Consider the following 121,896-nt stretch of genomic DNA (forward strand, 5'->3'; position numbering starts at 1 on the left):
CCTTATGTACAGACGTATTCCTGGGGATCGTGCTTAACAAAACTATTCCTCATTAAAGCTCAGGTGGCTGGTTCCACTACCCCAACTGTGTTCTGGGATGGTATGTTCCAAAGTTACAGAAGCTGTAAGAGGACATTGTTTCTAATCTGCTGCCTCTGAAATCCCATCCAGGGATCATTTCCTGATTTTTGTGTTGTTTCAGTCCAGTCCCTTGAAAGTTCCCACCTCCTGTGACTTTGTAAATGAAGTATATAAATGAGGTATTTTTCCCATATCTATTTCCTAGGTTATGCACATGAAAGAATTTACTTAATTCATGATTCTGCTTAAGAAAATTAATGTAGACATTTGCTCATTTAAATAATTAAAATAGGATTAAGTTATAAACTAAGTGTTTAAAAAGAAAAGAACACCTTTATTTATGGTGTTTGTTAATTTTAGACTTCAAGTTGATGAAAAATAAACAAAAATTGCTAACGCTTCATAAAATGCTTAGAACTTCTCAGTGAGTACTCATGCCAACCTTCAACACATCTGCTTCTTTAATGAGCAAAACCAGGCCACAACCTTAATTTTCAAGCCCTAAATTACATAGTACCCATACTAGATTTGCAAGTCAGGCTTTGCTTTGTAGATAAACAACAGATACAGCCGAGAGAGGCTAAGCCATCATGACTGCAAACGCCATTTCAACACAGATTCACCATTATGAACCATGCCAGTACAACATCAGAAGCCAGCGATTAAGGAGAGAGATGAGTAAAGCTAGGATTAGTGGATCAATTTTATTCCCAATTAAATATTATTGAAGCAATGGAAGTTTGTATCATGGATGAATAAGGCCCAGCATGCAGTTTAACTACATGTCATGAACAGATATGGCAGGAATGTTCTCCCAGTTGAACCAGTTTAGGTCCAGTGACTTCAGAGGCATACTCTTTATTTAAATCATTATGACCAATGCAACTGAATGTATGGTACAGTTCTAATTTGAAGGATAATGCAAACAAACCTCTGATTAGTGCAGTATATTGTGTTTCCTCCTTTCTTTCTCAAGACAAAACTATTTCATTTATACTCATCTCCACGAAATGTGGATATCAGCAAAGGATGAATCACAAAGATTTGGTGGTTCAGTTTGGATATACAGCCAGAAGTTAAGGGGTTTCCAGAGCTTACCTGATCTCATCCAAACTTCTCCAGTCTGCAGATTAGATGGCAGTCTCCTAAAGACAGTCCGTCTTGTGAGTTTGCAGTACTTCCTTGTTTCATTCAGGTCAGCTGAATTTTGGCATTTCCGATTTCAGTCCTGGCTGAAACAGAGAAGTGCCGAGGCACGAGAAATAACTTTGCAATAGCTTACAAAACATTTCTAATATATTGGATTTGCTCCCTGTTGGTTTGAATTTCACTTTAATTTTATTCTAGGTAGAATGATCTAGCTATTTCCACACAATCATTTCCCTAGTTTCTTTACTGATCAAACATAATTTCTCCAGTAGCATTTTCCAAAGAACAAAGCAATTTGAATGGAGTGCAAAAACTAGCTGGCACATAATTACACAGAAAGATTAATAGACTGTTGACAAATGTTTTCTGCTGCATTTTTTAACCTAGTTCTAAGTTGTATTGTACTTACCCTTAGACTAAGTGGCATAGCTAGACTTACTAAGACTGCTGTTACTGATTGAAGCACGTCTACTACAGTAAACAAGAGGCAGAATCTTTTTATACCTTACCTGGCAACATTCTCCTATATTAGGAAGTCCTGTAGTTGTGTGAATAAGGATTTTTGAAGCAATTGCTTCAGCCTTCCAAGTCAAGATTGGAGGATAACCTTTAACAGTGATATTGCCTAATGATTCTGACTTTTGATTTATTTCTGTTACACTTCTGATATTCCCTACAAAGGAATAAAGGGTCTTCATCCATAATTGAAATGGGTCAATCATTTGCATAAATGTATTGGGTAACCAACATTTATACCCTTCAGAACCAGCCTCTGGAAGAGTGAAGATAAATTGCAAATAACTGTTGAAGAAAACAACTCATGGTTGCCTGATTTACCCTTCCTTATTTCAGTTTGGTACTCCAATTTCCTGTATTTAGACAGAAAGACACACACACACGTCTTTGAACTTCTGTTCCCAAAATCCATCTTCTGCAGCCTGCACTAGAAATGCACTCACCTACACAGCTGTTAAGCAGTGATTTCTCCAAGTGTCCAAACAAAATCCAGATATAACACTTTCTGTTAAAGAAAGCCTCTGCAATATGGCAGTCTTATACTTACAAGATGCACAGACACAGTCATAAAATTCTTATGGAATTTAATACGGGGGGTACTGTCCAGCTATACAAGTGCCTGCAAATTTTGGTGGCTGTAAAGGTGTCTGATTGTTTTGGTTTTTTTGCCTTCTTCCCTCATACTTTTAAATGATCAACTCAATTTTTTTTAGGTATTGTAATGAAGAGCTATAGGAAGGAAGAGAGAGTTTGAGTAAGAAAAGAAAAAATACCTAAGATATAGATAGCATTTAATGCAGTCTCTATGATGCTACTGGAGTAAAGAACCCTTATCTGATCAGGGCATTTATGTGAGGTCTTTAAGCTTCCAAGGGATGAAATTAAAATGGATAGTAAAAAAGAGGAGATGTTCAGTAGTAAGTGGAATTATTTGTGCACTAAAGACAATGTTCAGATATCTGATCTGTACAAAATCATCCTCTAATTTTATGGTGACACATTTTTTTAAGCCCATGTCTGACTGATAATGGAATGTACAGGTCCTTCATTTTGTTGACTAAAGTGATATGGTTTCTCTTCAAAACAATTTTTGTAACTCCGAAATTCACTAGTGTTCTTTGCTTACATAGAAGAATATGCCTTGTTCTTCAAAGATACTACCTAACTCAGCAGTACCTCTTGTTCCAATAGTAACAAAGAAGGGACTAGATAGAAAAAAGCTTTTTGGATGATCAGTTTTGTAGAATGTAGTTGTGCGTAGCAAAAACTCCTCTTTAAGTCACTTGATGTCTAGGAAAATATTCTTTGCTTGCAAGCTGAACAAATTGAACTTCACATTTCAATAGTTCTGAATTTAACTTCCAATGGCTTTTGACAACTAACTATGATACTCGTAAATAAAATACAGCTGGCCCTACCAAGAAGCATTGTGGTTCCAAGTTATGCAGGTCGCCTTCATTAGTTTAATGCAAAAATCAGTTACCAAACTAAAAGAAGATGTTGTGTTGGAGAAATAATGCAGAGAGATTTCAACATCTTAAAGGAAAAAAAAAAAATGTTTATAAAAAAAAATACAACAACCACCACAAAACAAACAAACAAACAAACAAAGACACACAAAACTTTCCGGTATCTACAAAAGAGGGAAATAAGGAAACTTTTTGTAACTGATTTAATACTACAAAGAAAATCACAGTGCATAATGTGTCTTATGTTATTATATCAGGTGTTATCAAATACCGTGTTTTGATCAAAACACACCTTTTTGTATCCCCATTCAATCACAATTTTTTCAATATACGCTTTAGTGATTGAAATCTATTTTCCATAAATCTGTATTTTTTTTAGTGGGAGTAGGATCACTTTCATTTACCATTATATTACATATTAATGAATAGAATATTTAAGATAAATCCTGCTCTCAACTGTCATACAGAGTATGCGAATGACTTTGGAATTCATCAAAGGCAGTTATTGATCATAAGTATGAAACTTCACTATCAGGCCTTCACTTCTATGTGGGTCTCAGGTTTGCATATGTTATTCTGTGTTTTGACTATTGGTTTACAGAGTGTGTTGCAGGGAACATTGAGGAAAAGAAAAAAAAAAAACAAACAACAAACAACACACTCAACAAAACCAAAAACAACCACAAAAAACCCCACCTTCAAGATTAAAGCTTTTCTTATATTTCTTCTGTAACTTCAACTAAATAATTTAATTTTTATTTCCGCATACCAAAAGCAAAAAAACAGGTGATAAAAGACTCATTAGTTATTATAAAAATGGAGAGCATGTGCAAAAGGCCACACAAAAAAGCAAGTGGTAGAACTGACTGTGTAAGTTGGGAGATCTTACAAACTCTTCTCTGTTCTAACCACCTTTACACTTCTTCACTTCCGTGTCACCTGTGTCATCAGTACAATCTACAATGACTTTGTAGATGTTGAATACCCACTCTTTCTTAATTTTCTAATATTCCCTCAGGAATTGTTTTTTCATATATGTATAGCTTGCGTGTTTGAGGAATTGTTATTTATTTTTATATATTTTTAAATTTCTTTAAAGGATAGAAGCGTGAAACTATGCACATTGCCATAACTGAAAAAAAAAACAGCTAGATTTATTATTGTTCCTCTTATTTCCCCTCTTCGTTTTTTTCTTTCGTCATTTCATAAAAAATAGGGCTATAAGCTGTCAGAGGGTAGCAGACTATCTTTCGCTGTATTTTTAAGGTTTTCTCTCTGCTTAAATTCCATAGTTGTGTTATGCAAAAGATTAGATTTAATGTTAATAATGATGCCTCTGGTGCTATGAAGACTTTAAAGCAAATGATCAACACTTGTTCTATGAAAGTCAATAGCAACTTGTTAACAACTTCAGTGCATCCAGGATTTTATCATTTGAATGTCTCAATCAGTATAAATTCAATTTAAGTTCTTAATTGCTATGTCGCAGGATAGGATACAATTTTAATCTGCTGACTTTTCACTGATTGTTTTGTGGTTTTAGGTTACACTGTCAAATTAGAAGGCAGTGCATTGGTAAACATCCATTAATACTTCTTAAATATATAACTCGTTTTATTTTAAATACCTATTGATCATGTATAGCATAAATTCAGTGACTGCTCTACTTTGAGGCATTTTCTATAGAAGTGTTTTCTTTCCTGGCTTTTACTAGTTTAATATATTTTTACCTACTTATGATCTGAATTCGCATTGACATAGATACACTATTTCTTCTTCTGAATATAGATCAGGGTAAGAAGTTGTAAGTTTACTGTAATTATGTTCAATTTTTTTTTTCAAGTGCAGAAGTATTTTTGTTCACATTGAGCTACCATGTTTTAAAACTAAATATCTCTTATTTCTTGGTTTCAGTTTTTTAATATCTGAAAAAAATACTTTCTGTATTTGTGTTTATTCATGTGTCTCCTCTGTGCTTGTTCATCCTAACTTGTTTCCATAGGAAATTGGTTTTTTTCTGGAGATTTTACATTTGCAAATGTCTCTTCAGGTAATTTCAGGATGTGGTGGGTCCTTACAGTTCCAACAGCAAAGTTTCTATACTATTCTATAGTGTAAAATTAATTGTTTTGTTGTTAAAATACAATTTTCTTCTCTTCAGTATTTCCAGATTCTTACTAACCACTTTTAGTTTCTTTGACAGTTACAACGGATTTCACTGGAATAATGACATATTCTAAAGACCAAATTTATTGATTCAGAAATTTTCATAGAATACCAAGTTGAAAGGGACCACAAGGATCACCTGGTCCAACTTTTCTTGGCAAAAGCACAGTCTAGACAAAACAGCCCAGCACCCTGTACAGCTGAAACTTAAACACCTTCAATGTTGGGGAATCCACCACTTCCTGGGGAGATTGTTCCAATGGTTGGTTGTTCTCATCATGAAAACCTGCCCTCTTGTGTCCAGTCAGAATCTTCCCAGGAGTAACTTGTGCCCGTTGCCACTCATCTTTTCCATGTGACTCCTTTTAAAAAGGGAATCTCTATTTTCTTTGTAGCCACCCTTTAAAGACTGGTACATGGTGATGAGGTCTCCCCTAAGCTTTCTTTTCTCAAGGTTGAATATTCAGATGAACTATTACGATTATCTACTCTTACTTTGTTAACAATGCAGGATAGATAACTTCTCTGACTGACCAAGTTCTTGTTTGATCTAAGGTGTTTCTTTTGGGAAAGGATAGCTGGAAGATATCCAGGACAGAAGCAGGGCCATAGGAAATACATTAATGGCACAGCACTACAGCCTATAGAAATTGTTGTGAGAAATGATGTGATATAAGATGAAGGTAGGAGCTTGAGGTATTGAGCTAAGAGTATCTATCAATGTATAAATTCACAGAAAAACAAGCTTCCTTAATTGTGGTACTCACAGAACAATATGTTACTGTTTGATATCTTACTTTTTTCAGTATTCAGTTGAAGGCCTTGTAATAGTTTAAGACTGCTCTAGAAATGTTATTAACTTTTATCAATCAAACTTGTAATACCTTCTTTATTGCTATCATATGTTCTAGCACTATATGGAATCAAGCTTTTTCAGAAGGGCACAGTAAGCCCTGATCTAGATAGTCCTGAGCACTTCTAGCAAGAAAATGCTGTCTTGTGATACTAAGTCCTTGGTTTCTGGGACACTTCAGGTGCTCAGCACTCCCTAGGAAATGTGCAACATGTTCTTTCAAAACAGTGGAAGATGAATGATGAAAGCTCATGTAAGATGACAGTAGTAAGGCACAGGTCTGTGCCTTGTTCAAGGTCTGAAATGTGATTCTGTTTTTTTTTTTACTATTAATCTTATTTTAAAATCAAGACAAGATGATGAGACTTAGAAACTCATTCATTTACAGTTTTGTACTCACAAAAATATAGAAAGTCAGCTTGGGGAAAAACCCTACTAATCACTTAGTCTGGACTCTTTCAAGCTCTTCCCTGATTATCTTTACTTCTAAATTTAATCACAAAACTATATTTATTTATTATGTTTATTATATATTCAATCTAGTATTAGACATGCTGAAACATGGGCTCTGATACCCTGACAAGACTGTTGGAATATCACTACATTCTGGGGGAGCCTCTAACTCCTCACCCAAGCCAAATTAAGTGAAGTATATTAATTCAAACTCTAGAAGATTAAAGATGAGACTTTCCTAAACCTCCATATGGAAATCATGGACTTGTATAGAAAAATTAATATAAGATGTCAGAAAGCTTCATTTTTCTTGCATCTTATGGAATGTATGTAGGTGGTGGGACCTCTCCTCTCCTCTCCTCTCCTCTCCTCTCCTCTCCTCTCCTCTCCTCTCCTCTCCTCTCCTCTCCTCTCCTCTCCTCTCCTCTCCTCTCCTCTCCTCTCCTCTCCTCTCCTCTCCTCTCCTCTCCTCTCCTCTCCTCTCCTCTCCTCTCCTCTCCTCTCCTCTCCTCTCCTCTCCTCTCCTCTCCTCTCCTCTCCTCTCCTCTCCTCTCCTCTCTTCTCCTCCCCTCCCCTCCCCTCCCCTCCCCTCTCCTCTCCTCCCCTCTCCTCCCCTCTTTTTTCTTTTTCAGAAAAGGTCTGCAATCATTACAAGAAAAAAGTAACTGTCAGCAACTTTATAAAGATCAGCTAATTAATTGGTGCTAGTATTAAAAGCTGCTCTGAGTGAACTTCTTAGTATTGGATTGAAATTCTTTCACTTGTTCCCCTATTTTCTTGTATCAAGAAAGATTTATTTCAAAGGATAGCAAACTTCTCTGAAAAGCACTTCATGTTTACCATTATTTGTTCTTGTCAAGTAATTTTCAAGTTCTCCTGAGGCAAAACTTACCCAAGAAGTGGGACTCGAGATTCCATTGTGCCAATCATTATTACCACTTCGCAGCAGCAAAATGCCATCTTTTCATTCTTTTGTAGCACCAAGGAACTGGATTTCTGACAAGATGAATTCCCAAGACTAATATTGTGACTGACAAATTACATCAAGAACAGCAGCCTTAACTTTTTGATGTTTGGCAGGATGCTTTTGGATAGTTTATGTAAGGCAGTAACCATAAAAAAGGAGGATACCCACATTAAAAATAAACATGTGTCCTGTGGCAACACAGCTAACAAAAAAAGGCAATACTTTCATCTAAAGGGGTTCAGAAAAGAGTTCAGTTCCTTTTCTGCCTATCTTTTGCCAAATTTCAAGAAGGGCAGTTTACTTTGTAGAGTCTAATGACCTAATAAAGGAAATAATGCTTACAGCATTTTTCCCACTTTCTACTTAGGAGCAGTTTTAAAAGACACCTAAAACAAAGGAAATGGAAGCCTACAGGAATCAATCATGAAGGGCTCCCTACTGTGAGGGGTGAAATTTAGAGATTTTAAGTGACTGGAGGAACAGCAAAACCAGCAATGCAATATGTTGACAGGACTGGCTGTGTCTTCCGCCTAACAAAAAAAGAAAAAAACCAACCAAGAATAAGAATATATTATTATTGGCTGTGCCTTATTAAAACTAAATACAGCAACAGATGCTAACCACGGACTGAGATTCAACTTCCTATTGATCTGCAGGTCTCCTAAATTCCCTAGATAGCTTTAGGTCAGGTGACACTTGACGGTTTTGCTATGCAGGGATTTTTGAGTCTTTCTATCGGTTAAGATGAACTACAAATCTCAGTGTTCAGACTGCCACATTCTCAGTGTTTTCCCACAATAATGGCTCTGATTCTCCTGGATCTTCCAGAAACCTTGTCCCTCTTTAGGATACGCAGTAGCACTGTATGTTATAATGTCATCTCCTTGTACTTGTGAAATTAGAACAATATCATCATCCTCAGTCATGAACAGAAAAGCTGACAAATTACTTTTCCAAGTTTATGCAGCTATGGTGACAGTGTTAGAGGCCAGGCTCTTCTGGCTGCAGAATCTGTGTGTCTTTTTTCACACCACAGAATGGTCTTGCAGTTAATTTCATCTGTAGAGAGTTCATGTGTTCAAAATCTTCACCATTATTTAAAAACATATTTTACATTCTAGAATACCACTTCCGTCTGAGTGACTTACACTTCTTTAGCAATATTCTCTAGTTCTACCTCTACCATAGCGGGAGGAGTAGGAAAGGATGGCAATACTCCAAACTTTAGCTGAATGTATAATAGTGCATTACAAGACTTGTCATAAATTAGAGTATGCTTAGTCAGCCAACTGATGCTTCCTACTCTAGTGGCCTGGAAAATATGGTATAGTGCTGCAAAGTTGTCTTAATACTTCCTGTACCTTCGTGGAGTCCAGCAAATGGAGCACTCAAAGGATTTTTCTCTTTTAAAGTAGTCATACCATCCTTGGATGGTATGACTTGGATGAACGGAAGTGTTCATCTACATTGGTCTGAGTAAGAAATCAACAGCACTGCCTGTGGAGTGCTATGAATTTTATAACAAAGTGAAATTACAAATAAAAAACTGTAACAAGGCCATCCATTGTATACCAGTCCCTTTTAACTCAGGTTCACAAACAAATACGGTATTAGGTACAGGCACTATGGTTTTAGGGAGTTTTGGCTACCTTCTGTATACCGGAATTTCATCCTTGTATGAAAATCTATCTTGATCTATGCAAGATCATGATGTTATTTGCCTTACATGTCTTTAAAACTCGCAAACAGAGAAGTACAATACTAAAACATAAAAATCTCATAACTAGCCACAGGCTCAGAGGCAGGTGTACCAAAGAGCCCTGGAATCTTGGCTCTTCAACTGTAAAAAAAAATAGTCATCAGTGACAGCTACTTTTTATCAATATTACTTGAACCATTGTAACATCTTCAGGTTTCACTTAGAGGTCTGTGCTCCACTGTCTTCAGTATTAGACATACACAAAATGAAGACTGTCCTTGCCCAAAGTTTCTTCCTTTTTTTTCCATCTGATATTATTCATTTGAAGGGGATTCTTTTTCTTTCTCTCTTTATTGGTATTGAAAATAATACATATCAACACCTTTTATGGTGGCTGGGATTCTGTATTTAGATTCATATAAACAGATCCTTACTTCCATAAATTCAGTCAAGTTCTATATAGGAAAAAGAATCTAATTAAAAGTTCAAGGCTTATGTTAGCGTCACTGCCAACCTGTTTGTGGCACACAGCACTGTTGCTATATGCAGAGTGACACAGAAAACATTAGTCTAGTTGAGACAGAGATATCCTGAGCACTCTTTTTTCCACTCTAGTTTCAGCTTCTCTATTCTGACTGCTCATATCTATTGGTTTTTGGTTTGGGGTTTGTTTGTTTGTTTGTTTGTTTCATTGTGCTAACTCTTCTGTTAAAAAAGCCTGCCCAAGGCAGGATTCAGTCCAAGTCCTGCCTGTTAGAGCCAGGTAATTACTTCAAGAACTGAACACCAAACTCTTTTTTTTCCAGGTAACTGGTAGGTCAGTTTAATTGGTACTTGATGGCTTCTTTGTAGTTAAAAGCACTCTTGAAGGAAACTGGTATTTCAAATATGTCTGATTTCTGTAGTAGTCTACATCCTGGCCAGGTCATTCTTGGGAGGGGAGACTAGAAGAAGGTCTAGAAACTCCAGGGCACCTAAACAAGGGAAAAAAGAAGATCCGTAAGAAGTTCAATATTGTAATTCACTTAGAAGACTAACATCCAGAGATTTTTCCTGAGTCTGAGAATGTAATGAAATCAATTGTAGCTTTGGATAAGATGTGATACATTACTTCTCAACCCTCATTTTCCAATGGTGGGAGAAAGAAATGACAGCACTGACTGATCTCACAGGTGGGCATTCAAGATGAATAAATTGAATTTGAAAAGTGGTCAACATATTAGTAGCATGAGAATAAGCAAAAACCAGGCACAACGCATTATTCTAGTGGAGTAACTGTATGTGCATATACATCTAATATCTGTTACATAAAGTATCACAGTTCTTGACATCTCAGCTTTTTAACAATAAAGAACATTTAAAGAGATTTCAGGTACTGGAGTATGACTCATAACCCTTTTCTCCCCTTAAGATTCTTTGTGCTGTCTGAAAGATCCACAAAACAACAGGGGGGACAGACATTGTAGGAGAAAAAGCAAAAATGCTGTCAAAAGCCAATGTAAACAAATTTAAAACAGGGAAAAAATGTATGTGTTTTGCCATTCTCAATGACTCAGTGATGTGTTACGTTTCATATTGTCAAGCATATGTGTTTAAGGCAGAAATGTGATTACATTTCAGCTGATGCTCTTTCTTTGATTTCACAATATACTCAAATTCTGCACAGCCCTGTGTTATTCACTGAGATAAAAGATTATAACAAATGAATTGAATCTACATCATTCAATAAATTTACCGTTAAAGAGAGTCAGACCAACATGATCAAACTCCTCTCTGCTTTTCCAGTTAATCTCTTTGGCCCTGTTTTGTACACTTCATTTTTTTCTAACATGATTAAAGGCAGTGTAGTACAATACCAGTTTTACTGTACGTCTCTGAGTCACAAAGAATCCTGAGAGATGATGGTATCCAAATTTGTCAGTTTGGCGCACCTCCTTGCATCTGTCAGAAAGAGGAACATAGACTGGTTTAACACAAAAGGAAGTGAGCAGCAGGACCAAAAATTAAAAATGTGTATTAAGAATGTGCACAACTACATTCTCTGGGTCATCTGTTTCTCAGGAAATCACAGCTGTGTGAGTTTACAGTGAACTCTTTATAAGTTGGACATTCAGAGACTTGTGAAAAGCTGACTTAAATTTGACAAAGGGCATTTATAGCAAGATGAGGCCAGCTACTTTTACAGATTTTGATTTACTGAAAAAATGTGCTAATAGATGTTTCTCAGTATACAAACATCTAAATAACTAATACATGGTTAAGGCAGAAGCAATAATAGAGGAGTTCTTATTTAATTCAATAGTAAACAATTTTCTACCAGAGTAGTTTTTGTATTTCACCTCAGAGATGGCTGCATTGCAGTGACATATATAAATTTTGGTCATGAAGCATATTCCAAAAGAGGATATAACTATTACTACAACAAATAAAGTGTTTTTAAAGAAAATGTTCCAGAACAAATGCCATTTACAAAACTTGCTTTCAAAAATATTTCTTCAGAAAACAGAAAAAGAAAGAAGTAAACAGCAAATAGTCAATAGATTTCTTTTTCTTCAAGGGTAGAATGCTGTGCCCTAGAATGTTTCTTCCAAAAATGCTTTCCTGGTTTTTATAGAACTTTCTTTGATAACTGGAAAAGTGTGTGTGTCCCCAGTAAGCTCAAGTGCCATTATTTCATACTGATTAAACTAAGGATAAAAAATATATTTTCTGAGGCAAGATTTTTCCAGAAGGTTGCTTACAAGATAGTTTATTTCCTGATTTAATTTCTATAAATAAAGGCGCTTTCTCTAAGATTCTGTAAGGTTTAGGGAGGTTTTGTAATCAAGCCTGGTTACATAGCCCTAATCCTAAAATGAACATCCAAGCAAGGAGTGAAATTGAGTTAAAATTAAATAGGATGGCTTTTAACCTGGGCTTTATGATTCAGTGTTTTTCACCCAAGTAAATCACTGTAATTGAAAAGAGAACACTGTGTCCTTATATGATTGATATAAATTTGGGTCTGTAACATGGGATGTCCCTCATAATGAAGTATGAGGTTGGGTGTGTCAAATATGTATGTGTGTGGCTTCATTTGAAAGTAGCTCTGTGGGTGAACATTACAGGAAAAAGAATATGATGAAATTTCTTCTCATACCATAGCAGAGAGTGTCACAAACGAGTGACTCACTGCCTGAGCTATATTTTCAATTTGTGTTGTGTTTGGTCATCTTCCTCCTGTGTGGGAAGATGGCACGTCTGCTCTCGAAAGCCCCACTTTCTGCTGTAGCTGAAACATTCCTAGCTGCAAAGGTGAAGCAATTGTAAAACATATCTCTTCCCCTTGTCTTTCCACCAGACACATTTGGACCTATGTCAGAAAGACACAAAACTTACAGTGAAGTTTCATTCACTATGTGGTCTTTCACACAGTCTGTAACACTCATAGCAGGTGCTACCCTACAATACAATATACCGTGTTTCCTATGTGGCACTCAAGCATCCTAATGAGAACTGAAGACCTTCATCATCCAATCACATCTGTGACAGTCTGTAGCCCATCTTTTTTTCTTTTTTTAGGAAACAAAAAACAAAAAACAACAGCAACAAAAAAAAGATGGTCTATTTATGTAATTTCAAACAGAAGCATCCTTCATTTAATAAAAATAACTATATTCTCACATACCGAGAGGACAGCTGGTGCTATTTCTGAAAAACAGATTAATTTTTAGAGAAAGTAAAACTTTCAGGACCCTTCACAGTAAGTGGAAAGCATTAAAATTTCCATGATTCCACACTGGATTTTACAGACCATGTTCTCTCTAATATCTATTTTAAACAGGGTACAAAAGTCACTGAATTTCACCAGACCTTATGTAGCCACCCTCAGACCCTAACTAGAGATTCTCATTATATGCAAACTACACATGGATATTGTGCATCCACGAGCCTTTGTGTCTGATACTTGTACTTTATTATTTTAATAGTAGTTCCACCAGGTTTGTTTCAAGCAATTTATCAAGCCAGAAGCTGCAAAGGTCCTAAGGTCAAAATGGCACCATGGGTTCTCGTGTACTATTCACCACTCACAATATAGTATGCCAACACGTGCAGAACAAGCTCCTTTATGTAGATAGTACTTCCTGGAGATAAAATGTCATTTTTCCTCAAATAATAAAAGTTAGAAATAGGTGAATGCAGTACAACAGTGGAAACAAATCTGGAGGTGAAACAAATCTACATGTGAAATAGGAAAGAATACTTCCATTCGCATGACAGACTACTATCTGTTTGCTCTGAACTAGCTCTCTCCTTTTAGTCTTCCTTTCTTTCCTCTTCATGCTGTGATACTAGTTGGCTGAGTGTTTTACCCTGCTATATTCTGATGTTTATGCAAGTGGATTGAGTATTTGCTGTACTTCTTTGTGCACTAGAAGCTGAACTTAAACTCCCCTTTTCACAGTTGAAAAGATATACTGTGTGCATATATGGAGAAGGGGTAATTTAGGGGTTTCCTCACTATTTATACTGATTTTCTGTTCCTTTTTTTCAATTTTATGCATCCACTAATTGTTCTCACAATAGCATTTCTTCTATGTGAAAAAAAATACAGGAACACAAAGAGATATATTTCATATCTCCTTCAGCAACTCATCTTACAGCTATACATGTTTTACATCTTTTGTGTACTTAACTTCATTCCTTGTTCTCAGATCCTATCTTCCCTGATGATATTTGGCCAATCTCATATATATATTTGTTTCCACTGGACTTCTTTTTCACTAGTATCATAATACATGGTGGGAGTTTGTAATAGGATAATCTTTCTGGCTTATTTCATTACTTTCGTTTCCCTGATGATTATTTTAAGCGAGACACATTTCCTCCTCTCTGCTCACAGAAATCATTATTTCTTCATACCTAGATGCTGCTTGGTGTGCTCAATCACTTCCTCTCTGTGGTAAATATGTTGAACACAGATACAGTCACTTATATTTCTTAAATTCCATTAAACATGTATTTCTGACAAATGTTATGTGTTCACTCCAAGGCATGATGCAGTGTTAGTCATCTTTATGTATTCGTACTAAAAATAGTCAGCCCCACAGCCAGCTACCTCTGTTAGTGGAAGCCAGCTCTGTGACTGTGGAAGGGTGACTAACTCCTAGAGCAAATATTCTCCAGAATGCCTCCACTTAGTCAGCTCAGCTAGGACATTTCCTCCACTCTTCGGATGATTAATGTGCTAACCATTGTCTTAAACATTAGCTTTGCATTGACAATGGTAATGAGAAACATTTAATGTGAAACTTTGCTCCAAATTTAAAAGACGCTATTTAGCCAGTTAAAGGGGATATCTTTACTGTTGGTACTGCCTCATGTTCCGTTTTGGCTGAAGCACAGAGATCAAAGCATGCCCTAAGGCATGTTTTATCCCTGCTACAGCTTAAAGACTGTGCCTTGGCCAGTAACTAGCAGCAATTGATTTCTGAGTGTCCAAAGCCATGACTGGATCGCACCACCACTATAAAACTAATGGTGCTTTTTTTAACAGCCTTGAGCAATCAGTTGCTGATTATCACCACTTTGCATTTGTCCCATGGAAGACTGAAGAGATAATTTGAGCCTAAATACATTGACTAATAAAAATGTAAAACTGAGTAGGGAAATGGACAGCTTCGCTTCACAACTACTTCCAGGGAAAACCAGAGTAAAACAATATAACTAGAGAGGAAGTTTGCTAACTTGTAAAATAATCCAACTTGTAAAGCAGAGAGAGGTCTGTCAGATTTCACAGGCAGCACAGAAGTGGTCAAACTGATAGATGTCAGTATTTGTCAAGAGAAAATGGGAATCAGGAAGATTCTCCCAGGAAGAGGGCAGAGAAGACCACTGCTACAGACTTTTCTGTTCCGGACTAAACCAAACCTCCACAGTGCCAAGCAATTGTTACAGTAGCCACAACAAGTAAATTGTCATACCTATTATATCTATATGCATGTTTGTATACATATATATACACATGTGTGTGTAAAATATTTCAATATAAAGATATACATAATATGGATAAACCATATACATAAAAGAACACGACTATGGACAAAAACTCCACAAAATATCGGAGGTTCTTATAAACGTTGGTGAAAACATTTTTAATCCTCTAATTGAGCCGGTATGTGTGGTCTCCCGTTCTTATCCACTGCAAACTACATTCCAAGTACTAGTTCTGAGCTCAGTGATATAGGCCACTATTTAGTTGAAACATATTTTCAGAATCCAGGCTAACAGATGTCAAACGAAACTGACAGAAAGAAAGCCCCAGTTTTAAATTTCATCCAGAATTTGACTTACCTGAAGCACTAGCTGTGGGATTAGAGCCACCAATACATAAAAATAATAAGTTCAGAGGAAACAGATCAAAAGTTACCCTACATGCAGGAATGTTTTGATGAAGGGTGATTAAAAATATGTCAACATGAAAAGAGGACAGAAATTTCAATCCTTACATTTAGAGCTAAGTATCTGTATTTATTTCACATTACTAACTGAAATGAAGGCTTGTCCAATCCATAAATCTTGATCATTTTCCTCCTTGAATTTAAATAAATAGAGACGACAAGGAACTGTTGTTATTTGTTTCAGTGCTAGTGGTTCTACAGACAGTTATCTCCACAAGGACCTCAGAAATTAACAACTACTGCTTTTACTGCATCTTCAAAGTAATTATTTTTTATTGTTTCTAAATGTACTTTTTGTCAAGGACACACTACTCTTGCCTAGTTTCCTGACTGCAGTTGACATGGCAGAGATCTAGAACCATATTAGCATGGCAAACAAAAATAACATCAAGGAACCTGATATACAAAATACATTATTTGCTTTTACCTCATTGGCTGCTCAGAATGTCTTCATAAGTAATACTCTGGCTCCCATTCAACTCCCTTCTGTGGCCCTCATAATGATGTCAGAGACTGTGTTTCAATGTATATACAGAAAAAGACAGATACACACTTGAGCAAAGAAAAGATGGAGATCAGTATTTAGCTATCCAAACAGAAATAATTTCATTTCTAATCTGGCCTTGGAAAAGAGGGGCAAAAATATCCCTCATCTGGTGTGTACAACACAGTTTTAAGTAGTATACTCTGGAGGATCTACTTATTCAGGCAGCAGAAAGAGAGGCAAAACATGCAGCCAAGGATTTTGAATAAATTCTACAGCTGTGGGAAATGAGCTGCACAAATAAAAGGAGGAGGGACCAGCTAGTTTTGAGGGTAATAAGCATACAAAATCTAAAGGAACCAGAGCAAAACTGACTCTGATTTACACCCTAAATAACTTCATTGACTTAATAAAAGTTCCACAGGATACTGAATACATCATCTCAGAAAATGGTTAGTATATCACAGCTGTGAATAAGAAAAGGGAATTGTAGAGAAATTCCACTCATTTTGTCTTAAAATTTTTATATTATACTTTTTTTAGAAAACTTGGAAAGCAACGGTTGTGGAGTGGTAGCCAGTGCCAGCAGCATCGCAAGCAGGTGTTAGCAAGCTCCCCAGCTCCCCCAGCTCTAGTGCTCTGCCTTCTTTCACAATTCCTCCTCTGCTCTCCTTTGGGATCACTCATGAACAGCTCTGGGCTGTTAACTCTGTAATGAACTGGGTCATCCTTTTATTATGCATACAGGTATGGAGCGCTGACTTGAAATAGATCTCAAGATGATTTCCACTTTAGGCATGTTGACTTTCTTCTGTCTGAGCCTTTCTATATCTCCATGCCTTCCAGTCCTCCGTGTTTGTAAGGGGAAAAGCAAAATGGGCTGAGCCACACAAAAGTGATTCTCACCTGGAGACTGTTTCTGCTTCTTCCATTCTGTTTTATTCACCCTTCCTGTTGACTTTGCTGCTTTGTATCTCCCAAGCCCATTCTCTTATTGACAGAGAGAGGATTTTATTGTCCTCCATAAGTCTTTCCCCCCCACCATCTCCACATATGACTTGTAGATGTATATTGCTTCATACAGAATCTTGCCTCCTGTCTGTCACAAAAAGAATGCATTTTGCTCCTCAACCAAAAAGCAGAAAAGCAAATAGTTAATCCTGATTCACAGGGAAAGCATGTTTTACTTAAGATATTTTCATTATTTCATATGAGCTTCTACAATTTCTCCTAGCTTTAATGGAGACTGGAGGTGGAAATCTGACATGATCCCAAAGAAGAAGGCCTAGCATTCAGAAAGACCAAGAAATACATAGCCTTATTTTCAGGTGTTCTCTTACCTGATTGTTAAACCAAAAAGGTGGAATCTGTGCCAAACCCCTTCTTTCTTGTTCAAAGCATCTCTTGATGCAACTTCATCACAACCCTGAAGTTCTTAATTATACTGTATTTGGCTTTTGTATACAACTCAAGTCAGGTCCAGCTCTCCAAGATCGGTTAAAAACTAAAAATATTTCCAGATAGGATTGTATAGACATAAAGTTTGGCTCATTTTCAGACTGTGTCCTAAAGGTCAGGAAATGTTAAACAGTTTATTTTAAATCTTCAGTTTACCTCAGACCAGATACCCCTGGAAGTTCCTATTTTTAGAAAGATAAGGCTACTTCAGTTTTATGGTCTATGCCATTTCAACCGTCCAGGCAAATTTACAGAGGTATTTTACCAAAACTGAGAACATAAACCTTTAAAAGTGGAAAAAAAAAAAAAAAAAAAGTCATTAACAGGGATTTAATCACTGGGACAACAGATATGACAGAAATAGGAGCCGAAGCATATCCCAGTCTGCCTGGATACGTTAAGGCTACATTGTCATTCATATTCATATTCATATTCATATTAAGAATAGGCTATAAAATAATACGTTGAGTTGTAAAGCAGGTTTGGAGAGGAAATACAGTGGGAGACATTGTATTGTTGATGAAAGATAACAGGGAAATAAAAATATAGTAGGACAAGAAACTGAAGAGTCATACTATGACTTGTCCTACTGCTATTCAGTAGCAAAATATTTCTTGTACTCATTTTCTTGAATTTGGAAACACATTCAACATCTGCAAGGCAGACATGGGAAGTACATACCTAGGATGCCTGGTTAATGTTGGTAGGTTGGGTATTTTGGCCAAAATCCACTATTAATAAGTCTGAGAAAGGCTTAAAATCAGATTTTTCTTACTGATTCATGCTGCTGTTGTAATTACCATTTGCTGAATATGATGTTCATGAATATTGCCACTTGTAAAAATCTTTTCTATCAGGCTGGCTTTACAACACATGTAGTAAACAGTGGGGGCAGTAGGAGTGGTCTAGTGCATGGAGGGAGAGTTCACTCCTAACATCAAGCAGTACTGATAGTCTGTGTAGGATACTGACTCAGCTTCAAGTGCTGAATGTGCTGCAAAGAGAACCTAAGTCATGTAATAGTGCGTTGACTTTGCATGCAGTTTTTTTAGAGTGGGAATTAACTCCATATGTGATACTTCAGTCCCAGCCATTGATACTGGGAGTCCAATGTATTTGGCACTCAGTGGAAGGGTTAGCACAAAGAGCAAACTAAGATATAGGAAAGAATAAAGCAAGAAATGTCTTCTACTTATCACCCACATTTGTAGAAGATGAGATTCCAATAAAAGGCAGTGAAAACATGACCTAGAAGGAACTTTTTTCCTTACTTGAGCTATTGATTTTCTGCAATAAACTGCTAGACACAATATCAGTAACATTAGGATCCTAGAGAGTAGACAAAAGAAGCAGTTGTAAAATCAACTATTTAGGTGGGAACATCTTTCAAGAAGAACCAGCAATCCAAGACATTTGTCATAAAGGGTGGAAATCAACGTAAGGGAAGGAAAACAGTATTTTGTGAAGTATCCTTGCAAAGCATGTCATTGCAGTGACCTGATCTCATGAAATCAAGATTAAGTCCATGAGAATAATGAATATGCAGGACTTCTAGGTCCTTACTTAGAGGCTTGAATGCAGAAATACAGCTTTGACATTACCATGGTTTTTTACTATGATTCATTGAAAAATATTGTGGATATATTTGGAAAGCTGATGGATGGCTTCATGCCACTGGATTCTTCCACACGTCTTGGAACTTTATCATCTGTAACTACAGGTCTCTTTATACAGCATTCCATCGTGACTTCAGGAGAAGGCCAAGATACCAATTATATCTTCTCTTCCTTCCAGGGGCTTCTCTCCCTAAGCTGGATGTGGTCACTATTTTCATTGAAGTTGCCAGTTGCCTGGCAGGAAGGAAGGAGAAGCCTGTATCACATTATGAAAGGAAGTTAAAAGAGCTTCATTTTTTTAAAGAGAAAAAAATGCAGGGTTTCTTGTGTTATTGTTTCTTATGTTGCCATTTTAAATATTTTCTATAGAATTATTCTTAAAGTATATGCACATACATACACTGAGGAAGTTTACAGTCCACACATGAGACCTTGTTCATGGACCTCAGAAAAGGGGAAAATACTACTCTCACATCTGGCAGTCATTTGTTCATCACAGAATTGTGCATCTGAAAGTATTGCTTAATAGATATGCAGGGCCAAAATCATCCTGGGTGTAACAGTACTGACGTCAATTCCCTTACACCACGAAGGAATTTTTTGTTCAGAATGAAAACTGTTTTCACGAAAGACAGAGAAATGGTTTAGTATGGACATTTCTTCTCTTTATTTTCTTTAAATAGCTGGCAGCTGGTAGGCACTGGCATGCTGGCCAAGTGCAATAAATGAGATGGACCATGAAAAAGAACAACTACAAGGAAAAACGAAAAAGGTTGCTCAGATAGGAGTGGGGCTGTATTGTGTTTTCTTACTAGGAAGGAAAAGGAGAAAAGGGGGGATGGTGTAAAAAATGATACCATGTCATCATTTTTAGGAAGCAATTATAAAATCATGTTTTTCACCACGAACAGTAGCAGACTGTTGTAAATCACTGAAGCCACTTCCAGACTGATCTTTTTCATAGTGCGGTCATACAAATTAGTGCTAATACCTCAGATCTGGATAGTGGAGCAGAATGTACCCTAAGAAACTTTGCAGGTGATATACCAAGTGGTTCTGTTGCCATTAAGAGAGATCCCAACAGACTGATGGGAATCTTCTAAAGTTCAATAAAAGGAAGTGCAAACTTCTGAACCTTGGGAGAAATAACCCCATAACACCAGTACAACTGGGGGTAAATGGTCTGGAAAGCAGTTTAGCAGAAAAACACCTGGGCATACTGATGGACAAGAAGATGAAAACAAGCCAGCAATTTGTCCTTGCAGTAAAAAAGACCAACAGCATCCATCCTGGGCTATCAATACATTAGGAAGATCATTGACAAAAAGCTGAGGGAGGTGATCCCTTCCACCTCCTAAAGCATTGCTGAGGCCATATTTGCAGTGTTAGGTCCAATTCTGGGATCCCCAGTACAAGAGACATGGCCTTAGTGGAGCCAGTCCAGCAAAGGGCCATTATAACGATTAGGGTACTGGAGCATTTGCCCTACAAGGAGGGGCTGAGACAACTGGGATTTTTCAGCCTGGAGAAAAGAAGGCTCATGAGACATCTTATCAGTGTGTATAAGTACTTGGGGGTGAGCAGTAAAGAAGACAGAGCCAGTTTCTTCTCAGTGGTGCTCAATGAAAGGGCAATAGGTGATGGGGAGGAATTGAAATAAAAGAAATTACATTTACATATAAGGAAAAACTTTGTTACCATGGAGCAGGTTGCACAGAGAGGCCATGGAGTCTCCATCCTTGGAGGTACTCAAACTGTAATTGTTGCTGTAATTGAGCCTGCTTGAGCAGGGCATTGGACTGGATAATCTCCAGAGGTCTCTTCCCACCTTGACCATTCTGTAATTCTTCTAGAATTTGCTCAAGGGATCATCACAAGGTCATGTGGGTGTGGCCAACACATAAGATAGGATGAAGATATTATCTATTTTATATTGAAATGTGCGACAGCTGGATCTGGGCGGCTGCAGTATTAATCATTATTAATGCTGACTCTTTGCCAGATAACGTTGGTTAGCTAAAACTGTATTCTTGTCTTACCTACTGTAGTAGTTTTTGCCTTGAGAAGGTATGCATTGTAAGGGGGTCAAATGATACACTGAAGTTAAACAACCATGTTTTCTGATGCTGGCATGCTTCATATCTTCAAATAAGTATTACATCTTTCTGTGCCTTGGTTTACCCAAGATGTTCTATGAGGATAATTATTACTACCTGTACTTTACAAAACAGTTTAGGATGATTACTGCAGATTTGCCTGAAAATACAGAGCATTCTTTGTCTGGTGTGTGAAAAGGTTTATGAATATCTCAGAAGGCAGGGTTTTCTCATCTGTATATAATGTGGGGATGACATTTGACATTTTGAGATTTGACAGCTGACAATTGTATCACTTCATCATCCTCAGTCCTCACTGCTGAGGCCTTCTCTCTGCTTCTCAGTAGATGACTGAGGCTCTGTGTATCCCTAAAGTCAACTTCTGTGAGCATGCCCCATAGTCTTTGCTAAACAGTTAACTATTTTCATTAGGAACAGAGATAGATCTCCAAAGATCACAGGGTTCATGAGTAGCTGAAAGAGGCTCAAGGCATATGGATGAGCAAGAAAATGTTATGACATAAATCTGAAAAAAAAATGCAGAGGAGCAGCTGTCTAAATTGTATTTTGAGAGACTATTCTTGAAAGAAAGCTGACTAAACAATTCTGAGTTGTTCAGAGCTAAAGTTGCTACCAGTAAGTGGGAAGGCCAAAAAGGAGCAGGGATATGGAGAAAAAAAATAATTGGTATTGAGGATTTGAAATACTGTGTGTATTTCAAGGGATACTGTTTCAGAGTGTCTCTAGACTGGTCCCTTGAATTGAATACATACTACAAACTGGAAAACACTGGGTGTGCTCCTGAAATGCCTAGAATCTTCCCAAAATTAACATGCTTGGATCTCCTGGGAACATGGATCATTTCCTGCTAACTACCAGAGGTACCTACATGGCTTAAGCAGCAGACATGTACTCTTTTGAAAAGGGCAGGAGGAATTTGCAATGCTTACGCTCTTACATAGATTTTATATCTCCAGCTACACCACCTCCCTTGTTTTTGAGGTTGCTGGTCCTCACTGCTTCTCAGCAGAGAGGTTCCTTGGAGCACTCCCTAACTCACAGTATTAAAAACAGGCAGACTACTTTAGGTGACACTTGAAATTGCCTCCTGGTTTTGCCTGATGAGGATGAGGAAGCATCCCTGGGAACCATTCTACTTTTAGAGAAGCAAGAAGGGGAATTTCTTCCAGAGGCCATGACAAACTTGGGAAAAATAATATCTGGAAGCATTGACGGAGGGCTGTAAAACAAATATTTCTCTATTTTTTGTGATGTTGGATTCTGGTTTTGAAAGCCACAGTTTTTGCTGGTGACTCTTTCTGTCTTAAGAAAGTTATGTTGTACATCTTACTAAGAGCAACCATGTTGTTTATTAAAAAAAAGAAAAAAAAAAAAGCAGTAGAAACAAAGACATTTTATTGGCGTAGGCTCCACACACATAAAAAAATTATATAAACACTTATTAATCACACATCTCTTTTAGTCACATTTCAGGGCACCTTTGTGACTTCGGGGCAATAAATTGAATATTTGATAAAAACAGAACTTTATACTTAGCCCAAAACCAATCTAAATTGTTTCACAGTTCGCCTATGCTTTTTTGCAAATAGTGCCTATAATTTACTAACTGTATTGTCCTGTGCAGAGGAAACAGCATGATACTGCATTCTTCCCTGTCCTTCCGTGCCTCTGGGCACCAGACCCTGGAAAAGGAATTCCTGAATTTCCCCAAGCAGAGGCTGCAATTGCTGCTGGTTCTTACAGTAGCCACAAAACTGAGAGAAGGTTATGGCAGTCACAGCTTAACCCAAAATGCTAAAACAGGTCCTTGCATCTAAGAATATTACCAATTTATTTTTTTTTAAGCTGTATAGGTTTTTTAAAGACTTATTAATTTAAACATACTTGCTGAAAAACTTTGATTTATATTTTTTCTTAAATTTCTGACCCTTTACAGTGCTCTCTCTTTGATTCTCTTTAGTGGGAATAAGATCAGGATACAGAATCTGGATCAGTATACATATATGTAAACAATATATTAAGGATATATCCTTAATAAATGTGATATTGGAGTTGGCTGTGGATGAATATTTTTCTATTATACAATTAGTTTGCTTCAAGAGAAACGTAACTGATTTAAATTGAGCTACAGCAATGTAAATGTCACCAGGAAGTACAAGGAAAAATCTGCATGTGTGTGTGTGCATATGTACAGTTTTGAAGGAAAACTGAGATTATTATTTCTTTAACTGAGCAATTTCAGACTGCAAAAATCAACGTTTGCAACTTCAAACACAAAACAGAAAATAACATCCTCACTCCAGTCACAGTTAACCACATAGTGACTAAATATAGCATCAACTAGTCTTCAGGATGTGTCCACAATAACAGATTACTCAAAATGTTCTGCTCTTATTCCCTACCTAATATTATGCCTACAACAAAATTTGGAAGTTTAAAATAACTCTGTAATTGTTGTAAACAGGCAACTATCACTAAAATTGCAGAGTACTGTCTGCTGTTCCTAACCTACAGGCTGTATATAGAAAGCTAAATTAAACAATTCTGCCTACCACAGGTAGTCAAATACATACTAGATTCCAGGTGTTGGTGAAGCATAGGGAAATCACATTTTGAGTGGGATATAAACTGTAACCCAGATTTTCATGAAGATTTTTAGGTTATTTCTATTTCTGAACAATTAGTGTATTTTTCCTTACTAACTGTGTCAAGAATTTTCACAGATATTCTGAAATGTAGGAGTCATTAGATATAATGACACTATGTCTTCTTACCTTCTTACTTTGGAATTGGCATATTACTCAGTGTCCAAAAACCTTTGTGCTGCACTCAAGCCAAATTCCTCCTTGAATTGAAGACAAAAAGACACAGGTATTTTCTTTAAGTGTCTCTCTGGCTGCGTTTGGAGGGAAGAAGCACTTATTTCTAGGCATGGCTTCCAGCCCTCCCTCCCTGCCTGTAAGCCCACTGATGCCCTTCTGCTTACGTACAGCAGCTTTTGAGTGAGCACAGGAAGAGGCGAATCAAGGAAGCAGCTGTTCTCTGAATCACAATCCTCTCTGGGTTTCTGTATAAAAAACTAATAGGAAGATAACGGAGAGCAGAAGCATAATATTCCTTCAAGCTACCTCTGCAGCTGCTACCAAGAGGACTTATCAGCACGATGGTAAAGATCAATGCAAATGGACCCAAAGTATTGTCTTCACAGATTGAGGGTCTCTTTCACTTCAGTTTGCACAGTCTACAGGGCTGGATGGCTATAAATTCACCGTTGTCTGTAAGAACCATCTAGCTGCCTTAGTTTGGCTCCAGATGTTTCCCTTCTGTCCCTCCCTGAATAAAGACTTTCCAATATGGATTGATGGGAAATTTAACCTAGGAATAGGTGGAGCAAAAATTCATTCTTCATTTCTGCATTCAGTGATCAAAGGGAAAGTCTGGTTCGGTGGCAACTCATATTCATCTTAGATAGGAATAAATGGCCACACTTTAGATAACAAAAAACCAAAATCTTGATTCTAGCATTTCAAGATGAAGCATGCAACATATTGTTGGTAAGACCTTCATATTTACTGTTGTATTCTGTATTGCTCTGTCTAGCCATTGGTAGATATTACCAAAAAATATTAAGGCAGGCTTTTACATGGATGTCACATGTGCAGATAGCATCATGTTTGTGCTTTCTTGTAAAAAAAAAACAGAATTATTCAATGACGTGGTAAACGTCAGTGACTAAAACATAAGTCACAGAAATATTTTTTCTATGAAGGACATACAGGAGACATCAAGGAGTACACAAGTCTGGTTCCTGGAAATCCCTGAGGCATGTTACATACCCACTGGACTGCAGAATTTTCCCAACACTTCCTTAAGAGGCTCCATTTTTAATATTTTCAAAGTTTTTATTTAAGAATCACCTCTGTCTTAGCTGTTCAAATATAAATCCCTTCATCAGTCTACTGGCTTCCCTTTTTAAGTGAGCATGTAGAAGTCAAAATCTAACATCAACAGCTGTGAACAGTTTTCTGTCAAGACACATGAAAAACGTACAGCATTGACTAATTATTCTTTTGCAAATTTAGGAAAATCTGTCCTTTTTCATTTTAGAAGAGACCAACTTGCTTCGTATTCTTCTGGAGGCAGATTACCTGCTTCTTCATTACTTCAGGTGATTATTCTATAAATGGGGCTGTAAGATAGACTGAATTTCAGGATCAACTTCCTTTTATCTTTCATCTCACAGATGAACTAGACCATTTCTATACCAGATACTCTCAAGATATTTGTAAAATAGTCAAAAATCTGAGCCACGTGTTCTGAAATGCTTAAAAACAGGACTGAAAGTGTAATCTACAAAAATGGCTCAAGTTTTCTGGCCTGAGATCTGACCTTCTGTCCAGGTTTTACTTGGAATTTTATCAGCAACTAGAGGTAGCTAGCAAGAGCTGAAATAGCAAAATGAATATAAGCATTCCAATATTATGAGAGTTATAAATGACTGTACTTTTACATCTTCCTCCAGTAAATTGTACCAAAAATTGACAAGTACATTCATTCACAACTGATCAATTGCCATGCAAATTCCCAAAAACTTCTTAGACTTAATTCCTTCTCTCAGCTGCCATTTCCCTTGTGTTATTTTGAGGGGAGGAAAAAAAAGGCCATTAATGGACCTCCTTCCTGGCTCACAGTTCCTTCCTTTCTTCCTGCTGTTACTGAAAAATTATCTTCTATGCGATCCTCTTGAAAACTAGACACTCAGTCTTCGTATCATTTATGTATAAAATCAGATGCAGATTCACTTAGATTAAGGGATTTTAATGTTCCCTAGTAGTGACACTTGTTACACGCTCCCACAGTACAGCCACACAGTTCTGATGCTTTACCTACACTCTCCCTCTTTCCTATTTAACTCAAGATTCTTTTCATGGTCTAATACATTTCATTAAAGGAATCCAGGAACTCCTTTCATAGGTCACTATAAAGAGTACTTTTAGAAAGCACGTACTCAAACTACAGGAGCAAGCTAGTAAAGAATGACATTTGGTATAATAAATTCCTGTCCCTGAGTTTAGCAGTCTCTTATGTAAAAACTACATTCATTGTGCATTCTTGCAAAATCTTTACATATCTTCAATGAAATTATAAATGCATACGACTAATAAAAACAGTTACATTGTGGAATGCTTGCTCTTCTGAGCATGAAGAACAGGGTTTTTTACATGTTGAGGACAAAGTTCAACACTTACATTTTAGATTTAGAGTGTCTGACATGAAACCAGAGAAATGCAAACACAACTTGTGACATGTTCATGAACAGCACCTAAAATACATAGACCTCATTAGATCAGGGAAGTTCCACAGTCCACTGTGACTCAGTGAAAAGGAAAGCAGTGATACGTAGAGGATGCTGATATTGGACATTGGCTACCTTGTTGTTTCTGGTCATTAAAAGTCATCATGGGCCTTTGGAAACCTTTACTCCTACTCACTGTGTTTTTAAGCATGGAGGTTAATAAATTTCACAATGTAGAAGATGGTGAAAAAACTAATCTCTCTGTTGTGACATTATTAAAATTTTATTTAATTCTCATTCTGGTAATTTCTGTAGAGCTTTTCCCACGTGTTTTGCAGGCAGTACTTATATAGGTAGAAAAATGACTTTCCTACAAGTTTAGTTCATGACCTTAGATGACACTTTACATTTCAGTATGAAAACAGTCCTAGATGCTTACTTAAAACATTTATTTCCTTGATTAAACATCTCATGAAGTTTCATTGGAACTTAGGCTTCTGAATGGAAAAGTTACTTTTGAAGAAGAGCTTAGATGCCTGACTTGGCTATTTTTTGAAACTCATCCTTTGTTAGCTTTAGCATTAAAAAAAAATGAAGCACAAATTCCTGTAATATTTCATCAAGTTCTGACTAACAGAGAATAAGAAATGTTCTAGAATGTACAATTACAAACAGGCATAAACTTTGAGACATTTTTGTGGTTTCAGAGAAAACTGACTTGAGTACATACGTCTGGAAAGTCCCACCAAGAAGCCACTTCTGTATTTTCAGGAAATTAAGCAAAAGGGCCTACTGCAATTTTTCTATTGTCTTTTGTTTATTTATTTTAACCCACATAATAAGAAGAAATTTGTGATCATAGGTACAGTATTTAGACCAAAAGACATTGTTTGAAGATAAAAAGGTTGTTTATATAAACAACTGTTCTTAAAGTGCTTGAGACCAATTGTAATGGTCTTATATTCTGTGAGAATAGGAATAGTGGGGAGTTTCAAAGCTTCACAGCTGTGGAACCAAGCCGCAATCACAGTCATTCTCCTAAGGACCCTGTTTTTACTTCCTTTTTCTGGAATTACCCACAGAGATTACTTGACAGATGAAAAGCAATAGGATATGCCAAAAGATGTCTCTGAACAGTCTTGATTAAAAAAAGGTGGCTGAAATAGTAGTACCCTAAATTAAGTTGCTGTTCTTGAGCATGAGAACAAGCTATACTGGATCTGAAGGTCCACATAGCCCCATATCCTGTCTCCAGTACTGGTCAACAGCAGGGTCCTACAGAACACTGTAAGAAAAGGATGACTATATTGTCAGCATTCCTTGATATTTGGAAGATCCTGATAACCAGCAGTTTGTAATTCAGAAATTTCTTTACATAAGAACAGAAGAGCCTAGGGTTTGTCTAGCCCCATATTCTATCTCAAAAAATGTCCATAACTAGATGCGTAAAACCTAGTAAACATGGATCAAACATATACTCTCAAGCACTCTCCCAGCCTCTTGATTCTTTCAGATTGGAAACCTTCCTAAGCCTGATACCTTTTTTTCAGTAATCCACCAGTGGATCTCTCTCCCAGTTAACCAATATTTCCATGGAATCCTGCAAACTTCATGCATCCAGATTGTCCTTTGGTAACAATTTCCACAGGTCTACTAAGCATTCTGATTTGAACTCTCCTGCTAATGTCTTAATTTGATGGCCATTATTTCTTGCACTTGATAGAGGCAGTAAACAGTTGGTCCTTGTTAATAAATGTTGGAAGGATTAAAAATACAGTCAGTTGGATTCTGATGTATCTCAGAATCACATTTCCCCTTTTGAAATGCAAATGGCTCTAACAGGTCTACTTTCTGCATTGACAGAAAGGATGGTCTCTTTCAGTTCTCTATGGTTTTCCAGATCAAAGGCTTTTCCTATTCCCTCAGAGTTTCTGGATTTCAGCAGCACTTTCTGTCTAATGTCCCTGACAATCCAGAAGCCAGGCTGTCTACTTGAAAGATTTCAAGCACAAGTAATGAATCTTCATCTGATTCTGGAAAAACAGATCTGGAAGGCTTGGAAACAAGACTTTTTGCAATAATACTGCTGCCAAACTAAAGTCTGATCATTCAGGATACTTTGACTGTCCCAGCTGACTCCTCAGCAACATTGCAAAGCTGTGACGCTTCGAATGAGCCCTAAGCTGCACAATTAGTGATCACAATGGTGAGATCACAAGTTAAAGCACTAAATAGAAAGTAACTGTTTCATATTGTTGCTGTGTGTTCTTTGCCACTTTGTGGTGAGGAAAATAGGGGTTCTGAAGGACTAACAGAAAATGGAAGGAAATTAGAATATTCTTCATACTGGCATAAGAAGCACCACTTTAGTTCTGCCATGTTTCTCACACTGAAAGAATGATGTGCTAACATACTTCATACAATCACATCATATGCTTATCGCTGAATGTCCAGCGGCAATTAAAGACACTGCTCCTGTGTTCAGCTGCTTCTTTAGTGTTGTGAAATCATCTGTCTTTTGATAATGTAAGATGCTTTTTCATATTACCTTACACTTAGTTCTCACTTTCTATTTTTAGGAGGAAGAGCTCAATGTCTTACCTTGCTAAAGGTAAGAGGTTGTGTAGAGTAACCATTCTTGTAATGTCTTAATTCTGAAAAATGTAAGCAGTGATGAGGATTTACAGCAGAACCATCCTATCATGCTCTACCCTACGCTACTCCCACATACCACAGTGCTATGTGCAGTATCATGTCCTCACCTCAAATAAGCCTCCAATCTGATAGGATATGACAGCTGAGCTTGCACACACTATTATATTTGACTGAAATATTAGACTTTATTGTTCATAGTGACATGCTGATAAACTCTTAATTAGCTGCTGTTTATGAGTGTCTGCTTTTACAGTAGATCCTAATTCATTGGCCTCTGCCTATACTATGTCTCTATATGCCAAATATGGATTATATTGCAACTGGTATCCTCTTGTGTATGCATATACAAAGGATGATTAGCTGTAAAGCCTTCTGTGAGATATTTTATATGGAAAACTACTTACTAAATATATCAGGTTGCACCAGACAGCTGCCTAAATCCTGGAATGAATGTCTGCTAACCATTTATATGCCAAGATTGTCATTCACAGTTACCTTGTAACTGTATCCAGTCCACTAAAGCAAAAACATTATTTGGTAAGTAACATTTTTCTGATCCACAGCTGCATTGGTACTAAACAGCCTAATGTAAGTATGTCATTATGCTTTTTCCTCACTTTACCAATATCTGTGGTCTGCCGTGCCCTCACTCAAAATTTCAGATGTCTGTTTCTAATTGGATGCTTCCTTTTTTGATAAAAAGATGATTCATATAGTGACCTAAACATTATGTAGTTGTTTTTTTTTTTTCAGAACACAGTGGACAGTTTTGCTTTAAAGCCATACAGTGTTGTTTCATAATTACACACTGCTTTCTCAAAAAGGGGTTGGGAAAGGCTGTACTTCCCTGAGGACTGCAAATAACGTGATCTCTAAAGAGATCTATGTGAAAAAAAAGATGTAAGTTTGTTCTCTTTGCAGTGGAATCAGTGAAAGCATTTCTGACACAATTCCTTTTGTGACAGCACATAATATTCTATGGTGTCTTCCCTCTTTCAAAGACATGTGACTCTTTTAGAACGCATTCTTCTATAAAGATGCTGAATAAAATTAGGCTGTACTCAGAAACTCTTGGGGGCAGAGATACCTGTTACATTCTGTTTTTGAGCAGCAGTGAACACAGCAGGAATCTGTGCTTCTACAGGAGTCCCTTGTTGCTCCCACAATAAAAACAACAGTGACTGTGCTGAGTAGATGTGACCTCTACTTTTATTTATAGTGCCTTGTTTTTATTTAGACTTGTATTTAAACTTCTGTCTGCTTTAAACTTCTCTGCCATAGGTCATAATTTATGTTTCCCCATCCTGTCCTTTAATTTGTATCCCAATCATAGTAAAACTTGTGAAAGAGAACCCTGCAGAGAGAAATAAGAGAGAAACAGTGCAGGCTGTTCCACTAGAATAAGGGAACTTTTCTCTCTTCAGATACCAAGACCCTTTCCTTGTGAAATTGAAGGGTAGACTTATCTCTATAAATGCACAAACACACTGAACTCCTGATTCCCTGCCACTTTAGCTTTAACAAACTTGAAAGAATCACCAAATGATGCTTGTGGCTTGTGACTTGATCATTTATCCAGCGATTCCTCTTAGCACTTGAAAGGACAGGTAAAAATAATATTCATTCCACCTTACCACCTATCTAAATTGCCCTTTTTCAGCTCAGCACAGCTTTTCCTCACCTAATGGACATAGGAGCAATTGCAGAATTCTCTTAGCTGACAAACCCTCTTTTCTTGCAGAATTTGGGAGACCTACTAGTAAAGGTACCTTCTGCATATTCAGATTTGAAGGTCATTATCTGACTTTGTGTTCAAGGTATGCAGAAAGCTCAGTGCTGCTAATACAGGATCTTTTCTTTGAAGCTTTAGCCCCAAAAGACACCATTTCCATTTGGCAGCAGTATTTGGTTCACATGTTCACTGAAGTCAGGCTTCCTCTTTTGAGAACTGGAGGAAACTAGATTTGTCATTTGAAATGTCAGCAGCCTTTTACGTAGCAAAAAGGAAAAAAAAAAAAAAAAGGCATGGAGAGTAAAGCAAGTAGTTTCTACTTCTATCATAACAGTGGCAAAACCTCTCAAAACAGGAACAAAACCAGGTCTTGGGACAATTTAAGGGTGGTGCCAACTTAGTTTCAACCTGTATCTGTTAAAAACTACCAGTAATCAGGAACATAAAACATTGTTGATTTGTGTTCTTTATTCTTGTTTTACTGTCATACTATTCTCATTATGCAGTTTGCTTTGCAAACTCCAGCAAAAAACTGACATCACCAAGGACTATGGAAGGCTCTGTATACGTACATACACAGAGAAAAGGGGTGCCTCCTCCCTAAAGAGCAACCTTACCTATTTCGTTCACTATGAGACTGAAAACTGTAAAGTACTCATAATTGCCAAAAATTGCTCTGAAAAGAATAAAAATTCAATACAGTACTGTCATCTAGAAACTATTTTGCAAACATCCTGAGGACATTATTATCATATGGACAGAAAATATTTTTTTGGCAAAATAAAGTTAATTACAACATGTAAATAAATATTTACATATTTAACAGCAAAACTGCTTAATGGCAATGCAAAGAACTTCTGTGGGGAGCAACTTGTGATCTATTGTCTGTTAAAATGGGATCATTTGGCCTGATCTCAGAAAATCTACCTTGAATCAGGTCAGCAGTCTGGTGAGTTCACCCATTAAAATCACGTTTTAGTGTATCCACCACAAGAGACTGAACACATGAGATAGACAGATATGAAACCAAAGAATCAATTAAAATAAGACCCATGGAACATGTAGTCTGAGCACAGTACTCAAGTAAACAAGGTGAATGAAATGTTTCTAGATATTGGAGTGCCACTTCTTTGACACAGGATGGCAGATGGATAAAGGTGTGATTCACAATAATTTACTGTATAGAGAATCTCAATATTACAAATGAATTTGTGCTGCAGAGGAAAGTCTGAGAGAGACCTTATGGCTTTAAGTCATGAAAATAACAGGTTGACTGCTAAAAAAAAAAACAAAAAAAACCCTCTCTTATACTCTTATTGTGGCTTTGAGTGCAGATTTAGAAAATGACTGGCATACTATAGCTGATGGTAATTTTAAGAACCACTGAATTATCCTATATTGGTGGTACATGTATTTTATTGTATGGGCTAAAGGCTCAGCCTGATTTTAAATGTTTGTGCCTACCCTAAGTGCTCTTTTTTATATTCATTATTCACTTTTTGCACAAAAGATATTTTTGTCTGAGGAGATGTGTAAAATATCACTCAACTTCTCCATTGAATTTAGTTTTATTTATTTGAGAGGCAGCCTCTAAAAGCAATTTATTTCCATTCAGAAATGTGAATACTTAACAATAGAATTCTGTTAGTTTTGCTATTAATTTTTTTTTTACAGCTACATAAGTCAGAATTTGGAAAAAATAAAAGTTTGACAAATTTTGTCCAATTTTGGAGGTGAGATCACTTTTCTTCACAATACTTGAATAAAGAAGGTTTATGATCAGTGTATGCCTAGGAAAAAATATCTAAACTGCATCCTCTTAAGTATTCATGGAAATTGGCGGTGATCTCTGTGAAGCAGGAAACACATGGTAGGGGACAGAACATGATGAAGTAGCCTCCAGAAGTCACACCTCAGCTGCCCAAGTGAATTTATGCTGTGTTTTGACTAGAGAACTACCAGACAACAAGTGCATTTAGTCCTTTTCATGGAGAACATCCACATTGCTTCCTTCTCCAGCAACAGTACCCAAACCACGATGGAGCTCCCGTTGTGAAGGTGATCCCATGTTGGCTGGCTAAGTGTGCAGACCCAAAGAGATCAACACTGTGCCAGCAGGCAGGTACAGGGGTGCAGCGCCCAGTGCTCTTCTGACATAGGCCATTGCTGATCCCAGCAGTGCCATGTTCTCTGCTCAGCTAGAACCCCATCTTTCCCAAACACCCCTACACTAGCAGCAGACCTGAGCAAATTGTGCATGTCAAGTCCACCTTTAAGCAGAATCCCTGAAGCAATAGAGATGTAATTTGTAACATATCTTCTCAGTAATTCACCCAAAAGCAGACCAACCAGCTGAGGAAGAGAAATGAGCAACAGTAATTCCCCTCAGAACATTTGCATCCTCTTCCCAGTGCTTCCTCGTGTTCCTCATTGTCATCTTTTCTTTCTGAATATAGAATTTCAAACACATGCACACATAATTCAATGCTTTTTTATACAGCTGCTTCTGTGATTTTTCCTATTACCCTTTTTCTGCTTTAGCAAGAATCTTTCCATGTTCCTCAAACATGGGACTAATCAGAGCCCTTTTTCTGGGAGTAACATGCAAAAATCAATCTGAAGCACTCCCCCGCAATTTTGGCTTTTCTAGGGTGATCTTCAGTCTTCTGTGTGGCTCTATCTAGTTTCTCAAAATTTCTTTTGAACTCTTCTATAAATCTACAAGGTGTACTAACTTGAGCACATAACAGCAGTCCTAAGTGCCTCTAACTCACCTTCAGAAAATACCTGAGATGCCTCTCTTCCATTTACATGCCTGATTAAGTGCTTATTTGCTATGCAGAGCAAACCTCTCACTTTGAAAGTTCTGTTTGCTTAACAATTATCTTTTTGAACTAGAGTAATGCTAGAGGTTTCTACTCTGGTATTTCTAATCCCTCCTTGGCACGGTTAATCAATCCAAAAGTGTTTTTTTTTTTTTTTCTTTAAAGAGAAGACTGGATTTAGGAAGGTTACAAATCAGGTTTCACTATGTGATATTATAGTTTGAGTAGTCTCTTAATTTCTCATCTGTAATATGAAGACACTGAACCTCGGGCCAGTCAGCAGCTCTGCACTACTCTAGTGAAACAAAACAGTTTTAACTGCTGACATGCTTTATATAAAGAGAATTTCCAGGTGGCCACAGAGTAGCTTCAGTGGATACAACATCTCCAGCTTTCCCTTTTCCAAAGATTTGGCATAAGCAGCTCCCTGGGAGGAAGTGGGTCCTGTCAGACTCATCTCCACCTGAAATGTGGTGTTTAAGTAGCGAATCACAGAATCACAGAATGTTAGAGATCAGAAGGGACCTCAGAAGATCATCTAGTCCAATCCCCGTGCCGGAACAGGAACACTTAGATGAGGCTACACAGGAATGTGTCCAGGTGGGTTTTGAATGTCTCCAGAGTAGGGGACTCCACAACCTCCCTGGGCAGCCTGTTCCAGTGCTCTGTTACCCTCACTGAGAAGAAGTTTCTTCTCAAATTTAAGTGGAACCTCTTGTGTTCCAGTTTGAACCCATTACCCCTTGTCCTACTGTTGGTTGTCAGCGAGAAGAGCCTGGCTCCACCCTCGTGACACTCACCCTTTATGTATTTGTAAACATTAATAAGGTCACCCTTCAGTCTCCTCTTCTTCAAACTAAAGAGACCCAGCTCCCTCAGCCTTTCCTCATAAGGGAGATGCTCCACTCTCTTGATCATCTTTGTTGCCCTGCGCTGGACTCTGTCCAGCAGTTCCCTGTCCTTGAACTGAGGGGCCCAGAACTGGACATAATATTCCAGATGTGGTCCTTTAACTTCTCTGAATGAAAAGTACTTTCTTTGTCCACTCTTTGTTCTTTTGCAGAATCATTTCATTTGAAGGAAAACGTGACCTGTCACATTCTGGTGGAATTGGGTTGCATTCCAGCCCCAAAAGTTAGTAAACACAAAGACTTTTTTTTTTAGCTGTGTTCACCTCCCTCTTAAGCTACTTTCTCTTCCTTGTGACTTCAAGCATGTTTCAGTGTTAGCCAATATATGAGACACAACATATATATTTTCATTCTTCCAAAAACAGCCTAGCATTAAATAACCACAAATCAGTTAGATACTGATCTCAGCTGAGATTACGACTCAAAATTCCAAAACTGAGAGGAGAACCCAATGTTTGAATCTCTTCTATCCAAAATTATATAAATCCCTCGTAATGTGTCTGAAGTACAACAATACAGATTCAATTGTTTTCTTTTTCTGCTTAGCTGTTTTTGTGGCTTCAGTCTTGTTGCTTTTTCTTTCTCACACCCAATTTCTCCAGCTATAAAACAGTGTTAAGCCTTACTTATTTGTAACTAATTATGGGATAAACTGGTTAATTTTTTCTGTAGTACCTGAGGTTTATTATAGTGAACATGATCAGTACTTGATTTTGAAAATATATTACCCTAAAGTTGCCCTGAATATAAGCAAAATACTTCTGTTCAGAGATGTTGGTTAAAAAAACAACCTCCTCTGGACTCAGTCTAATGACTATTCCAAAGTATTATTTAGGTAGTAAGGCAACAGATTTTTAGAACTGTTTTGTAAGCTTGAGGTATGTACAATTTTTACACATCAAGGTAAGAAGTAGGATCCCAACCATGTAAGAAAAGAAGAAACTTTTTTGATGTTCCATTCATCATAGGCACAAAAATAAAGCATTTTTGTGGACGTCAAAACTGGCTAGACCACATTTGTTACCCTCCCAGTAATTACCCATTCATGAGAGAGAGACATACCTGCTACCTGATATCTGGCATGAAGGACTAGTCTATCCAATGTGTTCTAGCAAAATGGACACCCGTGTTCACCTTTACTCTGTGATCTGGCATATAAATGAAATGTCAGAGTATTTAAAAGGCTTCCACATTGTATGTATGTTTTTAGCATTAAAACTGGAATTTGTCAAGTAAAGCATCTTTTTAATAATGAAAGCACCTCCACTTAAAAAGGCAACATGCAGTTCTGGCAGATGCCTCTCAGCACAGGACAATGAATTAATCCTTTGCTGCTCTGCACATGCAGGCTATTGCCAATTATGTAAATAGAGCAGACAAGAAATCAACGAGTCTTAGACTGGGCAGTGCTTTTTACTAGGATAAATAATTTAACAAATACAGAAATAACCAACCTAGGAAAAAGAGGCTTACTTTAAAAAAAAAAAAAATGTGGGCAACTCAAGTTACCCAGTCCTTGCATCATCTTGCCTTACAAATTGGACACACAGTCATGCTGGCCTAAATTACTGGTTTGTAATCGGACCTTTGAAACCTTTGAAAAGTTTCTCATTTAGGACTGAACTTTTCATGACCTGCATAGGAAACTTCTATTTGAGAATAAAAGCCACAATTTCAACTGATGAGTTTCACTCATATGGAGGCAACAATTGATTTGGGAATTCAATTTACATAGAGGTCATTCCAGAAAATATTTACAAATAGGACAACTATAGAATGCTTTTCTGTAACAAAAGAGTTAAAGTGTCAGGTGTCAGCAGTTAAACCTGGCCCTAAAGAGCATTTAGAACATTTTCTGAATTTTTCTTTCGGCTTTCCTGTTCTTTCATGCTATATGAGATTTACAAGAAGTCCTTCACCTAGGATTCTGTGCAAAGACAAGGTCACCAGCTAAAATTCTCTAATTGCTTGATAGGTGTCCTGGTTTTGGCTGGGATAGAGTTAATTATCTTCCAAGCAATTAGCATAGTGCTGTGTTTTGGATTTAGTATGAGAATAGTGTTGATAACACACTGAGGTTTTAGTTGTCAAGCAGCGCTCACAGCAAGTCAAGGACTTTTCAGCTTCTCATACTTCCCAGCCAGCAAGGCAGCTGGGGGTGCACAAGAATCTGGGAGGGGACACAGCTGGGACAGCTGACCCAAACTGGTCAAAGAGATATTCCATACCATATGATGTATATAAACTAGGGTGGAAAATCAGTCAGAGGGCTGCTGATCAGGAACTAGCGGGACATCAGTCGGGAGGTGGTGAGCAATTGCACTGTGCATCACTTGGATTTGTATATTCTATTATTATTATTATTGTTGTTGTTGTTATCTCATTATTATTATTTTCTCTTTCTGCCTCATTAAACTGTCTTTATCATAACCCATGAGTTTTACTATTTTTTTTTTTCTGATTCACTCCCCAATCCCACTGGAGAGGAGTGAGCGAATGGCCATGTGGTGATCAGCTGCCTGCCAGATTAAATCAGAACAGTAGGAATGGTCTTTGTCCCAGTGATAAATTAGCGTTTAGCTAAATAAAACCATTCTGTGCTGCAGACTTACTTGCCAGTGCTGGGTTTATATATGTGAACAACAAACCTGAAAATATGGATTTTGTTGTAGCAAGACAAATCTGGATTTGAATGTGTCCAGAGGCTTTATAACCTGTCAGCTAGATCCAGACACACCGATTATACATAATATGTGCTCTTTGCCTGCAAAGTAGCAGTGCAATGGGTAGGAGTTACTCTCTTTGCAACTTTACTTCAGCATGCTTTCTCAGGATGGTGTAGAGAGTCGTTAAGATCAAAAATCTCTTCAGCAGCATAAGGGTGACTCATATAAGGAACAGTTTGCTGAATCATCCATTTTTACAGTTCAAGGGCTTCACTTATTGTTCTTCTTGCATAGCAATTGCACAAATGCCAGCCTAAATTGGGTATAAAATGCTCCTAAGTGTGGAGATGCTATTTTACAGTCTCCACACTCAGTTCAAGTGCAAATCATTACTCAAGATAAAGCGCAATGGCGAGCATGACTTCAAGAAGAAAAGTCAGGGCAAGTATAATTCTGCTTATATTGCATACTCTATGGGATAAAATATGTGCAAATTCACAGACAAACAAAGGATTTTTTACTGTTACTTATTTTGCAGCTTCATTATTTGTCATGTTGCTTTAGGCGAAAGATTCTATTAATTGGGGTTTAGAAAGGATTTTATGTTTATGAAAAAAAGAAAAGGAACATACTTGAAAACTGTTACTAGTGCTGACTTTGCTCTAGAAAGATCGTCTTTTGAAAAAAAAAATTAACAGGCTAGCTTCATTATTTTTTTATTAATAGCATCATTATTGAGTTGTAAGTGCTCACAGTAGTCAGCACACAAGTCAGAACTTAATTTCTTCTTTTTAATTGAAGGTAGAAGGAAATAATGTTTCACAGTATCAAAGGATTGCCCCAAAAGTTTCATTATTGAAAGTAACTTCCATCTCCACTGTGCCCTTTGCATAAAAACTTCAAGGGAATTCTAAGGGGCTGTACGAACTTTCTAAATTAAATCTTACAACTCTAGCATCAAACACTGGTAACAGCATGGGTTCAGGGTATAGAAAGAGCACTATGAGATACTAGGTTCACTGCTCACTGTTGTCACCAAAACACCCAGGACTGAGAATAAAATAGTTTGAAGAGTGCCTTGTGCTTGTAGTTAACACGGAAAACATCCAGGAAGGTGTTGAGTCCAGCTTGGCTGGATTCAAGCTTCCAGCCTTTTCAGAGTTGTAACTCTATGTATCTCAGGAACCATTTGCAGTGCTGGAAATCTTTAGTCTTACCTCAGTGATGAAGCTTTTGCATTTGTCTATTGTTATTATTCTTTCCTTCATGTGCAAAATACCAAAGTTTCTGAAAACCAAGAATACCCAAATATTCACGATCCTAGACCTAAGGAAAATCAGGTTACTGGACAAAAGCTAACCCATACTGACTCACAGCACTGTGGAAGCACATAGGTTACCGAGGCTACAGAATTACCAAGACCTAGCTTGGTTCTTTGACATTTGTCAGAGAAAAGTACTGTTGTGCATTTGTGTTTAGAACTAAGCCTGTTACCAGCAGCAGTTTTTGTAGGATGTATTTCCTGAACTCTTAAAAATAATGTTAAGTGCCAACACATTAGCAGCCAGATGCTGCTCTTTAGGAGACAAGAGTGACTAAGCTGGAGACTATGGCAGGTATCAGAGTAAGAAAAACTTTTCTCTCTGTATTTCTTTTCTTGTGGGGCAACATGATTGTAAAGCTCAATTTCAGAAATACATAATTGGTCAGACAATAGCTGACAATACATTTGTGTTCAGTTACAAAATGTGACGGTTTGTACCCTGAACCTCTGAAATAGCTTTTGGGGTTTTTTTGATATATTACCAGCCTGAGATTTTTTCATTCATTAATAAAATCAGTTAACCTGTTTTCCATTCTTTAACCAAAACTAAGCACTTCCTGTGCTACCTTCAGTGCTTTACTACCCGTGCCTAAGTGGGTACAGCTGCTATTCCAAACCTGATACAACTACGTTCTCTTTTCCTCGGCACTAATGGTGAGAACGAACTCTCTGCAGCACATGAACTCCTTTGATGAGCTTGTCTAAATCTACCTTAGGGACGCTTATGTGAACCTGTCTATCCTCATTGTAAAAAATACACAGTCAACACAGCATCCTCCATTATGGCAAAGCTATAAATAAAGCTTTTGCATTGTCCTTAAGGTAAGAGTCTCTTTGTATGCAGGTGTCCTATCAAGTTACTTATTTACAAGTTACAATATCACTCTCCATCTTCTGTCCTATGCATATATATATATATATATATATATGTGTGTGTGTGGGTACAGAAACACATGCATGCACTAAGAAGAAAACTGGTAAATGTGCACAGATATAGAATCTGCAAATGGCTCTCCCAAATTTCAAACACTTCAGCCTTAACATTACAACCAATCTGTCTGATCTTTGCTAGGAAGCCACAGTTTCAGGATAATAATATGACACACAAGCAGTTATCCCCTACTTGACACATGAAAGGTGGATTTAAAACTTAGGAAATCATTACTGTATATTTTAGTACACTCAGATGTGGTTGAAGTTTTTTATACAGCAAGATAATCGTTAATTGAATGACCAGGTTTCAATTCATTTAACATGTGTAATATTTTCATGAAAAGGTGTTATGCATTTCATTTACAATTTCATACTTGCTCAGAGAATATGCCATGCAGAATTAATGAAACAAATTAAACTATTTTCTTTTTAATGTTTATTCACTGTATTATCACCATATGACTTCATTATTCTGATCAGTGTAGGTCTGACTGTTGTTACACTCACACAGAGGAAGGGCAAACATTTGGAACTATAATGGTAATACTTTAACCACTTTGCATGAAATTATAGACAATATTTAAATTTCCCTGCAAACTTAAAATACTTTCAGCCTGGGAACACATTTGTTACTTCAGGTTTTCATGGCTTGGGGTTTGGTTTTTTTCCTAGTAAGCAGAGTCATTTCGAAGTTATTTGATTTCCTTTAAAAAACAGACTTTTGCATGCATATAGATCTATTATTGAATGACTAGTAAACAGCTTTGATTTGGAAACTAAAGACTGGCAATTGATTAGAGTGCTCTAGAACACAACATGACTCCCTGCACTGATCAGAGCTATTAATATTGTTTTTATTGAAGTAAGTAGGTGTAAATTTTAGCTTGTATACAAGCACTTTTCTTAGAGGGCTAAATGACAGCTATTTGCCCTTTCACTGACTCAAACTTATCTGCAACTAATAACACAGAAGTGATAAAAATCTGGGTAGTAAAAGTGCATTTGCTTGGATTCCAATGGTTTGTTGGAGAGCTAATCTTGATCTTATATAATTTGCTGGTAAAATTCATGCAGACATCAGTTGGATGTTTAATCCTTTTGTGGATTAAAACATTCTTACCCATAAGTGGAGATGTCAGCTATTGGCCCACTTGAAAAAAAATCTGTATAACAATACATCAACAGCGTGAGTTAGATGGCTCCTTCAACATTCATATTTGTATATTAGTGGATGGGGAGATGATCTGTCACTATATACAGTAGCCAATTATTGCTTTATATATACTGAATAATTCACTAAAAACTAATAGTGGAAGAGGTGTGCTTAATGCTTTACTCAATTCTGAAAGTTTGATTAAAATGTGTGACTGAACCAAGGAGAAACCTGGCACTAAATCTGCTTATTAGTACTGGCACTAGATGTATCTTTTCTAAGAAGAAGCAGCTCAAGAGCTGGAATATTTTGATTTGAAAATTGGCAATTGTGATTGCCGGGGTGGTGGTGGACAGGGGTAGACACTGTTTTATTGAGCAGATGAAAATTCTGAACACAGAAGCAAGCACAATCTACAAAGCTTTCCAAAAATGCCAGCACTGATACTAAACAGGTATGCCTCACCTCATTTGAGTAATGAGAGTACTACAAGTTAAATTTCCTTCTCATAGTGGGGAAAAACACATCCCACGCAGATGTGATAAAACAATGAGAGGATATGAAGGACCACGACCCCTCCATTCTCCATCCCGCACTTCTGTGCCAAATCAAATCACAAGGAGACTGCAGGCAATGTTTCCATGCTGCACAACTCCCAGGCTGAAGTCGTAGCTCATGAGAACTAATTGCAATGGTATCAACTATTTAAGCACTATTTGAAAGCTAAACCCATGAACTCTAGGTTGCTTTGTACCTCCTGCTCACTTTGTCTTCCTGTTCCCAGGGGAACTGCATCAAAGAGCCTGCCCCTCTGTTTCACAGTCCTTATTTCATAATCCAAGAGAATCTGGGATACTGTGAACAGTTCTGGTGAGTGCAAAAATATCAGTCTCTTCATAACTGCAAGGTTCATTTTCTACAGCTTGCTTGGCCCAGTTCCCTAAATGCAGGAATTCCTACCCCTTCCCCTGGCCAAGCTCACCATGGCCTTGTGCGTGTGTCCCAGAGGCTCTCACAAGGACAATGCTTTTAATACTGAATCTTTGCCAGGATCCAAATAAAAAATATATTGGTTAAAGCACCCTTCTAGGTGCCACAGGAAAGCAGACCACCCTGCACAGTAAGGAACAACCCATGCTTTCTTGTCCTTCTCTCTGTAGACTCCATATCAAGCTATAAGTGGTGGGGACTGGAGGCACAGCCTTGCCTTGAATAAGAAGTGTCATTATGCAGTAATCCTTGGTGATTTATCACTCTTTAAACAGAAATATGGAGAAAGCAACCATCAGGAAGTTCAGCCAGGACAGCATACTTCCAGTTTCATCTCCTTGTGCTTGGCAGATGACAAAGGCATTGAACATCAATAATTAGACCATATGGACTAAATTTTTCACCCACTCTACTCCCAGCTCCACGCTTTTTCTTGTGGCAAAGTATGGGTTTGGCATTTGATCTGTTCTAGTCAACCCTCCCATCCCTTTGATTAAATTAGTTGCATATGTAGATTTGGGGTTGTGTGTTTCCTAATCTCAGATAGCATCTAATACTGCATTTCAAACAAGAGGAAGAAGAATGGACACATTATTTTTTATCAGTGTGTTTCACTGCTGACTTCTCACAGAACATAGCACTGGTGTCCTCAGACTTGTCTTTTTTTTTCTCTTTCTCATATCTCGAATAGCTTTTTGTGTGTTGGTTTCTGATATCTCACCCTCCTCTGTGGAAAATACAAGGACTGCAAATAAAACAAACAAACAAACAAACAAAATAGAAATTACATTAAGAAAATAACAACAGGCAAATGTGATCCCACACCATTTCCTAACATGTAGTGTTTCATAACTATACTAAAAACCTAGCATTTTATTGTAGGGTTGCTTCAGACCTCAAAAGCCTAATGATGGTCATGCCAAAATAGCACAACATGAAAGTGGTAAAATAAACCCCAAGCAGACGCCTCATAGGAATATTCTGCGCTATATGACTGCATGGCTTTACTAGGGAAGGCTTTCTCATTAAAATAGTCTGATGGAACCGTGGATGGACCGTTAGTGTACCTGCCAGTCTTAGTGGATATTTCTGTTCTCTGTGAAGATTTAATACATTTTTCTGATTGTTAGGAGCTTGTTTATTCATGTATTTTTGCATAACAAAACCTGACAGATTTACATATCACACTTAATATGTTAAAACACCAGTATATTGCAAAGAAAGTGTGTCCAAAGTAGAAATTAAGATCTTCACTGAAACCATTAGGAAAAGGTCAAAACTTCAGAGCTTTTTCAGAAGCATTACTCCAATTTTCAAAAATTCTAGTTTCCATGTAAGAATTACCAGCCACACTTGTTTAGAAGCAGGGATGTGTACTACACATGAAAGAATTATTCAGAGAAGAAAAGGGCAGAAAAAGGAGAGAAAGATCTAAAACTAAGAAATGGATAGGATGGGAAGAACAGAATGTGAAATCAGAAGTGTTAAGGCAAGTCAGGAACAGTTCTGAAATCTAGAAAGAGAGCTTTCAAGTGGGTACAAACAGGAGTAGAAGAAGTTGTCTCCTGTATAGGGGATCTCTCCTTAAAATACTTTTTGCAAACAAGCTGATCAAGAAAGGGTTTTTACTGTAAATGCTGATCACACTTTGTAATGTGCAGCCTGAGCACCATGATTTATGTCAAGAGCCTCCACATGAATAACTACACATTTATTTAATCTCATGTTAAAAATATATTAAAAATAATGAGAATCAATTGAAGCTACAGAAGAATACTCCAGCTCAGTTCTTTATCACATTAGCTGATGAATATTGACTGTCCTGCTTTTTGTGTATTGCCTGATACCAGCTATTGCTTTTTGCAGCTGGTGATTATTCAGTCAGCAATAAGAAGAGAGAGCATCATCTCTGTTATCTGGGTGGTAGTTATGTGATAGTAACAATCTTGCTCAAAAAGACTCAGTGATTCGTTGAAAATCGTGGAATGAGGAATCTTGATCCATCTGAAGGTGGCACAGAAAGGGCTCCTGAATCTCTGTGGGTTTTGAGATGAAACAGGATTTGTGATTGTACAGCAAAAGAAATGTTCTCAGAACTGTTTCTAAGAATAGCAGGATGACTTCTTTAGCAATCCTGAGTAATTTGAGAGCAGCATATATTGTGTGTTTCTGTATCCCATAAGAGCATTTTAATAATAAATTTATATAATTTTACATCAGCATTATTTGCATCTGATTTTTTTTTATTTACAATTGCTTGATTTGCCTAAGAAATTCACTGTGGTCTACAGTGTTTGAAGAATCTTTGTGGGATTTGGAAAGCAATAGCATGCACCAGCTCTCGGACTTCACATTTCTTTGTCTTATCTGTGAGCAAATGACAAAAGTCTGCGGAAAACTAAGTTGTAGATTTGAAAATGAAAGATCTGGGCGCTTCAGCAAGGCACCTGAAATACAAGAGAGTCATCCTCAGAAGATTCATTAAGACGCTGGCAAAGCTTTTACCATGTGTTTCTTTTCAAATAAGTAATCACCATACAGTAGCTAGTGTATACGTGAGCAGTGAAATATGGTCATGGCAAGCACAGGAGATGGTAATGGTCTGACAGTTTGGGGTAATCCCAAAGCAAATGTCCGCTGCTCATCAATGCTGAAAGTCATTGATTATGACTCTATTACTAATGGAAAATAAATTAAAAAACAACAGCATTGACATTATTAGAGGAAGGAAAAACAGTTGTAGAAAGATTAAAGGCCAAAGGAAAAACACCCTTATCTAGCTGAACCTAGCTGGATGCAGGTGAAATCTTCTAGAGGACTAGTAGAGGCAAGAGGCTGTTCCTTTCACATTCCCCAGATCCTGAAGTTGTTGGTGCCAAGGGTAGATTGCTTCAGGTTTGCCTTAGCTTATAACTAAATCACAAGATCAAGAGTGCTTTGTTAGCAAATTATTGCAAAACTATGTATTCCCAGTAACAATGTCTTTCCTCCAGATATGTCCATTGCACTGCTGGGTTAGCAGAACATATCAAAGAGCATATTTTCTTTAATCTAGAAGAATATGTTTTCTTTCAATTTCACATACACTTATGACTGCCATAAGCTAGTGATTATCCAGTAATATAATTTTACATTCTCACACCAGGCAGAAATTTGATCCCAAACCTTTTGTAAGACATGCAAAACACAATAACATTTGTAAAAGCAAAATTGAAAATGTACATGTAAACATATGTATATTTGGCGGCTTGAATATTTGTATCTTTTTAAAAAATACCATTTATCCTATCGGACCATTAGCATTGTGAAACACACCACAGTAAAATCTTTAGAATATCAGGGACATAAAAGAGACAAATGTGCTGAATGACTGTTTTTCATTACTTCTCCTCATTCCTGAAAAGGTACTTTCTTTTCCTCTTTTGAAACCCCAACTGTGGTTATAGGAGTGCTACTCAGGTAGAATTTACTACTTTAATAGAGGTAATTACTACGTTCATTCAGAAGGGCATATCAGCAAAGAGCTGATATGTCAAGACTTTCTCAACAGGAATCGACAAAGACAAGACTTGAGAGAACATCCTCAATATGTGTTTTCCACTGCATGACTATTTGCAGCTGTCTATGTAGTTTGCGTCCTGTGAACAGCAAGCTTCTTTCTAGTCAAGTGACTGAAAAAACAAAGGTTATTTGCTTTTACATTAACAATTGCTCTTGCACACTAGATAGATACGCATTCTCTATAAAATATTATGTCAATCAGCTTCATAATCTCCCAAAATGCTTTACCAATCCACTTTTTATATGCACACTTTTATTGTTCTGAATCGATTCATAGCTGGTCAAGCCAAAAACAGCTCCTGGTAACCTATACACAGCACTTTCAGGTACATGTTTTCTAGTAACAGTAGGAGAATAATGTGTGGTTAACATATTAGACTGAAAGCAAGAATCCAGAATCAATTCATGGTCTTACCATGGAGAATCAGTACAATCAGACATGCTGACACCAGCAGCATCAAAGACTGCAAAGTAGATATAACATAGTGAAAGAAAAATAGCTGAAAAGTTGCTTCATTTTTCAGGAACAACTGAGATATGTTAATGTGTATGTATGCCTATCTGTACACACACGTGTATGTTCGCATGGCTATACATGTGTGTGTGTCTGTGAACGAGTATGTAAGACAGGTTAAAAACAAAGACACTTCACACACATTTAGGAAAAGATTGATGTAGTGATGGAAGAATTCCACCAAAAACCCAGAGCACATTTCCAACCATGTGTTCTGCATTGTATTTGTCTGCATTTCCCATCCAGAATGAGTAACTGGAAACACTCTGTCAGTACCCCAGATCACAAGAGGAGCAGGATGCTTCTTGCCTACCACACATTTCATAAAGAAGGAAAGGCTGTTTGCTGTAGTGTAAGTCAGATCAGGCTGAAGAGAAGCAATTCTGTATCTTCCTCCCACACACAGACAATTTACACCTGCACAATTCAGCTGTGCTGAAGCATTTTAATCAATCTCAGAAAATCAAGAATAGGGTTTAAAATCTCCTTCTCCTCTTATACAGATCAGAGATGTAGGAATGTCGTATCATATGCGTTGCAGCTTGTGTGTTTCATGGAAATAATTAAAAATAGGTTCTGAAACCTGACTACACTTTTTGTATATTTGTGAATTGGATTTAGTCATTACACCAACTGAACACTGCTCTTTGTATAGCAAATGCATGTACTTTGTTATTTACAGTAGATTTTTTAAAAATCTTTACAGAATGTGGAGGCTAAGAGGAAATATGTAAAGCACTACTATTATCCATGATTCATTGACAACAGGGCAGTTTTTGTCCATACTTCTTCAGAAATGGTGTTTCCTACCATAGTGCCGACTAAGAGACCATTTTTCTAAGCACTATGGAAACAGAATAATCTTAAAACTAGCCCTCCCTCAAACAATTTACAATCTAAGAAATGAAAGAAAGCAGATAGTAGGTGTTAGTTTAGTTGTTATGTCTTGCCATGTATACTGAAACTGTAAAGAATTATATAAATTATTGCTAGTTCTGATGCAGCTTTGTGATTTGCAGATTAAACTGAAACAGTAAGTATGGTTTGTGCCTCACTGTTCCAAGACGTATTTGAACTTCTGGATCTGAATGAACCTGACGACCTTCTTTCCCACAAAGGCTTTTAGTTTTATTTTCAAAGTTTTTATTCAAACTTGGATAAAAGGGGAGACAAGCTGTAGGTTTTCTGATGCCTTCTAATCTGAGTTCTAAATCAAATGAAGCATCAAAATTAGATCATACTACTTTATACTTAATCCGAATGCTAATATTATTTGCCCTTAATTGTTCTGAAATTGTTAAAATGCTCTCATACAAACTAGTGAAGTGCCTGCAAATGTTCGCAGTCTGAGGAAGCACGGGGAACTCTGATGGACCCAAATAGCTTTAAGACCTTGAATGAGGATTCTAGTATCTTTTGGGAAATAAATAAATAAATAAATATAAATCAGTTATCCTGTGTCTAGTTCTTCTGTTTACAAAATGCATCTTAAGATTTCATTTTAAAATAGATGAAGGAGCAGTGGTCTACACGTCACCTTACAAAATGCAGATGTTTGTTTGTCATCAAATGTTGAAAGCAAAGCACCAAGCTGGAGAGAGGCAGCTTGTGGGGTTCCTCAAGCTTTGTTCTTGGATCAGTCTTTGCATCTGGATGGATGTAGATGTCACAGAAAACATCTGTGGTTATAAGACAGACTGACAAAGCCAAGTGATCACAACATAAAAAGTGGATCGTTTCAAGGACTGCAGTAACAGAAATGAAGTTAAATTCAAAGGCCAAAATTGAGCATTTAGAAACTAAGAACAAAAGTTTTATTACAAAATCTGAGCTCCTCAGCTAGAGGCAACTCAGGAGGAGATGGCATTATACATGAACTGCATATAAAACTGTTTGAGCTACCAATCTGCTACAAACAAAGAAAGTGAGAAATCCATGCACACGGATTGAGTGATATGGAAGGATTAATACCGTTAATGCAGAGCTGTGGCAATACTTCCTATAAACTGTTCTGCACAATTCCTGTGTTTTATGCTCAAGAATGATGAATTCAAGCTGAAGTAGTTGCAGAGATGGGCTGCTCAAGTGGTCTTGGAAATGGAGAGCCTGGTGTATGAGAAGAAAATGGAAGATTGTGGTTTGGTTTGTCTAGAGTATGGGGACTGATATCATGATGGACTATAAATATATAAAGGGAGAAAATAACTATTTAAGCTAGTAGACAGTGTTGTCATGAGAACACGTGGGTATAATTTGATCATGAGTAAATTTAGGCTGGAAATTAAGATGTTTTCTCCTAATTAGGGAATGAAGACAGAGATCAGCTTCCCACTGTGAGTATGGAGGAGAAACAAGTCGGCTTGTTCTAACAAGAAGTTTGTTCGCTACAGAAGAAAAATTATATAACATAGGTGCTCATGTCAGCAAAGCCATATGCGTCAAATCAATGTCTTGCTCCTTATTACTTTATAGAATACTCTCAGCTTACCTGGTGCAAAATTTCCTTTTTAAATTGAAGTGGTATTTCACCAGATGGACTGAAACATTTAAAAGTTATCTATATACCCAACCCTCACTGAATTCATGCAATTAAAATATATGGGTTAAAACACTGGGAACTCAGGTATTTTTTTCAAAAAGTGTTTATGTAAGCCATGCTGTGCTGTGGAAGATCGGGACTAAATTTTTAAGTCAATCATCTAAAACGGCTGTGATATTCTTTTTAATAATAGTGCTTTCCCAGGCCTCCCAAAGGCAACAGCTTAGTTCTTTCCTACTTGGTATGTTTACCATCCATTGTATAAAGAGTAAATATTATATAAAGAAATTTGTTAGTTTCGTTGTTTATACCCTGAAGATGTAAAATATTTCAAGATAGCTGGTGAGCGGTTGTTCTACTGAGAAATAAATAACACTGAAATACACTGAAAGTAACTAAGACATTATTTTGGTGCATTTGCCCCTAAACCTCTGTGTCAGTGGTCTTTGCACTAACAGATACTGCCTTAAAATCTGATAGACTACAGACAACTTCAACATCTTTTTTACTTGTAGCTGCCTGTGATGCCTCAAGAGAATTAATTTCACCATTGGTAGCAATTTTTTTTCTTGAGAAAGTAGTGAGAATGATACAAAAATACTTTTTGAGTCCACTCTTTTTCAGATGGGTTTAGTGTGTCCTTTTTCTTGATAATTCAGCTGCCTTTGAGATCTGAGACTACCTTTTTATGGTTCACAAGTTGTTGTTGTAATCAACTTGGCTGCAAGCCCAAAGCAAGCTGTGTGACTCAGTGACAGTTGCAATCAGTGCAACCAGGAAAAAGACAAAGAGCCGATACATTTGGAGCGATGGATGAAAATGTTTGGAAAGCTTTTCACGAAGTCTATTGGTTGGAGAGCTTCAGATTAATCTGATGTTTAAAATATTAAAGATCATTACTGAGGAACATGTATACAGCATCTAATGTTGCCAATTTTTTATTTAAAGAACATTACATTTCAATTAGATATGGTATTGTTAAAGTCCCACAATAAAATGTTTTGCTGTGCTGCTGTGCATGATGAGATTTTTGTTTAGGAAATGCTTAGGCACATTTTAATACAGGCAGCAAGTTACATTATCGTAAAGCTGCAAAGTGGTCAAGAATGTGCTTAGCTTTATTTTTCATTCTTAGAAATGTCAATGTGATTAAAATATGAGGTAGAAAAAACAAACAAACACCACATACATACACATACCTACACACACACACAAAAAAAAAAACAACAAACCAAACAAACAAAAAACAACAACCACAAAAAAAAACAAACAATACACCACTTTGATTTAAACATGACCATTTACCATTTCAGAGCCTAATACATTTTCATAAAAAACAACAGGTTTCCTATATAGGATTTGAAGAATGCTTTACAATCAAAGATGTTACTTCAGTAAAAGGTATTTACCATTTTTCTTTCTATAAACTATAAAATCCCCTGATACAGATATCTTGTGTAAACCCCTTCACAAGCATTTTGGTAGTATTTATGTGATCTGCTTGTGAGAGCAACCAGGAATCCACACTGGCTAAACACTGTAGAGAGGAGTTGAATCTAGGGTGAGATACGGCCAATGTCAAATAGTTACAGCTGTTCTGCCCTAGCTGTGATGAAAGGAAAAATGCACAAAGCATATGAGAACGAGTTAAAGATATCCTGGATGGCTCCACCTTACGTAACAGTACTCCCACTTTCTCTGTAGCAATTCATTGCTTCTTCATGAACAGCAATACACTTAAAAGTCACCCACAATCACACATATGAGTATAGTCCCACTCGTTTGCACATTTATATAGCGATCCCTACAATATCACCTTGTATCAAGCAGCTTAAAAATGAACTTTTAAGGAAGAAAATACAAAACACATTTTAAATAGTCCTGGGAACTCAGCAGATACATCACCGAGAACTATGACACGTCCTCCTGTCACAAAGAGCCTTTGGTTATATAAAAATTGCCAGATTGGCTCAGATTAGTTGTCCATCGAGTCTCGAATCCTGTTTTTGAAGGTGACAAGTACCAGATGCTTCAGAGGCAGGTGCAAGAAACCCCCATACTGAACACTTATGTAATAGAGAGGGTTCTTCCTAAAATCAGGCAGTTGGTGGGTGGCTTGTGCTTCACAGCGGGAGAGTTTATAATGCCGTGAAGTGTTTATCTTCATTATGTAACCGTGGATGCAATTACACATCTATAGTCAGCTCAGGCAAAAAGTGCCACTGGGCTTTTAATAAACACTACTAATCAGGACCTTGGTTTACTTCTCAGCTGAGAGACATCAGAGCAATTCAGGATCGGAGAGACCCTAGAGTATTAGACGAATTTGATAGACCATTTTTATAAGTACAGAAATCACTCATAAGTAGGGTTCATTTAGCCATATAAAAGTTGGGTGTCTAGTCTAAGCCAAGCACTAAACTGGAGACACATCCTAGATCCTGAGTGCCGACATCTAGAAGCAGTGAGTTTCTAGGGTTACACACACTGAGCTTGAATTGGGGAAGTAAGCAAGAGGACTTTTTGCTTCAAGACCTTCTGGGTGTATTAGAAGGGGGTGGTTACTAAGTCAAGAAAGGTTCTCCTTCCCCTCTACTCTGCCCTGGTGAGACCACATCTGGAATATTGTGTCCAGTTCTGGGCCCCGCAGTTCCAGAAGGACAGGGAACTGCTGGAGAGAGCCCAGCGCAGGGCAACAAAGATGATCAAGGGAGTGGAGCATCTCCCTTATGAGGAAAGGCTGAGGGAGATGGGTCTCTTTAGCTTGGAGAAGAGGAGACTGAGGGGTGACCTCCTTCATGTTTACAGATATATAAAGGGTGAGTGTCATGAGGATGGAGCCAGGCTCTTCTCAGTGACAACCAATGATAGGACAATGGGCAATGGGTACAAACTGGAACACAAAAGGTTCCACTTAAATTTGAGAAGAAACTTCTTCTCAGTGAGGGTGACAGAACACTGGAACAGGCTGCCCAGGGGGGTTGTGGAGTCTCCTACTCTGGAGACCTGCCTGGACACCTTCCTGTGTAACCTCATCTAAGTGTTCCTGTGGCGGCAGGGGGATTGGACTAGATGATCTTCGAGGTTCCTTCCAATCCCTAACATTCTGTGATTCTGTGATTCTCGGGCAAAACAAAAATCCAGTTGGCATTTGGAATTAAAACTAGCCCAGATCTGAAGTACACTACAATTCTAAAATGATATTCATAGCCTCCATTACTTAAGAAGAAAAACAGTTATTTTTTTAAATAAAGGGATGAATTTGCTGCATGGTAAACAAGAAGGAATGGAAACATCCAATATATATGTATATAAAAAATCCTTCTTGATGCTTGATTTTAAAATCAGTTTATATTGCTGTTTTAAATTTTTGCTGTCGTTCCCTGAGTTACAGCTTTTCTACAAGAGGCAGCATGCATGTATAACAATTTAATCAAATTTGTTTGATGCTATAATCATGCCATTAGTTAATGTAGCACAACTCTGTGTGGGTCCTAGAAATAATGGCATCTACAGCTAAGTTGTCACACTGATTTGCAGCACAAGCCCATTTGTAGGAAAAGCAACACAGGTACAATGCAGAAAGTCTTAGGTTTTAACAATCTTTTAAATGAAACTATTTCAGTAAAATGGTGATAAGCATGGTGGAAGAAGATACTGGAGTAAATAGACACCTGAAATGGTGCAGGATAACTCGTCTCTTTGCAAACCTGGTACCGCGCTGTCTACTTTCTAAAGCAAAAATTATGTGCAACATTCACTTGCGCTTGAGCTAACACTCCATTCAGACCTTGCATATCCATTCCTGCTGCTCGTACTGTAATGGAAAAGCTTGAGAGAGTTATGTATCCATTTCAATTTCTGAGGACCCTTTAAAAATACAGTGGATATTTCCATTCTTCATTCTAGAAGTGAGATAAGTTAGGGTGGAGTAAGAACTGTCCTACCATAGAGTTGAAGTGTTGTAGGAACCTACTTCCTCATGGCTGAACACATCAAACAGTTGTGTAAACGCTCCTTGTTGATTTTACTGCAAAAGAAACAGGTTTGCTTTAACTCACTGCAATAGTAGGTTGAAACTAATCTCCCAGCTGTGCCCTGAAATGAAATAAAAGTCTGCATACAACTGACCACAGCGTCTCAGCTGAAATCCCTTCAACTTTATAGCAAGTTCTTGTTCAATCATGCCATACCCCGCAGATTTTTAAATGAATTGCCAAAAATCGCACAACACAGGGGTGGCGGGGCTGGGAGGAGAACCAGAACTGCTGACGAGTCATTCTGTACTTGGTGCATTAGACCACAGTTTCCCCTAGACAACACACTTCTGCATATGGAACAGAAATGTGTCTCCGGTTCCTATTTTATATGGACTGCAATGAATCAGTCCACAGTTGCTAGCCAGCAGGCATCATTGTAACTCATGAATATATTTGGGACTTTCCCTTCAGGGGATCCTGGGGCCTGATTTTCTAGGTGGCTATTGACAATAATGGGCCATAAAAAGAAACATATGTAAGATTATCTTAAATTTAGAATGAGATTCTAAATAAGATTTTTGCACGTTCTTCACAGAATATGCCTTAACATAACCATTAGCAAACAAATGAGATTGCAGTAATTTTCAGTGTACTAAGACTCTTGTTTTACTCCTTTTATTTACCCCAATTTTGCAGTATTTTACCAAGCCACACTTTAGGTTGGCACAAATCAGCACTGCTCCATTAGAAGCATCTTTGTGCTGCCACCATTTTCTTGCTCCCCACTCCATGTTATCCAGTCTTGGACAAGCATTAGTGTTTCCCAGTTGCATGGTTAACTGGAAATACTGAAAGACTAATCAGATTTCCCACACTAGTTTTAATCTGGGTGAGTTGCCCAGCGCAATTCATTGCTCAACACACAAATATCTGGGCCACCTACAGTGCAAGATAGAGAAGGGAGTAGAGTAGGAGGGAAGGTGAGGCTGCTTCTTTCAGGGCAATGCTGCCTTAGCCAGCCGTACCTTAAGGCACATAAGGTGTCACAAAAACTGAATGCATGCTTATCCCAAAACACCTTGTGAGCATGTTCAAAAAGGATAAAATAGTTAAACCACTGATACCACAGATCACCACTGCAATTGCTGTGCTCATCAGAGGTACATCAGCTGAAACATCTGAAAACAAACAAGATGTCCCCCCATTCTCCCACCTGAGCCTCCCCTCTTCCAACATGTAGCAGCCATTGCCAGCATTTTTCTATCCACTATAAAGAGTTCTAGGTTATTACAAATTGGTAACAAGAACAATTTATGAAACTCTGATATTCCAATGAGTTAGATCCATCTCCAATATATTTGAATTGATATAGATTTGACTCTAACATGGTTTTGTATCTTGGAAAACATTTGTATGTTGGAAAACATTTTTTGAGTAGCCTTAAGCAAAACAAACTTCTTTATCCCATATGCAGTAAAAGGACTCCTGGTTAGAACTTAACAAAATCTGACTTTGCTGAAATACTAATTTAGATTTAATCAGCTCAGTTCAGTTAAATCCTTATTAGAATATGTGTAATGACCACTCAAAGTTTAACTCACACGAGGATTCTGAATGAAAGTTATTAAAAAGGAAGTTCCCTAATGACCTCTAACAACTTTCCTCAAAATAGCAGAACATCCATCCAACCTCCATTTTTTGTACATTTATCATTATTATCTGGGTACAAATATAAGCATCACTGTGTTCTGTGAAGGAAGAGTTCAAAACTTTTATATTTAAGAGTTAAACCTCAACTAAGAATTGGTCACTTAAGTTCTGCAATGACTGACTAACCTGGATGGTATTACCTAACTTCCACTGATACTATTATGAATTTTAAGATGTGAAAGCAATGCCAATCAGAATTATGCAACCTAACCTGCTAACACATCTTCTATATAAAATTTTTCTGCCATGGAATCAGAGTCCTGCTACACTCCATGGCCACTCTTGACAGCTCTTTCATGAGACACATTAGACACATTTACAGACACACGCGAAACCATTTCAAGGAATGGTGAATACGCATACTGGGCCAAATGTACCCTGGCTCTATACTCAGTAGTAGTATGGATATGAGAAATCCTTTAGTCCCACTTAGTCAAGTAAATATATTTTGTAACATAGAGCAGACGGCTGCCTCATCATATTTTCTCCTAGTTAGCTGAGCATTTTTAAGACTAGCATTAGTCACAGAAGGACAAAAGCTGGTGAATTTGGGATGCATACATGTGTGAAAATAACAGAGAAATTAAGAATACAAATTATTATTTCATTTACATAGATTTCTCCTGGCTTCCTGACTACATACATTGCCTTCATTTTCCTTAAGCAGTAACTCTTGCCTCCCCATTTCTCACTTAAAAGGGTCTCTGGAAATGAGGCAAGAGAATATTAGCACCTGAGAGGTCCACAGCTATCAAAACATTAGAATGGAGCAATGGCATTGAGGTACAAATTAGTTTTTGTAAAGTGCAACTAAAGTAGGCAATGGATGTAGGAAAACTTCAAAAGCAATGTAAAACATAATTATTTTAACCACACTTGTCCTGTTCCATACTGGGCATATCTTCTCTCTAGCTCAGAAGTCACCCTTGAGCCTACACCAAAGAGTGAGTACAACTCAGCAGGTCTAGAGAAGAGTACTAGAGGCTTCCATATTTATAGTTATCCTTTCCAGATCACACGCAGGAAAGCCAGATTTCAACTCAGGACACTTAAATTGTAAAGTTTGTAACAAGAGAAAGAAAAGAGGCACAGAATGTACAAAGAAAGGCAAGACCTCAAAACATGTGGTGCCTGGAACATGAGGTGGTCATTTGCCTGAGGTCTCTAAATGGTGCCACAAGACGCAGACCAGTGCAGATTTTCTGTCCTCTTTATAGTATTCAGATGAAGAGAGAGAAGCTGTCTGCAAGACCTCTGCTATCCGCACTGCAGCATGAGGCTGGTTCCAGAAGTTGATGAGCCACCCCAGGTGAAGAAGTGGTCAAACCCGCTGCCCTTGCCTCCCTCACACAAACGACTGAAAGTCGCAGGATGACTTTCACATTTTCAGTTGACACCTGAATACACATTCTATTCTTAACAAAGACACTCATTCAGACCTTAAGGAGACTGAAGTGACTTGAATTTTTTGTGGTGTATTACAAAGCAGTTCATTTTATTGAACTGCCACGGTGAAAAGCATTTTTACATTAAATATATTTAAGGAATAATTAAAAAAATAGATGTTTTTTGTTGTCATAATGTCTCTTTCTTCAAGTGCATCTGAATAGAGCTATACCGCCATCTGACAAACTGAGTTGATCCCTCCACATTCTTGTACAGGATTATATTAATCAAATTATCTTAATAAACTGTCAGCTTACAGAATGTTAAATATTTCAAATTTGAAACCAGCAGAAAACAAGAATTAAATTAGCAGGAAGTCACAATATCTGGCAGTCACAAGATAGGAAGTTCCCTGAGAGGATTCTCATTGCCAAGTAGAATAATGTGTTCCCACAGCTGAGTTTCAAAACACCTGGGAGGGGGATGCTCTCTGATTCAAATATTGAATTTGATTCATGCAAGTTGTAAAATTGTACAAAACTGGGTTTCTAATGTATTTTTAGTATATGGATGAGGTTGCACCCTGAAAAACTGATCTATTTTTTACAATACCCTTTTAAGGGGGAAAAAAAAAAAAAGTTTTAACAAGATAATTGGAAATTTCCTCCCAGAGAAAGAAGCAAGCATTATTATGGCAGGTTTGAGATTTGTGCGGCTTTGAACATGTCTTACTGAACCTTCATCAGAGACCCTGACAGCAGTTTACTGTAGTTGTTCCATTATGCTTATGGTAGAACCCTCTTATAGAAACATAGAATTTCAGTTCATAGGAATACTGGAATGAACATAAGCTATCTAGAAACAAAATGTGTCTTTTCTTGCTTGCTATATAAAAACATATCTAAATTTAAAATGCTTTAACCAACCACCCTGCAAAATATAAGACTGACTGAAACCGTATATGCTTTTTCCTGGCAACATTTTCTTGTAGTTTTCAATCACACAGAAGAAGTCTTTAAGAGATGTCTTTGGACATCATTAAGACCCATAGACAAATTGTATTTTGAACCTTAGATGAAAAGGAAGAAATAATTTCCTCATCAAATACCCCTGATAAATGCAATACAATCCTGCTTATGTGCAGACAGATGCTGCAAGTTTGTAGTGTGGCCTACAGTCATGTGAGGTACTCCAGGTTCCCCTGAAACAATGAAAACCCCTCTTCCTGATTTCCCATGTTCCAGTCAATCCCTTCCTTGGGAAAAGCAACCAACGGTAGTGTGGGAATTAGACATGCCATTATCACCAAGGGAGCTCACTCCATCTTTTTCAAACAGGAAGAGAGAACAGCTCATCACTGCTCCTATGACACCATCAGAGCTGGGAAGAAATCCTACAGTTACAGGAAAAACTGAAGTGGGATTACAGTTGACAGAAAAGGCTTTTGGAGAGCAGCTGTGAAAAAGTGAGGAAGCACACAAAAAGCCAGGGATAACGAATGTGCATCGGGTAAGTGTTGTCTCTTAGAGCGGCACCACAGTATTTTACTTCGCAGATTTCGGACAATGAGACGTATCAGTTGACAAACATGCACACAAAACCCAAGCAGGCAGAAATCAAAATCCAACCAACAGACAAAACCACAATATAATATTTTATTATAATCTAATTTACTTGATGGTCTGACTCATGATTTTAGAGTCCTCAGGGTTTGCAGTACTGCCTCACTTTTCCATCAGATCAAGCAGCACGTCTACCATGTAAGTTCCTGAAAAGGGATTTGGGTTGGGTTGCTGCTGCTTCTTGGTTTCACTGCTTACCTGGATCAAGCACAAACGCTTCCATTTCAGTGTGCATTTAGAGAGAGAGAGAGAGAGAGAGAGCAAACCAGCGGTTCATACACTCTCCCGTGCCTTCACCCACTTAGAACCACCCCCAGGTTTACAGTGTTAAGGAACTAATTACAGAAGGGCTCCCCTTTCAAAGGGCAATGGCGAGCCGCGCACCACATCCCCCCAGGTGGCACTGGTGACAGCCCCACATGGCACCACGTAAAGCAGAGCAGATCCAGGTTAACGTGACGGCGTCCCTTGGCTCGCCAGTCCATCCTCTTCTCCGCCGTATTCCAGCCGAACGCGGAGGTCAACAGCAGGCTCAGGCCGGAGACACTGCTGCCAGCTGTCGGGAACGGGACACAGGGGCTCCCGCTTCGCGAGCCCCCCGCACTCCCCGGAGGCTGCGCACACTTTGTGTTTACATTCAGTCCGACTTTAAAAAAAGCAAGAAAACAGCGGAAGCCCAGGCGGGGGCCCGCTGTCCCTCAGCCGCGCCCGCCCCGAGCCCCCGGCCGCTGCTGGGCTGGGCCGGGCACCCTCTCCGCCAGCGGCCCGCTCCCGCTGCGACGCCTGTCCCGGCCCACGGCGACGCTTGTCCCGGGGGTCTGTGCAGCCCCGCGCCGACCCTGCGCCGCCGCCTCGGGCTGGGGCCGACAGGGCCCAGGGCGGGAGCGGCTCCCCGACCCGCTGCCCCGCGCCCGCCGAGCAGGAAGGAGGGCGATGGTGGGCTAGCTCGCGTATCCCTCCGCGGCGCCGTGCGTGCGTGTGCGGCGGCTCCTGTGGAAGCGCGTGAGGCCGCGGCGGGGGGAGGGGAACTACTTTCAGGAAACTCGAGCGCGGGGCAGCCGCCGGGCGTAGGGGAGCAGGCGGCGGCGCGGGCCCGTCCGGCTGCGGGCGAGGGAGTCAGGGGATCGCTGCTTCCCTCTCCGCCTTCCTCCCTTTCCCCCGTGGCTACTTTGGATCAAGCTGTAGCGGCGGAAGGAGCTTGAAGTCAACGCTTCCGCCCAGTTTTCCTGTGAGGAGGCGGCGGGGGCGGCTAATGGAGTTGCTGCCGGGGAGGGAGCGCTGCCGCTGAACTTCCCCGCGGGCTTTTTCCCTCCTCTCCCCCTCGTCGCTGCGGCCGGGGGCTCCTCTCTCGCCTGGCAGCTCTTCTCCTCCCTCCCAGCTCGCTCTGCACACAAACAGCCGTGACGCATCCTCTCTCTCTCCTCTGTTCTCCCCCTCCCTTTCCCACCCCCGAGCTGGTTTAAAACGCCTCCCTCCCCCCGTCACCAGCCTTCTCCTTGGGGCCGGCTCGTCCTCCCTCCGCAGTGCTCGGCGTCGCTTTGGAGGGGGTGGGAAAACCCAGCTGAGCCGCTCTGCCCATTTCCCATTTCCCCCTTCCCCCGCCCGCCCCAGCTTGTGGCGGCTCCGGTGTCTGGAGGAATTTCTGCCGCCGCCTGCCCCGGCTGGGTGCGAGAGGCGGGCGGGCAGGGAGGCAGCCGAGCAGTAGCAGCAGCAGGAGGAGGAGGAGGAGGAGGGGGCAGCAGCGAAAGCGGCTGCAGCGGGAGATGAGCTGCAGCGGGAGGACGGTGCGGTGCAGCTTTTTGCGGCGGGGAGCCCTCCCTGGTCTCCGCCACTCTGTTCCCCTTTAACTGGGAGCAGCTGAAGAGCAGAAGATCCGTGGTTGTTGCTGGTGTTTCCACCACTACCTTCATCATCACCCATCTCTAAAGACAGCGGGAAATAACGCTCCACCGCCGGACAACAGGATTTGGTGTTTCCAGGATAAAGATCGCTTTTTCCCCTCCTGATCCCTCACTTCCTAACCCTGCCCGTGCCCTGGCCGGGGGCGGCGGACCAGGCGGGGGGGGTAACAATGGTGAAGTTTCTGGTGAGTTCTGGCTGCGCCCTGGCTGCGTCGGTGCTGCTCCGTCTCCCTGTCGGATCGCGGTGAGGAGAAAATGAGCGAAGAGACGGCGACTTCTAACAACGAGTAAGCGGCCGTTCCCCCCTCACCGCGCCTCGGGATCGGGCTGGGGATCGGGCTCGGCGCGTCCCCCCCGGCTCTGCGACCCGCGGGGGCCTCTGCCCGCGCACGTACGTGTCCTGGCCTCGCTGTGCGCGTACTGCGCATTTCTGCTCGCGTACATGGAAGCCCAGAGGCTGCCTCTTTGTGAAGGAGCTAGGTTTAGAAGGGCTGCGAGCCAGCGGCCAGAAAAGCGTGGTTTAGTTAAAGCCCAGCAGAAAACGGTGCAGGTAACGTTGGTGTCTTGGAGGGGGAGGATGGTATTTCAATGCCCTGAGAGGTATCGGCGCGTACCACCTCTGATAATACCCTATTACTTGTGGATATTTCACATGGAAACTAGTGTGTGGGAGCTTCATCCTGCAGGAAACTGCTCCTGAATTTTAATTGGATGAGTCAGTCAGTGTAAATACAGCTTAAACCTACCCTGAAGCCTTTTTTTTTTTCTTCCTTTTAATAAGCACTTGGGACTTTTTTTTTGTTGTGTTTTTTTTTTTTTAAAAAAAAAAAAAAAGGAAGGGGACATGCAAGGATCTCTTAATATTTTTAATGTGACTGGTTTGGAGGAAATCCAAAGGAGAATGTGTGTGAGCGGCTGTATCCCCAAGCATGTAATCTGTCTTTGAAACACGTTTGGGGTCGGAGGAGATAAATATTTTTCAGAAAACGTCCGAGTTCTTTATGGCATTGAAAATCAAATATGAAGTGTTTTGAAAGTTTTCTATTATCGCGCAGTTTTAGGTCGATCGCTGCAGCCTCCGAGCTTTAGCGTTCGGATGTGCGATGTCGGCGTTTGCTGAGGCTGATTTTATGAATGATGCGGGCGACGGCCGCGGCCATGGCGATGGGGAGGGAGCGCTGCGCCCATTGTACTTGCAGGTAGCGGTGGGTGGATGCGGAGCAGCCCAGCCCGGCCGAGGGGCTGCGGAGGGGGCTCCTCCGGCAGGAAAGGCGGGTTGCCCGTGTCGCTGCCTTCCTCTGGGCAAAGCCTGCGTACCTTCCTGTGCGCTCCCCAACACACGGCGTTTCGATCCCGGGGGGCTGTGGATGCGAAGCCGCGCAGGGGAGCGGAGCCGGGAAGCCGCGCGCTGCTGAGCGCGGAGCGGGCCGGACCGGGCAGGAGCCGCTGCGGCGCCCGCGGGGCCGGAGCCGGGGCCGCCGCCATGTTTCCTTTTTTGTGAATCGCTCTCATTTGCATACCACAATCTCCATTCATAAAAAAAAAAATAACAAAAAAAAATTGGCTGTCACCACCGCTGACCTGCGGCAAAACCTGCCCTGCAGAATGCCTAAAGCTGCTGCTCCTGTGCTGAGGACCAGCCTGCAGCCAGCGGCTGGCGGAGGAAGGTCTTCAGGACCTGCTGTATTAATATGTGCTGTTCGCTGCTTGTTGACACAGTTATGTGGGAAATATCAGCTCGGGGAGGTGCTGGGAGCACGTGATCAGCTCCATTCATAAAATACCTGGCTGTCCATTCACAGTGCAGTACAGTGTCTGCATTCAGCTGCCTCGCCGATCAGACCTGCATGGGAAGGGAGAGGCAGCCAGGCCGGCAGGTTTATCAGAGAGGGCAGTAGAAAAAGGGCTTATGGCTGCGAGCATGGGAAGTTACTGTAAAGATGGGGGAGGAGTTGTTTTTATGGTTTGTGTTTGTCTTTTTCCTATAAAGGAGCATTTGTTCAGAAGTACCTTCTTGCTGTACCATCTAACATTGGAGCAGGGAAGAGTTTTATTCGGAAAACGTTGAAATATTTTCCCCTCAAGAAACACTGACTCGAAAATAAAATACATAACATCAAATTCGTTATTATGGATGTGTTTTCAAGAGATTACGTTAATCCATTGTGGGTAATTTACATTTTATTGAACAATATTGTCTAACATCTGCAACATATCAATGTAGTGTAGAAGGAAGTCAATCATACCTAATGAGATATCTGCCTATTATGAAGTACAGGTAACAGTGAAGACAACTACATTGATAGTAATCAGCACTGCAGTTGTTGTCAGTTTACTTTGAGAATTCTATAGCAAATTAGCTATCATTATTTCTCCTTAACCTATGCTGTGCTGAAGAGACCTGAAATATCAGAATAACGGAGAAAGGTTTTAGTATTGCATAAACTGCTTAGAGGCCAGTATATTAGCTTTGATTTTCAATATTTTGAAATGTTTCAAAAATAAAATTGAATGAAACTTAGTAATGAAGGTTCCCTGAAGCAGAAAATCTGTTTGTTTGATGTAACTGTTTTGTGGTTGCTGGTGTTAAAATTGTGATGTTCACTGCTTATGAAAACACTATTTCATTATCTTAACAGATTGCACTGAGGTGATCCTTAATTATACATTAATGGAGTGGAGGAGGTGGTGTTGTTTATGCAACCTAAGAGAATATGTGGAAGTTTACTAAGCTTTACTTAAAATGAGAAAGGAAAGCTCGCATACAATATTTGGTTTGAGTTAATTCAGTGTTGTTATAGAGCTAAATATGTATAACCTTACAAAGCACAATAAACAGTGCTTTTTCTCAAGAAAGTTGTTGGGTTTTTTTGGTGTGTTGGTTTTTTTTTGTTTGTTTTGTGTTTTTTTTTTTTTTATTTTATTTTGCTTAATAGAATATTAAAAGAAAAATAGGAAAAATATTTCTTGGTTTCATTTGCATCTTTTTAACACCATTTTTGGTGAGGCCGGGCTCATCGTTCCTCTTTGGTTGATTTTGCACGCAGCATAAGCGTGTCACTTTAAATGATTACAAAATATGATTGAAACTCCAAATAAACCATTTGTGAATGTAGGGCAGATATACCAATTGAAATTCATCATCTATTAAAGTTCACTGTATTTAATTTTTTTCAGTATAATTGATGACATCAGTGGCCTTGAATTCATTAAAAAAATATCTCAGCATATAAGGGCTATACGGGTACTTCACAATGCATTTTGTATCATTGTGGCTACTGGGAATATTCTGGTAATTAAGCCTTATTCTTTGCTTATAAAACTTCATTTTATGGAGTAAGATAAAAATATTTGCAGTGTTTAGAGTTTGACCTCAGTTAATAATGTTAAATTCTCAGTGGTGGTGGTAAGGTTTTATTAAAAAGCTGCATTAAGGACTACTAGCTTTCTTGTCAGTCATGAACATGTGGAAGGCAGCCTTATAAAATTCTGATTGCCACAAATAAATCTTCATTGGTGACTTTTACATTGTTCTTATAATGATGTTATTGTATTTGTCAGTTAGGTATTAGCTAAAGTAGAGTATTTCTAAACCTCCAGATAATTTTCTTTTTTTAGCCCTCAGTGTTTTGCAATCTCTGTGGTCCACATGAACACAATGTGGTGTTCACAAATACTGTCAGTTTTAAATGAATAAATTAGTAGGATTTGTGGACTCATGGGTCAATTCCCTGGTCACACAACATAATAATATCAAAATAGACAGGTCAGCAAGCACTGTACCGAATTCCTGTTTTGGTGGAAGGTTTTGTTGCAGTCTAGAAATGCTACTGAATTTCAGTGTTAGGTAGAACAGAGTAATTGTTACGTTATGTAGTCCCCACTCAATAGGGATGAATGATGACAGGCTTAAGATGGAGTCTGCGTGTCTGCTATTGAAAAGTAGGAGCACTGCTTTATTGGCTTGTTTACTTTTCCCTCTATTGCAGGTGGCCTCTTTCTATTTCAGGGAATGCTTGTGCTTTTGAATTATATTCAGAGTTGGTTTTATCTACTGTATTTTTATAGATTCGGACTGGCATATGCTAATTGTTTTGCTACATAAATATGGGTAATTTTCCTGGATAATTTAATTCAAGAGATTATGAATTACAGAAACAGTGAGTGTGTACTAATGCTGTGTGTTTAACGGCTTCTAGATTATGATGTTATAAATGTCCTGAAGTGTTGATTTGAACAAGTAAAGCTGAACTAAATTTTTAAAATAAAATATTTGGTTGATATGTTCGTGTCTTACTTCAATATTTAGGAAAATACTGTTTATACTCCATTTGTGCTTCAGAACTTCTTGTATTACAAGCCCAAATACTGAAAGATGAACATGAAATCATATCACAAAAATTTAAGCCAACTAGTTTCATGTTATTAGTTCTTGGAGGATTTTAACATTTTTCAGCAGGCTAATTTTGTTTCTACTATTTAGAGCATGTATGGACTTGAGAATTCTTCATCTCTTAATATAATGAATTTGTAAAAAGAAGCAAGATTTTTTTTTTTAATTATTTTTTTTTTTTAAGGAAAATATCTTCTAAAATATGAAAACCTTGCTATTCTGATGTATTTTCTTTTTGGGGCATTGTTCCTTGTAGAGTCCCAGGGAAGCTTTTCCAGTCTTATGAACTGTTTCTTGCTGTCTCTTTGGCTTTATATTACATGACACTATTTTGAAGGTGAAACTGAATTTGCATGTTACATAATGTGGGAGCCTGGTTTTTTGTTGTTGTTTGGTTGGTTTTTTAGCTTTAATTTTAAAAAACAGGTTCACATTAGTAACATTCTTGATTACTGTAGTATTGCAGAAAAATGTTTTCTGGATGTTTCAGCATAACTGGAGCTAGCAATAATATTTGAATTAGAAAATGACTAGTGTTTCCCTTGTTTATTCATTTAAAATTTGATGGTCATGAAGTGTTAAAGTGGCAGTGAGGTTGTCAGTGTATGTTTCGAAAGTAGAGACATTTCTTCAAAGGAATATATCTTGACAGGATCAGAAGTCACAGGATTAAAGCTCAGTGGTTTTCAGGCTAAACACTGGCATTTTTGTTTGTTATTTGCTGATTCTTGTGTACATCTAGAGAAGTCGTATGCATTGGTGATGACTTGGTGGCAAACACCAGAAACAAAAAATACTTTTCAGAATATTGACATAAGTTTAAAAAAGAGACAAAGAAAATACTTTTGTGGTTTTTGGCTTTTACTCCCCTGATTAAAAAAAAAAACAACCCTATGCTACAGCATACAGTGTATGTGGTCTTAAATGGTGGTGTTCTAATGTTCAATGCCTGCTTTCTCCCTCTTACTGTTTTTTCTCAATTGGAACATGTTGCAGTTTCCTTAAAGGAATTTGAAAGATGGCTGGGAGTTGCCATGTTGCTGAGTATCCCAGTTTCTTTATGGTTGTATTAAAAAGGAGCTATCTGTGTCTTTTTCCTCTCTGTTCCAATGTGCAACAACAGTAAAGCAAGAAAATTTAAACTAGCACAGTTTACATAGTTACTGAATGGCTGGAGCTCATTGTACCCAAAAATTAAATGGTCCCTGAAAATGTAAAATTTATTCCTCCTTTCTTACCCTTGAAAATATTCATTCCTCTTTCTGAAAGCATTCTAGTTGTGAAGTATTTATTTAATTAGTGGTGACTAAGGAAAATTCAATAAGATGTAAACACATTTGCCACATTTTTTATACTTTCTAATACTTTGGTAAGTTCATCTTCTAACCAGTCTTGTTATTCAGCAGAAATAATATTCAGCAATTCTTGTTTTTTTGAGGGAAAGAAGGGGACTGGATGCTCTTTTGGTATGCTGTGCTAACATGTATTTTTAGACTTAAGACAATAGCAATACATACTTTTGTTGTACTTACTTTTCCTGTAGTCTGTAAGAGAAGATTTCCTTTGCTAGTGCTTAGACTATGATCTATTAAAATCTGTTGGCTGACACTACTCTCTGTGGTTTTCCTCATACATAAAGTGGTATCATGTTGTATATGGTAGTGGATTTCATGGGATATAGTACCAGGGTAAACATGGTATCTTTGCTACTTGAAAAATCTGTAATAGGAATCACACAGAATCACAGAATGTTAGGGATTGGAAGGGACCTCAAAAGATCATCTAGTCCAATCCCCCTGCCAGAGCAGGAACACCTAGATGAGGTTACACAAGATCAGTCACTAAGACTACGCTGGTATTGAACAGCACTTACTTGCAGGAAGCAAGCAGACATTTTAAGTGTGTGTTTTCACATCTTTTCAAGCTTATCTTTCACACAATGTTCATGCTGATAATTTGTGATATCACTTTGTTAAAAGAATATATATTCATTTATTTATATTCAGTGTTTTATATTAACTGTTTTTCTTCTACTTATGACAAGAAAATAATTTTAAAAAATGACCAACAAATCTTTAGATATGCTGAGGTACAACAAATGTGCATTTGAGTGTTCTGAGTACTAAAATTGCTTATAAATGTGTGTCCAAGAAAATAGCTCACTTGCTACACACAGTTGCAGACCCTAATTCCCAATGGTCCGAATAAGGTGAAGAAAATAAATAGTAATAATAATTTAAAAGTCCCAATATAATGATGATAAATGCTATATATATATGTGTGTGTGTGTGTATATGTGTGTATGTATATATATATATATATGTATCTCCAAGGAGATCACAAGCATTTTTTCTCTAAGAACTTGCTGTCATATGACAGTAAGTACTTCAATTCAAACAGGGAAAAATAGGCCATAGAAACTTCAGCAGTTACTGTGCTCTATTCTGCATTGCTGCCTGATACCAAATTTCCATTCAAAAGGAAATATTTTTCACATGTGTGCTACATAAGAATTACCCAAATGTGTGCTGTTGAAACATCTAAACCTTTTTTAAAAATGAGGTGGTAAAGATTTTTTTTTTCTTCTTTCCTACCCCTCTCCCCTCCAGATGTATTCATTTTTGTGTTTGAAAATCTTGACTACTGCTGTTTGTGATATTTTAATTAGGTAAGGAAGTCTTGTAATTCATGCTTCTGCTACAGCAAATCAAAACTCACCTGTTCAGAACCCCTAAGGAAATTCTGTGAGCTGATGTTTGGCTTGAATGGTTTGTGAGAGCTGGTGTCATTAAAGTCTATGAAAGAGTTCCTTTTTTAAGTACCAAATAAATTGGGCTTCCCTTAGATGATCTGACAACTGTTGACAATTATTCTTTTTCTTTGACTTGGACTGACGTGTTGCAACACTAACTGAAGTTTGTCAAAGCAAAAATGAAACTGATTTATTTCAGTTTTACTAAAGTCAAATTCTGTGAATAAACAAGAATTTCATTGATAAAACAAGTAATCACTGAAAACTAGTGTCCAGTTTACTAAAAATTGTTGCTGAAACTGGATGCTCTCCCTAAATAGACCCAGAGTTGTTAAAATATAGCGCTCCATGAGTGGTATAAACCTTGAGGACAGAAGTGATTTCTCTCTTTAACCTTTTAAAAGGATTAAGTAAGCATAGTGGAAGGTGGGAGTATAGAGCTTGCTCTGATTTAAGCATTTTTATGTAACTTCCTAGAAACATTTCAGCCCCTCAAACACGATGAAGTACTATGTATTTCTTTCCGTGTAGGGCGTGCTTACTCTTGGATCCCAGTACAGCGTGCCTTAATGTGAAGTCTGTGACTGTGACACCAATATATGTTGAGCCTTGAAGAGGAACACATTTCTGAAAGTTCTAAAGAAGTTAATTCAGGATTTAGAGTTGAGGCCTATACATTTAAAATGGGAAATAATTTTTTTTTTCTTAAATCTATGTAAAGTGGCTAACCTTATGTAGCAAACATGTATGTTTTTAAACACTGGTTACTGTTGCTAATCACTGGTCTTTGCTCCCTTTAGAACCAAGAATAGACTGGAAGTTTTCTTGTAGGGTAGACTTAAGTATCTTTGTGCCCTCTTTGAGGGCAATTATATATCTCATCACAAGTTCCACTTGTAGTGCAAATACCACTGATCTGTGCTACTGATGTTATGCAAAAAGTTTTTGGGGTTGCTGTCTCTCCAATTTTGCAAGATTTTAATAAAAACTAGACTCAATTATGATGGCTGGTACCAGTGGTGCATAATGAGCATGCCAGGTGAATGCAAAGTTCCAAAATTAAATGCTTGGGAATTTTCAGACTTAAGAACATAAATTGTTTGTTCAAACATAATCCATGAGGTGATGGGGTATGAATTTTGATGATTTTGATAATGAGACAGAGCCAGGAATATAACCAGATTGCCTGTGTTCTGCTCTGAAACCTTTACTACTAGGAAATGCCCGTTTCCTTTTCTTCAGCCTGTTGCCTCATTTGCTGCTCATCCTGTGCCAGAGAGAAGGACTGTACCTTCTGATTGCACATGTATGATGTTGTGTAATTGAAGACTGCATCTTAATAAGCATTAAAATTCTATAAATACTAATACTGAAAAGTAAAGCAACGTTCTAACAAGTTTGCTAGGGTTTTGTTTGTTTGTTTCTGCAGTTTAGTCTGGTTCTGGTTTTTAATCTTCAGATTTCAACTGTGGGAATATTTCAGATGTTGGTAATGTTGCTGTCAATCTATTCCAGGCTTGTAGTGTGCTGTTTCTTATGTTTGTTTTTTTTTTTTCTGTTTGCATGATTTTCTTAATCCTTATCTGAAAGTTGTGATTTTGAGTTATTTTTCCCCCAGTTTGGAAGCTTTCTAGTGTGGTATGATAAGTTATTTGAGGGAAGACTGCATTTGTTACATTGAACTTGCTTTTGGTTTGTTTCTTTTAAGGTGATGATGACATCTGTTACGAAAAGTCATGCCACTATGGGGTATGTGTGTCTGGCATGCTAGCAGCAGAGTGCCAGTTAGGCTGTTGACATGTATGGACATATTTACTGTGGAGGCACCTAACATATGGATTACCATTAAGTCTGGGTTTCTGTGGTGTCACTCATATATCTTACAGGAATAATGTTACACTTCAGGCATGTAAGTGCAAAGTACTTGCAGCTCTCATTGAAATGAATATGCCAGTTGCTTGTCGTTTCTTAATCAGTAAATATGTTTTTCTAATTAGATCTTTTTTTCTTGTATTGTTGTTTTTCTTTTTTTTTACTACATTCTGCTTTGTGGTTCCTGAAGAAGTTAGAGTGTCTAAAATCAGGCTGTTATTACACAGCTGGTTTTATGCGTTGAAGCCCATAAATGTCCTGACTGAGTCTTCCTTCATCTTCTGCTGCTTTCAGCCTCCAGAAAACTTTTTAATGGATGTGTAACCACTGCTTAAACAGTCCCGTGATGATCTATAGCACAGTACTTTCATGCTTTCTGTATTTGTACTGAACGAGTCTTGCTTAAAATATCTTGTATTGTCTTAGCTGTATTCAACTTGACACATCCTCTAGAAAAGCCCCCATATGCACCTTAAAATGTACGTGCTTTGTTACTATGGTGATGGAAAAGAATCGTGCATGTTAACAACCCCGTGTTAGGTAATGGAGGATTTGGCGAAATCACTTGAGCATTTGCCTGGGGCAGTGAAAATTGAGTCTGTGGCCATACCTCCACCTCAGCGTCTTGGCTAGAGGCAGGCTGAAGGAATCTTGTTGTGGGATTAGATGCTTCTCTGTTTGCAGGTTGTTCAGCGGGTGTAGAGAACTTTTGGGAAATGGTTTCAGGAGAAGTTGAAGTAGTACTGCCTTGTCACATGCTTTTAATTATCTTACATCTTATACTTAGGATGCTCTGCACAGTTTAAAGGAGAAGCTTGCGCAAGCATGTTATATGTTTGTCACTGATGCAAAACCAGTTTTGTTTGTCTTTGAACTCCCCAGGTTGACAGTGCAGGAATTCACTACCTTTTATTTCAGTGTTATGGCTGTGTGCAAATCCTGCAAAGAGTAAATATGTCCGTGTTCATTCCCCCGAAGCAAAGTAGAAAAAATGAGCTCTTCTTCATCTATTGGTTGAATTCTGGATGAAGATCAGGTCTAGTCAAGGAAGCTGTTGCAGAACAAGACATGAATTTAGAGTGCTGTGGTTTACTATAATGTAATTTCCTGTGGGGACCTTTTATTCTTTTCCTTCTGGAGTAAGTTGTGATACTCAGGATACTACAGGAAAACTGATAAGCTTAGCTGTCTAATTAGAGGAGCTTTTCAGCCTCTCCCATCTCTTTCCTTCTCTGCTGTACCATTGTAGTTTTCTTGCGTTAGTTGTTATTTGTATTTTTCTTTTTTTTTTTTTCTTTTACTTTTGCTGAAACTGGTGTATGTTTCTGTGTTTTGAAGCGTGTTGGTTTTTAGAGAGAGACCCATTTTTGTAGGTTTTGGGTTGGTTTTAGCATTTTAGGAAGCCTTTTTCTGAGTAATTCTCTGTATTAGTGCTCTCATACAGCATCTCCAGAAAAACTTCTCCATAAATTAAGATGCTGGTTAGTGTCTCTTTGAGACATTTTGACTGGCCCACTGACCACCCTTTTATAGGTCTTAATACCAAGGTTTCACCCTTGAGCTCTGCTAGCAAGGAGCCTGTTTTTTGCCATTCTGGGACAACAAAAACATAACCCAAATAAAACATGTGTTTCCTTCTCTGTAGACAGACAGAATGCTTCCCATAGACTACAAGATCATTCTCCTTTCAGCAGTGAAAGAAAATATAACAGAAATGTTGAAAATCAATGTTGGGTGAGGTCCCCAGAAGAGAAAATTCAACTTTCTTCATGTTTGTGAATAAATCTTCCTGAAGTAGAACTACAATTATTTGTATAGCTTCTTTTGTGAAAAACATCAAAATGTATGGATTAGACTTGTGGAATAACTGGAAATAAGTTTACCAAATCATATTTCAACTCATTTTTTAGGCCTGAGAAGCTACTGGGAGGTATAGGATTTGCTTTTCTATCTTTTAGCCAATCTCTTCTGCATGAGCTTGATCCCCACAACTGAAGCTCAATGGATGAAGTGGAAGCTTTGAGGTCCTCATGTTCCTTCCAGCTGAGGGTGCAAACAATGAGCTTTGATCGGTGTATCAACCCAAATAAGGCATGATGATCCAAATCCTACAGCAGAAAGGATCTGCTTTCTACATTTTTTGTTTCTTGTGTAATTTAGGTATTTTACAGTGGAGAAAGCATAACTGTCACTTCCCAGTTACAGCATTAATGTCTGTGACCTAGGGTGTATTTGTTGAGAGAGGTTTTTTTTGCAGCTTTGGTGTTCTTTGTCTGACACAAATACTCCTTTTTTTTTTTTTTTTTGTATAGTAAAATGGTATATTTGATTCCTCAGAAATGCAGTCTTAACAGTTGAATTGAAAGATGCTGTTCAAGCTTTTATCTTTTTACCAAGAAAATCAGTTTAGTTGTTTTCAATAGAATGCAACTTCTGTTGTCTTTATTTAAACTGGAAAATTCCATTCTCCAAAGGACTATTTTTGCTTTCCTCTGCAATTAGTTCTTATTTTATAATACCTCAGCAAATAATTTTGTCAGTGATGGCTTCTGGTTAACTTTGGGATATGTCCTTTGGCAATAACAATGCTGGTCAAAAAGTAGGAGGTTCTCTTGGTGCATTATTCTCGTAGATCACAATAAGATTACATTGATAATTTTCACGGTTTAAATGGCCAGGCAGTATTTGTATGCTTTTAACTTCCACAGACAGCACAATCAGAAATTGCCCTAATATCTGACAGCAGAAGTTGGGAGGATCATGTATTACTTCTGTCTATCATTTTCTGAAGATTTGTTTTTTCCTCATGTTAAACTTCTGTTCATTCATCTTCATTCTCTCGAACTCCATTATGTACCATTTCCTTCACAAAGGAAAATGTTTTGTGTATGGTTTATTCATTTCAATACGTAGCCTTGCAGCAGCAGTTATCCAGTCTGGTGGTTGAGGCTGCTACCAAGTGACGTTCCGAGATCCACAGGAATTAAGTTGAATTCAGTATTAATAATACTGTTTGAGGTGGCCTGAAGTTATCCGTCTGGAACTCTGACGATCTGGAAGTTGATGTGCATTTGTAAAACTGTGCAGAAAAGGATACAAGCAAATCTTCATAATTCTGTGGGTGTTTTTAAGGGATGTAAATCTGAACTTCATTTGAAATGTCCCCTCGAATGGAATGAAGTTTTGTAGTGGTATAACTGATACATACTGTGGGCGTATTTGGTTTTTTTTAGTCGGTTTTGACAAACTATTTATATAATTGAAATACTTGTTTTCTGTTGTTGGTGTTTTGTTTTGTTTTGGTTTTTTTTTTGGGGGGGGGGGGGTAGCAGGGGGATGTGTTTTTTTTTGTTTGTTTTTTTTTTTTTTTTGTTGTTGTTGTTGTTTTGTTTGGTTTTTTTTGTTTGTTTGTTTGTTTTGTTTTTGTTTTTTTTTTCCCTCCAGATCCTTTCTGTCAACCTGTGAAGTATTGAAGTATTTCAGAATAAGCTGAAGCTGCATAGGTACACAAGCCATTTAAAATAGAAATAAAAAGAATTCCATTAATACCCTGCATTTTACCAACACTGACAAATCCAGTTTCACTAAATAAATAGCACTGGTGCTATCATTTTGACACACAAAATAACTTTGTCTCTATGCAGTTAATAGCTACCTCTTAAAGCATCTAAAGCAAATTTACGGTTGAGATCAGTTAATGAAGGAGAGTGGGAGAAGATTTATTTAAAATCCACTGAACTTAACTGCTCACTTGTTTGCTTTTTAATGGTAAAGCAGATCTGTGGTTTGAAATAGTTTGGGGAAGTTTTTGTGACAAGGCAAATGATGATTCAGAACTACTTCAAAACTACAAAGGGGTCAGCTACAGTTTCTCCTTTTTGTGAGACGGGAAATCTCCCTTTGAAAGTGTTCAGGAAGCTTGATAACTGAGATATTGAAGATCTTCAGAGATGCAATTAATATCTGCACAGTGTTTCAAGGGCATCACAAATTAATGATGATTTAGTACTATATTTTATTATCTTAGGTTATTAATGCTGCTCTTACCTGAAGATACTAATGCTTTACATAAAAACATAAGAATTGTTGTAAAAGGATCTGGCGAAAATTCTTGTTGACATCCTTTCTCTGAGTTTTCCACTTGCTATGCTTGGTTACATTCCATGTGCATCTGTTTCCTCATCAGGAAGTTTGAGCTGAAATATATTATTTGTTTCTTGATTCTTCGGAAAACTTTACCATGTGGTTGTCTGATAGGATTTCATTTTATTTTAGCAGCCATGTAATTTTGGATGGTTTGTCTGTTCTCAATACAAGTATTGTGTTTTCAGGAGTTCTGAAGTTGAAGTGAACTCAAATTACTATGCCAGATTATTCAGTGTTAATCTTTTGGTATAGTTTACTGTCCGTATTTGCATGTTAGAACTTGAAATTAGTGGTAGTATCTAAACAAAGTATTTCAGAGCATTGTGCGCTGCATGAGTATTTCTTTTCTTGAAACTGTTTGTCTCACAAGAACCATGTGAATAACATAATGAGAAAAAACGGTAAGCACGATGTACTGGGGAAAAACTTAGCAACTCAGTTTTGTTACAAAATGCATTGAATTTATGGTCATGTCAGTGTCACCTGCTTGCTTTCTGATGCTAAAGTAGTGTTTTAGCAGAAGGAGAAAAGAGGATTGGGAGTTGCTGATGCTCTTGGGCTTTGGCCTTAAACAGGGACCTCATGAAGTGGGGAGAGGATCACCTGTGTTGCATTTTTTCGGTTTCCGTTCAGTCATGGCTTCCTCACTAATACTTGGAAGCTGCCTTTTTTTTTTTTTTTAAAGATGCCTCTTTACACTAGATATGACTGAGGTGCAAACAAAGGATTTCTTGATTAAAAGTTAGGTAAATACTTTAAAATGTACCTATGTGTTCCATTTCCCCGTAAGTCTGTCTGTCATTTTCTTACACAAACCAAAATGTGCTTAATTTAAATCAACTGAATGCAAGGAATTTCTATCTGGTTATTTGGGACAAAGCAATACAAACTGTAAATGTGAAATCATGGGTTTGAGAGAGCTGCTGAGTATTTAATTTTTATTTTTCATTGCTATCACTGTTGTTGGGCTTCTTGTAGACAGTTTCTTAGAAGTAAGTTACAGCAGGGCTGTTCTTGTTGCACCACTACTTTCTGTGCTATAAAAATCTTGATAACATATCATCAGTGGAACTGTATTGTTTTTTCAAGGTGGGATTAGAGAGATGCAGGTACAAAATGAAAATAAGGGAGGAGAGGGGATGGAAGGGCAAAAGTAAACCTGCTGTAAGAGCTACCTATGTCTAGAAAATATATTAATTACTTTCCCCTTATTAGGGCTGAGCCTTCTGCCAAGACAGATTTGCTGTTCCAGCTGGGACTTGCAGAAGCAGTAGTGACTGCAGGAGGTGATATACACCATTCTTTTAATTCTCAGTGGCATTGACAGTTACCAAAGTTCCCTTTCTTTGCTTGAGATTATCCTTGCTAGAAGTTAAAGGCAATAGAGACAGTAAGACAATGCTGAAAAGATGAAGACAACTGACAAGGAGAGAAATCTAAGGCCTAGTTTTTGGTATGCATTTAAAAGTCAATTAGGCAAAATACTGGCATTAAGTTTCTAAAATTATGTCAGATGTCTGTTTCACTATTTGAAAGCTCTTCTTGTAGCAGATTTTTAAGCTTTTTCATTTGAAGTACAGTAAAGTGAACATTAGAGTCTTTTATTAAGACTGCTTCTCATGTTGAGTTATTCCCTGTTACCCAGTGCATTGGTTTCTGGAAGAATACCTAGTAAACTCCACAGCCTAATTGATGTGCTGCTTGGAAGTGCTGGAAGCTATTGATAGTTTGTCTAAGAATTGCTTCCAGTCCTACCAGTGGTATCCATGGTACAAGTACGAAAGCATTTCTAGGCAATTCTTATCGGCTTCACTTGTTAGCTTTCTTGCTCCTTTTAAAGGATGCCCAAATGCTATTCCGAAACTTTAAAGGAAATGCAAAGAGAAGTTTAAATGTCTCTGTGGGCTATGCAGCTGCCACTCCTTGTATGAAGAATGACAGGCTTCACCAGAATGCTTGGTTCTTAAGGCAGGAGACCATGATGCTGAAACACATTACAGCAATGTTATTTATGTTCTGCCAAAAGCAATTATCCTGCAAGACTTATGTGTTAGCTTTTGTGTGTGTGATAAACTCTACAGACTTCCGCAGAGATCTGTAGGTCTACTCAGAGTGATATATTTAAATTTTTGCAGGACTGAAGCCCAAGAGCTTGCATTAGAAGATGTTCCTAGTTGCAGGCATATGCTGATTATTCAGTAGTGTGGCAGAAGTGTTTCTTTGGGATTGGTCTGTTACGATTAGGATTGCTGTTATGCCAAGATAAAGAGTTTTTACATTTAATAGTATTTGATAAGAGTTGTTTTAAGAAACCTGTTCTGATCCACCAGTATTTCTTTCCAACAATTTCTTTTAAGCTCCCAGGGTCTCTTTGCTGTCCAGGAGCCTATTTTTAATTCCTCTGAATCTTTTACTTTTCCTTCTCGTGAGATTAATTGCTCCTCAGAAGTGTCCTCAGTTAGCTACTTTAAGCCCTGAAAGTGGCCTTGTTCTGTGCTGTGTCTTTTCTTCACCCTGTGACAGAAAATGAGCTCCACTGGTTGGAGGGAAAGGCCTTTGCTTTGCATCTTGGCTACCAAATAGAGCAGCTTTTCTGTTCACCCCACAGCTGCTGTTAATGTTTCATTCTGCAACTGCTAGAGGATGGGCAAGTAACCGTCCTCATACGAGACTAAAATATAACTCCATTAGTCAGCTGGCGTGGGTTGCTGAAGCAGAAATGCAGGCAGTATTTTCTCCTGGTGGAGAGAAATCCATCACATCCTATTAAAGTTGCCATTAGCTGACTATGGGGGAATGTACATTTCCTGGATCCACGATTGCCTGTTCTTCTTACTTTGATGGCTGTCTACTTTAAAACTTGTAATTTAGTCGTAACTATTATAAGATCATGTTACATCTCTGGGGTTAAATCTGTTTGACATATAATCTGTCTGAGAAAAGCCCTTAAGAAATAATGGTGCTCGATACTAACTGCACCTTAAATTATTGTGGCGTGAATTAGAGAACCTTATTCCTAAAGAGGTTCTGTGAGCCCTGTAGGACCTCTAAGATTTAGTATTTTAACTTTTAGACTTTTATTATTTTAACTCATTGCTGTTAAACATGGATTTAGAAGCTTCTTTCAAAGTTGGGTTTGTTTGTTTTTTTTGTGAGTTGTTTGTTTTTACAGCTGTCTTCTGAAGGCTGAAAATGTGAAGTCTAGTGGCATCTTTGACATCATTTTTTCAGTGTTCACTGTATGGTTAGGTGAGGGAGAGTTACAACCCTTCAACTTCTTCATGCTAACATTTGAACCTTTAAGGTGATTTTGGATGTTTAATCTTCATGACATGCAATAATGACATAAAGCTGAACAAAGAAATACAGAGGTGTCTTCGTAGCTGCTTATCAATGAAAAGAAAATTGTTTTTCTTTGTTATTATGGAAGTGGCAATTTTTAGTCATGTCTAGAGCAGTGTTTCAGTAAAGGATGACTTTTTCTCTCTAAGGCAAATAGAGATGTGGTCAGGCTTCCTCTTAGTTTAGTGTTTAGAGATTTTTGTTAAAATCTCTTGGCTACCTCATTCCTTATTTCTTTAATTGCTTATATCCTTTTTTAATGAAGTGTGGACAGAGAGTAATGTTCAAATCTCTTAAATTGAGAAGAATGAATATTTTACCTCAACATGAGGAGTGAAACACTCTTTACAATAACACTTCTGGTATTAATATTGCAGATGTCATGGATCTGTGATTGCAGGTGCATTAACACCTATAAATTAAAGGCAGAATATTTTTCAATCTGACCCTGTATGGCCCATGTCTGGCTCCACATTGTGTACAATATTAAAGCTGAAGAAGAAATGTTGCAATGGCAAACCGCAGTCTAGTGTTTTTTTTTGTTTTTTTTTTTTTTTTTTTATTTTAATTGTAGTTATGTTTTAATATAGGCAGATCCTGGATATGTCTCAAGCTAGTTGGCAGTTGTCTGTCTTTGGTGTTTTTCATGTTTCTTTGGTGCAAGTAGTGGGCAATGCCTTATGCTGCTTGCAGTTTGCTTCCTCCTCCCTCTGATGTAGTTGCTTCTTGTTATTCTTAACAAGCTATCTATGTGCTCATAAAGAACTTCAGAACATAGAAATGAACAGTAAGTTAAAATAAGAAAATTAGATGACTGTGTTATTATACAAATATAATTTAGTTACATGCTTAATGACTCAACTAGTTGAATCAAATGAAAAAGTAAAAATTATGCAACTCCAGCTGAGGGAGCTATTTTCTGTCAAGTCAGTTCCTTGCATGTTCAGGTAAGTTGTGCTCCCTAAAGCTTAGGCAAAATTTTGTACTGTTTTACACAAGAACTTGGTTGCTGGGCTAAAAGTTCTTGTAAAATGCAATGATTATTCTGTAAGATTGAAAATAAAGTCTCTATAAAAATCTTCTTTAACTTTCCAGAAAAGAAAATGAGCAAGATCCTATTCCAGTGTCTTTGAATCAGACAATCCTAGTTTTACTGAAGAGCTAAACACGACTTCATGTATCCGAAGGTTGGTCCCTGAGGTGCTGTGTCTGGTGGTTGTTTTCCCATGGGATTTTTGCACATTGGTGTTCAATAGAACTTTAATGTTTTCCCCTCACGAAAGGAAAACCTATCCCCACTACATTTCTGGTTGGGCTGCTTCTCCCTGGCAGCTTCCAGGCAGCTATGGAGGTTTCTTTTCAGCTTTCAACCTTTCTCCTCTTGAGTTTCACTCTCCTGTGAGTAGGCTCATCCTCTGCACGTGTTGCTCATTAAACAGGCTCTGTTTTTTCTTCAATACAGTAATTTTCTTTATGTCAAAACCTTCCTGCATGCTGAATAATGCATCTGAGTCTGTTTTTTTTCTCCAGACTACTCAAAGTTGCGTGTAGGCAGCTGGCTAGTTGTGTGTGTGGTGGAGAGAGAAGCTGGAGAGTGCGCTATAAATCATTGTGTGAGTGTGAGCAGGGCTTCTCTTATCCTTGAAGCAACATCTCCACTAGTTTCTACTTGTCGTTTTAATAAATTGGTAGAATTTATTAACTTGTCTCTGTGAACACTGGTATCTCTAGGTTTTTCTCTGTTACCTGGATCTCTTTGGGTTGGGTTGGTAGGGAGCTTGTTTTGCCTCGTACGAATTGAAAGAGATTGCCATATGGTCTGGTATAGTTCATGTACACAACTGTGATCCAGTAGAAGAAAGGCAAACTCCCAGCCCCCTACTGCTGTTTCAGAAAGGAACAGACAGGAGGAAGTAGGAGTGAGAACAGATTTCTGGATAGATTGGTAGGCAGCGGGGTGAATTCTTAGCACTTCCCACCAGAAGTTTATTCTAATAGGCATCGTGTTTAACCATGTAACTGCTGTTCCGGAAGCTGGAACATGAGGTTCAAGAGTAAATACATTAATAGACTTACAGGGCTAATTTTGAATTAAAATTGTAAAAGTATTTATTTCATATCTGAAACAAGGCTGTGAGGCTCTCAGCTGCTAGTTGTGTGAAGTTAATTATGGCTTGATTTTTTTTGTTGTTTTAATTTCTACTTTTTTCCAAACTTTATGTACAACTGAATGTACGTACTACTTGCTATATCTGGAAAGCACTGCTGTAGCAGTATCCTGACTGAATGAGACTCTCCTAAAATTCACACCTGGTGGTGGAAGTGTGTGTATAATAGATCTTCAGTGACTGAAATATGTCATATGCAACAGAAAATTTTTCTTGGTTTCTGGGTCTTTTAAAGCAAAGGGATAATTCCTGCACAGTATGGGAACAAATGGATTTTTATGTTGAACAAATTGCTATGCTACTGGTCATCAGTTTCAGGCTGATGTGACACAGAGCTTAAATCAGTAAACAAAACAAGCAGGAAAGCAAACTATTTAAAATTAAAATTTGTGCATGGACTAGAGAATGACATTTATGATTTTACTCTGGATTAAAGATAAATGTATATGTAAATGGCCCTTTGTATATAAATTGCCCCTCCCCCTCACCCCCTCCCCCAAAGGAATAGTTTAGGTAAGTCTTTAAAATTGTGTAAATCTGCATTTCTAATGATGAACTACTGTTTGGGGCTACCATTAGCAAGGATAGTTTTCATTCACCTGCACAGCTTTGGCCTTAGATCCAAGGGGCATGTGACTGCAGGTGATTGTCATTTGTCAGAACGATCTTTTTTGATGATGCATTTTCTGTTTTGGTTGCACAGCTGGCTCACCTCACAATTGCATACTGGTTTGAGTTAACACAAAGGAGGTAGCAGAATTGTGCCCCACGTCTGGAGGGGAAGAAGGGGGTAGGGATTCAGAGCGGATTTAGTGAGTAGGCTTAGTTATCCCACAAAATTAAAAAAAAAAATACTGCAGACCTACAGATGCTGCACCACTGTTAGAACTCTATGTGTATGACTATTTAGACATCTCCTATGAATAAAACCTTGCAATTAATAAGGAGCTCACAAAGTGAGAGATCTATGTAGCATTTATGTGCTGTGCATAGTGTACCGTACACCTGTCGCATAACCATTCAAGAAGCATTGCCCTTTAATTTGTCTCATGGAGATGCATCATCTGTCTGTGTCAGAATGCTTGCATGAGTGTAATCTGGAAGCTGTTTTTCTTCTGAGTGCCAGTGTACTGGAACCAAGTATTTAAAGCTTGAAATTAATGGATTTTTGTATTTCCTTGCATTCTTAACAAATACTGAATAACCTTCTGTAAATAATGATCCTTATTAAAGGATGAATAGCTGCAAAACTTGAAGGGTTTTCATGTTTTTTTGTGTGTTGTTTTTTTTTTTCTCTTCTTCCTCTTTTGAAGAGGGGAGATTTGTATTTCCTTTCCCTTTATGTGCTTTGCATAATGATGCAGAAGCACAGACCAAAAAAAAAAAAAAAAAAAAAAAAAAAAAAAAGTGGTAACAAGCAACAGTGCAACTGTACCACTAAATTTACTAGTCTCAAATTTTAAAGAGTGTCCATTGCAAGCAGTTAGTGATACAGTCACTTCACTGAATATTTTTTTTTGTTATTCCTTAAAATGAATAAATGTTTTGTGGAAGCAAAGTTCAGCTGTAAAATTTGTTGGTTTGTTTTTTCTAGATTGTTCTTAAAGGCTACTTTTCTATTTTAAAACTTTTTTTGGGGGCGTGACATTTCCTTGAATGTTGGTGATGTATCAATGAAGATGAGCTGATGAATCAGTTCAGACCAATCACACTTGTTTGGTATATGTTAAACTTCTTCCAAATACAGGTTGCTATAACTCCTTTCCAATAAAAAGATCCAGACTGAGTACCCTCAACTCTTGCTGAGTCTTATTAAAGGTTACATGCAGACTTCTAAAATCATACAGTCAGACTACAATATTTAGTGTTACTTTATTGTAAAATTGTTGTTTCATGAGTGTAAAAGTTTGGCCAGAAAGGCTGTATCTGTGTTTTAATCTGCAGCAAGATAGTGCTCAGTTCCTCTATTGCGCTGTTGAAAATACTAGGATTTACCTGGATTAATGGTATCAAAATTAAAAGCTACGTGCAGTTTGCATGTGCTTATCATTGATTCTTATATTGTGATGTATTTTCAATTGTATTTTTTGAAAGTTGAGGATTTTATCACATTGTGGGATAAACCTTTTGCAGTGTTCAGAATATCCATTTTCTGTTCTACCAGAGTTAATCCCCTTGCATCCTCTGGAATCACCAGGGGAATCACCCTTTGTGTATTCAGTTATTACGTAAAGGAAATTCAGTTTGTTTTGTTAGTGTGTAAACTGGGCTTTACTAAATACAAAGAGGGCCAAAACTTCTCGAAGTAACAATTTAGAGAAAGAAAATGTACATTTCTTGGGAGGAAGAAAACTGTTTAAAAGTTTGTTAAATGTTTGGTGTTCATCATTCCATGTGCATGAAGAAAAAAAAAAAAGAAAAATAAAGACTCAGGTTGCGTTGATACTGCAGAAAGAGGTCAAATGTGCCAGACTTTGTGACTTAAATCGTGGGTGCTCGTATTGCTAGTTGTAGCTTCATCTCAAACCATGTATATAATGTGGAGAAGCAACTGGGCTGTAATGTGCCTGACCCCTTCTTCTCCTGGTCTTTACAGTATTAAGTGAATGAGAGTTTTGCAGCAGTTACTGATGGTCAAGCAAAGAGACACACACATGTTCAGACACCACCTTGCAACTTGCATTGAAGTGTAATAGCTACAGAACCACTTTGAGCAGTTATGAGATAGCCTTGTGACTAAAATCAGACGTACCGATTAAGGTTGGATAATTGTTCTGGATTGAGGTTAACCTTTCTTCCAGATTACTCTTGATTCACATCTGTTTCCTAGTGTTGATCACTGCTAAGTTGCAGAAGCAGTGAAAAAAAGTGTGTGGCAGGAATAAATGATCAGGGCAAGAGAAGGATGGAGAATGTTTCTGGCAACAATGCCAAATCAGGGTACTTTAAATTGCTTACAACAATAATGGTAGTGCAGGTGTGAAAGTTGCCGTGGACTTGTTAGTAGAAGACAGTGTGGAACAGTGAGTAATTTTGTATTCTCCCACCAGTTTCCATTAAAGTACCTCTTGAAATCTGGCTGCAGAAAGTGGTTACAGGAAAGAGAGGAAGAAATCTGATTGCTGCCCGTCTTTATCTGTGTCTGCTTACTCACTATGGAAATGCTTCTTAGAACCTTTCCACTCCTTCATGATCTCTAGCAGTTTTCCACCTCTGTTACTTAAAACTATTAATACAATATAGATTGTAATACAATAGCTTGTATCTGCTGGAAATTACTTAATCCTTATACAGTTAAAAATGAAAAAAATCAGTATTTCATTGTGGTGTTTTTTTTTTTTTTTTTTAATTGAAACTAATCTAACCAAGTTTTTGCTTCTTTAGATTTAGCTACAAGATTTTATACTTCCCTTTTAATACATTAAAAAAAAAAAAATCAGTGTATTATAGAAAGCCATAGCATAAGACTTGCATGTTGAACGCTGATATGCTTTGTGATTACGCTTCTCTCATATGGTTAAAGCCAAATATGTTGTGCTGCATGCAGTTTTTCCCCATCTATCTGCTTCTTGTTTGGGAAAAGGAGACGCTGTTTCCTCTTCCCTCCTCCCCTCCATTTTTTTCTTTCCTTTGTTGTTGTTGTTTTTGTTTTTGTTGTTGTTTGTTCATTTGTGTTTGTTTTTTTGTTGCTATTTAATGTTACTTACTTGGTAGGGAAAAATTTGCAAGCAGTATTCTTCCCCACCCTAATCTTTTTCTGTCACTGACTTTTGAAACATCTATTACTTCATTTTTGTTACTTGAGTTCTAGCATTTTTAGCTCTCCTGTCTTCCCCTTAAATAACTCTTGGGCAATCTTTTCCCTTTTGTGTTTCCTAAAGAAACAACTGTGTCAGCTTTTTTTTCTTCAAACATCAGCTTTTTATGTGGAATAATCAATATCAGTTTTTTACTCACTCTTTTGTGAAAATGCCTTAAATAGATGGTTGTGTTGAGTACCAGTCACACAACGCATCCTGGTCAACATATGGGTGAAGAAAACAAGGATGAGCTACATTAATCATCAGGTAGTTAAAATTGCAGAGTGACGGTTCTAGAATCCTTTGACTCAAGAGAGAAGTGATTGTTTTTCTTTTAGTCAATAAGTTTTTAAAAATAATAATAAATAAGTCTTTAATAACACTGGGAAGAATGGATAAAAATTACAGGCAAATGAATTCTTTCTAGGAATTACAGCATGACTATGGAATATTCTTTTTTTTCAAACACAACTGTTTGGTGTTAGAACAAGCAAATTCAGGACTCAGAGCCCTCAAAAGCACAGTATACCTGCTGTTGTGAAGCTCATACATGATGAATGTGTTCCCAACATTGGGTTGTGAACAAAGTCTACAGAATTCTGTTAGGTGAACTTTTACAGTATAGCCAGTACTTTAGGCTTAAATTCCTAAATAGTGAAAATTTTCGCTCAAAAATTAAGGGATTTTTTGTTGGCATTACTAAAGAAGTTACTTGTTATATGTTCTCGGTCTTTTGACCTTGCTTTTCAGGATGCATAATAAGATGCTGATTGTTTTTCTTTAGCTAGTAAAGCTAAATGGCATCTCGTGGTTTATTTGGATTATTTAGACAGTCTCATTGCAGATAAAAGTGCTCAAAATTCATTGTTATTTATCATAACAAAAAATTATATGTAATTCTTACTGTTCCAGTAGTAGAACCTGTGCTTGGCATATGAATAGAGAAGGTCCTTCTGTAGCTGGAATCAGGAGCAAAAGTGCATAACTGCACATGTGGGTACAAATTAAATGGCCCGGTTTCCTGTTTCTTGAATTTTATCTTCACTATCTATATCTATTTGTCCCTTCTACCAGTTTAATTTCTCCTTATATTTTTGAATATATAATCTTATCTTCTGGCTCTTTTAAGATATTTAATTTGCTGTCTGTATTTCTTCAATTATGCAGTCAGGATTCATTTTCCTTGCTGTTAAATAAAGGAACACAAATATTTGTGGAATGGCTTAATGTATATCTCACTGACTTACTAAGATCTTTCAACTTTGTACTTTGTACTGTATTTTATAAACTATTTTATTGTACTATATTTTGTGTAATAGAAGTGGCAAATAGCCACTTAAAAACATTTTTAGGGTGGATAACAATCTGTTTTGTGTAGTAAAACTGTGCAGCATAGATACCAGAACTGCACAAAAAAAAAAAGAATCTGCTTAGTTGTTTTTACATGACATTTTTGTCTCATAGATTGACTGGAGCAGCAAGAGCTTGCTTTCCTTGCTTGGATTCTACTGTCTAAAAACTGGTTTGAGCTTGCATTGTGTCATGTTGCACTTGCTTTCGTGATACTCTAATCATGTATTTTGTGCAGTTCGACTTGGCTGAATCCAGAACCCTTTTCAGAACTTCCTTCTTACAGTGAAGTCTCACCCCAGACCCATAACTTCTAATGGTATTAATGGTTTTGAAAAGTCCAAAGAGGAAGCAACGAGATGTAATCATAACACTAAATCATCACATGATCTCAGCATTGTAACCCTTTGTTTAGGACTTTGTTGTTGCCAAAGCAAGGAAAATGTAGCTGGTAGATCCTTTTTCACTTACTGAGTAGACTGAGAGATTTAGTGATTATTGCAGGAGGTCTCATGACCAACTATCATTTATTAATTGTGAATGTATTCTTACTTTGGTTTGTTACATATTTTGGGAGGGCTGGAAACCTTGTATCCTTTTTTTTCAGCGTGGTTGGTTACTAGTTTCTGAACTTCTGGAGCAGCAGCAAATAATACAATTTAATCAGTCTTCCTTTTGAACTGAGAGGCCTTTTAGTGTGCTACTTTGTTTTATGTTATGTTCATGCATGACCAATGTATTCATTACATACAGCTTTTCATAGAAACTTGTGAAAAGTATTACTTTAGCAGTAGTTGAAGCAGGCAATGTAGTTACACAAGGCTTCCACTTTTTTGATGCACTATTAACACTGCTGTGTCTTCTGACCTTATTTCTATGCCTGAGACTGCTGACTAGGATGCTAATTGTTACTGAGATTATCAAACACGGATCATACTTTTTACAAGGGCGTGTAGTGATAGGACAAGGGCTAATGTCTTTACACTGAAATAGAGTAGATTTAGTTTAGACATAAGGAAGAAATTCTTCACCGTGAGGGTGGTGAGACACTGGAACAGGCTGCCCAAAGAGGCTGTGGATGCCCCATCCCTGGAAGTGTTCAAGGCCAGGCTGGATGGGGCTTTGAGCAACCTGGTCCTGGTGGAAGGTGCCCCTGCCCATGGCAGGGAGGTTGGACTAGAAGATCTGTAAGGTCCATTCCAACCCAAACCATTCTATGATTCTATACAGTTGTATATTGGCTGTGCAGGTCGCATTGTTCATGCTGACATATTGCAGATATGAAGGGCATACCATTGAAATATTTTGCATGATCTTGTTAATCCTCTGTTTCTTCTCCTTTGATGGATTATTGTAATAAAAATACTTGAATTTGTCTTTCACTTGTCTGTCTCATGTTATTTCCTCTATGCCAAATATACATGGTTTGTTAAACTACAAAAAGACTGATTCAAACCACGAAGTGTCATGCTGCCTAGCAAGGGAATGGTAGCTTCATTTTGGTCACTGAACCTTTAAAACAGACCTGTAAATCCACAAGCTATCTTAAGATTTGTTCAGATTTTATTTTTTACTCTGATTTTGGTGCTATTTGTTAAGCATTTTCCACTTTGGCATATAGTCTTTCTGTTTTGTTGGTGTGGACGTTTGTGATCTGTATATTTTTGTGTGTTTGAAACACCCTTTTGCATGCGTGGTGTTTTCATATTATGTTGAAAAGAGCAATTTAGTATTAGGGATTTTACTAGAATATAATTTACTTCACACGCAAGATCAAAGCCGTGTCAGTGTAAATGTTGAGACAAGCTTTAGATTTACCAGTATCAACAAATGATACTATAGTTTTAATTCACATAGTTTTAAAACACTGTTTCTTGTACAACATTCAGCAGGACAGTTAAAGGAAGATTATTTTTATAAATGTGGATATAGTTTATTTAACTTTTCTGGTTGCCTACCTAATACCAAGTTTTGCTTGAGGTGAGTAAACTTAGTGGGACTGATGCTTTTTTTTCTCCCACAGATGTACAGCCAGATTAAGAGTATGTATCCACTTACCAGCTAAACTCTGTGTACTATATATCAACATGCACTTAGATCATTATTGAATTACGCCAGTTACAGATGGTCCCTGTCTCAAAGACAATGTAGTCCAGGACAAGCTGAAAGGAATAGGAAACATAAAAGTGTTTTCTGGTGTGTTAGAGAAAGTATAGCAGGGCCTGCTTGGTTTGTCCTTTATTTTTGCTAAATTGAGTTCTTAGGTGTGTTAGGAGGAGAATAATAGCTTTTTGGACATTTGTGGAGCACTATTCTTAAATGCGAGGAGCAGTGGAATAAAAAGTACACAGGTGCTTGTTTGAAAATATTTGGTACAGCCTGCCATACCTTCTTAGAGCAGCTAAAATTGTTCATAAGGAATCTTCTTACGGTCTTTTTTCAATATATTAGTTACCTTCATCTTATTTTAGTGGTCAAGAATTTTATTAAAAAATGACTTTTTGATTAATGCATTAACATCTCATGTTAACAGGGTTTCCAGAAGCTTGCTATTCCTAATCTTGATGGCTAGATGACTAATAGCTTTGACTATAAGGGTGATCTTGTTGCGCTTGCATACTTGAGTGAAGCACAAGGACTCTTTCAGTACGTAAGGCTGGAGGAAAATGGCCCTGAGATCAGAGAAGAGAGAACTCTGACTTGTTCAGATATAACTATTACCTGTAAAACTTTCCTGAAATTATGTATTATAAGCTGTAGTAAGCAATGCTATTCCAAGGAAAATAAAAGGCACAACTGAACCTTCATTAAAAAAAAAAAAAAAAAATTGTTCCAGACTGGATGAATGTTGTCTGACGACATTTACTGGAAGTGTCAAGTTGCCTTAGTTTCAGTGGAATCTGCCTTAGGGTACAAACTTGTGCTTGTCCTAAATTTGCTGAAGTGCCTGAGAAATTTAAAAGCTTGTCTTCCATAATTTATTTAGATGTTCCTTTGTTTTTTGCAAGGTTAGAAAGAAATGATAACTTATCTAAAAAGTAAACTGTCTTGTTTGATTTGTGGGCCTTTTAATCTTTATCTACATGTTTCCATGGTAAGGAAGTCACAATTAATAAATGGCATCAGAACCCAATAGCTTGATTGCTACTTTTTAAGAAACAAGTAGTGACTTCGCAGAATTAGAAAAGGTACCAATAATTCTGTGCTATAAATGAAGAGATTCCTTTGGATCTTCAGAAATTCTGGGGTTAGGAGGAAGAAAAAACTATGAGAGCATATAGAGAGAGGAGAAGCCAGGTGGAGTTGAAGAGTGGATATTTCTGGAGTTCATGGCTGTCAGCTTGAGAAAATGAGGCAAATTTAAGGTTTTCTGGAGGAAGCCGATTAAACTTGGGCGTCATGAGTAGCAGGATCTGACCACTCAAATTCTCTTATCCCATCTGCCTAAAATTGGATGGAATTTAATCCAGGAGTCCATGACACCAGCTATCCTCTGTTGTTAAGCAGGTATCTGTGGAAGTCATCAAAAAGCATCTTCCGTATCTGGCTTATCTCACCAACTCGTAGGAAAGGAAACTACACACTATATACTGTTCTTTTAGTTTTGTTATACATTTCCAAAACCTGTGGACCCATCCTTGAATGTTACTTTGGTTCTTTTAAACTTCTGTGGGGAAGGATAGAAAGAAAGATAAACTTGTTCGGGTTTTTTATTTGCTTGTGTATTTGATATCAGATGCAATTTTTTAAGTAGTATGCCCTGACTGGATGGTGTTACAGAATCCAGACTATTATGAAAACTTAGGCCTTCAGAAGGCAGTTTCATTAAAAGAGTTGGAACCCAAGTATGTGTCATGATGTCCTTTAATCTGCTAAAGATTACTTGATGTAACCAATCCTCATGGATGACATACAGAAGTAATAGAAACTAGCTACAATTATTAAACAAGAGGAGGTGCTGGGGAGCAGGGCTAAAATATTCTTCATGGAAATGTCAAATACCTACTTTGTGTAATTGTCATGGTTTTCAAGTCTTTTTAACAGCTTCTCTGTTCTTCATGTGCTCTTTTGCTTTGTAAAAGCTCTTGTGGTAGTAGCCATTCTTACTTGCAGCATCAGTTACTTTACACAGTCACAAATCTTAATTTGTCTATATTCAAATAGAAATATGGTTCTAGTACTGCCCTTTTTCCTTCCCCGATGTAGCATCCAAGAGAACACTTCATAACAGCAATATACTGTTTTGACAGTTTCCCATTCCAGACACTTATTCATTTGTGTTTCATGAATTGTAGGTGCACTGTCAAACACCTGGTTTTACAAGCCTCTCCTGCTAAGTAGTAATTGTGTAATCAAGTATATTTGGCTCTTTCAGGATACCAGTTATCTCATCCTTATGTAATACAGTTTTCCACATGTCTTGAACCCAAAATGGCAGAAGGAAAAAGCTATTTTGCTTGGTATTAGGATGGTGCAAAAGTAATTGTGGTTTTGGACCATGAATTTTAAATTGTTATAACTAGGTTCAAACACATATTTATTAATCAAAATAGGAACCATTACAATCAACACAGTTTTGCCAATAAGAAATAAGTTTGTTTATTCCTGTAGCATAAAAATCTGTGCTTCAGGATTCCATGAACTCTTGGAAAGCATTTTCTACATCTTGCTGGTTGTGGACGTGTTTTTTCTGCATGAAGTTGCCAAGGTGCTTGAAGAAGTGAAAGTCGGTTGGCAAGAGGTCAGGTGAATGTGGCAGATGAAGCAAAACTTTGTAGCCCAATTCATTCAAATTTTTCAAGCGTCAGTTTTGTGACCTGTGGTTGGGTGTTGTGGAGAAGAATTGAGCCCTTTCTGTTGACCAATGTTGGCTGCAGGCATTGCAGTTTTCAGTGCATCTCATAGATTTGCTGAGCAGACTTCTCAAATGTAACAGTTTTGCTGGGATTCAGAAAGCTGCAGTGGATCAGACCGGCAGCAGACCATCGAACACTGACCATGACCTTTTTTTTGGTGTAAGTTTGGCTTTGAGAAGTGCTTTGAAGGTTCTTCTCAGTCCAGCCACAGAGCTGGTTGTCACAGGTTGTCATACAAAATTCACTTTTCATCACGTGTCACAATCTGATTGAGAAATAGTTCATTGCTGTTGTGAAGGATAAGAGAAGGCAACACTTCAAAATGATGATTTTTTTAAAAATTTTTTTGGTCAGTTCAGGAGGCACCCACTTATTGAGCTTTTTCACCTTTCCAATTTGCTTCAAATGCTGAACAGCTGTAGACCAGTTGACGTTGAGTTCTTTGGCCACTTCTCATGGAGTTGTAAGAGGATCAGCTTTGATTGCTCTCCATTTGTCTTTACCAACTTCCAACTGCTGGCCACTACGCTCCTCATCTTCAAGACTCTCATCTCCTTTGTGAAGCTTCTTGAACTTCCACTGCACTGTACATTCATCAGCAGTTCCTGGGCCACATGCATTGTTGATGTTGTGAGTTGTCTCTGCTGCTTTATGACCCACTTTGAACGCAAATAAGAAAATCATTTGAATTTGCTTTTTGTCTAACATAATTTGCATAGTCTAAAATAAATATAAAATAAAATAAACAGCAAGCAGTAAGCCAGTAGCAAAAAAAAAAAAAAACACAAAACAAAAACCAAAAAACATAAAGCGAGAAAAACACATTCAAATTATATATAACATAAGCACATTTATTTAAGAATGTATTCCAGTATCAAATAGCAAATTTCAACAATGCAAAAACAGCAATTACTTTTGTACCATCCTGGTTCAGGTTTCTGTAAGCAGATTTTTTTGTTTGTTCAAGCAAGAATGTCTCATTTAGGTGTTTTGGCAGAGTCCAAAGCCCTTCAGTAAATCAGTGTGGATACCCACTATCCTAAATGTAACAACATTTGTCTATAGTTTCTCCTAGAAATCCATGTCTTTCCTTGCTAAGCTCCTAGGCATAGTAGCCATGTGTGGTTGCTGTACCTCCTGTCTTTACTGTGAAGAATACCTTTTGCCTTCTACCAGCATAATGTTTTGGTGTATATTCTGGTCTGCTGGTATAATTTTGAGAGGAGAAAGGTAACAGTCATGTAAGGCAGAGCCTCACATAGTATCTGTTATTATGTCAAATACATATGTATATATATACACAGTGGTTTTCCTTTCATAAAAATTAAGAGGATATGCTTTCAAATGTTTTCTTGATATAAATTGTCTTCTTTAGTACTCGTGCTATATTTGTATTTCCTTCTGTTGCAGATAAGACATTAATGTTTTGTGCCAGTGGCAGTCATTCTCTAAACCTTAAGTAACAAAGGGCTCTGTATCAGCAATGTACCAATATGTTCATGTGATACTGATGATATTAATTATTCTTTTCCAATTTGAGTCAATACTCAACAAATGTTGTCTGCAGGTAAAATAGACTTTAGCTCAGTGGTCCGGTGTTACCTTTTGGTACTCTAGGCATCCACGAACTCATGAGCACTTCTCTAACTGGAAGTCATAAAATCTTCTGCTAAGCTGTTTGGATAATAAGAACCATAAAAAGCCAAGTCTGATTCATGTATGCTCTTTGGGTGAGGCTACAAACAAATAAGTAAGTTGCACCAGAAGTTGGAGGGGTTAAAGTACGTGTGTAAAGTGCCAGTCAAAGGTAAAGAGCCTTGATCCATGACCAGTTCACATTCAGAGATCAGCCTGGAGCTGTTACTTGCATGTCAGCAAAGACAGTGTAATTTCATAGCAGAGTGTGTCACGATTTTTCAGAATGCCTTTTTTTTCCCTCAGCCTTGTCAGAAGTGTTTAAATAGCAGTTGTGCACAGTGACAACTCCTACTTCAAAGTATCATGAGTTCTCATAAATTAACCCATATTAGTTATATTTATGAAGTTGTGTTTTATTGAAATTGCTGTGCTTTGAAATATTATATTAAAGAAAGAATCACAGAATAATTGAGGTTGGAAGGAACCTTTGGACGTCATCTTGTCTACCCCCTCTGCTCAAAGAGGGCCAGTTAAAGCAGGTTACCCAGGACTATGCCCAGGTGACTTTTGAATAGCTCCAAGGATGGAAGCTCCACAAACTCAGTAGGCAACCTGTACCTGTGCTCAGCCACCCTAACAGGAAGAGTTTCCTCATGTTCAGACAGGAACTCCTGTGGTTCAGTTTGTACCCACTGCCTCTGGTCGTGTCCCTGGGCACCACTGAGAAGAGCTTGGGTCCATCCTCTTTGCACCCTCCAGGTATTTATTTATATAAATAAAGTTTTATAAATCCCCTTAGGGTCATCTTCAGGCTAAACAGCCCCAACTCTCTCACTCTTCCCTCATATGACAGATGCTCAAGTCATGTAATCATCTTAGTGGCCTTCACTGGACTCTCTCCATTGGCTCTGTGTCTCTTGTACTGGAGAGCCCAGCACTGAACCCAGCACTCCGGGTGTGCCCTCACCAGTGCTGAGGGGAAGGGTCACCTCTTCCTCCCTGCTCTCAACACCCCTCCTAATGCAGCCCAGGACACCACTGGCCTTCTTTGTCTCAAAAGGCACATTGCTGGCTCATGTCTAACTTGGTGTCCACCTGAAACCTGAGGTCCTTTTCTACAAATGTGGTTTCCAGATTTGAAGGAACTCATAATACTAATTACCAAGCTAAGAGCGTCAGTTTCCTGTATGGAATTTGTAATTCCACTTGAAGATCTAAGTTTCTTGATGGTGATGGTAGTAGCTTTATAGTAGTGAAAAACAATTTGAAATTGCAGTTCAATTGTCTTAATGAGCTTTTCTGAGATCACTGTTGTTATTATATCCAGACTCCTTTCAGTGACAGGATGAACAACAGGATGAGGGGCAGCAGGCACAGACCAAAGCACAGGAGGCTCCACCTAAACACAAGGAGGAACTTCTTTACTTTGAGGGTGCCACAGCACTCAGCAGGCTGCTCAGAGAGATTGTGGACTCTCCTTCTCTGGACACATTCAAAACCTGCCTGGACACATTCCTGTGCAATCTACTTTAGGTGAACCTGCTTTAGCAGGTGTGTTGGACTAGATGATCTCCAGAGGTCCCTTCCAACCCCAACCATTCTGTGATTCTCTGATTTTTCCAGTCCTATATTAAAATAGATATGTGCTAGATGCATTACAAATAAAAGAATGGTAGTGCTTAATGTATAATCTAGGATTTGCATACTGTTTAACTGGATTAAAATAAATATAATGCAACAAGATAACTGCTTCTTTTTTTTTTTTTCCCATTTCAACATCTCTTCCCCTTTTTCTCTGAGAAAAATACTTTGGCAGGAAATTCTTAACCTTCATTCTCTTTTGGATTGCTAATGGGAGAAAGGACAAATATAATAATGTTTGGTATCTTTAATTGGCTTGATATTACACATAAGAAATGCATCAAATTATCAAAATAATTAAATTTTTTAAAAAAAGCCATAGGGATGACATGACCAGCCACCAGAAGCAGGACTGTTTATTAGGTGCTGAGCTGAAGATCCCAGGCTGTCAAGATCAGTGGAGAGTTTCCTGGGCTTTAACAGCAGCTTGGTCATTCAGGTCATAAGTCAGTTTGGGCCCAAGAGCATTACGATACAAACACAGAGCTTGTGGAGGGAGGAGAGCCTTTAAAACCTTTAGTCAGATTTTAATGCTTCATACTCTTAAAGTTGATGGCAGGCAAGTCTTACATTTTTCCTGTCCACTTATGGTTTGAGCGCTGCCTCCCCCCTTTTTTTTCCCCTGCTTCATCACAATTTATAACTCACTGTAGTGACATAAGAGTGCTGTATTATCATCTCCTTACTTGAGGTACTTGGCTGTTGCATCGTTGTTAGGAATTGATACTGGATTCTGGTGTGGTTGTCCCCAGTCTTCACTGGTGCTCAGGACTATCTCTTGGCAAGCAGCAAGCTGCTATGGACAGGGTCCCATTTGGCTTTTCCTGTAAATCTCATCCTGCCTCAGGAGTTTCCAGTGGCCACAACCAGCATCAGGGGATCTTGGGGAAGGTTGGATGTGATACAGGAGGTTTGGGCCTGCTGTTGCAATGCTGCCCTTCATGCTACATTTTACATGCTTGTAGTAGCTCTAGGAAAAGGTTTCTTAAGAGCAATGCTCAACTGATTGCCCAGTTTGTTTGGTTTTCTCTTCTTATTCCTCACAGAGCTGTAAACATGCAAGAGTAGGTGAAAATGTCAGGCTGGAGGGATGCTGGTGGAAAACACTGGAGCCTTGTCTGCCATTTTTCCCGCAGCTGAGCTACAGTGGCAGTTTAGCAATTTGTTCCGAAATTCCCAAAAGTAGATGGGACTATAGCGCTTAGAGATACAAGATGTCTGGGTGGTTTCGGTAGCACCAGCAGTCTGACAGGCAGATGCTGGTTTGTTTGAAGAGGATTCTGGAAATGGAAATCACTTTAAGTCCTGCTGCTGGTTTGTGGCTAATTGCAAAGCAGCTTGTATTGTTACTTAAAATAGCTGTCTAACCAGTTGTGAGTTCCTTTAAAATATAAAAAATAATATTAAAAAATAACCAACAACAAAACCACAAAATTAAGCAGTCTCTGTATAGTTTTGGCGTTGTTGCAGGGACAGTAATTAATTTTTCTAGTTTAGAAAAGTGATTTTGTTTCAGTTTAAGAGGTTATTCATTAAATATTACTGTTGGGGAATTTTAGTTTAGTTCTTGCACTAATGCCAGGGTTTTGACAGTAGTTCCTATAATAGTTGAAAGGATAAATGTTGTTTAAGAGAGTTTAAAGAACAGAAAATACAGAAGCAAAACACAAGATTGTTAACTAGACCAGACTAGTCATCTCCCTATAGGGAAGCAGGGGTAAAAGCCCGACATGGACAGTAAACTTCTGGCAAATGGAAGCAGCTAAGTGATGGAAGTATGATATGTATCATCCATCTTTGTTTCTCCCTAGCAATTCTTGAAAAGAAAATGGATGCAGGGTGTAAACTTTCATTTTCAGGGGGAAAAAAAAAAAAATCTGCTGTAGTTCAGGTTTTCTCATGTATCCTAAGTGAAGTTTTGTGATATCCCTAAATGATGCTTTACTGAACTCTTGCTGCAGTCTGTTGGTATACAAAAGAAAGCTCTAATATTTAGATTTGCAACCAGATTTATAGAATGAATACCTTTAAAGTTAAATTTGTCATTTGCTTGAATGGAGAACAGCAAAGAAAGGTTTAACCAATTAGTGCCATTTTTATTTGCAAGTATTATAATTGATAGATGCATATAATGAAGGACTGGCTTTTTCTTTATTATATTTGTCTGCTGTGTGGGAGTAGTTACTAAAAGATGTTGCTACAGAAATGGTGAGAAACCCTGTCTGAACTGTCATTTTAACTATGAGGTTTAGGGGGAGGAGGAGGAGGCTGGATTTTTGCTTGGGGGCAAACAAAGTCTCTACAAACAAATTCACTTGCCTATAAGCCAAAATTGGATAGTCTTGTTTTATTTCCATTTTGCAAACCAGTATATGTTTAAGCTTTAGATGCTGCAGGAAAATTCTTTTATTAATAGAGATATATATAAGTGAATCATACATGTGAATCATGTGTGTGAGAGAATGTAATATATTAATTACGCAAAAAAGCCTACCTTCACTTATTTTGGGACATTTAAGGAGAAAAAAAATAAAACAGTGATCATTTTTAAATACAACAGCTGGTGAATGGTTATATCACAAACAATTTTGTACAGAAGGAACAACTTTGTTCTCATCTAATAGTTCCTGTTCAGTTCGTCAATTTAACATCAGTAATGCTAACTGACATAAGTACTTAAACTCTAAATCAGAAATACGTAGAAAAAGATATCACAAAGCATATTTCTTTTAAGGTGTTGGAATGCTCATTCATGGACTATTACATTCATGCAATGAACCACACTTTGAATGTAAGATCTTAAAACGTCCTAGGTAAGGCATGGGCTTTTCCAGCTGATGTAGCAGCAAATTCATAACCAAAACTGAAACGTGCCATTTAATTTAAGAGAAATAAATAAAAGCAGAGAGCGAGAGAAGATCACAAAAAATTTGTTTCTCAGACTCTGAAAAGGGAGTTAGGCTTTTAAGTAATATGAGGTGATACACATTTGTTTATTTTATAAAAATGTTAAAAGATGGAAAAAGCTGATAAAATGTAAAATGTAAGTAATTTTCCACATACTGCAAACACAGGAGAGAACCAGCTAATGGACACTACGAGTGTTAGGTTTTAAGTAGCTGTAACTGGTCATGTTGTTGAGCCCCACAGCAAGTGTCCTGAGCAAGCTTTGCCAAGGACGGGCTCTGTGCATGGGGAGGAGGGAGGGAGGGACAAAGGAAGCAGGTTTCTGGCTAGAAGCCTGTTCTTGTTTAGATTTCAGTGGCAGAAGGCCTGACCTCTTTCTGCTTCCTTGTTCTCTTTTCTGTGCAATTTCATGGTGGCTGACTGGTTTCATGATTAGTCTAAAATAAATCAGAGAGTGATTCTTACTGTCTTCCCACCCCAGCCCTCTCTAGCTAGATCAGTGACTGTAAAGTATTTAGAAGAATATCGGTTTTGATTCTGAGGAACTATATTGTCTGATTGAGTTTCTGTACAAGGAATTGCATGTAAACTCCAAAAAGTCCTAATGAAGGCATAAAAGTACAGAGGAACTTTTTTTTAGAGAGTTCTCTTAGACTGGTTTCTTCTAGGTGGCTGTTATGGAAGGACTGAACCTCCACTATGTTAATTATTGTGATCTTGGTTGTGGGTTTGTTATTTTGGTTTTTAACTAGGCTTAGCTGGTTTGCATTTATGGAAAACTAATTTCTTCTTTTGCATCTCTTCCAGTAATAGTTATGCACGAGTGCGAGCTGTGGTGATGACCCGGGATGACTCAAGTGGTGGATGGTTACCACTTGGAGGGGGTGGACTAAGCTGTGTCACAGTCTTCAAAGTCATTCCCCAGGAAGAGAATAGCTGTGCTGATTTTCTTATCCATGGAGAACGACTCAGGGATAAAACGGTAACAATTTACATCCGTTTAGTGTTCCTATTAAAACTACATAGGACCTAAGAATAGAAGTTTGCTTTTTGTTGCATGTAGACTAAAAAGTAAATTTATAGTCTCAGTCTAATGCTGTTGCCAAGCTTTTATCCGTATCAATTATTTCATGCCTAAAAAGCCAATTATTTGTCTTAGATGTAATACCTTGCATTTCTAGAATTAAGCATGTTGATCTTTTAGAAACTTTAAAACTTTTTTTTTTTCATTGCAGATTTCCATTCATTTGGGGAAATATTTTGCCATTCAGTTGTTGTTTGTTTTTTTTTCTAATGGAAGGTTAAAGTTAAATCTTCTTGTTAACCTGCTTATATGCCAACGATACTGTGTTTAATAGGAGTGGTGGAAAATGAAAACTTGTCAAAAACACAAAACCTGAAGAAATTCCTTGGTAATGTTTCAGTTAGTTGTAGAATTTGGCTATGACAAAGAGTAGCTATTTCACCTGGGAACAACTTTTGTATTGGAAGAAAGCATGAAGCTGACAGGTCCAAGAACTGATCTGGTTTAATGAACGCATAGACAGTATTGATTTCTTAGCAACATTAAATAAAATATGAGTAATAGACTTGTCTTAAATAGCATCACAAAAGCCAGCCTCACAAAAGGAAAACTGGTGTAGAGTCTCAGCCATTTCTACATGCAGATTTATGGAAGACAAAATTTGTTTACTAAGGCTTACTTGGTTACTCCAGTGCCAAATAGTTTTTTGGAGGGGGGCCGTGTCTTGCTGTGGAAAAAAAGAGAAGCAGAGAAAGCACAAAACCTCCATCTTAATGACTTTTATCAAGAACTTATTATTTTCTGCCAATAATTTATGACTCCCGTGTAAGCTTAAAAGGTAGAATTACTTCTTATACTGTACTGCTGATTCTTTCTCAACCATACCCGTTTCTCCCTTGAAGTAGGACTGCTGAGTTTTGTGCCTTGACTGTGGCTGTTGTAGGAAGAGAGCATATAAATAGACATTGTGCTGACTCAGTTGTTTGAGCGAGGCGTAGTGCTATTAGCAGAGTACCCTGTGTTCCCGCACAGCTATGTGCACCTGCAGTTCCTTCCTCACTTTGCAGTAGTTCCCTTGAGAACTTTTTTTAGACTTATTTGAGGCTGGGTTTGAGGAGCTTAATTGCATTTAGAGATACTTGACAATTTTCTCTTCATTCTTAGTTCTTTCAACATTCACAGCTTGCCTTCAGAATCTGTGGGTAATAAAATGCTCAAAACTGAAGACTGGTTTAATGTTTCTCCTGCATGCATATGAAAACGTCACAGCCATCAGCATCCTGATCTGTTTGTGCTCTCTCCCCTGCTTCCTCTGGGCAAGCCTTGTTTAGTTTCCACTTCTGGTAGAAGGCTTAAATGTCTCTGCTCCTCTTCCTGTCCAGAATCGAGCTCATGTTAGTATGTTTTCCAAACCCTTATTGTCCTGAAAGTTTTTTCATTTGGGCACGGTGATTTTGTTGTTGTTTTGGTTTTTGTTTGTCATTGTAGTTATTTGTTTGTTTGTGGATGTGTCCTGTGTCCATCTGTCCCCCCACTGCTGCCCCTAAATGTGACCAACTAGTCTATCAGGGCAGATTTTGATCCTACGGCATAAAACTGAAGTTGCTGTTGGAAGTCAGCCCCTCAAAAACACAGGATAAAATATGAAAGAAATGTGGCTAGGAAGAACATCTATCCAGTGTATATTGAATAAATCTCAGGGAACTAACAAATACAGATTTAGGCTGTGGGGAAAAATGCTGTAGATCCAGTGATGCTTTGGTGATGGAATAAAAGGAAGCTATCTATGTATGTATTTCCTCACAGAAATAACATGCTTGTAAGCAACAGGTAATGTGTAATGAATTAATACCAAAGATGCACAGTATGCAGCTAGACAGACCCCCGTTGGCATAAAAGAAACAATATCCTACACCCAGGTATGTGAGGACATCATTAGGTCACGACACTTTTTCGGAGGACCGTAGCACGGACTGGAAGAGAAATTCTGTTGGACAGGGATCCAGTCACTGATTCTGAAACTGTTCTAATACTTACGCTTTCAGTATAATTAGTGGTTGTACATTTGTTCTTTAGGATATTCCTGTGGATTAACTGTTCAAGCACAATTTTTAACTTTTTCTTTAACAAAGACAAATAATTGGGTTTTAGTCCTAGTAGAATTGACAGGTGACTATTGTATTTCATAATACAAAGAAAAGAACAATAAAAACAATACCAAGAAATTGAAATGTTATTGTCTGTTTCAACTGAAAGAGTGGAGAAGGCTGTGTTCTCAAAGACACAACTCTGAAAAGGACTGTTGAAGTTTACTGCAGTGGCATAAAATGCTATCTTTTATTTTTTCTTTAAAAACCAAGTAAAAGTGGAAGTTGTTACGGGTTCATTGTGTTTGCTATTGAGTAGGGACCAAATATTTTGACTGCCTTCCGATTTTGAGTAAGAGTTATAATGAATCTGCTGTTCTGTTCTCCAGCATCGCTCCACTCGCATTTTAGAATGGCTTTGGTGTGTAAATCTGTATACCTGAGTGATTTTTTAAGTTAGTTGTATGTCATTTAGTTGGTTGCTGTGCCACTGTATTTGCAAATAAAAAGTAGCAATATTGTTTTAAAAAGCTTCCTTAACTATCTTGAACGTTTCAGTTATGCAGACTTTGAGCACATGTGGCTTTGGGCATGTTTAATCTGTTGTAGTATCTAGAAGTCGTTACAGCTCTGTCAGCTGGACCACGATTTCCAGTTTACTTTTTTGCAAGGTACACACAACCATTTCTGAAAATACTTCTATGGATCAAAAAAGAAAGTAATCCTTACAAAAGGAGTCTACTCTGCCACTTGCACTGTCTTGCTCCCCCTGCCCCACCTCAGGTCACATTACACACTGTTAGAATATCTTTATAACTAGATTTTGATTTCCTCTGGCTAGTAAGTCTTTCTGTTATGAACTGTCTCAGCTTCCAGAAAAGGTGCAGTAATTCTCTTATCCTGGAAAATCTATAGCATGGAAATTGGAGCACTTTTCTGGGATGCAGGATGAGTGGTGAAGTAGCTCAAGTTAGAGAGCAAAGGGAATTCAGATTTTTGGCTTTCACCTAAGATACATGGGAATCATAATGCCACTATTACTGTTCAGTCTGTGTGAAGTAGAAAGGTGTCAGTAGAAAGGTGGAATTTATTCCAGTGCAACTTGAAATCCATAGGTGAGGTATTTGATGGAGATATCTTCCAGGTGCCTCTTAAATGGTTATACTCAAAAGCAATGAGAAATCTTTGATCTCTTACCTTATTGTTTCTTGTGAACTAGCTTTTGTTGCTGCTTCTCCAAGTACTTCTTCTGTCACGACATTGCAATTCCATTCCAATGTGCCAGAACTGTGTGCATATTTTATAGGATAGGCAGGCATTTAATTAGGACTATAGATCTCAGTCTAAGTCAGCTGTGTAAATTAAATACCTTGGGAGTGAACATCAAAATATTGAAGTTCCTGGTAGGGGGGTTTCTCGTCCTTTCTTTATATACCTGAGAGTTAGGTTGCAATCAGCCCTTTTACAAACCAGCTTCAGGCTACATGTAGATCTTCCAAAGTTGTAATGCAGAACTGAGCTATTTAAAACATCTCATGGGGAATCACAGAAAGCATCCTAATTATCTGAGAAGAAAATCAAAGTGGTGGCACAATTGAATTAATTTAGGTGAGGGAATGCTCCCTGCTAGTTTGCTCAGGTTGTTTAGCTCTGCGTTGGAATGTAAGAGTATTTCATGAAGACTTTGACATAATTACACATTTCCTTCTTTACTATGCTCACCTCTTAGATCTGTCTCCAGCCAATCTGCTTGGAACAGTTGCACTCCCTCCTAACCTGATCGGCTCTTCTGTTCTCTTTTACTGTGTTTACAGTAGCTCTCTTTTATCTTCATAGCAGTAGTGTTAAACATACATTAGGCTCAGAAGTTACAGGTTTTTAGGCTTTGGTGAATTTTACATTCTTGAATTAAAAATGTAATAGACTTCTCTGTTTTATTTTCTTCTTCAGTTCTTCACCATGCAAGTTTTTACTGAAAGTATCTTTTGGATCATGAGTCAGGAGTGATAAATCAAAGTTTAAAATCTTCCTTTTGAAGAACAGGTGATTGTGTAAAGGGAGAGATACAAAGCTGAACCTGACTATAAATACTGTTATCTTCTAAAAATCTGCTATTCAAAAACTTAATTTATCATTTACTTTTTAAATAGTCTTTAAAGTTTGAGAAAAGGTTGATTCTGATGGGCCGTAGTACAATCCTTACTTGATCTTACTTTTGATATTGAAAAAAAGCGCACATAGAATAATAGTCATGTCACTGGGGCCACATGATCTGTAGCATGAATGTATTCAGGTCCTGCTGCTTGGTCCCAAGACTAGAGAAAAAGCTTTGATTCTATTTAGCAGAAAAAGCATTGAAAAGTTTTGTCAGAACTATACGCTCATGTGTTTATAGATTTGGGCTGTGAATGAAGAACTGTAAAACTATCTACATGTAATGTCGTAAGCTGTTGAAAGTACAGCTAGAAACCTGTAAAATAGTATCCAGTATCTAGAAATGTTCAGTTATGCGGTTTGTTATCAAAATAGAAATTAATATCAAATGCAGTAACAGTTTTTTCATATTTGTTTCCAAAACAAGCCCTAGATTATGATGTCAATATCTTAAATATTCATTTTATTTTTGTTTAAAAGTATTTTATTTTTAAGTGTTCAAGTTTGAAATTTCTGACTTTAGAGATTCATCTTGTCTACACAAACCAAATAGTTTCTGATATCTTTAAAAATGTAGCTCATAGAGGTGAGAAAAGAAACACATAGCAAACAAGTATTTTTGAACTCATTAGTGTTGCACTTAATGACATCTGGATATTAAAATATTTTTTTCATTAAATAGTAGTAAGTAGATATACAACACTATGTATGCTCTGAGAAATTACATCTTGATCATGTAGATCTGGGCTCTTCTGTCTTGAGTCTGAGAACTCTGCAGCATTTTCCATTATGTGCCAAGGTAGCTGCTTTATACTGGTGTGGAAGTTTTGTATTAACTCTCCAAACGACGAAAACCTTCAGAATGGTAACCCGTGTTTATTTTAAAAAAGGCAAATTTTTTAAGCCATAGTCACTTAATTTATAATTTTGCAGGTTTTTTTGTGTTTATCACTGGAAATGTTAGGGAAAGTCTACCAAAGAATATTTGGGAAGGCAGATTTTTGGCAACCATGTGGGAGAATATGATCTCATCCTCACAGATGATGTGTAGAGTTCTGAATCTTAGCAAGTGCAGTCAAAAATAATCGGAGTTTTGGATATTTGAAGAACAAATAAATAAATAAATAAATATCTGTATTGCTGAAAGCTTGGTTTCAGTTTCCAGACATTGGAGGTGCGCATATTGGGAGACTTCTTCCCCGGTCCCAATGAGAGTTTACATGCTTCAGCACAAAGAAGCCTTACACATTGTGTTTAACAGGGAAAAAAGTATGTTGTTGCTGCAAAGCATAGGAGTGTTTTGGGGAGGGGAAGAAAAAAGCTTTATAGGTGGTTGGTATGTTTTTTGTTTAGTTTGGAGTTTTAGTATTTCTGGATGCCACAAAACCTATTGATGGCTGGATGTTTGTAGATTTGTGTACCAGTGCTGTCTGACCTACAGTTTTTGAGTTTTCTCTCTCATGGGCAGGCATAAAATCTTGCCTGTGTGGATTCTTATGTCTTATTTTGATGCAACCAGTTTGTCCCCTTTCAATGCTCTTAACCACATACATCTCTACTGTGTTTACTGGATGGTTTCCTTACAGCTTTAAATCTGAAAATTCAGTGTTGTCATGTCTAATTTCTTGTTTCCTTAAGTCAAGCTGAAAACAATTACAGCATTGGATAGGATGTTTGCTTGTTTGGTTAATGATTGCTTGTCGTCTAAAATGTTATGAGGGGGATGGGGGGCAGGTAGTAGTGGTGTTGCTTTTTGGGTCAGGAGGAGCTGGTTTGGGAGCTTTCTGGGTTGGTTTGGCTTTTTTTAAATCATAGCTTCTACTCAGTAAAGTTGTATTCTAGTAGTTTATCTCCAGTGTTACTATCTTGTAAAAGTACTTGTCATCCAGGTATGAATTTTCAGTTTAAAGTAATCTGGATTAACTGCTTTGGGAGCAGCTGTTCATTGAAATACTGTAAAATCAGTCTTGCAGTACTTCTTGTTGATATTTTGGGTGAAACTGCACACATAATATAGTGTGAAAATAGTTGGTGTTTAATATAGTAGAAATCCCCCAAAGTACTCACAGACCTAGAAAATGCAGTGATGTGAGAAATCTTCATTTTTAACTCCTTCTCTTTTTTGGAGGAAGCAAGTTTAAAATGATGAAAAGGAACAAAGACACCATAGAACTGCAGAAAGATACCTTTTTGTTTGTTTGTTTTCTTCAGTGCCTTTTCCTCCACATCTACAGCAAACAGATTCCTTCCTATGATTTCTAGTAGGCAGTTGTACCTACCTATTGTTGACTATTTAGGGAATTTAGAGCACAGTTACAAAAAATATTCTAATGCTGAAAGAGTTGATATGTGCAGAAAGAATGTCATCCTTCTCGATACAGAGCTAAAAGGCAGTAAAACTCGAGAGGAGATGATTAGTGGTGGGGGGTATAAGATAGGGGGAATAAATAATGAAGAGCAGGAGAAAAAAGCCTATTTGTCTATGTAATAAATTATAGAAGGAAAGGCAAAGAAGAATACAAAGTATACGTAAAAATAATCTTAAGTACAGGCAGAAAATTTTTTAAAGTTTGGCATTTTTTTCTCAGTTATGTTTATGATCAACCTCATTTTTCCACATGCTATAAGAAATTCTGTTTTTCTCTCAAAGAGCTGCACATGTAAGAAAATTAAAAAAGAAAATTCTGAAAATACATTATTGTTCAAATAATAGGATATTAAAATTCTTCATTCACCATTCAGTGGAGGTTTTCAGAATCTAGTAATAATACAAAGATACAGGTTGCCTTGCTGTACGTTTTATTATACCCAGTGCTAGAGGAGCAGATCGCTGCCAGTTCCTCTGTATTTTCGTGTTCACCTTGGACTTTTTTCATCGAGAAACATTCAATGTCACAATGTTACATAAATAATTTTTGCAGGTAAATTAAATATGCAAATATACTTTAAAAACCAGCCAATTTACAGTGAGGAAATGATGTGAAGACTGCAACTTTGCTTCATAACTGAATGTGTATATATACATGTAATGGTTTTGTAGCCAAATAATTCAATTAATTATTCCTAATTACTGTTTTCAATATAGTTGAACATGAGCCATAAATACATTTGCGTCTAGGTATAGATAGTAATACATACAAAAATATTTTAGTTTTTAAAACACTTCTCTGGTATTATTTTCTCTCATCTAGTAGTGTTTCTGGGGCAAAACTGATGTGGCCTGAAAGCAGCATCAAGTTAGTCGAGTGCTCAAAAATTATAGAATAAGTATACAAATAAAATTCCCAGTGATACAATAATACTTGATATTAGCATAGTAATGGGTTTTTTTGAGTTGTGGCCTATTTGCTTTGCTGAATTTCTAGCAAGCCTGTACTGACCGAAGTACTTGCTTCAGGTATGAGATGCGTTTGGGACTGGGAAGATTCTCTGGGTTTACAAATAGTGTCCTTAACCCATACCATGTGTCAGCAACTGTTGGTGAATAATTTGGCCATGATGGAAACAAAGTTAAAGTAACATCCTTTTAAGAGGAAGACATTTAGACAGAGGGTTTTATCTGCTTTTATGATGTAGGTTTTCAGGTAATTCACAAAGACTACATTTTGTTCTCAGATGTGTTATATTAGTCAGTGATATCTTTTCCTCCTGTCTTCTTTCTGGAAGGTGGTCTTGGAATGCACATTAAAGAAGGACCTCGTTTACAACAAAGTTACTCCTACTTTTTACCACTGGAAGATTGATGACAAAAAGTTTGGCCTCACATTTCAGAGTCCTGCTGATGCAAGAGCGTTTGACAGAGGTATTCGGAGAGCAGTAGAGGATATTTCTCAAGGTACTTATTTCAGGTGAAGGGGAGATGGGATGTTGAGTGTTTAGTAAATGAGATAAGTCAAAGCACTTTGCATAACAGCATTTAGGGATGTGGATTGATCTGTGGCATATTTAGATTTTACCAGTTTTTAAATAGTACTTCTGGCATTTTTAAAGTGCCATTCATCCAAGTGTCTTAAATTGTTTCATAAACACTAATAAGGTAATTCGCTGCAACATCCATATGTAATGAAGCATTGCCTCTGTTTTTCTAAGAAATGAGGAAATGGAGGAAGCTAGAATGTTGTAGTGTCTGTCTTGGATCTTCTTCTCAGAAGCTTGTTACAGCTTCTGTGTTCTTAGAGGGTGAGCTATGAAGCTCAATGATTTGAAGACGCGTTGAGTTCTCTTTTTATCTGCACATACTTTCAGTTAATAGTTTTATTTCTTTGCTAATAGCTGACACAGTAGTTCTGAGGACAGGTTTATATGGGATGGTAGAAGAATTTGCTCTAGTAGGAAGTGACTAACTGGTTCCAGAGGTTCACTGACCTCATGGAAATCAGTGAGCAAACTGAAGATCATCAAGCCTCAATTCTCAGATAAAAATATGATAACTGTATTGCTGGATGGAGGGAGGGAGGGAGGGAAGAGAACAGGTGTCTATTGAATGGAAAAGCATCTCTTTCAAGCTTGCAAAAAGTAATTCAAAGGGAGGAATTTAAACAAAATATCCTGTGCTGCAATGTGCTGTAAATTTAGGGATTTAATGTGCAAACATGTTTCATGGTTTTTTCACTTTTTGACATACTAGAATGACTTCTTCTGGATTGTGCAGGTACCATCCATATCCCTGCAAGAGAACTAATTAGAGAACATACGACTCCTTTTCTCTGTTAGAGTCTCACAGTTCCAATTTCTGCTGATTTATAGCAAAATATAGCACAGCGTGCATTCATGCCAACCAAATGTCTCAGCCTTTAATTTTCAAAATGCTACATTAAGAAGAATTTACTTTCTTGCTGCTGACTTCTGATGGCACTTTGAAAATGCTTTTACAAGAAAGATCTGAACAAGATAGAGGAGTGTGGCTAAGAGTACTCAGTATATAAAATACACAATGTAGAAGTGAATGGTACTTATTAAAATCAACATAAAATACAGTGATCCACTGGTTAAAAAAAGTAAAGCATATTTATATCATCATAGCTGGATACTGAAGGATGGTGTGGACTATTGGAAGCAGTACACTGTGAATAAAATAAAATAACCTTGTCCATTGCTTTGTTTTGTTTCTTACTTTTTCTATAGGTTATCCACCCTCCCAAAATGATGTTGAAGTGGCAGATGACTGCTTTCAAGTGAGTATTTACATTTTTAAATTAATCGTGCAGTTATTTTTTGAAGGAATTAATTGAATAATTTTTGTTTTCGTTAGTGACAATAAGCAAAATAAGAGCAATAGCAAAATTCAATTTAATGAATTAAGTTCCAGAACAGTTATCTAGAAGATTTACAGTATTGTCTGTCCTAAACTAAGCAGTCAATATTTAGTCAATATTTGATTAACCATCCTGAGTTTTAAGTTTTGAGTTTACAATGTCTATTCTGGTTTATGTGTCCTCTTTGAACTAATGGGAACATAAAAGATTCTTCTGGGGAATAAAAAATGGAGGGGTCAGGAATCTTCTTTTACATGCACATCCTATTTGTTTCCCTAGGTTTTACTCTGCAGTGACAGACACTTCTAACATTTTATCATTAGAGTTGAAAATACGCTGAAGTGATGGTTAAAAGAATCTAGTCCGATCAAGGGCGGAAGTTCAGATAATTTTTAAAAACACATTGAAGATGAAGCAGTCACTTGTCATTTACATTTTTATTGATCATTATTTACATATTTCAATTTTTATAGGTTACAATGGCATAAGAGGTAAAAACTTACCTCCTATTCTGCCTCAGAGTTATAATACTTTACACAAATACCTTATCAAGTGACAGTGATGCGTAGCCCTGCCTGATAATATCCAAAAATCCATGTATAGTACATGAATCCATGTACATGCTAGTATAAACGAGTATGGATGCATATATACAGTAAATAGCTGTAATATAACTGAGTAAAAACCAACTTGTGTCTATGTGTGCTTGTCATCTGATAGTTGTAGTGTAGAACCTCTACAACATAAAATCAAGAAAATAAGGGGCCTACTTTGAAGGTGTGGGTAAGAATCAAATTATGATAGGAGCCTGAGAGTCAAGTACTTAGAAGGGATGCTGCAATGCAGTGAAAATGCAGAGGACTCTCCTGATTTTCTTTCAGTTTTATAATAGAAGAAATGTATGTCTTTCTGTAAGAATTGGCTATGCAACCACCTGTTGTTCTTTATTTGCAGTGCTTTATTTTAAGGCACTTTAAAGTAAAATACTGTAAATATTAGATACCTTGCATTTAAAATAGGAATGAGATTTTGACAGGATGGAGGAAATGTATGCCAAAGTTAATGCAATCCTTAATCAGCTTTTAAAAGCCTTGTTTAAATACGCTTTGTTGCGAGGATTAATAATTGAGCATTTTCTGCAGGCCTAATGAGGTTAGAGGAAACTAATTACCTCTTGATTATGCTGCCTAGTTATCACATTTCTATATAAGGATGCCAAAATTGAAGCAAATATCTGTGATTCTTTATATTTACAAATTTTCTTATTGGGAAAGTGGAAAAATGTATATTTACATCATCTCTTCTGTATCGATGTAAATATAGATCTGTTAGTAGATATGTAAATAGATTATGTCAATTTACTTTATATTATATGTATTGTTAAAAAACAAATGTATCTATTTTAAGAAATACTCTGTATATAACTTGCAGGTACAAACAATCCAGTTTGGTGCAAACTGCTGGTAAAATTATCTGTTACATTCCAGGCAGGAAATCATATTTCTTGACTTTACCACAACACACATTGCTTAATTGTAGATTCATGCTGTGGATAGATAGCAAGAATTACCTCTTTTCTAGAGGCAAAAAAGCCAGCCAGTCTCTCTCACTGTGTCTCTGCATACCAAAGTAACATAAATGATACCAGAACTGCCTGTTGATAACAATACCAGAAGGGGCGGGGTGGGGAATAAGTGCAAGTAAGGCTGAACCCCCCCTAGTTTAGCTATGCTTCATCTAAATAAGGTTTATATATCAATAACTAATCCATAATTTGTCAGTGTAGAAAGGCTGTGGCATTTTAGTTTCTGGCACCAGCTCAAATCATCGAAAGTATCTTGGAAACAGCAAATAGTCTACATTCTCCTCCAAATGATTAGTTCCTTCCCCTTTCTAAGACTGATAGTGTTGTAAGTGAAACTTGATACCTCAGTATTTTTTTAACTTGAAAGACTGGTAAGACCATTTTGTTTAATGTATTATGAATTTGAAGAGTTGTGTTGAGTTGTCCCCCTTCTTTGTTTAAATGGCCTAATGATTGGGGGTTTTTCCCTGTTTATTCTTTAGGCTGTTTTTTGAGTATATCTGTGCAAGAGCATTTTAGAGTCTGGACAGACTGTTAAAGAACAGGTTAACACTTGGATATGAGGGCGATTGGATGTTTCTTGTTTCATCAGAACAATCTTCCAGAATTGTAATCTGTAACCTTTAAGGAAAGAAGTATAACAGATCAAGCAGTGGAGCTCCTCCATTTAATTAAAAATATTAAGTGGTCATGAATGGTTTCTAAAATAGCAGAATAGCAAAAAGACAAAAGGTTTCTTTCACAATTACTTTTCACTTCATATATGTTATACGCTTTTATATGTTTTATTTCTGTCTATACACTGTAGTAACTATCACGTGTGTTGGTATTCTTCGGGTTTGTATCTCTCTTGTTTAGTTAGTATGGTAGGTAAAGTCCCCAGGATGTCATAAAAGTATGTTTGAAAATACTAAGATTACCAGGTCCCTGTCAGTTGCATCCTCTGCCATCAAAGTGTTTTGCCTGTGCTGTTGTAGTCATCTTACACAGCAGAAATCCTATATTTGGTGCGTATTTGAACTATGAATATAGTGTGTGCTCTGTACATAAATTTAATTAATAGTGGGGCTTTTTTGATGAAGATGATTACTGGTGAAGAAAGCAAAACATGCTTCATAAGTTATTTTACTGGTTGGTTATATTCAGTGCTACAGACAGCAAATAAAATGATCCAAATAAGATCAAAACATTTAACATTTTGCTGTAGTCATTTGCACGGCTGTTAAACCTCCTGCCTCCTTGTAACAACTATGACCGCAATATATAGATGTAGCAAGTAGAAACAGGGGTTGTCCAAAATGTAACTGTGCAACTCTTAAATGCAAATCCAACAACTGAACTCTTATCTTGTGCTTTCTATGCTAGCATTTTCCTCACTGTATTGTATCTTGCTTAACTGGATTTTTATGGGGTTTTCACATCTTTAGCTGAAATCTTCCAGATAAAGCGTCCTTTTTACTGGAGATCAAATATATAATTTTAAGAAGATGAAGCTTTATTATAGCTGCCTTAGATGCTCTGTTATTCACAAATAATGTTAAAATCTTAGTACTAAAAAAATGCCATCCTTTAAGGGTGTTCATACTTGCTTGTTGAGGTTGCTTAAATGTTGACAATTACTATTAGTTGTTTAATGAACATATTACATTCAAATGGCTTATATAATTAAATAAGCCTTAGTTTTACTAGGTCAATTTCACATAGAAATACACAACTGAGTTAATGCAGAGCTATATGATTTCCTGTGTTGTTTGTAAATGGATCCTGAGAATGTATATACACTTATATGGAAATATACACTGGGGATTTCTTTTTTCGTTGGATATTTGGATTTTTTGCTGTAAAACCAGGCATTTTGAATGCAGTAGCAGTAGACAAGCAGCTTCTTAAAGTCCGTTTGCTTGTTTGTTCAAAGATTGGCTCAGATTGTTTTCCTCTATTGAGTATAAACTTGCTCTAAAACTCATCTAGCTTAACTAAAAAAAAAGTTTAAAACTGTGGTGTTTTGGGTTTGTTTCATTTTGGTTTTTTTCTTAGAAGTAAATCTAACTGAATGAAATCTGGAGCTCATGCATTTAAAAGTATTTTTATGTGGGTTTTGGATACTGAAACATGTAAGTCCTGCTTTTGAGAACTAAAAAAATAAAGCAATTGAGTCCTAATTTCTTTCAGGTTTTGTTGCTTTAGCCATACTGATGCTATTTATAGGCTACCAACATATTTGAAGAGTTTTGAAGTAATCAAAAGTGGAGCATTTATGCTTTTGAGTTTCTTACTACTGGCAGAAGAAAACTGAAGGCTCATAAATTGTGAGGATGGAAAAAAAAAAAGAAAGAAAAAAACCCAAACACCATGCTTGCCTTGTTCTTTCAGAAATAGACACATTGGGTTTTTTGTTAGTATGAAGGGGAAAAGACCTGCAACTTACACACATCTTCAGTGGTTTTGGTGCAGGCAGGGAGGGCATAAACGGTTCACGTGCCTCTTTGTAAGTACACTAAAGTGACCTCTTCGTGAATGTGCTATTTAGTGACCATTCCATTTATTTTGTCTATAACAAAAGGTTTGCAGAAGTTTTGTTTCACAAGAATAAGTTGACATTATGATTTGTAAGGAAATGTGAAATTATTTACTCTTGACACTGTATAGTTTGTGTGGAGAAGAAAATACTACATGATAAAACACTAAAGATTAGCAGTATATAGTGCACATAATAAATTAGATAGATGTAGTTGCTAAAAGTAATGCTAGTTTATATTATCCATTTAAAATAGATCTAATAGTATGTAACGCTAAAATTATTTGAGTTTATTAAGCCTTTTTGTGTAGTAGTAGTTGCATTCAAAAGAGGAGGATTTTTTTTTTCTCACCAGCATCTGTAACAGCCTGTTTACATCTTCATCTCTTCTTTCCTCAGAGTTATGCTTTGTGTTTTAATTTATTAGTTCCTTCCTTGGAATGCCTAAGAACCTCTAGTATGCTTTATGTATTCAGGTAGAGCGGCCCTGGAAGAAAGAGGCATGTCAAATGCCTTATTTTTTACTTCAAAATGTAAAAACCATTCAGAGTAAGCTAGGTAATATTTCAGTCCATGTAAGAAATACATACCTGATTATAACAGAGTTTCTTTGCCAAATATGAAAATAGTTGTTCCATCAGACTTAGAAATAGCTAAAGCAGAAGGAAGTTATTCAAATGTTTTTGAAACCTGTATCACTTATTCACAATTAAAAAACTAAGGAAAAAACATTTAAACTCTTCTTATGTTGGTTAGCATCAAACAACAGATTTTCAGGCCTCATGGGAAGTAACTACAAGAACTGGGATGCAACAGAAATGTGGTCTCTCATCCATCCTTCTGTGTAATCATTAAACTTACTTAGAGCAGAACATTTTTAACAATGTTTGCAGAACAATGTTGAATTCTCTCCCAGACTTAACTCTGGCAAACTGGGAGAAGTAAGGACAGAAAACTTGAAGAATAAGAGAAGCTCAGTCTGGTTTTCATTTTCTCTACAGCTGTCATCTGGCTTTGAATTCTGCTGGAGAGCTACAGCTGGAGTAATTTTATTGCTTTACCCAGCATCCTTTTGCCTGCGCGCACAGAAATGTTTTAGCAGTCTTGGAAAAAAATTCAGAGTATCTCTTAGCAACCATAGGACAGTAATTATTATACCAGCAGCTGGGAGCAAACCAGATTTCCGTTGTGCATTAAAAACTGGCGTAGGTTACTTTACAGATGATACTGAATAACCTATGCCAGTACTGTACTTTGCAGGCTGTGGTTAAAGGATATTGAATGTGGGCGGTGTAATTGCTTTGGACAGTAGGAAAGGGGGATGTGTGCATCTGTGTTTGTGTAACATTCTGTGTATTTAATATACCAAGCTTAGTTCTTGCAGAAAACTTTAGATGTTTGCTTTTTACTTAAATGCATTTTCAAGACAATAGCGTTTTTGTTTCTGGGGCCTCTCCATTCAGGTTGTCAGTGTTTCCATTATAAAAGTGGATTTTCAACTGTTTATGACCTTGTCATAAAACATCACATTGGAGCAGGAAGTGTCTGTCAGATAAAGCCTTTTGATACTAATAAAGGCGGTTTGGCTGTATCTAAACTATCGGTTTAATTAAAAATATAGAGTTCAGGATATTCATCTGGCATTTTTGTAGTTCTGCATAGTGAAGACTTATAGGCTAAATAAAATCATAACTGATGGGATTGCTTTTCCTTTTTCTTAAATACCAGAAGTTAGGCTGTGTCTACTTACCTGGAGTGCCTAGGTTGGTATCCTGAGCCTTGTGCTTTCCGAACAGCTGTCTCATGAGTTCTTGCCTTCCAAAGGTCAAATTCCTTTCTCTGTCTCCTGCCACCCCCAAATTTGTCCTTAAAGTCAATTAGCTTGAGTTGTGGTGTCTGTGTTGGAATTTTATAAAAGCATTCCTTTATAATTGCACTGTGTAGGGCACAAGGGCTTGCTTTAAGATTAAGGTTTGTAATTCATACATCAGTATCTGGCACTGCTAGTTAGCACCGTGATAGATGATCAGTGCCTGTATCCTTTATTAGATGGAGCTCTTCTTGACCGCCAAGGGAAGTGTCTGTGTGTGTGTGTCTATCTGTCTGACTGTGTGTCCTTTTTGCTCTATAGTGTAGGTAGTTTATTTCCAAAGGCAAAAGGTGTGAATCACCTGCAGGGACAGAAATAATGCAGGCTGTTGCAAATCTCACCCAAAGATAAAGACCGGCATGTGGGTAGGATGTGTTTTTTCCCCGGGAAGGTCGGAGCAGTAGTTTTTGTAGCTCTCATCCTTCTCCATAGACCACTCAAATTGATAATAGCTGGGGGGTTAAGGGCTTACATAGTGCTTATCACTGCGGTTTCTGTAAAATGGCTTCTAGCTGTTAAGCATGTTCTAAGCTTAAATAGTTTTTGCTTGTAAGCATTTATAACATTGCTCAAACCAAAACCAGTAGTAGGTATTTCTTCCTTATTCTGAACGCAGCTCTCCTGTGGTTTGAACCAGTGTTTTGGAAGCTTTTTATATCATTGGAAAATGAACCTGCAGGAGCACCTCCTGCTAGGAAGGTGTTTGATATTACACTAATATTTGATGCTTTTTGCTCTTAAAATAAGTATAGATCCATGAAATCTGACTATTGCCAGTCATTTCCACATTTCTTTTATACTCCTTTCCTAACAGTGTTTGACCAGAAAATCTGATTTTGACAACAGGTCAATTTCTTAGTGGTGTGTTCATGCTCAAGGATCTGCAGAATGTACTTCTTTCTGTAGTTTTGCCTGTCTTCAAAATTTTTCAGTGGAACTTTAACCTGATTGAGCTATTGTCTTTCATGGCATATATGCTCTTTAGTATTAATTAAAGCTGATAATTAATTAATTACTAACCTGAGTGCTTCTGAACAATATAGAAATTCTTTGTGATTGTTGACTTTCCTTCTCCTAAAGATCAGCTACAAAACAGCTACATCTACTTTATCTAGATGTCTTAGAACTTGATATATCAGGCTTTTATGCATGTAAGGTACGAACATAACCGCAGAATAAATTCCTTAAGTATTTTGATAAAGGAAAACTAATGATTCAGTGTTAGTACTGAACCTGCCAAAACTTCAGGTTTGCCTCTGCCTCAGTAGCTTTCTGTGGTATTTTTATTGTTTTCCCCTTTGTGTTTTCTTGATATTTACAAATCCTTATAATAGAGCTGAAGTATTCTCATTGCTGGAAGTTGGATGGTGCCAGAATTTTCTCAGCGCTATCAGATGATGACAACCAGTTAACTTTACAATGCCTCTCAATACAAATGAAACGTTGTACAGTACATATTTGTCTGTCCAGTGGAATTTGTATCAATATGCTCTTCTATATCCTAAGTGTATCCCAGTCAGTTAAGCTTAAAGAATGAGAAGTTTGTTTTTTTCTATTATTTTCAGAAATTGGATAATCTCCCAAGCCAATATTGCATCCAAACATACTTCCTCTTCCTTATTCTGAGTGGCACACATCCTGCAGATATCTCATTATATGTTGCCACCCGGTCTCCTTTCTGTATCAAATTGCCAGATATAAACTTAGTTTCAAAAAGACAATCAGTTTTTTTAATCCACACTGACTGTAAGTAGGTATTTTAATTGAGCCAGTATACGTTAAAAATTACTCTCTATTCCTTTCTAGCTGATCTTGCTTTTAATTTGTTAAAAGGTCTGACTAGCTTTTGCCTTATTAGTCTCAGAAATTGTTTCTTCTAATTGCATATTTGTAAACACTGGCAGCCTCATGGATAGTTAGAGTAAGCATAGTCTCAGAGACTAGGCTAATCTCTCCTTCCTTAAAAAATTTCCTCAGTCTGATATGGCAACTGAGTTACAAAGGCATTTATCTCTAATGCCCAAATTGCGTGTGCTCTGCAGAGAAGGAACTCTTATTTTCCAAGGCTACCTCATAGTAAAGAAAATACTTGCCTACTTATAAGTATTTGAAAAATGCTTATTTAAAAATACTTGTGTTTATAGATTCCTCTAACATGTTATCTAGAATATTAATGTATTTATGTACGAACTTGGTGGTTTTAGTGTGGTTTTTGTATAAATGCAAAATTATTTCAAGAGAGTTTTTCTGTATTCTAGACTACTCAAGAAAATACATCAGGTTCATTAATGAAAGATCAACTTTTCCAACACGAAACTGTAGTAACCAGTGAACCTTACAACAGTGCAAATTTAAGGCCTTCCACGTTTGAGGATTTCAGCACCAGGAGAGCCTGTTTTTCCAGCCAGCCTAACCAGGTAAGACTACCAACAGAAGCAGCAGTTCTTACTTTGCTTGCTACATTAATGGCACAGTATGTACTTTCTGACAAGAAAGCACTTTCATTCTGAATCCCAGGATGTAGTATAGTTCTCTCAGCTCCTTGAAATGATCAATATAAGCTTCGCAGCTGAAATATTACAGCATTATTATGGCAGAAGTAAAGCTTTGTGAAGGTATTTATCTATGCTTGTAGTGCAGCAGACTACATGAATAAATCTTTCACTTTCTTTGAAGTGAGATTTTTGTAGTACAGACTGCTGTATCTGCAACCTTGAAAAGCTGTTCAAATTTTTTCAGAAAATATCAATTGGCCATGAGCTCAATCTCAGTTACATGTATACTAATATTGTTTTTGCTTGAAATATTGAAAAGTATATTTTAAATGGATATCTTGGATGCTTTACAGTGGGGCACTTTTGCTGAATATTTTTAGTGAAACTTTGTTTATGCTTTCTAACTGCCTGCGTAAACTGATATATTCCATCTTGGTACAGAAAGGAAAACAGTATATCAGTTATGCATGAAAAATATCAAGTTATTGGTAAACAGATTCCTAAAACAGAGAGAGAAAAAAACCCACAACACTAACACAAGGAAGGCTCATACACAGACGTTTTTTAAGAGAGGTCATATTCCTACAGCAGTAGATTGGAAAGGCAATGTTGCACATCTTGCTTTTCTCTCAGCCTCAAAGACCTGACAGTTTTTGTAGATTGTAGAAGTAGAACAATAGTGAGTTGGATAAGAATTAATTTGAGGGTCTTACGCCTAGAAGTGAACACATGGGAAGCTTTTTAGAATAACCTTAATAACAGAAGCAGAATGCAAGTTCAAGTAGTTGTGAACACTTCATCGGAGAATATTTCTGCTCCTTGAAATAGGACTTTTTAATACCCTCACTCATTCTTAGAAAGAAAGGTAGGATTGTATTAGAAGTCTTTTATCAGCTGTTTTCATATAGCTTTATGAGGCACAAGAAGTAAACAGTGTTATCTGGCGAATTAACTGAAGAGTTTGAAATTATGAGCTTCTGATTTTTAATCATTGATCTGCTCCAATTATTGCTTTGTATAAGCCACCTCATATTTTTCTTCTGTTCAGGAGATGCATATTATTCCTTCTTCCCATTTACTTGCAAAGAGAATTTAAAAGTTTCTTAGAATAGAATAGATGGGTGATCAGATTATTGCAGTTTACAACTGCACACTTAACAGTTACAGTAACCAGTGATGGTATTTGCTCTTAGCCTTCACTGAGTTGTAACGAAAAGTGCAGTAGCCTAAAATACCCGTCTGTTTTAAGAGCACATACAGAACTGGGTACTGAGAATATGATGTGGTATACTGGGTAGTGCCTGTCTGATAGAAATTACTTAAGAATTTATTTGAACTAACAGTGTTAGAGGGAATGTTCTTGTAGACTGAAGTTACAGGAGACTCCATGGAAATCTAAGTAGATATTCTTTAAAATATTTTTCTCATATTGTAGCACCACCTGCATCCGACACTCCATGCTTTTTGCATGGTCCTGTGGTGCACACATTTAGAACATAGGCAAGTCAACAGAATCTCATATTCAATAACTGCACACACTGCACTGTCTCTGCTGAACTCCACGCATGTGACCATGTGGCACAGCAGGCCTTGAGGTAAATACCTATTTTGTTTCAATTTCGTATGAGTAATTTTGAACGCTCGTACTGTGCTCGTAAGTTGAATAGCTCCAGAAATACAAACTCAAACTAAGGAAGTGATTCATGACCATCCAGATCTTTACCTGTGGTAGTGTTACTAAAAAATACCCAAGTCCCTCAGATCTTCAGCTTCAGATACACTGATGTGCATTTAACTTAAATTTAGTATAATACATAGTGATGATGTATTCAGCTGCCAGTGTCCTCATGTTGTGGAGTGCAAGCTAAGCGAAGTCAGGTGTATCTCATTGAGGAGAGACAGTGAAAGCTGCAATACCAAGCAAGCATCCATGCCTTGTTTGAAGGTCCACCCCTTCAAGTAAGGTGTAATACTAGCAAGTTCAGTCATTACAACAAAAATTTTCTGCCTCATTTCCAGTTGGCTAATTATGTTTATAACGAGATTCTCTGTGGAATTCCAGTTTGCTGTAATATTTTCCTGCCTTCCTGCTTCAACTGTTGCACAGACGTGGCACTTACTACTGAGTTATAATTTTGAATGACTAGAGAACTATGTGCGTTATTCTTACGGAATTTTGTTGGTATTTGTACCTAACTTAAACTTGATTCTGTAGTGTTCTTAAGGTTTCATGTACCTCATGCTTTTGTATAGGTCCCATTAAACACCCAATATGTAAGCACTTTATAAGTAAAGCTTTTCCAACATTTCTCCTGTTGGCTTATTTTTCAGAATTTCCCACTCTCTTAAAAATTATTTCTTAATATAAGTTCATGAAGAACATGATGCTGCCTTGTTTGTAACGTCAGACCTTAAGCATTGTAGTAGGTGTTTGGCTGAGGGTTTGAAAAACAGAAGTGAGTTCTATGTATGTGGCTTATTTTTCTCAAGCAAATAAAAAGCCTTCAAAGACTGAGGAGGGGTCAGATTTTAGAGTCGTAATTGTAGAGATCTTTAATGGCTATTAGCTGTCTGCAAATGGGAGGTTGAGGGTGGCTTTTTTGGTTTGAGGTTTTGGTTGTGGTTTAGTTTTTTTTCTTTCAAACAATGGGGTTTATTTAATGTCTCAAATGCATATGCAGTATTCTGTGTGGACAGTGGTTACTTTCTGCCTGTAACATACAGAATTGTATTGACATTTTTTATGGTTTTTCCCTTAAATAAATTTATGCTGTTAACCATTCAAAAAGCCAATTAACCATAGCTAGTTATTGATGCTAAAACAATAGGCTCTTTCTCTTGTTTGAAAACAGAATAGAGTTGAGAAGCATTCTGCTTTTGTAGGCAAAGGGAAGGCCTAACTGCTTGCATCAGAGACTGGGGAAGTGTGGAAGAGCAGTGATGTTAGCTGAATAGGATATAACCTTTCTTCACCCTGTATCCTTTAGACCTTGTGGAAGTCCAACTATGTGGCTTGGAGCCAAGGAAAAAAAAATACTCCTGTTAGCATACTCCAGTTGAAATTCCCAGGGCAAAGCAGCTCTAATTATTCTGTACTTCAAATATATCACATAAGGATTATCAAGCAGGGAAGTGATGGTTAGAGCAGGTTACAGATACTCTTACATAATCAGAAGTTGGCATATTTTAAGAAGCTATTCCTTCCTTTTCTCCAGCTGCCTTCCCTCTTCCCTCCTCTGCCTCCTACCCCAAAGCCAGGGTATGCAATCTTCAGTGCAGTAGGAGTATAGACACGTGCACAGTGAAATAGGAGGGTTAACTTAAAACATCATCTTCAGTAGTTTTTGGTTACACACTGCAACAGATTAGGAATATGCAGTTCAGCTGTCCTCCTAGACTATGGAACGGTGACACTAATTCTCATTAATTTGATCAGTACTAATAAGGTAAACACTCTCAAAGCAACAGTACTGATGCCAGAGCTACATTCCCAAATAATTCATGATTCTGGAAGAATTTTTAAGGCTGATGGGTTAGGGAGTGACTTTTCTTTTTTTTTTCTTTTTTTTCTTTTTTTTCTCCAGTCTTTTCAGTGAGATGGTTTGTAGGCTGCACACTTGACAGGATAAAAAGGCGGATTTGACTTGAAGCTGGTTTATATTCTGGCTCTGATTATAATAGCCCTACAGTGTAGGAAAATAATTGCCTGTCTGTAAGGCAGGAATACTGGGACATACTGAGACTTTTGCTTTTTTGCTGCGCTATCTGCTATTTTTGGGAGCTTCTTCCATGCACATCTGTTAAATTTTTGTCCTGTCATTATTTGCACCTTTTCTTGAAAGTCACTTGTAATATGATTTCAGTAACATTTAGGAGCTGTCCACTATCTTACACGTATCTAAAGTCTGCAGTATTTCAATTTGGATTACTCAAATTTGCCATCTTCAACAACTTTTCCTTGCCCCTCATGCCCTTGCAATTTAAAGCAGAATAAACAAGAACTCTTATCGCTCTGATATTTGTTTTGTATTTGTTTAGCATGTTCCTTCTTACTTGCCTTTTAAGGTAAAAGGTCTTGAATTATCGTCAGTTCATTACAAGTTGAGAATTTAAAAAGTGCTTAGGTGTCTGCCTGCTGGTGTCCTAAACTAATCGATTCAGGTACTGTATATTAGCTAAGGGGAGATGCATTTAGAAGCCACTGTTATTAAGTGATCATGCTACTGAGTATTATTCTTCATATGGCAAAATACTTCTCTAGAATACAGCTTTGAGAATATGTAATCTGTATTCAGTACTCTTGTTGCAAAAGTGGAGGGAGTTTGAAAACATAGAGCCAGGGATAAAGGAAAGCTTCTCCTAGATAACATGAGTGACTCAAAGTGAATGTATCAGGGAGTTTAATCCTAAAGCAGTGGGTCATCACCGATGTGAAATCAGCAAATGGACATAAGGTGTAATAAATCTGTGGAATTAGTTGCCACTGTAAGATGTTAAAACCTGAATTTTGAGCATAATTCAAAGACCAGTATCAAATTTTATGCAGGTACCAGAATATCCAAAGCTCTTACGAGATACTGAAACGTCAGGAAAGAATACTAAAGCTCATGGTCCTAATATCATGGAAAAGGCTCATTATTGTGGGGAAGTCTGTACATAGTACTAGTAAGAAAATAAGCTGAACTGTTTATCTTCAAGCATGAAGGAAAAACATCCTGGTTTGTTTGTTTGTTTGTTTTTAATTTTCTAATCGAAGTTTTACATTGTAGGTGGACATAAATTCGGGACTTCACTATAATAAACTTCTGTTGCTTCACCATTTCAGGTCCCACTGAAGTCAATCAGACACGTTAGTTTTCAGGATGAAGATGAAATTGTTAGAATAAACCCTCGTGACATTTTGATACGTCGTTATGCAGACTACAGGCATCCTGACATGTGGAAGAACGACCTGGAGAGGGATGACGCAGACTCAAATATACCATTTTCTAAATCAGACAGTAAAAAATCTGACTATTTATACCCATGTGGGGATGGAACTAAGTTGAATTCCCTGAAAGACTCAAAGACTTCTGTGGTATTTAAAACTCAGCCTTCCTCATCGAAATTTAAAAACTCGAAGAGACGGAAAGAGGATGGTGAGCGTTCCCGCTGTATATACTGCCAGGAAAGGTTTAATCATGAAGATAACGGCAGAGGAAAATGTCAAGATGCGCCAGATCCTATTAAAAGATGTATCTACCAAGTTAGTTGCATGCTTTGCGCAGAGAGCATGCTCTATCACTGCATGTCGGACTCTGAAGGAGATTTCTCAGATCCTTGCTCGTGTGACACTAGCGATGACAAGTTCTGCCTGCGCTGGTTGGCGCTGGTGGCGCTCTCCTTCATCGCTCCCTGTATGTGCTGCTACCTCCCCTTGCGAGCGTGCCACCACTGCGGTGAGGTGTGCGGGTGCTGTGGAGGAAAGCATAAAGCCGCGGGATGAATCGGTCTTGTGCCAAACAGAGCTGAAAAATCTTTGTTTCCAGGAAGCCTCTAACTTGGATTTGTAGAAGCTTTTTGGCAAGCTGAAGGGAGTCGTCTTTCATGTAAGAGATGCTTGATGTGGAGGAAGCGACAAGACTTGCCACACCTTGGCGTTTTACAAGTGCTAGCCATGCCTAACTATTTCCTTTGAGTGCGTGGCGTTTGTTGCAGGTTGTGAAGGAGGTTTTGCAAGGAAAGCCTATTCTTATTATTGGCTATAAAATGAGTATATAAACTATGATTATACTAAAAGGGATTAACTTTTGCCACTTTGTACATTCATGGTTTAGGTGAGGGGGCTCTTTTAAAAGGATTAAAACTTACCTGAGGGGAAATTTTAACTAAAAGTGCACTAGTGACAGTTGATCTAAGATTAAGAAAAGTTAATACTCGGTAAATGAGAAATGAAACTGATTTTAAGTGCAACTAAATCACTTATTAATAGTTTTTTTGGAAGCGACTTTATGTATAAATAACAAATGTTTATATTTAACTAAATGTGTAAGGTACGAATTATTACATGTTAAACTTTCCTTCCCTCTGATATAGTAGGTATGGACCATATCTACTGCCACATTCCATGGTAGTATTTTAAATATTTAATTAGTTAATTTAGTTGCATTTTTATTCCAGATGGACAAATTGATATTTTCAGTCCTGTTTTCCCTTCAGCTACAGTTTGTGTTGAGTTGTATCCATACATTCTGATAATCTAAAAACCTTTAAAATATTAATTATTCTAGTCTTGAGTGACCAATATTTTTTTGTTAAGCACAGATGTAATTGTCTAAAATGTTCTTTTTAGAACATAACATTTATTTTTATATATAAATGACTTTGATTTCAACATCATAGCAAAAAGGAAGTTGTTTCTGTTGCTCAACCAGCAAGTTGTTTTCTTTTGGGGTGTCCTCCAAAAATACTTTATTGCATAGTCAAATGTTCATTAAGCGAAAGGTACATTAAGGCAGTTGTAACAAATTGTCATCAGTGTTCTTGTTTATCCTTCTGTTAAACTAGGATCCTGTTCAGCTGTTTATCAAGTACTATGATTAAAACAAAAGATTAATAACAAAAGTGAAATTGTTTTCATTATTTTGAACTGCAACTTTTTCTTATTTGAATGGGCAAGAACAAAAGTACTGTGTGTGTTGTTCAAAAACATCAACAAAAGGCTTAGCTTGAGAAATAAATTACAGCCCAGGCAAAACTGGAGTGAACTTCTTAATTGAGGAAATTTGGAGGGAGGATGGGGGAGGGAGAGAGAAAGAATGTGAGTGTGTGTATGTGTATGCACGGTGGTATAGTGTGTGTATTTGTTACGGCTTTGTACTTACTAAGTGTTTAACTTTCAGGTAAGAATTAACTGATTAACCCATAGAGAATTTTTTAAAATGTTATATGCCTTCCTCTGTCATGAAGTAAGAAACACTCCTCATTAAAGATGTGTCAAACACTAAAACCAGTTATAATTAGAGAAGGTGCCTATTTGATACCCTGGCTGGAGTGGGACAGACTGTCCTCAGTCACACCTTTGTCATTAAACGAGCAAAAAAACTAACTGATTTTGAAAGATGCGTATTATTTACTTTTTCCTCACTTCATATGCATTTCTTCAGTGGATTTTGTGTATTTTTTCTTTCTGCATGTATCCTGCCCTTAGTTTTTCTTTGTAGTCCAGAAGTAAAATGAGCAAATGTATATAGCGTTGTCTGTCTGTAAAATACTTTTAAAAAGAAAACATTTATATTTACATTTATATTGCAGCTTGAATTGACCACCTTCTGTACATAGATCATCTTAAAGTATTATTTCACATTGAAAAGAAGACAAATATATTGATAACTGTAGAAGTTACGGAAAAGCTTCTAGTTTTCTATTAAGAGTTGATTGGATGAATTAAGTCCAAGAATATGACACGGTAGCAGCAGTCGTGGTTTTTACTGTTTATATATTTGAAAGCTGCTACTCTGGTTGATTTTCATGCTTCACACATTTTCAGCTAAACTTGGTTGCCTAGGATAGACTGTTAACTTTAAAAACAACTTTGGTAAAAAAATTGTGATGTTTTTCTAGTGAATGAGAAGAATTTAATATTTCTGAGTGCTAGCGAGGTTCCTAATTCAAGTTGAAGAGAGGTATGAACAACCGAAGAAAAGAACTTGCTGGCTGTACAGGAAAATGCTATAGAATCATATTGTGTATATACTTCAGAAAGAAATTACTTTAACAGTTTGCCCTGAGCACTCTACAACATAGTGAAACTCCTGGTCCTGTACTGTATTTTATATGAAACAGATGCTTTAATATTTTTATTGAATGTGTGCATTAATATTTTCACCTTGCATTTAATCACTTTGCTGCTAAAATGTTTTCACCTTTTGCTTTCCTCTTCGAAGACTTGATCCATCCATCTAAGAAGGGTTACTGAACTGACACGGTTTCACTTTTTCTTCTTGTGCTGGAGGCAGCAGCCTGTGTGCCCAACTTGAGGGTGACTAGAAGAAGCACAAAGGTCCATGGTTACATAGGACTTGGTTTCAGTAGGATGCACACATATATTTCCTTCTGGTGTTGGGGATCTTACCCATTGTTAGTTTGAAGATGAGCAGTGGAAGATGGACATACAGCTCGCCTGTTCCAGAATGGGCTGTTGCGTCCGTGCCTCTTTCAATTTTGACAGCACTTAACATTTCTTCTGTCTCTTCTGAAATAAGTTTCTAAAGCACTTAGGAAAAGAGAAATTTCTTCCCCAAACCTGACTCCTCCCCATGCCCTTAACACCAGAACTGCAGTTTGTCAGGCACGTAGTAGCAGAGCTTTGTGTTGCTTGGAGGGGAGACCGGAGCTGTGGGAAACCATCATTGAATATTAAGTCCCTTGCTTATTGAAAGCCTCTGTTACTGTGAAAATCAAGTATTTCCGCTTGAAAGTGAAGGAAGAAGTTAAAGCAGCAGTCGGACACCATCTACTGGGGGAAAAGTCATTCAGCTGCATTCAGGCACAATATTTGATTACATAGTAATTTAACTGGATATCAGTGCACTACTGAAGCTACAAAAATACGTTGAGCTTTAGTTATGAATTTACAAAACAGTAATTTGGACTCTTACTGTGATACTTTATCTCATCATTCTCCTTAAGTTTCACTATTAACATTGACTGAAAGTAAAAATGCTTCAACCGTACATTTTGTTAGGTTTAAAATAGTAGCGGTCCCTGTTACACAAGAGCATAAAAATCAGGAATGAAATGAAAATTCTTTAGGTTCTGTCACTGGGTTCATAAGAAAGATTTTAATTTTATTTTTTTTTTTCTCCTTTAAGTGTTTCCCACAGCAAAGTGATGGAG

The 121,896-nt window shown here is 37.6% G+C and overlaps 1 protein-coding gene across 3 annotated transcripts; it reads left to right on the top strand.

The window, feature by feature from the left end:
* The first annotated feature begins 58,658 nt into the window (after positions 1 to 58,658).
* Positions 58,659 to 119,622, top strand: SPRED1 (sprouty related EVH1 domain containing 1). Of its 3 annotated transcripts, XM_021287371.2 has the most exons (7): positions 58,659 to 59,453; positions 76,767 to 76,858; positions 94,839 to 95,013; positions 102,963 to 103,131; positions 104,421 to 104,470; positions 112,783 to 112,941; positions 117,845 to 119,622. In XM_021287371.2, exons 3-7 carry the CDS (start codon positions 94,870 to 94,872, stop codon positions 118,502 to 118,504), a joined length of 1,182 nt encoding a protein of 393 aa, XP_021143046.1. In that variant the 5' UTR covers positions 58,659 to 59,453; positions 76,767 to 76,858; positions 94,839 to 94,869; the 3' UTR covers positions 118,505 to 119,622. The 3 variants fall into 3 exon arrangements, with proteins under 3 accessions (XP_021143046.1, XP_005502347.1, XP_021143047.1); XM_005502290.4 differs by lacking the exon at positions 76,767 to 76,858; XM_021287372.2 differs by lacking the exons at positions 58,659 to 59,453; positions 76,767 to 76,858 and adding an exon at positions 59,573 to 59,716.
* Positions 119,623 to 121,896: the final 2,274 nt, after the last annotated feature.

The sequence above is a fragment of the Columba livia genome, chromosome 5 (genome assembly GCF_036013475.1).
Source record: "Columba livia isolate bColLiv1 breed racing homer chromosome 5, bColLiv1.pat.W.v2, whole genome shotgun sequence".
In the NCBI taxonomy this organism is placed as follows: domain Eukaryota; kingdom Metazoa; phylum Chordata; class Aves; order Columbiformes; family Columbidae; genus Columba; species Columba livia.

Coding starts and splice junctions, on each gene's coding strand:
- SPRED1 (XM_005502290.4), top strand. CDS start 59,422: ATGAGCGAAGAGACGGCGACTTCTAACAACGA. Junction 103,132..104,420: donor AGTAGAGGATATTTCTCAAG/GTACTTATTTCA, acceptor CTTTTTCTATAG/GTTATCCACCCTCCCAAAAT. Junction 112,942..117,844: donor TTTCCAGCCAGCCTAACCAG/GTAAGACTACCA, acceptor TCACCATTTCAG/GTCCCACTGAAGTCAATCAG.